The 144,179-nt window shown below is 40.6% G+C and overlaps 4 protein-coding genes and 1 pseudogene across 4 annotated transcripts; 2 read left to right on the top strand and 3 right to left on the bottom strand.

The window, feature by feature from the left end:
• Positions 1-17,489: 17,489 nt before the first annotated feature.
• CPN1 (carboxypeptidase N subunit 1) lies at positions 17,490-46,171 on the bottom strand. Its single transcript, XM_065894324.1, has 9 exons — positions 45,791-46,171; positions 41,363-41,562; positions 36,101-36,256; positions 33,540-33,722; positions 32,211-32,322; positions 30,448-30,587; positions 28,505-28,604; positions 20,606-20,724; positions 17,490-17,767 (listed from the first exon to the last, which is right to left on the bottom strand). The coding sequence occupies exons 1-9, from the start codon at positions 46,008-46,010 to the stop codon at positions 17,609-17,611; spliced, it is 1,389 nt and encodes a 462-aa protein (XP_065750396.1). The 5' UTR covers positions 46,011-46,171; the 3' UTR covers positions 17,490-17,608.
• A 3,661-nt stretch (positions 46,172-49,832) lies between these two features.
• LOC136136394 (MSL complex subunit 3-like) lies at positions 49,833-51,624 on the top strand. The gene is given in 3 exon segments (XM_065894552.1): positions 49,833-50,382; positions 50,385-50,616; positions 50,841-51,624. Coding segments are annotated over 3 exon segments (1,566 nt in total).
• Positions 51,625-66,480: 14,856 nt separating this feature from the next.
• Positions 66,481-98,417, bottom strand: LOC136136240 (cytochrome P450 2C23-like). Its single transcript, XM_065894293.1, has 9 exons — positions 98,198-98,417; positions 95,898-96,060; positions 86,766-86,915; positions 85,901-86,061; positions 85,213-85,389; positions 73,782-73,923; positions 72,625-72,812; positions 68,812-68,953; positions 66,481-67,122 (listed from the first exon to the last, which is right to left on the bottom strand). The coding sequence occupies exons 1-9, from the start codon at positions 98,375-98,377 to the stop codon at positions 66,911-66,913; spliced, it is 1,515 nt and encodes a 504-aa protein (XP_065750365.1). The 5' UTR covers positions 98,378-98,417; the 3' UTR covers positions 66,481-66,910.
• Positions 92,654-92,953, top strand: LOC136136241 (large ribosomal subunit protein eL36 pseudogene; annotated as a pseudogene).
• Positions 98,418-108,199: 9,782 nt separating the features above from the next.
• ERLIN1 (ER lipid raft associated 1) lies at positions 108,200-143,420 on the bottom strand. Its single transcript, XM_065893866.1, has 12 exons — positions 143,297-143,420; positions 142,894-143,017; positions 140,794-140,875; positions 136,177-136,223; positions 134,737-134,798; positions 131,047-131,172; positions 128,816-128,889; positions 120,960-121,018; positions 118,976-119,067; positions 111,824-111,913; positions 110,849-110,928; positions 108,200-109,420 (listed from the first exon to the last, which is right to left on the bottom strand). Exons 2-12 carry the CDS (start codon positions 143,004-143,006, stop codon positions 109,199-109,201), a joined length of 1,047 nt encoding a protein of 348 aa, XP_065749938.1. The 5' UTR covers positions 143,007-143,017; positions 143,297-143,420; the 3' UTR covers positions 108,200-109,198.
• Positions 143,421-144,179: the final 759 nt, after the last annotated feature.

Here is a 144,179-nt window from a genome sequence, read left to right as displayed (position 1 = left end):
CCGCCTGGCCACTGTGACCTCATCATCCCTCACACATGCCAAACATGCTCCTACATCAGCGCTTGGAACTTGCTCATCCCTCCGCCTCCTGCTCACTGTCTCATTCCTCTCAAGTCTTAGATCAAAAGTGATTACAGTAGAGGCCTTCTCTGACCACTGTGCACTTTGTGTGTACTTCCCCCGCCCCACTTTTTTTCTCACTTACGCCTCCTTCAGGTTCTCCACAGCACTTACAATCGTGTGACCATGATCCATTCACATATTTATTTCCTGTTTGCTTCCACACCACCAGAATACCTACTGCATGAGGGCAGGGCTTTGTCTGCTTTGTTCACAGCTGTATCCCCAGCACCAAGAACAGATACAGGTGCTCCATGACCATTTGTTGAGCCGTGGTTTAACAGCTCTTTCATCACAGAGCTGATCTGTGATCTGATTTCATGACTGCTACTTTAGACCTTTCTGCCTTTCCAGGCAAGAGACTGATATCTTATAATTAGCTCCTGGCCAACGAGACTAAACGAGACTAAGTTATCCAATCTTGAAGATTAGTTTATTCAGATGTTTTCCTAAGCAAGGCATAATAAGAAACTATTTAATATTAATTGAATTTATGTTTAAAACTTTTCATAAGTATTCTGAATGAATTTTAAGGATGCTTTAGCTGAAGATCAAGAACAACTGAGAATTTCAAGGCAGATAATCTTGTAATAAGGCTGTGGGGTAGGTAATACATTAACCTACTTCAGAAACGACAGAATAATAAACCCAGAAAAAATTCAAACCTTATACCTGGCAGTGGGTATGCAAGCCTCCATTTGCATTGTAGTTTCATTGCTTTTATCATTTAAAAAAGTTCCCCAAATTTAAAAAGTACCTGTAAGCTGAACAATCACTTAAGTGTCTGAAATTTGAGGAATCACTTTTTGCTTATTTAGCCCAACCTTGATAAAGTGAATGGGAGGGTTGAGAAGAATAACGCATTTGAAGATTCACTATGCATTCTGCAGAAAGGGTTTCCTTCTGAGGCAGAGAGAAATGAGTTTACTGGCTCTGGAGGCTTCTTAAATTGCAGTCTCCAAGTTTAGGGAAAATAAAACTCTAAACACATTCCATTTAACCCTTTTTCAGAACGAGAGCCTCATGGAGTCTTGCACTATGTTCTAAAAACGAACACCCACTCTTAGTTTTTAGGAGATCTAAATGACAATTCAAGAATTATGATTTATCATGTGCTTTAAGAGGAGAAAAAGTAGTGAAGTTCAATCAGTGCTTGAGAGAGGCTCTGAATTGCCTCCTTCATGTGGATGAAAAAGGAATGTGAAAGGGTCTCTCGAGGTAAGAGGGACCCTAAGAAGAAAGGACCCAGAAAAGAAGAAACAAGAGATGGGAAAGGCTCTGCTTTGGGGCTGCAAGACAAAATAACTTGAACATATTCGGACAGATTGTCTATGAAGATTATTATCATATCTCAGTTGAAAATTCACACAATATGAACACTGTATAAAAAACATCTTATCACATTTTCTGAGGCAGAATGTTCTCCGCTTATTGCAAAAGTTATCTGCTTGCTGCACAGACCCCATCCCCAGGCCAAATTTTAGCTATTCTCCACCATACACAAAGCACTCTATTCCAGTTTCTGACTTTAGTGAATTTAACACTGAGGTAATTTGAAAAATCTCTTTTCACTTATGTTAGCTCAATAATGATAAAGTGACTGGGAGTGTTGAGAACAACAGTGAATTTGAAGATTCACTATGCATCACGCAGAATTTTTTAAAAACATGTTTTCTCAAAACTTTGTGTCGTTGACACAATGAGTGACATATGTTTCAAATTAACACGTAAAAATCAGGGAACTTTGGAGATGGAAGGTAGTCTTAGAGATCCTTTGATTCAATAATTTAGAGAAAAACAGGTGCTGGGGATAAACTAACTTGCTCATCACCTGGAATCTATTCTATGCTACGAAAGTAATAAACGCAGCACCAACTCTAAGAAACCACACCTGTATGCTGGCAGGTACTTCACTTTTCGGTATACAACTACAGATTAATCAGTTCTGTAACTTCAGCTATACAAACACGTGAAGCTAAACTTATGTTCAAACACTAAATATTAGTGCTACCACTGGCTTGCCACATACCACAGCATCAGTGATTATGAAAGTGTTTAAACACAAGACGCTCACATTACTATAAAAGAATTACTGTAAAAATAGACCTAAAGGCAAGTTATCAATTACAGAATAATGCTGTGAGTGCCCTTCATTATTATATCAATATAAATGACATAGACAATAAAGGATAATGAGATTCCATTTAAAGTGGGGTTTTTTTCATTTAAAATTTAACTCTATACACCAAGCATTCCCCACAGCACCTAATTTGCAGCAGACCTGGCCTGTTTGTAACCCCAATATTCCTTTATTCAACTGACAGCACTGACATCCTTTTCAAGGTTAAATACTCTGAGAAATTGATGCCTGGTGGACATTAGTACCTGCGGCAGGAATGCAGGTGTACAAAACTCCACCATAACCAAACTTGCATCTCTAGCCAAACAGGTCTTACTCTTGCTTCGGTAAGCCATTCCCCCCTTGTCTCCCTGACACAGAATCACGGACTCCTATTCCGACTGAATGTGACTCTGTGCAAGCCAGAAGAATCTCTTCATCTGTTAAATAAGGGGGCTGGACTAACGCTGGATTCTTTTCCAGCTTTCAAATTCCGCCTCATTGCCGGAGTAGCAGGGTGGTGCAGTGAAAAGAGCCCTGGGCTTGCCTGACACCATTTAAGAAGCCCACGTCTGCATCCCTCTGACTGCCGGCCCCCCGGCCTCCAACTCCCCGGCACCTCCCTGGGCCCGACTGACCTGGACCGGAGAACTCCGACGAGGGCCCGGCGCCCTGCTGCCCCTCGGGGGCTCCCGGCCGGGGCAGCGGCCGTGGCGGGGCAGGGGCGGCGCAGGCCTGGCCGCCCGGCGCGTTCCTCGGGGCGCGGGTCCCTTCCGCCCGCCGTCCCCGGACAGCGACCCGGGCTCCCCGCCCGGCCTCGCCCGGCCCCTGACCAGCTCTCCGCCGCCTGGCGGTCCCTTGGCGCAGCGGGCAGCTACGACCGCCTCTCCCAGGCCCGCTGTCACCTCCGCCCCTGGAAGCGGCGGGCGGGTCAATCCTGCGTGACTCAGCGTGGCGGCCCCGCCTCCGGCCTCCCGCCCAAGCTTCCGCCTCGCGCGGCCCGCGCGGCCCGGGGCCGCCACGCTCCTTACCCGCGCGCCCACCCCCTCAGACGCCCGCCCCGCTCTCGCACTCCTTGACTGCCCGCCTTGGATGCGCCCGCCCCATTACGTCAGAGGGGGCGGTGCCCCAGGACCTCCATTCTGGGAAACTGAGGCACCTGGCGGTGCGGCGCCGACCCTGCTGGGGCAGCTCGAGCGTTGGCTGCTCGCGGAGCGTTCAATTCTACGTGCAGCTCCCGCTGATCGAAAGCTCCTTTCCTTCCTTGCCAATCCCTCAACCGCCACACTCCCGCTCCAACCTAGAAAAGGGTTAAATCCCATTTAGAGAAGCCGCATGCAGTTCCTGCCTGTGGTGCGGTCCTCTGTGCTGCCCGGAGGCAGTTTCCTTTATCACCTCACAAATACTCGGCGTTCACTTCGGTCTGTTCATTTTTTTCTGAGGAAAGTCTCTCAGGACACCTTTGAGAATTTAAGAGCAACGAACAGCAGAATGCAAGAACTAGGCAGGGCTGAGAGCACGCTTTTAACTCGTTCGTGAATCCTCTCGGGATTCCTTTTGTGTATTAATGGCCTCAAAGTCACACTGCTTGGTTTGTTGCTTGAATTTCTGTGCCTAGTTTCTGGGATCTACCTGGGGGATGCTGAAGAAGATGCAACAAGTCTGTCACTGTGAACGTATAACAGATAAACCTCTACAGATGGTCCCCACCTAAAACTGTTGGACTTAAGATTTTTCCACTTTACAATGCTGAGAAAATCGTAGGCATTCAGGAGGAACCACAGCAGAATTTTGAATTTCAATCTTTTTCCGGGCTGGCGATATGCTCTAGGATACTCTCTCCTGATGCTGGGCAGGGACAGTGAGGTAGCTCCCGGTCAGCCACAGGATCAGGAGGGCAAACCACCGATACACTTACAGCTGTTCTGTACTCATTCAACCATTCTGGGTTTCACTTTCAGTACTGTACTCAATAAATTACATGAGATAACCAATGCATTATTGTAGATAGGCTTTGTGTTAGATGATTTTGCCCAACTGTAGGTTAATGTGAGTGTTCCGAGCACGTTTAAGGTAGGCTAGGCTATGATGTTGGGTAGGTTAGGTGTATTAAATGTATTTTCGACTTAGGATATTTTCAAATTACCATGGGCTTAACCCCACTGGACATAACCCCACTGTAAGTGGAGGAAGATCTGTATTTCAAATTTTTCATCAGCTATTTCTCCTTTCTAGTGTTGTGTGTGTGTGTCTTAAAATACATGTAACATAAAGTTTATCATTTTTAACGTTTTTAAGTGTATGGTTCTATGGCATTAAGTACATTCACATTACATCACCACCATCCATCTCCAGAACTTTTGCATCTTCCCAAACTGAAACTGTAATCATTAAATGTTAACTCCTCATTCCTCTCTCCTGCCAGTCCCTGACAACCACCATTCTGCTTTCTGTCTCTATTAATTTGACTACTCCAGGTACCTCTTGTAAGTGGAATCATACAGTGTTTGTCTTTTCTGTTTGTTTGTTTGTTTGTTTGTTAGTTTTTGCCGCACATCACGGCTTGGGGGATCTTAGTTCCCTGACCAGGGATCGAACCCCCGGCCCTTGGCAGTGAAAGACTGGAGTCCTAACCACTGGACTGCCAGGGAATTCGCAGTGTTTGTCTTTCGTGATTGGCTTATTTCACTTTGCATAGGTCCACAAGTTTCATCCATGTTATAGCATGTGTCAGAATTTCCTTCCTTTTTAAGGTAGAATAATATTACCTTGTATGCATATACCACGTTTTGTTTATACATTCATCTGTCAATGGATGTTTTCCATCCAACGTTTGCTTCTACCTTCTGGCCATCATGAATAATGCTTCTGTGAACATGGGTGTACAAAAATCTGTCTGAATCCCTGCGTTCAGTTCTTTTGTGTATATACCCAGAAATGGACTGGCTGGGTCACGTGATAATTCTATGCTTCATTTTTTGAGGAACTGCCATACTGTTTTCCTCCTTTGCTTTTTGATGCATGTGCACATTGTGGGCAGAAAACTTTCTGGTAAAATATCAATATTCTGGATTTCCACAAAACTGCCAGCAAATGCTTCATTTGCCTGTAAGATAGTGACTTTTCTTCTCTCAGTAGTAAGTAATTCACGTTACAAATCCATTGCCTTTATTTTTGAAGATACTGTTCCTATTCAGTTAACCACAATTTTGTTTGTGTTCTGGGGATATATTTTTCAATGGTTTTTGGACAGAGTCAAGTATGCCACATGAGGGAAGAGGGGTAAATTGGGTGATTGGGATTGACATATACACACTGCTATGTATAAAATAGATAACTAATAAGGACCTGCTGTATAGCACAGGGAAATCTACTCAGTACTCTGTAATGGCCTATATGGGAAAAGAATCTAAAAAAGAGTGAATAAATGTATATGTATAACTGATTCACTTTGCTGTACACCTGAAACTAACACAACATTGTAAATCAACTATACTCCAATAAAAATTTTTTTTAAAAGTATGCCACATGAAAGCAAAATGAAATTAAAATCAAGCATTTCATTTAAAAAAGAAAACAACTGGGAATTCCCTGATGGTCCAGTGGTTAGGACTCCACACTTCCACTGCCGGGAGTCCGGGTTCGATCCCTGGTCAGGGAACCAAGATCCTGCAAGCCGTGCAGCATGGCCACAAAAGAAGAAAAGGAAACAACTTTGGATGTCTTAATGTACACCCAGCGCGACTGGGACCTGTTTCTTTTACCTAAAAGAGTCAGTTTCAGAATGATCTGATTACTGAATCTAAATCTTTGGAAGTGGGTTCTTTGGTGGGTACACTAAAGTTTAAGAACCACTGCCCTAGGGCATCGTGAAGATTCTGAATCATCAAAATAATATTCTTTCACTCATCAACAAAGATTTACAATGCAACATTTGCAATGCGCCCAGCATCATGCTGGATGTTTGGGATTCAGCCTGACAAAGACAACCGATAAGAACCCTGCTCTCATGGAGCTCACATTCTAGAGTGGGGTAACAGACAATAGATAAACAAATGGTAAGCCAAATCATTACAGGGTATGGTGAATGCTGTGAAGGAAATAACCTAGATGATATGATAAATTAGATCATAGAGCATTAAACCCTAATGCCCTAGGCATCCATTGTATGTAATGAATTAACGTCTCTCCCATGCAAGGGGAATGGTACAAGTTATACACAGTCCTTGAGAGAAGTGAGTACAGAATCACTGTGTTCTGTGGTTTAGATGAGGATCTGGTCTGATAAGGGCCAAAGTAAGAAGTGGAAACCTTCTTTGAATATAGTGTTGGTGGTCAGGGAAGTCTCTGGGGATATAACGTTTACTTGCGACCAAAATGATGAGAAGGAATCAGCCGTGTAAAGAGCTGAGGAAGTACCTTTCCAGTGGGAGAAACTGAAGATGCAAAGCCCCGAAGTGGAAAACAACTTTCTCAGTTTCAGAACAGAAGAGAAGGCTGTGTGAGAAAGAAAGCAAGTACTATGGGATGAAATTATAAAACAAACAAGGGTGAAGATAATCCTGGGCCTGATGGGCCATGATAAGGAGTTTGAATTTCATTTTAAGTCAATGTATTGATACACTATAAAATATCCTCAATTGAAGGGACTGAAAAGGATCAAAAGAGGTAAATGTACGTGGAACGTCTTTGTTAGCAATAATAATAGTATCTGCATGTGCGATATTAAGAAGTTTGTTTTTTTCCCTGGATAATCCTCAATAAACCCAAATCAATTCCTGTGCATTTTGATTAATCTCATTGATCAAACTTATTTAGGCATGTCATCCTCTGATCTCACGTCTGAACCTAAATCCAGCGTGTTAGGACACACTGAAGTATCCATCGCTGTTATGATGGACTGCGTCACTAAGTGTTCATGGTTTTGCTGCAAATCAAAGGCAACTCCCCAAGGTTTCCCTCTGGAACAACTTAGTGGTAGAATATAGAAGGCATAGGTTTAGGCTTCTATGTCAGAGAAAGAAGAGATAGCACTTGGAAACACTAATAACTATTCATTAAACTGGTGCCAGAATGCACCGGGACAGAAAGGAGGGGACTCTAGTTGAGTGGAGGAGGGAAGGCTGGGGGAAGTCTGGTTCTCCCTTGGGGAAGGGAGGAGTCCAGGGTGATTTTTGAGAGAGGGTATCTGTCTAGTGGACTTGGGCGGAGGCAAGGCCAGGTCCTAGAAGAAGACAATGGAGGCCATCTGGTTCCATTTAAGAATAGACCCCAGCTGGCAAAAGTAAAGCCAATTCCCGTTTTGTAAGGAAGTTCTGAATTCAAAAAAAGGACTGTATCATGTTTATCTTAAGGGTTGTTCTTATATATTAATATAGTGTTTCCTAGGGGCTTCTTCTCTTCCCATCTGCTTGCAGAAGCTTGAAATTGGTTTAATGAGGAACAGGAAATTCTTTCATAATTGGAAGTAAAAATCAAACTGGCAAACAAACAAATCTACCTTAAAATGCTAATGCCTAGTTGAGGTAATATTTTGGAAAAAACTCATTCTCTTGTGTATCCATCAAAACATATTTAAGTGACACTATCAGATCTCTTCCTATTTCCATGAGGAGACAAGAAAGACAGAAGATATTTGGGAATCTAGAAGGAGATAGGGGAAGGAAAGAAAAGGGAAGCTGAAATACTGAAGACAGGTTTATAGTAAATGTTTATTGAGAGCTAGCCTTATGTTAAGAACTTACCATATATTATCTTTTTTCTTTTTTTTAAGATTCTTTTTTGATGTGGACCATTTTTTAAAGTGTTTATTGAATTTTTTACAATATTGCTTCTGTTTTATGTTTTGGTATTTTGGTCTCGAGGCATGTGTGATCTTAGCTCCCCGACCAGGGATCGAACCCACACCCCCTGCATTGGAAGGTGAAGTCTTAACCACTGGACCACCAGGGAAGTCCCTATCTTTTTTCTTTTATTAATCAGAAAAAAAGTTATTACCCCAAGAAACAGAACCTGGGTTCCCCCATTTGAATAGAATCAATAATTCTTGAAAAGTAATTTATAAACCATCTTTATTTTCTTTCCCAGGTTGTCTACAATAATGAAGAAAGATAATCAAGGTCATCATTTCCTTCTCCAAATAATATTGGTTGTTTTTTCTTAGCATGTATCATGACAACAACCCAGTAAGTAATTGTTATCTTTAGCTTAAAAATGAGGAACTGAGGCTCCCTGGGGTTAAACAGCTGGCCTAGTGCTTTCCACACTTCCCATACTTTAGTCATTCCTATACCAATTTTTGCCATAATCTTGCACTCTCAGAAAACCATCACAATAGTTCTTGACTAAATGGCACACCACCTTTCTAACTTTTAAAATATTTTTATTTAAATTACTCACTTCGCTTTTTAAGGGAAATTTTGTACCACTCCCATAAACGCAAAACCAGTATATAGATTGTAATTAATAGGAGGTAATCTTTAAAACAAATACAATGAAAACAAAATGGTTACTTTTAAAAATGTTTTTAGTTCTTTTATTTACTTATTTTAAATTAATTAATTAATTAATTTATTTTTGGCTGCATTGGGTCTTCATTGCTGCACGCGGGCTTTCTCTAGTTGCAGCTAGTGGGGGCTACTCTTCGTTGCAGTGCATGGGCTTCTCACTGCGGTGGCTTCTCTTGTTGCAGAGCACGGACTTTAGGTGCGCAGGCTTCAGTAGTTGTGGCACACAGGTTCAGTAGTTGTGGCTCGCAGGCTCTAGAGCACAGGCTCAGTAGTTGTGGCGCACAGGCTCAGTAGTTGTGGCTCGCAGGCTCTAGAGCACAGGCTCAGTAGTTGTGGCGCACAGGCTTAGCTACTCCGCGACATGTGGGATCTTCATGGACCAGGGCTCGAACCCATGTCCCCTGCATTGGCAGGCGGATTCTTAACCAGTGCGCCACCAGGGAAGCCCCCAAATGGTTATTAAATTCTAATTCTGAGCTTGAGGGCTACTCTCCATTTGTTAAAAAAAACGAAACTAGTCAGTGTTAGAAAGTTAGAACCAAAGAGAGACTTTCTCCTTGATACATTCAGAAAGATGTAAAGAACTTGTTAAAAGAATAACTTTCTAGGTAATTTATTGCTTGATCAGAACATCAAGCAAAATTGGCTCATGCACCACTTAAGTTGTCCTAGAGAATATTTAAGTACTACTTGTGATACTTTACCCATATTTTGGGAAATACCTGATTTGCCAAAGATAACAGAGCTTGTAAATGACAAAGCTAGGATTCAAACCACCATCTGCCAAAGTCTTTCTTTCCACTGTGCAATGTGGGCTCCCCACTCCGTTTCAGAACTATTCTCTGAAGCGGCCGTGTTTTTCTTCTCTTGGCAATGTTTTATCCTGGTGCATCCATGAGACTTAGTGACATCATGACCTTCAATGTCCTTCCTGAAAATGTTCTGGGAACTATAAATCACACTCCAGAGGAAGGCTGACTCTTGTGTGGCCTGGTGGAACTGTGCTCTTTTGATATGACACTGTGCTTCTTTAACACAGTCTGGGAATGTATTACCTGCTTAAGGAGCTGGACCACATAGCTGTCTCTTAATGAACTGTGGTCAAGTTCATGTCCGTCCTACCCCCACCTCCTACATGATATATATCTGTTCAAAATTAGTGTAAAGTGTTTCACATAAAGGCGTCATCCAACTTGAAGCTGTACTCAGTCAGGTCTATATTAGTCAAGCAAAGTAAGGAACTAACGAGGACTATGATTCAGTCCTCTGACAGGGCTGATCTCAGCCACTTCACACACTGTTGTAAACATTGTCCACCTCTCCCTCTCCTCACATTAGCTGAGTTCATCGAAGGCAGAGACTAGTGGATTAATCTTTGTGTCCTATTGCCTAGCGAAGTGCCTGGCACATAGGTGTGTCTGATAAATGTTTGTTGAATGACTAAGTTCACTTGAGTTAAGAGTCATAGTAAAATTATAACAGTGCTTGATTTTAATAAAATTGTAATGTTCTTTTGTTGTTATTGTCCATAATCATCCATTCTTCTTTCTTTGGTAACAGTGTTTTTTTTTTTTTAAAAGACGGGAACCAACTCTCCTACACTGGTTTCCCATACCCACCCTCTGCCTTCTGGGAGTGGGCATACAACCCCAGATTCACCAGTCAGAGTCACCATGATGGTTTTTGGGACAGACATGTCACCCAATTTGTGCTCTTGAGAGTCAGGCCCAAGAATCAATAGTTTGTTGCTATGCTGGTAGAATACAAGCTTGAAGCTGCTATGAGTCATCTAGTCCTGCAAGGGAGCACCTGTGTGAGAAGGCGGTCGCCACTGAAGACAATGAAATCAAGAAGTGGAGAAAGATTCCAGCCCACATAACTGGGGCACCTGGATCCAGCCGTGTCCGAAAACCCTTCTTATAAATTTTTAGTTATTTGAACCACTAACGGTCCCATCTTTAAACTACTGGTTCAGAAGTGCTAGTCTGAGATGAAATGTTTACTGTTCCCTAGCAAAATGAGAAAAATAATTTCATTGATAACAGTTTTTAATTCTGAGATTATATCTTTCTAATTTGGGGCATTAGAGAGTTTATGAATTCATGGTGATGGTAGATTGCAATTATATTTTTCTAATAGTCCTTAATAGAAAGTTAGTCTAAAATAGAAAGTTAGCAGACCCTTTATCTATCCCTCGGTCTTAGTCTGCTCCAGCTGCTATAACAAATTACCAAGACTGGGTAGCTCAAACAACAAACACTTATTTCTCACAGTTCTGGAGGCTGGGAAGACTGAGATCAGGATGCCAAGCATGGCCAGGTTCTGGTGAAGACCTGCTTCCTGGCTTGGAGATGGCCTTCTTGTAGCCTCACGTGGCAGAGAGAGTGAAAGAGCTAGCTCTCTTCCTCTTCTTATAAGGACACCAGTGCCATCATGCGGGCTTCCCCCTTGTGACCTACTGACTTTCCAAAGTTTCCATCTCCAAATACCATCACGTTAGGGCTTCAATGTATGAATTTGGGGGGGACACAAACATTCGGTCCATAGCACCTTCCATTGAAGAAATTTCTTTTTAAACTGTCTGTGAAATAAGTCTGCTATAAACTACAGTGTATGTAAAATACTATATTTGGATATACAAAAAATAATAGAGTTGTGATCCTTTTATTTCTCAGTTTATTTGTACTTCAACTGAGTCCAGAAAGAATTTAAGGAAATTCACTCGACTCCTTTGATCTAATGCCCGGGATGGACTCTTTATTCCGAAGGCCTCAATCTGAAAGGAAGTCAAAGAGGCCTTTCCTCCCTCCTCCTGTGGGGTAGGCATGGATCCAAGTGATGGTTTTATCTGCCTGCTCCCTGGGGCTGTGCAATAAGAAGCGATGTGTCAGCAGAAGTAGGCACCACCCCTGAAGGCTTCTCCTTAGCTGCCGGTCACCCATGTGGCAATGGCTCCAGGTCTCTTGCTTCTAGGTGAAGCCACATCCCACATGCAGCAGGGCCCTTGATGGGGTGAGGGCAAAGGTGCAGGGAATGTGTGGGAAGTGAAGAGAATGAAGGTAAGAGAGGGTAAGATCCATGAGGGGAAGGGGCGTGGGCAGGAACAGTAAGTGCAGAGGGGAGGAATAAGAGAAAGTGAGAGGGGAAAAAGCCTTTATACATAGTGGAATTTAACTTTTGGGAGGAGGGAGAGAAGTGATGTTTGCTTAGGCATTTGCCTAGGAGGAATGTTTACTCAGGCTTAATAGCCAGAATGAAGTTAGTGTTAAAGTGAAGTAATATGCTAGGCAGAAGGTGGGCATGACAGAGTGTTGGTACAGGGTGTGTGTTGGGAGTCTGTGTATTAGACAAATCATCGCACCACATATGTGAAGATGATGCTCCAGACACATGAACTTTGACTTCTCCCATTCTGATGGCAGATTTGTCCCAAACCAGTGTGTTCCACTTTCTCAATCCTTGTTTTTGAGATGGCTGGTCTTGTTAGGGGTGTTTTCTGTGGCCATGGAAAAAGTGAATCTTATTGGCTCACTTATGACTACACTAAATGTGGTTTGCATGCTGTGCTGTGTCTTGGACCTATGCTGGGTTAGGCTTCTAGGATGTTAGATCATAGATTGGGAAGCTAAACACACAAACGCAAACACAAACACACACACACACACACACACACACACACACACACACACACACATCCTTAGACCCAGGAGATGCAGCTGCTCGAAGCAGCCAGGCTCTTTCCTGCTGCAGGGTCCTTGGCCTTGCTACTCCTTCTGCCTGTACTTTTCATTCCTATTCTTTGTAAGCCTTTATTTTTCTTATCCTTTGTATCTCAGCCCAAATACCACCTCTTCAGAGAAGTCTTCCTTAACCATCCTATTTCCAATAGATCCCCTGGCATCTCCTCTCTCAGTACCACTTCTCAGCTAGTAATTCTTTTTATGTATTTGTTTAACGAACTTGTTTTATTCTTTGTCTCTCCCTCAAACCCTCAGAATCCAAATAGGTAGGAACCGTGTCTCTCTGGTTTACCACCATCTCCCTGACTCTTAACACAGATAACACAGGGTCTGATTCATAAAAGGACTCAACTATCTGTCAGATGAATGAACTGCTCTGAATCCATATCTTGGGTCTTTCGCAGATAAAAACTTGACACCGCTGTACTGGGATCTTTTTGTTTTAGAATAAAATTTCCAACTGGGAGAAATTACGTTTGGCTACTTAAGAGGGCTCCTGTTCCTGCTTTTCCTTCAAAGTGTCCTGAAGGTGGGTAGAAAAGTTTAGGATGTTACACACTGTTTATTGATTTTCGCTCTTTGGGAAGGGTAGAAGAGCCTCCATTTAAAGAAGAGTTCTGTCTACAGCGTCTCTGGACATGCTTTAAATTTTCTCTTGCTTTAGTATTTGTGCCAGTGGTACATCTCCACAATCTAGTACCAAACAATTTGGTGCAAATAATGGGAACTGCTGTAAGCAAGAAACTACAGTTATCCAGAGGCTGAAGTCCCTGCTGTCAGAGACATGTACTCTTGAACTCTTGACTATACCAGCCATCTTATTTAAAAAGAGTTGTATGGTTTTGTTTTTTCCCTGTTCTTTGTTTCACATACATTCTATATGAGGTAGAAGCATGGCAGCCATACCACTCCGTAGGGTGATCACAATTGGTTATTTATGTTTTATTGGTTTATATCCTAATCTACAAAACAATTTGAGATAGTTTGTATATTAGTTTTCTATTATTGTGCAACAACTTAGCATAAATGTCGAGGCTTCAAATGGCACGAGTGTATTATCCCCCGGGGTTCTACTGGTCAGGGGTCTGGACATGGTTTAGCTGGCTCCCCTGCTGCCATCTCACAAGGCTGCACCCAAGTGTGGGCTCAAGCTGATTCGAGCTGTTGACACAATCCATCTCCTTGTGGGTCTATAACTGTGGCCCCATTTTCTTGCCAGCTGTTGCCTGGCACCACTCACATCTCCTAGGGGCTGCTTCTCTTCACAGGCAGTTCACAACCTATCTGTCTGCTTTCTTCCTCCCAGGCCTGGGAGAGAAACTGTCTGCTTATAAAAGGCTGGTCAGTTTAGGTTAGGTCCACCCAAGATAATCTCTGGTTTGATTAACTCAGAACCAGCTGGCTTGGAACCTTGATCACATCTGCAAAATCCTCTTGCCATATAGTGGAACATAAGTAGGGGAGTGATATCTTATCACAGTCACATCCACCTGCAAGGGGAGGGATTATACAAGGGCAGCGGTCATGGGGACTCATTTTAGAATTCGGCCTACCATAGTTTATAATAATAATTTTAAAACTGCATGCTCAGGGGCTTCCCTGGTGGCGCAGTGGTCCGCCTGCCGATGCAGGTGACACGGGTTCGTGCCCCGGTCTGGGAAGATCCCAAATGCCGCAGAGCGGCTGGGCCCGTGAGCCATGGCCGCTGAGCCTGCACGTCTGGAGCCTGTGCTCCGCAATGGGAGAAGCCACAACAGTGAGAGGCCCGTGTACCGTAAAAAAAAAAAAAAAAAAACATGCTCAAAACTATACTAGATAAAAGAAGAGAGGAGAGGATGAGGAAAAAATCTGAAAATAATCCTGGAATTATTCACTCAACAAGTATGTTTGCTGTGTTTATATATACCAGGCACTGTTCTGAGTGCTGGGCAGAGTAAAATGAAAAGGTAAGGTAGTCACAGCTTACCAGAGCAGAAACTTCTTCAGGCACCAGTACCAGGTCCAACAGTCATTAGGTATCATCCTGTCTGAAAATTGGGAATTCTCCTATCTAGTCACATGAGGAAAATCACTGTGTCAAAAAAAATCTTCAATCTGGAAGGAAAAGTGCTAGGAAGAATATGGAACACACGAAGACCTTCCAGCACATGAGATTTAAAAAAAAACAACAGAGAGAGAGAGACAGAATAGGCTGGGTTCAGCTCCTCGGGACCTGCCTCACTTCCAAACTCCCCTTTGCACCCCTAAGTCCATGATGTCCCTGTCAGCCTCACTGGTTTACAATTGACTAGTTTGAATGATAATCCTCTGAGGGTCCAGGGCAGGAGCTGCCTTCCCCTCCCTACTGATTTATGAGAGTCTCACCTTTAATTCCAAGTGAAGGTAGATATTATTTCCATTTCTTTTTTCCATATGAGTAACCATGATTCAGAGAAGGTAAGTTACCTGTTCAAGGTCATGCAGCAAATAAGGAGCGGAGCTAGGATTAAAACTCAGGTCTGTCAGAGTCCAAAATCCATGCCCTTAACTACAGTATTCTACCCCTTTGGGAAACATTATCTATCTAGGCTGGCATTTTGTACGGAAGACCTCCTCTCTAAAATAAGATCCTAGACATAAAATAGAAAGGCTCCTGGCCAGGAGAATGCTGGACTCAAAGTTGGAGGACGTTCCTTCGTGTTCTCTGAATCCTGCCCTCTCTCTCCGCCCTCAGCTCTGATTTCACATCCTTTCTCCATATTGAGAAATTTTTGTACGGTCACGGCCAGACCCTGTATTTTCCATATAATATTCTGTCCGTATTATCACCTCCTGCTTGGGTGAATTTTACTCAGGATAGTCTTTAAGGTTTGGTTGAAAACCTGCATCTCCTTTAGTGCTTAAAATCCTCAGGATGGCAGGCTGGGAGGGTCTGAATGAGATGGCTGCAAATCTTGAAGAGGGCAGTGAAGCCATCGGGGGCTGACAGGAAGCCCTCTGGGTAACTCATGAGTTGCCTGGTGGTCCCTACCCCTGTTGCTCAGCCCCAGTTTGGGCTACCTTCTCTCACCCGGCTCTCAGCAGCCTTCTCACTGAGTCAGCCTTGCCGCCGCTCCAGCCAGCTCTTGAGGCCACAGCCAGGGTGATGGCTCTACATCTGATTCTGTGGCTCCCCTCAGTGGAACCCTCCGACGGCTCCTTGTTCTCCTCAGGATAAAGTCCAAGCTCTGTAATATGGTTCAAAGGTCCTGCATGGTCTCGCCCCTCCCCACCCCACTGGCCTCTCTGGGCACCTCACTCACTCCCCCTGTGCTGAATTTCTTGCAGCTCCCTAAAGGCCGCCCTCCCCAGAGCCTCCAGCCCTCGGTACTTGCAGTCCCCTCAACCTAACTCTTGCTCCCCCATTTCTCTCCCCCTGGCCAATGCCTATTTATCTGACCTTATTACATCTCACCGTAGACTTCACGAACTCTGATATGCCTTTCCTGATCTTCCCAAGACTATGGTAGGGCCCTTCGCACAGTCTCCCCATCCCCCTGCCCCAGAGTTCACTGCATCACAGCGATTATCACAAGGCAATGTAATGACCTATTTGTCTTCCCAACTAGGTCACGGCAGCCCTGAGATAATGAGCTGTATCTTATTTCTCTTTGTATTCTCTGCATTTATTGAGAGCAAGGACTCAATGAATGTCCCCTGCATGAATGAATGAGTAAATGAATAAATAAAAGCATACGGTTGGGCCAGAGAAAGCACTGTGACCATACTTTGCAAACATCAGCTCTGCTAAATGGCTATGTACGAGGGAAGGTGAAATCAAAGTAAGTGATATTCAGACAATCTGGAAAAATCGACTGCATATGGCAACCTCAGGCACAAAGTCTCACTGAATTGAAAAGAGCCCTCTCAAGTAGCTCCTTCTTTCTAACAATAAGAAGGGAACCAAGGGATATGGGATTAAAATTGGGAAGAAAGAAAACATCACCTGAGGAGAGAATTTCCTTTTTAAATGGGAAAAGGCATATTTTTCTTTTGTTTCCCTTTTAACCGCAGATTGAGAGATTGCTCAAGTGACAAAAGTAAATCATGTGTTACTCCTGATCTTGAATGGCCTCCTACAGAGGGTGGACTGTCACAGCTAGAGCACCTCTTGTTTTCTGGTGGGTGTGGGAATACTTGCTGAGAGCAGCTACTTTGCTCAATGTTAAGAAAGGTCTGGGTGAGTTAGAGGCTGGGGCGCCAGTGGGGGAGGCTGACAAGGTGGGGGGAGGTAGAGCAAGTCGGGGGAAATGGAGCCTCTGCCCTGTCTCACTGAGGCTCCCTGAAATGGGTGATGATGGGTAAAGAACCCCCAGCAAGCCCTGGGGACAGGGTACTTGGGAACCCCAGCATGCCCAGTGGAGGTTTATGAACTTGACTGATGTGTGATGAAAGACTACCCATGCCTTCAAAATCTTCAGTGACATCTACTTTGCTTAATAAAACTTTTAGTACAGATGGGTTCGTTCTGGAGAACTCAGTGGGGTGGAGAGTGCTGTGTATCCCTGGCAACAGGGTCAGGACACAGTCATTCCACAGGGGCATCTACATTACACTTATACGCCCAGAAAATGTTTGAAAGATGCGTATTATTTAAAATGCCCATGTATGAAGCAGTGGGACTAGGTGTTTGTGTCTGAAATCCTTTTCTTAATAAGAAACTACTGGCTCTTGTTGAAACAGTCCTCTGGGATTTCAGAATTGGTCACCTGGTCTTGCTATGTAATGATGGATCATTTCAGCCTTTCAGCCTTTCATCCAGAAACCTTCATTGGGTACTTACTGTGTTGCAGGCTCTCTGCTAGACTCTAGAGATAGTGACTAACCAGCCAGAACCAGTCTCTGGACACAGCGTAGACTGGCATAGAGCCTGCTGGACCTAAACCATACCCTCAGAATCAGAAAATCTTACTGAACACCACTGCATGTATGTACTGCTACATCAGAGGGTTTACCCCTGGAACAGATGGAGACCATTCTGAGTTGTTCTGAATATGTTTATATTTAAATATGTCTCAGATAATAAAATAGAAAGAATGCTTCATCTGGTGTGAGAGTGGGAACAAAGCCTTTCTAAAGTGTTGCCCCGGGGACTGTGGATTTCAGGCAGGGACTCTCTGGGACTGTTTCACCATCATCTCTTTTTTCTTAGCTGCCCGGGGCTGTACTTTCTTTGGTAAGACTCTGCCTCTATGCCCTGAGTTGGGGCCTCTCCTCTTAGGGGCTGCTGGAGGGGTGCTTCTCTTGAGTTGGAAATTAACCTGGAAAAAAGAAAAAGAAGCTAGGAGAGCACAGGAATCAGTTTTCCATTTCCTAGGATTGAAATTGTCGGAAGACCAGTTTGGACCTTGTTTTACCATGGTTCCGGGTTCTGAGGACAAGGGACCAAGGAGAATATCACAGCAACCACCCAGAGCAGCATTGGTGGTGTCATATAGGCTTGGCTAACATTCCCCTCAAAGTGGCACATAATCACTGGTGATACACAGGGTATATCGACATGAACTTAATGTACATTTATTTATTTGTAATAGAAAAAATTATATCTACACCTCAAACCGTGATTTTACCGATACTGTTGTTCAGCACAAGAACTAAGATTGATGGTGCCACAATAATCCCCTTTATGCTGGCTCTGTGAATCATAGGCGTTGTGCTCAGGAACGCCAAAGAGTGCCTCAGACCTCCAGAGCTAAACTTTCTGTCATGATTGTTTGGAAATAGAGACAGTAGAGATGATATAGATTGTTAGTATGGATTCTTAAATTCCCAGTGTCCATGTGCATTAATGTACTGTTTCCAGCAGTACATTGAAACTTCCCTTCTGGCCGTGCACACAGAGGTAAAGATGCTTCTGACTGACAAGTGTGGGATGTGCTGGCTGTGCAGAAGCCATAGAGCTGTCCCAGGAAGGAAAAGGCGAGGGTGTGGCACAGTGTTCTAACCACACTCCCCAGAGGCATCCTTGGCTTTCAGGCCCTGGGAACAGTGTGAGCTGCTGAAGCCAGAGGGGAGTTGGAAAACATGTGACAGACAGACCTCTTCACGGGGTTATTTCTTGCCCCTTTCACAACAAACCACAGCCAGCTTTTCTGCTAGCTCTCCCAAAGCGGGAGAAATCAGAGCCAATTAGTACTATTTCCTATATAGTAATATAAGGATCAAGAAAACGAAAGAAAGAGAGAGAGAGAGAGAGACAACAAAATGAGGGGAGGACAGAGGAAATTAAAGGAGCGGGACATCTGGAAGGCAGTGGGGAAAACCAAGGGGAAAACACTGGACTCTCGGAGATACTTTAAAGAGTTTTAATAGCAGCATGAAAACCCTCTAGTAAATGATCTTTTTTCTTTTCCCTCAACCAAATGGATCTCTGCTTTAGAATGGGAAAAGACTCAGCTGGGATCAATAAATGTATTCTGAGTTGTGACTGTATCTGAGAATTGTATCCAAAAGACAGATTTTCCCCCCTCTGAGTTATATTTGATACAACGATGTGTTATGTTAATTAATTTAAAGGCTATATGACAAAGGAGATGAGATCTTTTGAAGCAGAATTTGTTACTTAAGAGGATTTGTCCTTGTTTGAATTTGCAATTGAATAGACTTGCACGTAGTGCAAGACTTCTGTAAGCAGCTACATAACAGTCATTTGATTTTAGCGTAGATGAGGAGCAGGGGGATAACAAGAAAAAAGGGAAAGAGGATGCATTGGTAAGGAAATTGGGACCAGGTAACAGGCTGCCAGGGAAGAGTTACTCTGTTCTCTGCATCTGCAAGTAGAAGTCGTTTATATCCTGCAGGAGATGGGAGTGAAGGGGAAAGGGGGAACTGTCTAGAAATTTCAGAGGAATTTTCAAAGGATTTAAGGAGCTCTTGACCTTCATCCTTGTGTTAAAATAAGGGATTATGAACAGAGGTTGTGAGCTTAGCTCGAGGCCCTGTAACAGACTGGCTAAGAAGGCAATCCTGAAAGCCCCACAGAGGCTGGAAACACAGCTCCCACTTACTCACTGTGTGGTATTGGACAAGTTACTTATGTTCTCTAAGCTTCACTTTCCTCAGCCACAAATGGGGATATGTAGATCTACCTTACAGGATTGTTATGAAGGTTAAGTGAGATAATTCTGGAAAGCTCTCAGATAATGTCTGACACATAGTGGCTGTTCAATGAATAGTACCTATAACTATTTGAAAAGGCAAGAAACTTGACTGCACTGAGTTAACAGGGAAAGGGGAGGGAGGGTCTGCTAAGCTCTTGGGATGTATAGAGAAGGAACAGGACAGACTGAGGAGGGGAGACCTGACACGAGAAAAAGGTCCATAGATGCTCATTAACCAGGATGGCATCATTACCTTTTCCTCGTTTGAGAAACCAGAGGATTAGTGTCCATGATCTTTGAGCCTCTTTGCCTCTGAGATCACGATCTAATACGACCAAAGCTAAAAAGGTCCAGGCTGTAGATCAAAACAGTTCTTTGCTTCTCATCCTATCTATAAAAGAAAGCCTTTCGGAGAGCTGAATATTGGAGCGCAGCTGGCTCTTTGCTGAGGTGAGTGGAAAGCAAGGCTGCCCGGGCACATGGGCATCAGGAGGGGGCAGAGTGCCATCTGGTGGTAGTCCTTGCTGACGGCGCAGAACAACGTAAGCCTGTGTATCTAGGCAAGGTCTCTGGGATTTACGAACTAACATTTGTTGAGCACTTTCTACATATAAGTCACTGTACTAAAGGCTTTACATGCACTTTCTCATTTCAACCTCTTGTGAAGGAGGCACTATTATTACCAATTTACAGAGGAAGAAACTGAGAATGAGAGCGATCAGGTAGCTTGTCCAAGATCTGTGGACAAATGAGCTGGATTTAGAATCAGGTAGTGTTTTAATCATTATGCTATGTTAGAAGGAAAAGGAAAAACCAAAAGGAAGTGGGTAAGGATGTAATAGGAGAATGACAGAAGAAAAATTAGCACATGAGAGCAATGAATATTTTTTTAAATGGTGAAAGAGGGAAGCTTGGCAAAGATTAGAACTATACAATCGATTATTTGTAACTCTGTATAAGTGATCTTTACAGTGCTCTGTAAAGGTCAGCCTAACTCACCAGTTTGGGTTCCCCAGGACCCACCGTCACACTCACTGTCTCTGGGTCAAACCTGGGTGCTGTGGCAGTGACAGTGTAGGTACCTGGAAGCAGCAGCCGGAAGTAATCTCCATGGTCACCTAAAAGTCACAAGGATATAACTCAGTCTGCTGATGAGAAATCTGCCCCAGGTGAGGCCTTGATATGAAAAAATGATCTGAGGGTTTTAGCTGACCACAAGCTTGATTTTTCTTAATAGCATGATGAAACTGGCAAAGATCTAAAACAATCATAGGTTGTCATCACGTTGTAAGAGCATGGGCCTCAGGTCCTGGGAAGCAGAAGTTTCACTGTGCTCTGCACTAAGAGTACTGTGTTTAATTTTAGACCCTGTATTTTAACACAAACTCATGTCCAGTAAAGGGTTACTAGGAGAAAGGCCGAAAGATTTATGAATGTTTTGCCTGGTAAAGAAACTAATATGAAATCTCTGTTTCAGTGTTTGAAAAGTCATTGTGAAGAAATGACATCTACTTAAAGAAATAATGAGGACGGGGGCAAAAACTTTTTTGACAAAATATGAGCTACCAGAAAAGAAATGGATTGCTTTATGTCGTGCAGTGCACAACCCGCACCAACGGACATGGTCTGGACAGCCAGCTGTCAGCGGTGCTGTATGTGTGCAATCTTGTATTGAGTGGGGGTGCTCCACTAAAGGTCTGAGTTTGAGAACCCTATTTCTAATATTTCTTCCACCACCATCAAAAGGGGAAAATAAAATTGAAAACAAAGCCTGTTTCTCATGGCAGGGATGTAGCATTTTGGCTAATGACTTTATATCTCTTTAGAATAAATTATGACTGTGCCTTTAAATTTTCTTTTAATTGTACAGCAAGGAATAATTGAAATAAATGCAATCAAGAATGAGACAGATAATAAATAATGAGGAAGTCTCTTCTCTGCCCCCTATTAAATGTAATTTACTTTAAAATTCTTTAGCAAAAGCAGTGTGTTTTAATGCATATGTTGGATACTTTATTATACCCTGGGGGCTGTCATTTTCTTTAATTAGGGGCTCACACCCAGGAGTGGTTAGCTAGCATTGTACCGGAAAGGCCCAATTCCAGATGCAGCTGTTATAAGGGCTTCAGCTATCTTTTTATCTCTTAGCAACACTGGATGCTTTGCTAAGTAGCATAATGAACGTCAGCAATGAGTTTTTCTGTTACTGAAATGAGTAATTTGTCAATTTCGCATAATGGGTGTTGGAAATGGACTCTTATTGGAGAAATTGGTGATATTCAATGTATGTTGATTAGCTAGAATGAGACATTCCCCACCCTTGCATGAATAGGGTATAAGAATCTACGGGCGGTCAGAGGGCAGACAGCAGAAGCAAGAAGAACTACAATCCTGCAGCCTGTGGAACAAAGACCACACTCACAGAAAGACAGACAAGATGAAAAGGCAGAGGGCTATGTACCAGATGAAGGAACAAGGTAAAACCCCAGAAAAACAACTAAATGAAGTGGAGATAGGCAACCTTCCAGAAAAAGAATTCAGAATAACAATAGTGAAGATGACCCAGGACCTCGGAAAAAGAATGGAGGCAAAGATCGAGAAGATGCAAGAAATGTTTAACAAAGACCTAGAAGAATTAAAGAACAAACAAACAGAGATGAACAATACAATAACTGAAATGAAAACTACACCAGAAGGAATCCATAGCAGAATAACTGAGGCAGAAGAATGGATAAGTGACCTGGAAGACAGAATGGTGGAATTCACTGCTGTGGAACAGACTAAAGAAAAAAGAATGGGGCTTCCCTGGTGGCGCAGTGGTTGAGAGTCCGCCTGCTGATGCAGGGGACGTGGGTTTGTGCCCCGGTCCTGGAGGGTCCTACATGCCGCAGAGCGGCTGGGCCCATGAGCCATGGCCGCTGGGCCTGTGTGTCCGGAGCCTGTGCTCCACGGCGGGAGAGGCCACAACAGTGAGAGGCCCGCGTACCGCAAAAAAAAAAAAAAAAAAAAGAAAAAAGAATGAAAAGAAATGAAGACACCCTAAGAGACATCTGGGACAACATTAAACGCAACAACATTCACATTATAGGGGTCCCAGAAGGAGAAGAGAGAGAGAAAGGACCTGAGAAAATGTCTGAAGAGATTATAGTCAAAAACTTCGCTGACATGGGAAAGGAAATAGCCACCCAAATCTGGGAAGTGCAGAGAGTCCCATACAGGATAAACCCAAGGAGAAACACGCTGAGACACATAGTAATCAAACTGGCAAAAATTAAAGACAAAGAAAAATTATTGAAAGCAACAAGGGAAAAATGACAACATACAAGGGAATTCCCATAAGGTTAACAGCTGATTTCTCACAGAAAATCTACAAGCCAGAAGGGAGTGGCATGAAATACTTAAAGTGATGAAAGGGAAGAACCTACACCAAGATTACTATACCCGGCAAGGAACTCATTCAGATTCGATGGAGAAATCAAAAGCTTTACAGACAAGCAAAAGCTAAGAGAACTCAGCACCTCCAAACCAGCTCTACAACAAATGCTAAAGGAACTTCTCTAAGTGGGAAACACAAGAGAAGAAAAGGACTTACAAAAAAAAAAAAAAACCCAAAACAATTAAGAAAATGGCAATAGGGACATATGTATCAATAATTACCTCAAATGTGAATGGATTAAATGCTCCAACCAAAAGACACACACTCACTGAATGGATACAAAAACAAGACCCATATATATGCTGTCTACAAGAGACCCACTTCAGACCTAGGGACACATACAGACTGAAAGTGAGGGGATGGAAAAAGATATTCCATGCAAATGGAAATCAAAAGAAAGCTGGAGTAGCAATACTCATATCAGATAAAATAGACTTTAAAATAAAGAATGTTACAAGAGACAAGGAAGGACACTACATAATGATCAAGGGATCAATCCAAGAAGAAAATATAACAATTATAAATATATATGCACCCAACATAGGAGCACCTCAATACATAAGGCAACTGCTAACAGTCTAAAAGAGGAAATCGACAGCAACACAATAATAGTGGGGGACTTTAACACCTCACTTACACCAATGGACAGATCATCCAAACAGAAAATTAATGAGGAAACACAAGCTTTAAATGAAACAATAGATCAGATACATTTAATTGATATTTATAGGACATTCCAACCAAAAACAGCAGATTACACTTTCTTTCAAGTGCGCACGGAATATTCTCCAGGATAGATCACATCTTGGGTCACAAATCAAGCCTCAGTAAATTTAAGAAAATTGAAATCATACCAAGCATCTTTTCTGAGCACAACGCTATGAGATTAGAAATGAATTACAGGGAAAAAAACATAAAAAACACAAACACATGGAGGCTAAACAATACATTACTAAATAACCAAGAGATCACTAAAGAAATCAAAGAGGAAATCAAAAAATACCTAGAGACAAATGACAATGAAAACACGATGATCCAAAACCTATGGGATGCAGCAAAAGCAGTTCTAAGAGGGAAGTTGATAGCTATACAAGCCTACCTCAGGAAACAAGAAAAATCTCAACTAAACAATTTAACCTTACACCTAAAGGAACTAGAGAAAGAAGAACAAACAAAACCCAAAGTTAGCAGAAGGAAAGAAATCATAAAGATCAGAACAGAAATAAATGAAATAGAAACTAAGAAAACAATAGCATAGATCAATAAAACTAAAAGCTGGTTCTTTGAGAAGATAAACAAAATTGGTAAACCATTAGCCAGACTCATGAAGAAAAAGAGGGAGAGGACTCAAATCAATAAAATTAGAAATGAAAAGGAAAAGTTACAACAGACACTGCAGAAACACAAAGCATCCTAAGAGACTACTACAAGCAACTCTATGCCAATAAATTGGACAACCTGGAAGAAATGGACAAATTCTTAGAGACTGAACCAGGAAGAAATAGAAAATGTGAACAGACCAATCGCAAGTAATGAGATTGAAACTGTGATTAAAAATCTTCCAACAAACAAAAGTGCAGGACCAGACGGCTTCACAGGTGAATTCTATCAAACATTTAGAAAAGAGCTAACACCCATCCTTCTCAAACTCTTCCAAAAAACTGCAGAGGAAGGAACACTCCCAAACTCATTCTATGAGGCCCCCATCACCCTGATACCAAAACCAGACAAAGATACTCCAAAAAAAGAAAATTACAGACCAATATCACTGATGAATATAGATGCAAAAATCCTCAACAAAATACTAGCAAACAGAATCCAACAACACATTAAAAGGATCATACACCGTGATCAAGTGGGATTTATCCCAGGGATTCAAGAATTCTTCAATATATGCAAATCAATCAATGTGATACACCATATTAACAAACTGAAGAATAAAAAACCTATGATCATCTCAAAAGATGCAGAAAAAGCTTTTGACAAAATTCAACACCCATTTATGATAAAAAGTCTCCAGAAAGTGGGCATAGAGGGAACCTACCTCAACATAATAAAGGCCATATATGAGAAACCCACAGCAAACATCATCCTCAATGGTGAAAAACTGAAAGCATTTCCTCTAAGATCAGGAACAAGACAAGGATATCCACTCTCACCACTATTATTCAACATAGTTTTGGAAGTCCTAGTCACGGCAACCAGAGAAGAAAAAGAAATTAAAGAAATAAATATTGGATAAGAAGAAGTAAAACTGTCATTGTTTGCAGATGAAAAAAAAAGAGAGAGAATCCTAAAGATAACACCAGAAAACTACTAGAGCTAATCAATGAATTTGGTAACGTTGCAGGATACAAAATTAATGCACAGAAATCTCTTGCATTCCTATACACTAACAATGAAAGATCAGAAAGAGAAATTAAGGAAACACTCCCATTTACCATCGCAACAAAAAGAATACAATACCTAGGAATAAACCTACATAAGGAGGTAAAAGACCTGTACTCAGAAAACTATAAGACACTGATGAAAGAAATTAAAGATGATACCAACACATGGAGAGATATACCATGTTCTTGGATTGGAAGAATCAATATTGTGTAAATGACTATACTACCCAAAGCAATCTACAGATTCAATGCAATCCCTATCAAATTACCAATGGCATTTTTTACAGGACTAGAACAAAAAATCCTAAAATTTGTATGGAGACACAAAAGACCCCGAATAGCCAAAGCAGTCTTGAGGGAAAAAAGCGGAGCTGCAGGAATCAGACTCCCTGACTTCAGACTATACTATAAAGCTACAGTAATCAAGACAATATAGTACTGGCACAAAAACAGAAATACAGATCAATGGAACAAGATAGAAAGCCCAGAGATAAACCCATGCACCTATGGTCAACTAATCTATGACAAAGGAGGCAAGGATATACTATGGAGAAAAGACAGTCTCTTCAATAAGTGGTGCTGGGAAAACTGGACAGCTACATGTAAAAGAATGAAATTAGAACACTCCCTAATGCCATACACAAAAATAAACTCAAAATGGATTAGAGACCTAAATGGAAGACCAGACACTGTAAAACTCTTAGAGGAAAACATAGGAAGAACACTCTTTGACATAAATCACAGCAAGATCTTTTTTTGATCCACCTCCTAGAGTAATGGAAATAAAAACAAAAATAAACAAAGGGGAGCTAATGAAACTTCAAAGCTTTTGCACAGCAAAGGAAACTATCAACAAGATGAAAAGACAACCCTCAGAATGGGAGAAAATATTTGCAAATGAATCGTCAGACAAAGGATTAATCTCTAAAATATATGAACAGCTCATGCAGCTCAATAGTAAAAAAAAAAACAGCCCAATCCAAAAATGGGCAGAAGACCTAAATAGACATTTCTCCAAAGAAGATATACAGATTGCCAAGAAGCACATGAAAAGCTGCTCAACATCACTAATTATTAGAGACATGTAAATCAAAACTGCAATAAGGTATCACCTCACACCAGTTAGAACGGGCATCATCAGAATATCTACAAACAACAAATGCTGGAGAGGGTGTGGAGAAAAGGGAACCCTCTTGCACTGTTGGTGGGAATGTAAATTGATACAGCCACTATGGAGAACAGTATGGACGTTCCTTAAAAAAGTTAAAATAGAATTACCATATGATCCAGCCATCCCACTCCTGGGCATATACCCAGAGAAAAGCATAATTCAAAAAGACACATGCACCCCAATGTTCATTGCAGCACCATTTACAATAGCCAGGTCATGGAAGCAACCTAAATGCCCATCGACAGACGAATGGATAAAGAAGATGTGGTACATATATACAATAGAATATTACTCAGCCATAAAAAGGAACGAAATTGGGTCATTTGTTGAGACATGGATGGATCTAGAGACTGTCACACAGAGTGAAGTAAGTCAGAAAGAGAAAAACAAATATCATACATTAACGCATATATGTGGAACCTAGAAAAATGGTACAGATGAACCAGTTTACAGGGCAGAAATTGAGACACAGATGTAGAGAACAAACGTATGGACACTGAGGGGGGAAAGCAGGGGTGGGGGTGGGGGTGGGTTGAATTGGGCGATTGGGATTGACATGTATACACTGATGTGTATAAAATGGATGACTAATAAGAACCTGCTGTATAAAAAAATAAATAATATAAAATTCAAAAACAAAAAAGAATCTATGGGACTTCCCTGGTGGCGCAGTGGTTAAGAATCTGCCTGCCAATGCAGGGGACATGGGTTTGAGCCCTAGTCCAGGAAGATCCCACATGCCACGGAGCAACTAACCTCGTGAGCCACAACTACTGAGCCCGCATGCCAGAACTACTGCAGCCCGCATGGAGCCCGTGCTCTGCAACAAAGAGAAGCCAGCACAGTGAGAAGTTCACGCACCACAACGAAGAGTAGCCACTGCTCGCCGCAACTAGAGAAAGCCCGCGCACAGCAAGGAAGACCCTACGCAGCCAAAAAATAATAATAATAAATTAATTATTTAATTTAAAATAAAGAATCTAGCAGGCCCTGAAGCTCTTACGGATTCCAAAGGTTGGTTCCCTATACAGTCCTGGCTCCAGTCACTGGGCTGGAGGATTCTGGTGTCTGATGCTTGACTGTGGGGCTACAGAATTCTGCCTTTAGAATGTTGTTGCCTTTGCCTTGAATGAACTGTTCATGTAAGACGTGTTGGGATCACCTTAAAGAATATAAGTTATCACCTTAAAGCTGAGATTCATCTAGTTTAAACAGACTGTCTGAGCTGTAAGATGCCTGCTTGGTAAAGCCTGCATGGTGAAATGTGGCTGAGCATGCTGGTATCAAGCCTGGGGGAGGGAGGCAAATCTCACCTGCTCCTAACCACTGGGAGCTACTGCTCTACATTAAAAACCAAACAAACAACCCCAAACCTGATCAAATTGGGCTGGGGCAGTTGGCAACACCATTGTGCCGTGAGATATTCTGTACCATTCTAGAAGGTTCCAAGTTGGCTCCGAGATCTGCCCCCACCATCAATCTTGCCCTGCAGCGAGCCTATGGAATGCCTTTTACTAACTTTTCCCTGAACGGAGGTGTAGAGAAATGCCTGGCTCAGGGACAAGACTAAACATCAGTTTTACAGTCTTTTTTTTTTCTAGCCCATTCCACACCAGTATGTGAGCTATTAATAACCTCAAACCCAGGAAACATCCCTAACAAAGCTGTATGAGGCAGTGACGCCTGAATGCTGAGAGAGGTGTCACATTTACATCTTCCTGGCCCTTGCCTCTTAATTCCTGTCCTCAATCCTGTTATCCTTCCTTCCTCCAATCTACCACCCCCCGTGTCCTTGATGTCCCTGCTGGTCTCAATGGCTTACAAGTTGGCCTCCTGATTAGGCTGAAGACGGTGAGGGAGTGAAAGCTTCCTTCTCACCCCACTAAGCAGTGGCCACCTACCTGAAGTGACATCATGGTTAATCCCACTGACAGAAATGACAGCGTCTGCAAGATTATTATAATTCTCATCCCGCACCATTCCCTTGATGCCTTGGTGTACCTGTAGGAAAGTTTATAGTGTATAGTTATGCTCATAAAACCTTTGTGCTGTGTTTGAGAGTCCACGAAGCCCTTTCCCATGTGTTTCTGCACTTGATCTTCACAAAGATTATGGTGATAGACCCTTGACTGGTCTCTCTGGTCTCATCCCAATCCCCAATAATCTCAATAGAGCAGTCAGAGTGATCCTGTTAAAATCTAAGTCAAATCATGTCACTAATCTACTTTCTATCTCTATGAATTTGACTACTCTTGATATCTCATATAAGTAAAATTATACCGTATTTGTTTTTTGGGGGACTGGCTTATTTCACCTAGCATAATGTCCTCAAGGTTCATCCATGTTGTAACATATGACAGAATTTCCTTCTTTTTTAAGGCTGTATGCCCATTGTGTATCTATACCACATTTTGTTTATCCCTTCATCCATCAATGGACACTTGGGTTGCTTTCACCTTTTGGCTACTGTGAACAATGCTGCTATGAACATGCATATACAAATATCGCTTTGAGATCATGCTTTCAGATCTTCTGAATATATACCCAGAAGCAGTTTTGCAGGATCATATGGCAGCTCTATTTTTAATTTTTTCAGGAACCACCACACTGTTTTTCATAGTGGCTACACCATTTTACATTCCCACCAACACTGCACCAGGGTTCCAATTTCTCCACATCCTTGCCAACACTTGCTATTTTCTGTCATTGCTTGTAAATTTGTTTTTCTTATAGCAGCCATCCTAATGAGTGTGAGGTGGTATTTCACTGTGGCTTTGATTTACATTTCCCTCAGGATTTTGAGCATCTTTTCATCTACTTGTTGTTGGCCTTGAATTTGCAATTGTGACTTCATCAGGGAGCCCCTTTTCCCCTAGATATCTTTGTGGTTTACTCCCTTACCTCCTTTTTTTTCTTTTGCGGTACGCCAGCCTCTCACTGTTGTGGCCTCTCCCGTTGCGGAGCACAGGCTCCGGATGCACAGGCTCAGTGGCCATGGCTCACGGGCCCAGCTGCTCCGCGGCATGTGGGATCTTCCCAGACCAGGGCACGAACCCGCGTCCCCTGCATCGGCAGGCGGACTCTCAACCACTGCGCCACCAGGGAAGCCCCCCTTACCTCCTTTAAATCTGTTTAAATGTCACTTTCTCTGTAAGGCCTTCTTCATAGCATTTTGCATTTAACATGTTATGAAATTTATTTTATTTTTTCTTTATTGTCTGTCTCTCCTCACTAGAATATAAGCTGCATATATACAGAGATATTTGTTGTTTGTTTACTCTTCTTTTTAAAATTAATTAATTAATTTGTTTTTATTTTTGGCTGTGTTGGGTCTTCCTTGCTGCGCGCAGGCTCTCTCTAGTTGCGGTGAGTGGGGGCTACTGTTCGCGGGCTTCTCATTGCGGTGGCTTCTCTTGTTGCACAGCACAGGCTCTAGGTGCACGGGCTTCAGCAGTTGTAGCACTGGGGCTCAGTAGTTGTGGCTTGTGGGCTCTGGAGCGCAGGCTCAGTAGTTGTGGCGCACAGGCTTAGTTGCTCCGCAGCATGTGGGATCTTCCCAGGACAGGGCTCGAACCCATGTCGCCTGCATTGGTAGGCAGATTCTTAACCACTGCACCACCAGGGAAGCCCTGTTTGTTTACTCTTAATCCCGAGCATATAGTACAGTCTCTGACAGATAGTTGTGCTCAACAATGTTGAATGAATTAATTTCACTGGTAGAGAAGCTGAGATCTATTGTAATGAGTCAGAGCAAAAGTCAGACCTGAGTCACACAAAATACCTTGCCTACCATCAGAAAACACTTCCCTTTCTGTAACCAGGAGAGTTAAAGAATGGGATTTACCTGTTCCAAGAATTGAATTAGGGCTTCCCGATTACTCAGCCACTCGCGCTGTAATTCCTCTTGCCGCGGAAACTTGTCACAACTCAGTTCCAGCGTGATCTCAAAACAGTTGGTATGGAGGTAATTAAAGTCTTGCATTCCTAAGGGAAAGAGGGCGGTGGCAGATTTGTACGATCAGGTTCCCAGCCAACACCCCATGCCAAATACAGATTGCTGGGGCTTAACCCCAGGGTTCTGATTCAGTATGTATTCAGTGAACATTTACCTTTCTAACAAGTTTCCAGGTGATACTGACGATGCTGGTCTAGAGACCATACTATCATTTTGATACAAACTTCATGATCTTGGAATTGCACCCCTTTAATTTAGGGTAATTATTCTCAGTGGAGGCAGTGGGTCATGCTTTCCCAGAGGATGGGAAGGGAAAGGGAGGAACAGGTATAATTCAAAAGAGTATATTTTATATTTTAAATTTGGGAGGGGGTACTTATTGCTTTCCTAATGCAAACTAAAGAAGGTAAAGTTCAATCTTCTTGCCTTGGCTTAAATTAACAGTAAACTATTGGTAGATATTGGTAGATGTAGTAAAGTGACAAGGAAGATGATTCTTAAATCTGTTACCTAGTCTTATAAACTTCCAGTAATACATAATCCTACTTGATGTTCCACATGAATATTAAAGGTAAGGTGTTTTTAAAAAAATTATCGTATTTGTTTAGTGATTTTTAAACTTTCCGTAACAAAAGGTAATAAATGTATATCTGTCTTTGAAAAAAAGAAATCTTCTTGCCTTGGGTTCAAGTGAGTTTTCAGCCATGATAAGTCTACCACCTTCCCAGTACATTATGACTCCCTCACCTTCCTCCTGCCCACTCCCCATAGGACCAGCCATCAGCTCAGCCCTCTCCAGTGAGTTTTCTACTACCTGGGCTCTGACAGGTCAGATGTGAGAAGATGGGGAAAGACTGCAACATGATTCCTAAGAGAACCTGGCTTCCTGCTTCAGCCTCCTCGCTAACCTTAGGGTCCCTATCTACTGAAGGTCTGTGAACAGAGGTTCTATCTTGACCCTCAGTGATGGGAAAAGCCCAGGGAATAGAGAGAGAAGCCTCTTGCTGGAGGTTTCTGCTATGTTACCAATGGCCACTGTCCACAGCAAACCCCTTCTGATGGGAGATGGCTAGGCAGGGTACAGAGAGCACATATCAGAGGAACTGTTTGTGTCCAGGCCAGCATCTCTCTTTCTTTGGTATGTGAGGCATACCTCCTGTTACTACGGAAAAACCTTAACATCTATAAACCAGGCATTTCCAAATCCTCTATGTGCTTTATTTAATACTTACATCAAAATTACAATGCAAGTAGTGTTATTCTTAAAGTACAGATGAGGAAACTGAAGCACAGAGAAGTTAAGTAATTAGCCTGAAGCCACATAACTGGTGAATGGGCAAGCCTGGTTTCAGCCCAGTGTTCCCTTAGAACCCATGCTCTTAACCACTTGACTGCATTATTCCCTTCCTATGCCCTAATCCACTATGTAAACCACCAGTTTTAACGGACCACAAGGTGTCCAGACCTCCATTTTAAAGAATCACAAGATGATGTTAAATGCCAACTTAAGACTTCCCATTTTTCAGATCTCTACTTGGATGCAAGATAGCATTCCTGTCGTTTCTCTGTGAAAAAGAATGATAATTTAAAAGGAGAAACGCACCCCATTCTACTTCAGCTTACAGCACTCTCGTGCTTAGCACTCTTCTTACCCTTGCTGAGAGAATACCACGAAGCCCCATTGGTGATGCCATCTGGGAAGTAATCCCCACAGTTCCAACCTTGGTGCATCCATCCATGCGCATAGGAGTAGACCTTGGCCAGCTACAGGTAAAGCAGGTGGAAAACGACCTTGAATATCCCCAACTCATGTGGCAATGCTCATACTCAGAAGCAGGGTGAGGCCAAGAACCCCACTAGGTATAACAACTGATTATCTGCTTTAGTGAAAGAAAATACCAGAAGGAATAGAGAGATGGGGTGTGTGTGCGTGCAGTGGACTAGAGTTAGGAGACCTATCTTCTGATTTTCCCACTATCTTGGGCCTAAATTTCTTCAAGTGCAAAGTGAGGGGTAGCACTCGATAATGTATAAGCTCCCTTCTAGGTGTACCTCAATGAGGTGTACCTCATTTTCCAGCCGAGTTTTATAAGAGAAATCAAGAAGCAAGAAAGACAGGGCTTTGTGACAAAAAGCATTATGTATCGGGGGTGAGAGATGTGTGTTGGAAAGAGAGGAATATATTCAAAATCTCCATAATTCTCTTTCATTACTATTTTATAATAGTGGACAAAATGAGATTACTAGAGAAGAAAATATGATAGTATACTTGCTTTGCAAAGCAACAACTGGTGTTATTCTCTGTGTAATTCATTAACTGTTGAATTAATAATGTTATCATTATAAGGGAATTCCCTGGCAGTCCAGTGGTTAGGACTCCACACTTTCAAGGCTGGGGCCCAGGTTCGGTCCCTGGTCGGGGAACTAAGATCCTGCAAGCCACGAGGTACAGCCCAAAAAAAGAAAAAAATTGAGATACTAAGTAATGTTATTGTTATATTAATTGTATATTATTAATAATATTAACTATAAAGTAACTCATCTGTAAATTTTATTCTATTGCTGTTTTGAACTATTATGTAAACCTTTTTCATGTGCATGGTCTATTTTTCATTAATATAGCCATATTACCATAAAACCGTAAATTAGAGCCCCCAAATTCACATTTAATGCTCTAGCTTACCACCAGCACTATTAGGCTTTTGGCATATTTCTTGCTTGTCATTAGCTTAAGTATTTTTAAAAATTTTGGTAACTGTACTGTAAAAAGCTTTCCTATTTATTTACTTTTTCATGAATTTATGGCTTATCACTCAAAACAAAATGTAATATACTAGATTGTAAGCTCTTAACGAGCAGGAGGTGTTTTCAATCATTTTCTGTTCCTTCATTCCTAACAGGGTCCTGTGTTACTGATTTGACCTCAGTCACACGCCTAAGCCCCAAGTTCCTCTGGCTGGACAGGCAGCCATTCTGCATACCTTCTGAAAAAGTGTGTCATCAGGCGTGGGGGTATTGGCAGTGCGGCGGAAACCTCGGACCCGGTGCTCAAGGGACTTGTCATATGGGTAATTGGCCACCACTGCCCCTCCATGGAGATTGGCTGAAAGGACAAAGTTGAAGGAGCGGATCCACTGGATCACTGCCTGGGTCTCGGGTTCCACCTGAGGAGAGATGAGAGCTTGGCGGTGAAGCTGCAACTGAAGCCAGATGGCTGTTTACATGAGTTTGTCGGGGTGTGGCCTGAGAGGATGGCATGTCGGAATAAAGCAAAGAGGATCCTACCAGATAGGAGAAGTGCAGATGGGGAAATTTTGATCTTTTGTGTGATAGTTTAACAAATTAAGTGAATGGAACACTTGTTTAAAATGAAATCTCATATGGAAACCAAGTATTCAATAGCTAAAAAGAGGTCATCTAGGGCAGTGAAACGATTGTGCATGATGCAAAATGGTAGATACACGTCAGGATACATTTGTGAAAACCCACAGGATATACAACATGAAGAGTGAACCCTAATGTAAACTATGGACTTTTGGGTGATGATGACAAGTCAATGTAGGTGCATCGTTGTAATAAATGTACCCCTCTGGTGGGAGATGTTGATAATGGGAAGCAGGGAACATATGGTAATATCCTGTACTTTCCGCTCAATTTTGCTGTGAACCTAAAACTGCTCAAAAATGAAGTCTATCAAAAAGAGAGAGAGAGAGAGAGAGAGAGAGAGAGAGAGAAAGAGCAGTTTGAAGAGGGGTAACATAAATTGGAGAGCGCAGAGTCCCAGTTTGGCCTCTCTCTGGCAACAAAAAAGGGTCCTCCAATTTACCCACTGTTCCAGTAGCTTCTGGAGCTCCTCTGCAGGAATTTAGGGTTCTAGTAAATATATCTGAAAATTGTTGGTTTACAGCAATGGTTTTCAACCTCCTCCTTCCCCCAACACATCTGCTGTGTTGTTGACATGTAGAATGTTCTCCTGTGGTCATACCCAAATTTCATGAATTAGACATACTGCAATATGGGCCAGTCTTGGCTAAGTAGTGAGATTCCACCCATTCTACTGCAGATTTCTATTGCAGCTTATATTGCTAGCGAGCGACAGTATTCTAAAGAAAGCCTTGAATCTACTGGACTTGTAAGTAAATAATTTACAGTCTTCACTGTTTTTCCTCCCCTCAAGATGGATGTGCTTAGAGGTTATGCGGTGTTAATGTGTTAACGGCTCGTCCTGGACCAAGGGTCAGATGTGAAGGCCTCCATCTTTTCTGTTCCAAGGGAGACTGAATGAATAATGTTGAGTCTCATCCAATCAGAATGGATATAATCCCAAAGGCACCAGTCCAGCTCTGTGACCAGGGCTCAGATTCTTTAAAGCAGTCCTTTCTCCATGTCCTAACCCTCCATCCATCAGAAGGAGGCCAGCCTCTCACTGTTCCTGGCCCCTCAAGAGCAAGAGGGACTTCTCATTGTCTTTTTTCCTTCTAAGATGCAGACAGAGGGCCAGTGGGAGTTTAGTTGTTACTGGCTCAATTACCTTATTTTATGTAGACAAGTTTAATAAATAAGAACATCCTTCTGGCTGGATATGTCAACGAGTGCAAAGTTATTTTTGATGTATTATTTCCTTGAGCCAAGAGCACAGCTGCTATCCAAAATCTAAACATGTCGGCATGACTTTTGCTTCAATTCCAGGGGGAAAAAAACTGATAAGATTCCATCTAGAAACTCCCAATATAAAGCCTTCCACCTGCTTTAATTTTCTCTCCCCAGTCTCTAAGTTTAGATACTCACAGAGAATGTTTAGAACTAGCCCACACAGTGTAAGAAACAGGGTGGTGGTGATGCTTCAAGGATGACAAGAGTCATTCCCAGGAACAGGACGACTGTCAGGCTGAAACCATTCGCATTACCAATGGGGCAAGAGGTCTGGGAGCATCAGATGGGATCCTTTGATTGAGAAAGTAAGGGAAATGAGAATATGGTAAGGTAGTCAAGGGTCATACAGAAAGAGAAGAAGAAAAACTTCTCTTCTAAGGGTGAGACTCCCTGAACCTCTTTCTCTAGCTAGTTGTTGATAAGCGTACAATTCGTCACATGCCAGAGAGATTTCTCTTTAGAATGCTACAGTTCTCTGTCAACAGTGTAGTGCAGTAGAAAGGATGTCGGATGAGGAGTCAGAAGACCTGGGTTTTAATCTTGAGTCCACCAATTACTAGCTGTGTGAGTTTAAATGATTTTTTCTATTAAGTGTTATCTGTAAAATGGGGGTGGATAACACTGCTTGACGCATTGAACACTGCTTGATCATTTACAATGATCAACTGAAACACTAGCTGAGAAAGAATTCCATAAAATTATGAAGTGCTGTGCAGTGGTATGATACCACTTTCACCTCTTTTGCCACTCTCACCACTAACATCAGATATCATGTGCTCAGGGAAGGGCTCTACGCTCAGGGAGGGAAAAAATACAAAGAGGCGAAGATTCAGGGAAGAAATTCCAGATGCTGATTTACCTGCTTCTGCTTGCAAATTTTGTCTTATACCTGATTTTTCCAGTTGTCTGGAAGGGGTAAGTGGTGGTTGGGGCCTCCGTTCTTCTCATTGTAGTAGATGTAGGTATTGAGATCAGGGAAGTTGCGGTTCAGGTCCACTCCATTTGCATTGTTCCTGCCAACCAGATACCCAGAAATGTCCCTGTCCTAGTGGGAAAAGGAAGAAATAAAAGATGAAGGTTTCAGACTGAATGCTCTATTTGAAGAACACTGTATAGTTTTTTTTTTTACACATTAGCTCGATCTATCAAACGATGTAGCATTTTCTCCTTTAACTCATCCAAAGTCCCAGTGGTGTGGTTCAAGTTTCCCTATAAACCACGTGCTGGAGGCAGAGATCCCAGGAGAAGCTCTAACAAAAGGAGGGTGTTTCAGGATAATGGGAACCCCTATTTTAAAAAAATTGTTTATGTCTATTTAATCAGAATGACAGAGATATGTGCAGCGAGAAAGTATAATTTTTTCAGTTATATATGTATTCTTTTCAGATTATTTTCCATTATAGGTTATTACAAGATATTGACTACAGTTCCCCAAGCTATACAGTAAATCCTGTTGCTTATCTATTTTATGTATAGTAGTTTGTATCTGTTAATCCCATACTCCTAATTTATCCCTCCCCCATCCCTTTCCCCTTTGGTAACTATAAGTTTGTCTTCTATGTCTGAGTCTGTTTCTGTTTTATATAAAGATTCATTTGTATATTATTTTAGATTTCACATATAAGTGATATCACTTATCACTTACAATATTTGTCTTTCTGTCTGACTTACTTCACTTAGTATGACAATCTCTAGGTCCATCCATGTTCCTGCAAATGGCAATATTTCATTATTTTTTATGGCTGAGTAATATTCCATTGGATATTTACACCACATCTTCTTAAACCAATTGTCTGTTGATGGGCACTTTGGTTGTTTCCATGTCTTGGCTATTGTAAATAGTGCTGCTATGAACACTTGGGTGCATGTATCTTTTCAAATTAGAGTTTTCATCTTTTCCAGATATATGCCCAGGAGTGGGATCACTGGATCATATGGTGGCTCTACTTTTAGTTTTTTAAGGAACCTCCATACTGTTTTCCATAGTGGCTGTACCAGTTTACATTCCCACCAACAGTGTAGGAGGGTGGGAACCCCTATTTTTTAAAAACGGTTTTATTGATATATATAGCTTACATACCACAACATTCATCCATTTTAATCGTACAATTTCAAGAATTTTAGTATGCTTACAGAATTGTGCAACTTTTACCACAATCTAAGAATACTTATATCCCCCTGAAGAGAAACCTCATGCCCATTTACAGTCACTCCTCATTTTTACCCCACCCCTAGGTAATCACTTTCTGTCTCTATGGATTTGCCTTTTCTGGACATTTCAGTAAGTGGGATCATATATTATATGTTTGGCATTTTTCACTGGGCAAAATGTTTTTGAGGTTCCTCCATGTTGTAGCATGTATCAGGACTTCATTCCCTTTTATTTCTGAATAATTCCATTATATGGATTTACCACATTGTGTTTATCCATTCACCAGTTAATAGACTGTATTGTTTCCTGGGATTGCTGTAACAAATTACCACAAACTCGGTGGCTTATGACATCAGAAGTGTATTCTCTCACAGTTCTGGAGGCTAGAAGTCTGAAATCAAGCAGGGTCGTGCTCTCTACAGGCTTTAGAGGAGGACCCTTCTTTGACTCTTCTAGCTTCTGGTGGTTGCTGACAGTCCTTAGCGTCCCTTAGCTTGTAGATGCCTCACTCCAATTTCTACTTCTATCTTCACATAGTCTTCTCCCCTGTATGTCTGTGTCTCTGAGTACAAATTGCTATCTTCTTATAAGGACACCAGTTATATTTGACTTAGGTCCCCTAATCCAGTATGACTTCACTTTAACTTGATTACATATGCAAAGATCCTATTTCCAAACAAGGTCATATTCATAGGTTCCAGGTAGACATGAATTGGAGGGGGCAGAGGGGATACTATTAAACCTAGTACATGGACATTTGGTTTGCTTCCACTTTTTGGCTATTGTGGATAAAGCTGCTGCAAACATTTGTGTATAAGTCTGTGTGTGGACACATGTTTTCATTTCTAATATCTAGTAGTAGAACTGCTGGATCATAAAGTAAGTCCATATTTAACTTTTTCAGAAACTGCTAAACTGTTTTCCAAAGTGGAAACCAGCCCCCCATTTACTTATTTTTTTACTTAGGATCCTTGATTATCTTTTTTCTGAGCAATATCAACTCCATGGATCCCTTAACCTCTCTGCTCACACTTCACATTTCATCTTTTATTTGGCCATGTATTCATTCATTCATCCATCCATTTAATCAATCCACATCTATTTAGGTCTATCTCTATTCAAAGTCCCCTGAAAGACACTAGGGAAAGAGATCACGAGACATTATGCTAGCTTTCCAGGAATTCATGGTATATATGGGGAGATAGATATTTACATAAATAATTTTTGTAAGAGCCCTGTGGACTGAGAGGGGAGAGCCCGAACTGGTGGCCATTACTGGAAGTAGGGTGAATGCATGGACACTAGGAGGCTAAAAACTCACAGATGTACTACTACTCTCGTATTTTTCTAAGAACTCTTTATTGTTCTCAGATTTCTCTATTTTCGTGGTATCGTGCTCGTGTTTTATTCTTAGATCTCATTGAAAACATTTTTTGACATTCTTTTAAGTCTCCTACATCAATTCTGTTCCAGTAGAAAACATTTATATGATTTTTCTATTTGGAGTTTGATTTTTCACTTCTATGAGATAATGATTTTCATTATGCTTCCAGGGCTTTTTATTGCTTGCTGATTCATATCAGCGTTATCTCATAACTGTCCATATTAACAGTTACGTTAATTTACCTATCAGCTGACTTACTATTCACACCGGGTCATTAGTTAAGCTGGCAGTAAGGACTTCCTTTAACAGAAGTTCCCATAAACAGGGTTCAGTTATTAGCTTCCTATTACTGCTGTAACAAATTACCACAGCCTTAGGGCTTAACCTTGCACAAACTTATGATCTCACAGTTTTGGACGTCAGAAGATTGAAATGGGTCTCACGAGATCTAAAGGTGTCAGCAGGGCTGTGTTCCTTCTGAAGTCTCTAGAGGAATCTGTTTCCCTAGAACATCTTCAAATCTCTCTTTGCCTGTGACCTTCTGCCTTCCTCTGCCACATTTAAAGGACCCTTGTGATTGGTTACACTAGGCCGACCCAAATAATCCAGGGTATTTTAAGGTCACTTGATTAACAACTTTAATTTTGTCTGTAACCTTAATTCCCTTTGCCATGTAACATAACATATTCACAGGTTCCAGGGATTAGGACTTGACTATCTTTGGGAGGTGGAGCCATATTATTCTACCTTACCTACAGGTGGTTTTAAATTTAGGCGGCCAGGCAGGTCTTCCCTGTGTAGCCATGCAGACAGGTTTCCTCTGGGTACGGCACGTAGCTCTGGGAATCTGAGAACCCGATGGGTCCTCTCTTGGGTTCAAGTTCAAGATCTGCTCCCTTTGAACAAGTACATAGCAGGTGAGCAGAGGTGACTGGCTCCCCAGAGACACAGCTCTAGGATTTGGCAGGGGTTTTCTCCACCTCCTCCCACCCCCACTTCACTGCACAAAAGATGTGGGCAGGTCTGAGGGGCTTCTCCAGTCTCCCCACTGCAATACAGGGAAGGGCCACTAGAAGGAAAGTGGCCACGCTGGGTTCACCCCTACAACACTTTCAAATTGTCCTGTTCTTTTGGAAACTCAAGTCTCAAGGCACGTTCATGTCCATCTCTCTGATTTCCAGTGGGGGGCGGGAGGGGGGAACAAAGTTTTTTTGGGTTTTTTTGTTGTTTTTTTTTTTCATCTGTTGAGTCATGTCAGCAGGAGGCTGTAAGATGGCAAGGGTCGAATTTGTGTTTGGCTCGACATCTTGGCTCCATTACCCTCCCTGCTTCCCCTCACCCCTCAGCCCTGTCCTCTACTAGGCTTAAACCAGGATGGGCCATTCAAGGAGAGATGCTGAGTGGTTCCACTTGTATGGGACAGAGTGGTCAGATTCATGGAATCGGAGCGTGGAAGGTCATTGCCAGGAGCTGAAAGGAGGGGGAAATGGGAAGTTACTAATGAAGGGGTACAAAGTTTTGGTTGAACGGGATAGATAAGTTCTGGAGATCAGCTGTACCACCTTTTCCCTATCATCAACAATAGTGTATTGTACACTTAAAATTTTGTTAAGAGGGTAGATCTCATCTTAGGTGCTCTTACCACAATAAAACCAAAATTAAAAAAAAAGTAAAGTAGTGAAGTCTAGTCTTAAACATAAAAAACATTTTAAGACTACCCCCAATAAACATATTTTTAAATGGAAAAAAAATCTTTCATTTACACCCCCCTCCAAAAAAAAAAACAAACCCAAACAAACCAGGTTTAAATAGAGCTTTTAAAGAAACATATCCATTGTGTAAGGCAGATGCCTGCCCTCACCCACTGAAAATTCTAATTCAGTAGATTTGGGGTGGGGAGAGGACCTGAGAACCTGTATCTCAAAAATCTTCACCTACAATTCTGATGCACAGCCACAAAAGAATCACTGACTCAAAGTTAGGCACGCTGATATTCTGAATTTATGTTAGGAAATAAAGCCCATAAACACTTCTTAAAATTTGTCCCCTGAACAATGTAACTCTAAAATAAAGAATTCAAAGGCTGAGTACTATACTAGTAGAGGAAAAAAGCTGTGCAGAGATGGAATAAAGTATGAAGAATCTGTAACAGGACTAACCTGCCACCCCACAATTCTGAGAAAAGCTCATTCTTTCTCTTTTCCCCCCAAATGCAAATGTAAGTGTAGTATGGGAGGAAGAAGAGGATTTAAGGTTGGCAGCTAAAAGTTCAGGGAAGGAGGGGCGTCTTGCAATATCCCTTCACACCTGTTCAGTACCTTCCAGTTGATGAAATGTTGTCACTGATACTGCTTCACTGATCCTCACAATGAAATGGAGAACTCAGCTGGAAAGGCGCGGAAGGGAGGGAACTGAGACTCAGAGAGAACCCCCATTCACTGCTTAGGGTGCTACAGTGCTGAACCCGTCTTCACACTTCATTCTATTTCTCCAGCTTTTCCTCTATCACATCGTGGCATTTACAGTGGGACGGAGAGGACACCTGGTCTCCCGGCTTTTCCTTACTCCCTAAGACGGCTCTGCTCTCTGCAGGGCCTCCCGCTGGGGCTCGGTACCTGGGCGGCAGCGGCCACCTCATAGCCGTCGGGGTTCATGGACGGCAGGATGTGAATGCGCGTGCCCTCCACCAGCCGGACGATGCGCTGGTTCCTGTTGCGGAACTCCTCGCACAGAAACTCCGACAGCTGCAGCAGCAGCTCGCGGCCCAGCACCTCGTTGCCGTGCATATTCCCCACATACTTGACTTCCGGTTCCACTGCAAGTGAGAGAAACACACATAAAGAAAATGGGGGAAAGCTTACGAGTGCAGTTAATTCCTAACCATGCAAAGGGACGTTTCCCTCTTTTCCAGTAATGAATAGAAGAAAACCTCGTGCTTCTGTTAGGTCTTTTCCAATAATCCCTGTGCCCCCTTTGAACAAACTGCAACTACAAATGCTACAAAAATTCATGCCACGGATAATGATGTCTACTACTGATTAAAACCCTACTGTGTACTAGGCATTTATGTCATTGCTAATCTTCACAGAAAACCTGTGAAGTAGGCATTATTAGTCTCAGGATGAGGGTACCGGGTATGGAAGAGGTTAAGTAACTTGTCTGAGGTCACCTGGCAGATTAATAATGGAGGTCAAAGCCCAGGTGGCACTGAGGTAGCTTAATGCTTCTCAGAGACAAATCTTTTCAGGATAAGGATAGCTTTTCCAAGATTTGCTGGCCTAAAGTCCTCCAGGTTATAGCATAACAGCTCCTAAGTGCACCAGCTGAAAATTTAATTTTCTTGGTAATGAGGTTAAAATCTCCCCTTCATATCTGAGAATGCTGTGTCTTGAGGCACAGGGTAGGAAGGAGTCTATGTATGTCTCATTCCTTAGTCTTTTCTTTGGCCATGTTAACTGTTCAATTGAAGTTAGAACTGAGGTCATAAGAGGAGCCTCTAGAACCACTTAAAAAAATCATTCTTGCCCTGTTTTAAAAGGAAGGAGAAAAGCCCTTGCCAAGTGATTGCCCTTCCACCCAGCACTCTTTTTTTAAAAAAATTAATTAATTTTATTTATTTATTTTTGGCTGCGTTGGGTCTTCATTGCTGTGCGCGGGCTTTCTCTAGTTGTGGCGAGCAGGGGCTACTCTTCTTTGCAGTGAGCGGGCTTCTCATTGCGGTGGCTTCTCTTGTTGCGGAGCACAGGCTCTAGGCGCGCAGACTTTAGTTGTGGCACGTGGGCTCAGTAGTTGTGGCTCACGGGCTCTAGCGCACAGGCTCAGTAGTTGTGGTGCACGGGCTTGGTTGCTCCGCAGCATGTGGGATCTTCCCGAACCAGGGCTCGAATCCCTGTCCCCTGCATTGGCAGGCAGATTCTTAACCACTGCGCCACCAGGGAAGCCCCCATCCAGCACTCTCTTGCCTTCATGCCTTTTCTGATTCTGTGTCTCTTCATCTTCACATTTCCATGCTCTCCTCACCATCCATCTAGGCTCAAATGCTCCTTACTCTGTGAAGCCATCTTGGAATCTCCTTGCTGGGAGTGAACTCGCTATTAAGCTTCCCTTTTATGATACAACTTTCTACTCTGGGTTTTGGCTAATTTTGCACATGTCCTATTTTCCTTACTGGACCTGGCCTTTGCAATGTATGCCATTTTAAACTTTCTTTAGGATACAATCCATTGTTATTTATCTGCTACAGCAGTCTTTCCCAAAGGAATGTCTATAACCCATAAGGACTGTGTGGTGGATTTTCTATCATGTACCTTCTTTGTTCTTAGTGTATTTCTTTAATCTTATCACGTCTTTCTCACTTTTCTTGGTGTTAAGTTATACTTTATTTTACGAAAGGATGGTGATAGCAGATGGCAGGTAGTATTCTTCAACATCCTTGTTCAGTAAAATAAAATTTGGAAAATCTATTTTAGTCCCCTCTGATCTCCCATATATATATATGTGTGTGTGTGTGAAATCCATAAGTTTGGGAACCACTGCCCTGTAGAACCTACCATAGTCCCTTGCTCTTAGGAGGTATTCAATATAAAATTCTTTTGTCTCTACTTTCCGTATATCCAGAATACAATACAACCACTTCTCCTAACAACCACTGTCATCATTTTGGTTCAAGCTCCCACAATCGCAAGTCTGCATTACTACAATAAATCTCCTACTTGAACTCCTTGCATCTGCCCAGCCATGCAAGTCTATTCTCCTGAGTCAGCGTTTGGCAAACGTTTCCTGTAAAGGACCAGAGAGTAAATCCTTTGGGCTTCCTGGGCTATATCGTCTTCACTGCAGCTACTCAACGCTTCCAGTGAAAGCAGACATAGATGATACAAAAACAAATGGGTGTGACTGTGTTTCAGTGAAACTTTATTTACCAAAACAGGTAGCTGGCCCTCAAGACTCTAGTTTGCTGATTCTTGTTCTGAGTGATCTTTTAAAATTTTTAGTCAGATCATGTCACTCCTCTGCTTAAAACCCTCCAACGGCTTCTCACTTCACTCAGAGCAAAAGCCAATATTTTTGCAGAGGCCTGCAAGGCCCCACGTGATCTCCTCCTGCCCAGTATCCCTGACAGCTCTGCTCTGACCTTGCTTTCCTGTGGTTCACTGTCCCGGAGCCACAGGGGCCTCCTCGCTGCTCCTCACACATGCCAAGTGTGCTCCGGCTCTTGCCTCTGTGCGGTGTTTTCCTCCCCAGAACCAGTATGGCACCTCAATCACGTACTCAAAAATCACCTTGAAGGAGAAGCCTTTCCTAAAAAGCAACACCCCTCCCCCACTCAACCCACGATTGTCCACAACTCCTTATCTCTCCTTCCTGGTTTCTTTTTCTCAATAGCACTTATTTTCATCTGGTATAATATATATTTATTTAGTTACCTATTTATTGCCAGTCTTACCTCGCTAGAATTAAGGCCCTGAGGGCAGAGTCTTTGTTTTATTCTCTGTGCTATATTCAGAGTCTACCAAAGTGCTTACTTACACTGAGTAGATCATCAGTAATACTTGTGGAATAATTAAGGAATGAATGGATGTACCTTTGATAGGGCATCAGAGAAAAGAGGGATCGGTGAGGTATAATAGTATGAAAAGCTTCAAGAAAGGCACTGAATGCTAGAAAGTAGACAGAGCACCAAGAAAGGGGCATGGAGTGAGGGGCTAAGCCTACTATGTCCATTAGCACCCACAAGCTTCCACAAATGAACACACGTCCTGAGTAAAAGCAGGGGGTTTGCTCTGCAAGTGCATTTTCAAAGCAAGGCCCTTATCTTCGCCTAATCACATAGCCTTCCTTGAGCCAGCCTCCCACCCCCCTCTCTCCCTTCCCCCCCCCACCCCCGAACTGGCCACTTAAAGAGTTTGAAGCTGTCATGGACAGAATCCACTGGGTGTGAGGTTGTCACTGAAGGTTTCTAAGCAAGGGAGGGAGGGAATTATATCAATATTTGGGCACCTAGCATCTGTGCCTTAAATGAAAGGTTTAGAGAGTGGTGGCTGTTAGGCGATAGGAGAACGTCAGGAGCCTGGTGCAATCATCTAGGCTGTGATGGAATTTGGGCTAGGGGGAAGGGTGAGGAAGTGGAGAGGAAAAGAGACCTGAGGTTGACAGTTTGTAGGAGGAACTGACGTACTTGAATGTCACAATTGCTGTAAGTAAAGCAGTAAAGTAGAAACAACTTAAATGCCCGTCAATAAATGAACTGCTCAATACAACCTTGCAACCATGGAATATTATGCAGCCAAAAATGATAATGCAGATCTATATTTACAGACATGCTACTCATCAAAGACTATGAAATGAGAAAAGCAGATACAGTATGATTCCATTTCTATTAAAAAAATGACGTGTATGTAAGGGGAGGTGGCTTAAACATGCATAGAAGAAAGTTTAGAAGGAGATGGTCATCTGTGAGTGGTGGGATTACGGGTGAGGTTTTCACCTTATCTAATTTCTACTTTAATCCAAACATGGATGGCTTTTATAATAGAAACAAACTAACAACAAATAATGTAATGAATAAAATGAATACCCCAAACCTCAAACTCTCTCCAGGATCCCATACTCTGAGTACACCGTCATTCCCCAAAGAGCTATCCCTAAACTCTGGCAGAACTAGAAGGGCTAATTGTTTCTCCAGAGGCACTGGATAGGGAAAGGCAGAATAGTAACAGCAAGGAAGAAAGAAGGGTAATGGGAGGGAAGGCGGGGGGGATGGGAAGGGAGCAGGGAAAAAGACTCACCTTTTACCATTAAGGTCTTGAGCAAACAGAACCCAAAAAGGAGGAGCAGACTGGAGCCTGAACTGGGGTTGCAGCTCCCCAGAGGCAGGGCCAGTTTGTAGGCTAAGCAAGGAAATACGTAGTCCAGGCTGAGGAAGTGGTGATACTTTATGGGTGGAGGGGTCCAGGGACCTCCCCAGAAACCACCCCAATTACTGGATTTGTAAGGGAAGGGTCCTGCCCACACACACTTTAAGACACATGCTCAGGGCTTACAGGGCTCGTGGATTCCAGGGTAGTCACTGAATTCCAGCACGTAGAGGTGTCTTCCCTTCACACTGCGCCCAATGCTGTAAACCCGCGTGACATGAGGGCATTCATTGTGCACCTTGTACAGCGTCCGCACGAGGTCATCATAGCGGTGGTGGCGAAAGGTCACCGGGGCAACCAACTTGAAGAGAAGGAGCTGGAGGAAAATTGAGACCATGTCTGACATCTTGCCGGGCTTTTTCAGAGACCCACTAAAATGGGCCCCGCTTCTCCCAGTAACCCGTCAAAATCCAAGGGCCAAGAACCAGCTTTTCCTAGTTTCCCGCCAGTAAACACCAGTGTGACAGTGCCTGGGAAGAAAGTTCAGAACTGTCCTTCCAAAGCCAGAAGTTATTTATGTAGCTCTGGAATAGGCACTCATCTCCCCTCCCCCATTTCTCTGCCTCTCCTAATCCATGAAAACCTTTTGAAAGGTTTTTGCACTTCTTCAGATTGGGTAGTTTCACTGATTCTGGTTTACTGATTAACTGGACTGTAAACAGGCTTCAATAAATAGCTGCTTATAACCCTTTGATTCCCGGAGAATTTTGAGAAGCTTGGCCTGTCCTTGTTCCCTATGTTACAATATAGGAAAGGGTATTAAAATAGAACACTGTCCTTTTGATCCATTCTACATCCTATCTTTCTGAAGCACAGCTCTGTCTTGTCCCTTTTCTCCTCAAAAATCTTCAACAGATATCATTGAGAAAATGAAAAGGTGAGCCCCAGGTTGGGAGAAAACAGTTGCCAATCATGTATCTGACAATATATCCAGAATAAATCAAGAACTCTTACAACCCAGTAATAAAACAAACAACCCAATTTAGAAGTGGGGAAAAGATTTGAATAGACATTTTATTCAACTAAAGTAGATATATGAATGACTAATGAACACATTAAAGATGTTCAACACTATTGGTCATTAAGGAATGCAACTTAAAACCACAATGAGGGCTTCCCTGGTGGCGCAGTGGTTGAGAGTCCGCCTGCCGATGCAGGCGACACGGGTTCGTGCCCCGGTCCAGGAAGATCCCACATGCCACGGAGCGGCTGGGCCCGTGAGCCATGGCCGCTGAGCCTGCATGTCCGGAGCCTGTGCTCCACAACGGGAGAGGCCACAACGGTGAGAGGCCCGCATACCACAAAAAACAAACAAACAAAAAACAAAAAAAAACAACACAATGAGATATTACATCACATCCACTAGAATGGCTATAATCAAAAAGACACAATAACAAGTGTTGTCGAGAATAGGGAGAAACTAGAAACCTCATATATTGCCGATGGGAAAATAAATGGTGCAGCCACTTTGGAAAACAGTTTTGCAGTTTCTTAGAAGTTTAAATATATACTTACTATACGATCCAGCAATTTCCTAGGTATCTACCCAAGAGAAATGAAAACACATATCCACACAAAAACTAGTATGTAAATGTTCATAGCAGTATTATCCACAATAGAAAAGTAGAAGCAATCTAATTATCCATTAACTAATGAATGGATAAACAAAATATGGCATATCTATGCAATGGAATATCATTTGACAATGAAAAGGAGTGAAGTACTGATACATTGTATAAGATGGATGAACCTTAAAAATATTATGATCAGTGAAAGGAGACACAGAAGATCACATATTATATGATCCAATTCATAGATGTTTAGAAAACACAAACATAGAGAGACAGAAAGTAAACTAGAGGTTGGCTAGGGCTAGGAGTGAAAATGCAGAGTGACTACAAATGGGCACAAGATTTCTCCTTAGGGTGATAGAAGTGTTCTAAAATTAGATTGTGGTGACTGTACAACTCTGTAAATACACTAAAATTCACTGAATTGTAAACGGGAAGCAGATGAATTTTATGGTATACAAATTATATGTTAATAGAGGTGCTTTTAAAAAATAAATAAAAATAATTAAGTACAGCCACCCAAAAGTTAACTATGAATTTACCATACAACACAACAATTCCACTCCTGGGTACCTACCCAAGAGAACAAAGACTTGTACACAAGAATATTCGTAGCAGCATTATTTGTAGTAGCCAAAAAGTGGAAACTACCCAAGTGTCCACCAGCTGATGGATAAATAAAATGTGGTATATCCATACAATTGAACATTATTCAGCAATAAAAGGAATAAAATACTAATACATGCTACAACATGGATGGACTTCAAAAACACCATGCTAACTGAAAGAAGCCAACACAGAAAACCCTCTTATTGTATGATTCCATTATATGAAATGTCCTGCAAAAGTAAACTTAAGACACAAAGTAAAATAGTGACTTACTAGGGCTGGGAGTGGAAAAGGAGATTCCCTGTAAATGGGCATGAGGGATCTTGTTGGAGTGACGAGAATGTTCTAAAACTGGGTGATGCTGATGGTTGCACAACTTGGTAAATTTACTAGAAATCACTGCATTGCACACTTAAAATGGATGAATTTTATGGTATGTAAATTATACTCCAATAAAGTTTTTTTTTTTAAACAAAGTTTCAGTGGAATTTCATGCACTAGAGTGTAAAATCCAAATGCTTCTGCCTGGTTTTCAAGTCACTCCTACCAGGTCCAATTGTGACCTCCTCCAGTGCAGCCCCTCTGCAGTGCCTACTGTCTTCCGAGTATGCCCTCATCACCTGCTTTCCTGCTTTTGCTTATGTTCTTTCCCCAGGTAGCTTAACTCAGCTCCAAACCCTGGGTCTTCCTCATGTCCCCTTGCAATTGCTGTTACCATCAGTCTTTGTATCTCCAATCTTATGACTTTGCCTGTTACGCACTTATCCACTGTGCTAGGTGTTAGGTGTTAGGATAGAGCGCAGCCCTGCTGATGCATTGTTCCTGCCCCCCCAGGATGATCGTCAGCCTCTAGCACACAGCCTGGCATGGGGGCACATTTGTTGAATGAATGAATAGACCCATTATTGACCTTTCCTCTTGCATCCTCCTGCACTTCAGCAAACATTTCCAAGGAAATCCTATGCTTTTCTCACCTGTCAGTAAAGACAGCTATCAACTCTTGGTTATACTGGGTGAACAAACTATAGCCAGGCCAGTCTGGCCCACAGATGGTCTAGAGAGTTGGCCCAAGATCAGTACCAACTCAGCAGTACCACAGAGTAAAAACCACAGGATTTTGCACCCACTGCTAAAATCCCATAATTTTCTGATGAGATCCTGACACCCCAGGTGGTGAGGGCAGGCATCAAGAGAGAAAGCTGAAAGGACATCACTAATGCTGTACACATTAAGCCCTTGATCTAGGACTGATGAAATAAAATTTATATTTTAAGGCAGGACAAGAAAAAACTAAACATAAAATTTTCTCTGTGTGTTTGTTTGGACCTCCTCCCTCCCTCCCTCACGTGCAGTGTGCATCCACATTACACATTAACCAGAGCTCCTCAAAGATGGGCCTGCTCTACAGTAAAGATCAATTTTTTTCCTAGCAATATAACTTCTTAAAAGAATAGTGTTCTTTCCCAGCTCTGTAGGGGGTCGTGGCGACTTCCTGTTCGCTTTGTACGTGCTTACGTGGACCATGTATCCTTGGTGAACTTTATGTAAAATATCAATATGTCATTTTGATGTACAATCCTTTGTCTCAAAAACGCATGTGACTGTGCCTTAGATTCCTAACAGGTGGAATGGTTCTCAGAGCTTTCTAAGAAAATGCTTCCCGGAATGGGCATCATCAGAAAATCTACAAACAACAAATGCTGGAGAGGTTGTGGAGAAAAGGGAACCCTCCTGCACTGTTATATGTGTATATATATATATATATATATATATAATATAAATATATATATAATATATATTATATATATCAATATACAGCCACTATGGAGAACAGTATGGAGGTTCCTTAAAAAACTAAAAACAGAACTACCATACGACCCAGCGATCCCACTCCTGGGCATATACCCTGAGAAAACCATAATTCAAAAAGACACATGTGGCGCATGCTCCACCCACCCCGGAGCCTCGCCCTCCGCCACGATGAGCAAATGAGCGCCAGAGAGGGCGTGAAATTTAAATTCCACTCAGGGGAGAAAGTGTTGTGCTTCGAGCCTGACCCCACCAAGGCACGAGTGCTGGACGATGCCAAGATTGTCGATGTTATTGTTGGTAAAGACGAAAAAGGCAGAAAGATCCCAGAATATCTGATCCATTTGACTAGTTGGAACAGAAGCTGGGATAGATGGGCAGCTGAAGATCATGTCCTTCGTGACACTGATGAAAAGTGGAGATTACAGCGTAAATTGGCAAGAAAAGCTGTAGCTCGCCTGAGAAGCACAGGAAGAAAGAGGAAGCGCTGCAGGTTGCCAGGTGTGGACTCTGTCTTAAAAAGCCTCCCTGTTGAAGAAAAAGATGAAAATGTTGAAAACTTAATAAGCAGTTCCTCTGATGACAGTAGTGAAGAAAAGGATGAAGAAATAAGTGAAGAAAGTGATTTTGAAGAAAAGACTGAAGTGAAGGAAGAACCAGAGCTGCACGCAAAAAAGGAAATGGAAGAAAGAACAATAGCTGTAGAAATCCCTGAAGTTCTGAAAAGAAGCCTGAGGACGATTGTTACTGTATCAACAGGAGGAAACGGTTAGTGAAACTTTCATGCCAGACCAACATCATAACTATTTCGGAATCGTACGTGAAGCATTTTGCTATCAATACAGCCTTTTCAGCCAATGAGAGGCCTCATCACCATCAGGCTATGCCACACGCCAACATGAGTGTGCATTATATCCCAGCAGAAAAGAACGTTGACCTTTGTAAGGAGATGGTGGATGGATTAAGAATAACCTTTGGGGCTTCCCTGGTGGTGCAGTGGTTGAGAGTCCGCCTGCCAATGCATGGGACACGGGTTCGTGCCCCAGTCCGGGAAGGTCCTACATGCCGTGGAGCAGCTGGGCCCGTGAGCCATGGCCGCTGAGCCCGCGCGTCTGGAGCCTGTGCTCCACAACGGGAGAGGCCACAACAGTGAGAGGCCCACGTACCGCAAAAAAAAAAAAAAACCAAAGAATAACTTTTGATTACACTCTCCCATTGGTTTGGCTCTATCCATATGAACAAGTTCAGTACAAAAAGGTGACTTCGTCCAAATTTTTTCTTCCGATTAAGGGAAGTACCACAAACGCTAATCGGAACCCGGAGGATCTCTCTCCAAGCCCACATTTGTTGAATCCATCCACGCCACAGCCCACAGAGAGTCAGCCAACCACAGGCGAGCCAGCTGCCCCCAAAAGGTGCAAAGCCGAGCCGGAAGCCTTGCAGTCTCTGAGGAGGTCCACACGCCACTCTAACAATTGCGACAGGCTGTCTGAGAGCAGCGGCTCGCCTCAGCCCAAGTGCCGGCAGCAGGACACGTCTGCCAGCACGCCCAAGCTGTTTCTGCACCTGGAAAAGAAGACGCCTGTTCATAGCCGATCATCCTCACCTGTTCCTCTGACCCCTAGCAAGGAAGGGAGTGTGGTGTTTCCTGGCTTTGAAGGCAGAAGAACTAATGAAATAAATGAGGTCCTCTCCTGGAAACTTGTACCTGACAGTTACCCCCCAGGTGACCAGCCACCTCCACCCTCTTAAATTTATGGGGCGCAACACTTGCTGCAATTGTTCGTGAAACTTTCAGAAATCCTTGGAAAGATGTCCTTTTCTGAGAAGAATCTGAAGGCTTTACTGAAGCACTTTGATCTCTTTCTGAGGTTTTTAGCAGAATACCATGATGACTTTTTCACAGAGTCTGCCTATGTTGTTGCCTGTGAGGTGCACTACAGCACGAAGAACCCCAGGGTGATTTATTAAGGTTTTGATGGTTCTGGAAGAACAGTTTCTCTACCTAGCTTTGCGCTCTCGGTCCCCAGTAAAGAACTAGGGAGTTGGTGGGCCTTCCTTACAGGCAGAGCGAATGCGATACCCCCGTCGGGGGGCTGTGGCGGGCCCATCTGTTTGAGCTGCTTACCTCCGGTAGTTATTTCTGTTATGGATTACTTCCTAGGTGCCTGAACGGCCTCCAACATGTGACCCTTGCCATGGTACATGTCATCTGTGACGGCGGGAAACGAGCAGCTGTGTTCACAGTGAAACGTTCACGAAAGTGTGTGTAGGTTGGGCTGTTTCAGTAGACAGGAGTTACTTGTTAGCAATAACCACATTTTTTTAGTTATTTGTGAGCAATAAACAAAATCGTTTTGCAAAAGGCGTTTTCATTCTTGTGATTTGGCTAAGCAACACAACATCAGTTTTGCTTTGGAAACTGAAGAGTAGTCCCAGAGCATTTTAGAGGGAGTTGATATTGATGGCAAAAGAATATTTGCAGGTATACATTTGCTTGTTACAGTTCCTTTTCTATAAAACCTTATTTTTGGTGATCTCGATAAAGCATTGCCTGAATGTTTGAGATTTTATAGCTATGCTCGGTTGTGTAACGTTACAGTTCCCTTTCTGTAAGATGTTATTTTTGGTGATCTCAAATAAATCATTGCCCATCGTGTTGGAAAGAACCAAGAGAGAGTTTTCAAAAAAAAAAAAAGACACATGCCCCCCAGTTGTCATTGCAGCACTATTTACGATAGCCAGGTCATGGAAGCAACCTAAATGCCCATCAACAGACGAATGGATAAAGAAGATGTGGTACATATATACAAGGGAATATTACTCAGCCATAAAAAGGAACAAAACTGGGTCATTTGTAGACGTGGATGGATCTAGAGATTGTCATACAGAGTGAAGTAAGTCAGAAAGAGAAAAACAAATATTGTATATTAACGCATACATGTAGAATATAGAAAAATGGTACAGATGAACCAGTTTGCATGGCAGAAATAGAGACACAGATGTAGAAAACAAACGTATGGACACCAAGGGGGGAAGGGGTGGGTGGTGGGATGAACTGGGAGATTGGAATTGACATATATACACTAATATGTATAAAATAGATAACTAATAAGAACCTGCTGTATAAAAAATAAATAAAATAAAATTCAAAAATTCAAAAAAAAAAAGACTATGCTTCCCGGGTTACAATCTTCAGTTTGGCTTGAATAAGATTCCCCCTTTTTCCCCTCTTAACTTGATAATTAATTGAATTTTTGTCAACAGGACAATATCTACTGTCACTATTGAAGGCTTGGCTTAGTGGTCCCTAGATAGTCCCAAACTGTTCCTCTACAAAAGAATTCCCATTTCTCTGGTAAATGTGTCTTTAGTTCTTATGGTGACCTCACTCATGCTAAACAGATGACACCCATTCTCTAGGAGGGGGATGTACCCTCCCTGCTTGTATGAATTTCGGGTTGTTGTAAACAGGGAATGCCCTCTGTACATCAGGGCTGAGATTGACGCTCCTTCCCTGGAATTTCACATAGAGTACCAGAACATATGCCCTGAAGCCAGAGGGCACACAATGTCTCTCAAAGCAACCAGAAGTAGAAGGAACTTGAGTGTCAGGGGGATATAATATTTAAAAAAAAATTTTTATAGCTTCACTGAGATGTAATTTACATATAACACTGGTACATTTAAGGTTTACAATGTGATGACTTAATACATGTATGCATTGCAAAATGATTACCACGTTAGGGTTAATTAACACTTCCATCATGTCATGTACTTGTGTATGTGTGTGTGTGTGTGTGTGTGTGAGATGAGAACATTTACAATCTACTCTCTTAGCAACTTTCAAGTATATAATAAAGTCCTGTAAACTATAGTCACCATGCTGTACATTAGATTCCCAGCACTCACTCATCTTACAGCTTGAAGTTTGTACCCTTTGCCCAACATCTCATTTCCTCTACTCCCCAGCCCCAGACAACTACCATTCTACTCTGTTTCTACGAGTATGGCTGTTTTAGATTCCACATATAAGGGAGATCACACAGTATTTGTCTTTTTCTATCTGGCTTATTTCACTTAGCATATGCAGAGATATACAAGTTCAACTCCCTCTTAGGCCATTTGATCTTGGGCCAAATAATTAACTTCTATAACCTCAGTTTCCCTCTGTATAGGATGGAGAAAAAACAGCTACTTCCTCAAGAGTTGTGTGACTCAAACAAGATAATATACATAGGGCCTTTTGCACGGTGCCTGGCACATAGTAAGGGCTTAATAAATATTATTAGCAGTATTAATAGTAGCAGCAGCATTAAGCATCTATCTACTCTGTGCTAGAGACCCGGCTAGGCGATGGAGATACAATTCATTCATTCAATATATATATTGAATGTATCTAAAGGCTTTACTTGTATCCTTATTTTTGATATAGAATAAAACCAACAAAGATCTTTGACCATGTGGTGCTTACATTGCAGTGAAGAGACAGATAACCAAGAGTGAGAAAAGCAGCTATTATCCTAAAGATACAGACTAGCGAACAAGCACAGCACTAGGGGAAGAGTGATGGATGTAACCACATAGGCCATTGAGCAGGATTACCTAACCTAGCTTTGGGGGGTCAGGGAGGGCTTGCTGGAGGATATGTGGGAGTTGAGTCAGATCAGAGAGTCCTGTATCCTCCTGGTAAGTATAATAATGGCCCCCAAAGGTGTCCACAACCTAATCCCTGGAACCCATGAATATGTTATGTTACGTGGCAAGAGAGAATGAAGTTTGCGGATGGAATTAAGGTTGCTAATGAGCTAGTCTTGAGATGGAGGGATTATCCAGGTGGGCCCAGTGTAATCACAAGTGTCCTTATAAGAGAAAGAGGAAGGCAGGAGGGTCAGAGTCAGAGTGATGAGACGTGAGAAAGGCTCAGTGGGCCGTTGCTGGCTTTGAAGATGGAGGAAGGGGCCATGAGCCAAGGAATGCAAGCAGCCTCTAAAAACGACAAAAGCCTAGGAAACACATTCTCCCCGAGAGCCTTCAGAAAAGAATGCAGCCCCGTCAACCCTTGCTTTTAGTCCAGTGAGACCCATTTCAGACTTCTGATCTCCAGAACTGTAAGATAACAAATCGGGGTTGTTTTAAGCCACTACATTTGTGGTAATTTTTTACCTACAATAGGAAATGAATACACCCCCTAATACCTTAAGTCTTGGACAGAGCTGGGGCTCTTGGAAGTCAGGGAAAGCTGGAGCAGAAAGCTCACTTGTCTGACATCCTCCAAGGGTCTTGACTCAAATCTTGGGAAGCCAGCCCTGCAGAGCCTTGTTTAGGCAAATGAATCAAACGTCCCAACCCACACCTTCAGTAATCTTAGTTTTAAAATTTCTTTCTATCCTCCAGCAGTAACTCTGAGATTCTGCAGTACAGTCTCAATGTAATTTAAGCCTGCTTAATAAATTATTAGTTGACTGGACCTATAAATGAATCAAGAGTCCAGCTCAATTCAAGTCAGGGAGAACTCTGAGAGCTACTTGGGTTTTAAGGGTTAGGAGAGTGTAGGGCAAAAGGAACCTGGCTGAGCGTGGAGAGTAAGGCAAGTCAGTCCTTGGGACAGATCCTCCAGTTCTTTGCCTGGAATGTTCTTCTCTCAGCTCATCTTATACTTCTGATATTAGCACAATGGTGAACTACACATGGAGGCCTTCCCCTGATATCTCATCTGAAGAGGCCTCCCCTGGTTATGCTCAGTCGTTTTTTTAATTTTTTAATTTTTTATTTTTTAACATCTTTATTGGAGTATAATTGCTTTACAACGGTATGTCAGTTTCTGCTTTATAACAAAGTGAATCAGCTATAATTTACATATAACCCCATATCTCCTCCTATGCTCAGTCTTATCTCCTGTTTATTTCAATCAGAATATTTGACTTAGTTTGCCCTTATTTATTTATTTACTTCTTTATTGTCTACTAGCTTTCTCTTCCAGCAGAAGATAAACTCAGTGAAGGCCAAGACTAACTTATCTTACTTACTGTTCACCACTAAATCCCAGTACAATGTGCTGGATACATTTTTTTTTTTTTTTTTTGCGGGTACGCGGGCCTCTCACCGTTGTGGCCTCTCCCGTTGCAGAGCACAGGCTCCGGATGCACAGGCTCAGCGGCCATGGCTCACAGGCCCAGCTGCTCCGCGGCATGTGGGATCTTCCCAGACCAGGGCACAAACCCGTGTCCCTTGCATCGGCAGGCAGACTCTCAACCACTGCACCACCAGGGAAGCCCTGTGCTGGATACATTTTTAAATGAAGGAAGTAATGTATGAACTGAGATCTGAGATCTGAATGAACAGATGTTAACCAGGTTAAAAACGGGAGAGGAGTGTGTGTTTGGTGAGAGTTTTAAGAGGGGTGAAGCTTATTGATCCCCCCTTATAACGCTGACCCTGTAGAAGTCTGCTGGGGTCTGTTCTTGAATTTCTTCTCTTTATCAGCACTTAACTCCAGATGGTCTCATCGACAAATCCCACTGTAAGCTGATGACCCTCAAATTTATATTTCTTGCTTCTACTTCTCTGAACTCCAAAACTGTACTTCCAGCTACGTACCTCATACCTCCATGAGGATTTCTAATAGGTACCCATTCCTAAGGCCACTGATCCCCCCTCCAGTCCCTGGAGCCAGACAGAGCCTTACAGATACAAACTGTGTCCACAAGTGACACCAGTCGGTGATGGGTCAATTGGATGAGGAGAAACCAACCGTGTCCCCAGCACTCCCTTTTCACCCTCCCCTATTTAATATTTCCTCAAAGCACTTTTTACCATGTGACATATTGTATATTTGTCTGTTTATTGTCTTCTCTCCCTATAAGGATATAAGCACCTTGTGGGCAGAGAATTGATCTCTTTTATTTTCTGATGTGTCTCTAGCAATTAGACTGGGGCCTGGCATGTAGTAAGTTCCACTAAATACTTGTGGATCAGTGAATGATTGAATGATTAAATGCTTTTACCCACATAATCCCATTTGAACTTCACCTCAATCTTTCTTGAGACCATTATATTCCACTTACATATATGAAGATCCCTAAAATTTAAATGATTTTCCCAGCTCATATAACATATAGTTAGAAAATCTGGAGATTAAATTAGCTTTCTGACTCCAAAGCTTGGTGCTTTCCATAACACTGAATGCCTCCACCACGTGGGCCTGGTTACATCACAAAAACTGCCTCTAATCTGGCTTCCAGTTCTTTTTTTTCTTTTTTGTGGTACGCAGGCCTCTCACTGTTGTGGCCTCTCCCATTGCTGAGCACAGGCTCCGACGCGCAGGCTCAGCGGCCATGGCTCACTGGACCCAGCCGCTCCGCGGCATGTGGGATCTTCCCGGACCAGGGCACGAACCCGTGTCCCCTGCATCGGCAGGCGGACTCTCAACCACTGCGCCACCAGGGATGGCTTCCAGTTCTTAAGAGTAACTGAAAAATCCTTCTTTTAAAAAATAACTTTATATGCTTGTGTAAAAATGAGTATGTTTGTTATGAAAACATAGAAAAGTATGAGGATAAAAATAAGATACTACCCCACACCCCATCAGCTAGGACACTGTGACAATCAACTGGTGACAATTAATCTTATTGTGATGACTCTTAAAATCTGTTCTTTCCCATTTCATTTTCCCCAAATTGGCAAATATTACCATGATTGATCCAATTTCTTAGACCAAAACCTAGGACTCATCCACAATCCCTCTCTTTATCTCACTCCCCATATCATCAAGTTATACAGACTGCTTTGAATGTATGTCTGGAAACTGACTATTTCTCTCACCTTGACCACTGTCATCTTAGTCCAGGTGACCATATCTTACTTGCTTGGATGGTGACAATAGCCCCATCATAGATTTCTTGTTTGGACAATGACAAAAGCCTCCTCAAATATTCTCCATTTCCATTTTTTTTTTGCCCTACTAGTTTTATTCCCTACACAGTAGCCAGAGTGTTTTAAAAACATAAACTAAATTACTTTCTGACTCAAAACATTTCAGTGATTTCCCATACTTAAAATAAAAAATTCTTACGATAGCAAAAAGGGCCAGTAAGCAATGGTCACAAAATCCTTTTAATTTCTTAAACATACCAAGCTTATATCTACCCCAGGGCCTTTATACTTACTATTTTTTCTGCCTGGAATGCTCTTATCTTAAATGTTTGCATGCTCTTATCTTAAATGTCTTCCCTTTATATCACTTAAGTCCACACTCAAATACCACCACCTTAGAGTGGCTAGCCCTGACCTTCCCACCTAAATTAGTCCCTAGCTGCCACACCTTACCATTCTCTATTCCTTTACTTTATTATTCTTTTTTTTTTTTTTTTTTTTTTGTGGTACGCGGGCCTCTCACTGTTGTGGCCTCTCCCGTTGCGGAGCACAGGCTCAGCGGCCATGGCTCATGGGCACAGCCGCTCCATGGCACATGGGATCTTCCCGGACCGGGTCACGAACCCGTGTCCCCTGCATCGCCAGGCGAACTCTCAACCACTGTGCCACCAGGGAAACCCTGCTGCTATGTTTTTTCAACAACATTTGTAGAGAAGGAAAAAGAGTGTAACAGAAACAATTTAAACTTAAATGAAATTTATATTTTCGAGATTATTGGGTTGATACCTTTTCAAAGTGCATTTATCTGCCCTTTGCAGTAAGTTTCATTTACTCATCAAAACCCGCCACAAAAATCAAAGCTGTCAGTGTCTCCTATGAAAAGCCATGTGCTCCTGATACTCCAAAGCTGTGCTGAGCTCTTTGTAATGCTCTTCTTTTTTTCTTTTATTTTTCTTCCTGAACTCTTTCTTTTGCAACCTCCCTGCTATTCTGCCTTCCTGAACGGCTTTCTCTATATTCTCTGATTTTCATCAGTGTTCCCTGCCCGCAACACCCTATATGCTTCAGGACTAGACAGAAAATGACAAATGATTGGAGCTTGACCTCTTTCTTACATAAATGGAGCTTGGAAGCAACAGGTTCAAGACCAGTTTTGTGCTCATCATATGGCCCAGGCTCCTTCTAGCTTGTTGCTCTACCTATCTCAACACACACTTAACTTATTGTCCAGACAGATGTTCCAGCCCCATTGTCACATTCACAATCCAGCCACCAGGAAGGAGCACACCTTCTTCCTTCAAAAGCAAACTTCCCACCCTCATACCCTGCTGGTAAGAATGGATAAATGAAATGTGCCAGATACATATTCAGCAATAAAATGAAATGAAGTACTGATCCATGCTGAGACATGGATGAACTTTGAAAACATTATGCTAAATGAGAGAAACCAGTCACAAAAAACCCACATATTGTATGATTCCATTTACATAGGGTGTGTGCATTATATCTCAATAAAGTTGCTTAAAAAAATAAAAACAAAAGCAAACTTTCCACAGTTTTACACATGACTCCCACTTACATCTCATAGGCTAGAAAGCAGTCACATGGTCATGCCCACATGCAGGGAAGCTAACAGATGCAGTCTTTATCCCAGCCAGCCAGCCATGTGCTCGGCTAAAAAAACCAGAGGTCCTGGTATATATAGCATAGGGAACTATATTGAACATGTTGTAATAACCTATAATGGAAAAGAATCTGAAAAAGAATATATTTTATATATATATATATAACTGAATCACTTTGCTGAACACCAGAAACTAACACAACATTGTAAATCAACTCTACTTCAATTTTTAAAAATCAGAGGTTCTCTTACAGTAAAAAGAGAGGACAGATATTACAGAACACTGACCATCTCTGACCCATCCTTTGTCAGACCTTGTACCTTGTCCATCTACCCGCAGAGGATCACTGCATGTACTTCTCAGGAACATGACACTTAACTTTAGGTAAACTGATCTCTTTCCCAGAATCTGTGCGGGGATGTGTCGGCTCTGTGTTCTCATATATTTTAGGTCAAAATTCTCTTCATTTGGCAGCCATTCTTCATAGTTTTGTTTGATAACTTTTGCCTTGTTAATAGAAGGTGGAAGTTTCTTTTTTACTTTTTGCTCTTTTATTTTGCTTTCAGTTGGTTTCAGGACTTGGAAGTGAATTCAAAATGCCCCTTCCCTGCTACCTTTAACTGGAATTTGTCAGAAGAAATATTCTTGAATATGCTTGCCCCTAAATGCAACCCTTCCAGGGTTTCTTCTATTTTTGGATCTAGCGGGACCTCCAGGATTGGATGTTCACGGCTCTCTATAAACAGCTGCTCCTCCCGACCAGATAAACTTCCCTCAGAACTTGGTCCCCCAACACACATTATCTGCTCCAGTCACGTCTCACTTGTCAATAACAGTTTTGTATAATCTGGGTCTTCCCTCATGGCGCAGTGGTTGAGAGTCCGCCTGCCGATGCAGGGGACGCGGGTTTGTGCCCCGGTCCGGGAAGATCCCACATGCCGCGGAGCGGCTGGGCCCGTGAGCCATGGCCGCTAGGGCTGCGCGTCCGGAGCCTGTGCTCCGCAACGGGAGAGGCCACAACAGTGAGAGGCCCGCGTACCGCAAAGAAAAACAAAAACAAAAACAAAAAAAGTTTTGTATAATCTGTAGAGTGCTGTGCACATGTCAGTTGTATTTATGTCCCATATTGCCTTGACTAGGATGCCTTCCCCCTTTGCCCATTCCGCAGGGCCCTCAGGTGCAACCCGTTAAATCTAAATGCCGCCTGTTTGCCCCCAAAGCAGCTCTTCTTGGGATATGGCGCCACCTGTTGCCCAAGTTGAAAACATGGGAACTGGTCGAAATTCTCCCTTCTCATTCACCTCCCGCGTTTACTCACCCTCGAAGCCCTGTCACTTCTTTGCTGCCATCCTCACCACGCTTCCTGCTTCTCCCCTGGACAGCCACTGCTTGGTTCTGCGCTCCTTCACCCCTGCCTGGACCGGCCCTGCTGCATGGAACTCACCCACGCCAGCTGCACACCTCGTGCTCTTCCTTCAACGCAACCACGTCGCGCCTCCCGCTCGCCCCTCCCTTCTGCCCTTCAGACCCTTTATTGGTTTTCCATTCTCCTCGGTTAATTCCAAACATCTGTCCCGGAAACAAAGCCCTCCAGCACCTGGCGATCACTGACTTTCTCACCTCTCTTCCCTAACACCCTTGTTTCCTGCTGGTTTTGCCAAACTATGAGCAGTCTTTCAAAAGACTGCATTTTTTCCCCTCCAATTTTAAAAAATCATGGTAAAATACACCAACATAAAAGAGTGTTTAAACAACTCCTCTCCCTCCATTTGGAAGCTAGCTGACTCCTATTTGTGCTTCAAAACCAAGTGCAGGCATCATTTTCTATAAAACTTTTCTATCACTTACCTCTGGTCTGACTTCTGTGGTACCTTTCTTGTGTTTCCTTAGAAAACTCTGTGCGTACTTCTCTACAAACATAGCATTATGCTGTCACTTTTGGTCTATTTGTTTGTCTTCCATGATTAGAGCATAAGGCCCTTAAGACCAGGGACAATGTCTTCTTTCTGGATTCCCAGTCCTTAACCTATACTTGGTATATAACAGGGATTAAACAAATTCTGAAGAGCAATAACAAAAAATGAACTATCTCCTCTCTATTCACATTTTGTTGACCTTATAACAGGGCAGGAAATGACTCACTGGAATTCCAGAAATCCAGACTCTTCCACATGCTCCCACTAACCCTGCTTCCAACAGGGCAACTGTTGGTTTAGTGACACGTTGATTCAGATTGCCCTCTAGCTGATGGAAAACGTGCATGGCATGGACTCTGAATCCGTTCTGTGTACCAGTGTTGCCTAATTTGTCAATAGCCTGTACCTGTGTAATCCTTACTGCGAGTAAAGAGGTTCTTTCTGAGTTTGAAAAAACTAATGTAATATGTGTTTACTGATACGACATCATGTGAGGTTAACTGGACCAGTAACAGTCTATGGGTCCAAATGTAGCGGGGGGCAACTATATTTCATTGATTCTAAGGTGCTCTTGATTTCACATTTTAATGCTTCTGAAACAGAGATGTATCTTAAAACAGATGGCATCTTAGATTCAGAGAAATACAACATTATAATAAGAAGTATAAGAGAAATCCAACATCACTATTATACCAGAGAAATATAATAACCAATATTAATTGATTTAATTGTAACTGAGCATGGAATATCACACATTAAAACAGGAAACAGAGTAGAAAAAAAGCAATGAATGGCTAAAAGCTTGAATTTGCATTGACTGTGGGAGAATTTTCAGTGACTTGATAATAAAAACCATCATTTATGAGCCCCTCCTAATTGCCAGGGAAAATACATACATTATCATTAATCCTCACCCTCCTAACCTGGAAGGTAGGTGGTGTTAATTCCATTTTTTAGATGAAGATCTGAGAATGTCTGGACCTGCCCAATGTCACAAAGCTAGAATACGTCAGATATGATCAGATTTTAAAACCTATTACCAAAAAATTGTATAAATGATCTTATTTGCAAAGCAGAAATAGAGACACAGACTTAGAGAACAAACACATGGATACCAAGGGGGGAAATGGGGGGTGATGCTGAACAGGTTTTCATGTGCTTCTTGGCCATCTGTATGTCTTCTTTGGGGAAATGTCTATTTAGGCCTTCTGCCCATTTTTTGATTCGGTTGTTTGTTTTTCTAATATTGAGCTGCATGAGCTGTTTATATATTTTGGAGATTAATCCTTTGTCCGTTGATTTGTTTGCAAATATTTTCTCCCATTCTGAGGGTTGTCGTTTTGTCTTGTTTGTAGTTTCCTTTGCTTTGCAAAAGCTTTGAAGTTTCATTAGGTCCCATTTGTTTATTTTTGTTTTTATTTCCATTACTCTAGGAGGTGGGTCAAAAAAGATCTTGCTGTGATTTATGTCAAAGAGCGTTCTTCCTATGTTTTCCTCTAAGAGTTTTATAGTGTCCGGTCTTACATTTAGGTCTCTAATCCATTTTGAGTCTATTTTTGTGTATGGTGTTAGGGAGTGTTCTAATTTCATTCTTTTACATGTAGCTGTCCAGTTTTCCCAGCACCACTTATTGAAGAGACTGTCTTTTCTCCATAGTATATCCTTGCCTCCTTTGTCATAGATTAGTTGACCATAGGTGCGTGGGTTTATCTCTGGGCTTTCTATCCTGTTCCATTGATCTATATTTCTGGTTTTGTGCCAGTACCATATGGTCTTGATTACTGTAGCTTTGTAGTACAGTCAGACTCAGGGAGTCTGATTCCTCCAGCTCCTTTTTATCCCCTTGAGACTGCTTTGGCTATTCGGGGTCTTTTGTGTCTCCATACAAATTTTAGGAGTTTTTGTTCTAGTTCTGTAAAAAATGCCATTGGTAATTTGATAGGGATTGCATTGATTCTGTAGATTGCTTTGGGTAGTACAGTCATTTTCACAATATTGATTCTTCCAATCCAAGAACATGGTATATCTCTCCATCTGTTTGTGTCATCTTTGATTTCTTTCATCAGTGTCTTATAGTTTTCTGAGTACAGGTCTTTTACCTCCTTAGGTAGGTTTATTCCTAGGTATTTTATTCTTTTTGTTGCAGTGGTAAATGGGAATGTTTCCTTAATTTCTCTTTCAGATTTTTCACCATTAGTGTATAGGAATGCAAGAGATTTCTGTGCATTAATTTTGTATCCTGCAACTTTACCAGATTCACTGATTAGCTCTAGTAGTTTTCTGGTGGCATCTTTAGGATTCTTTATGTATAGTATCATCTCATCAGCAAACAGTAAGTTTTACTTCTTCTTTTCCTATTTGGATTCCTTTTTCTTCTCTGATTGCCACGGCTAGGACTTCCAAAACTATGTTGAATAACAGTGGCAGGAATGGACATCCTTGTCTCGTTCCTGACCTTAGAGGAAATGCTTTCAGTTTTTCACCATTGAGAATGATGTTTGCTGTGGGTTTGTCGTATGAGGCCTTTATTATGCTGAGGTAGGTTCCCTCCATGCCTACTTTCTGGAGAGTTTTTATCATAAATTGGTGTTGAATTTTGTCAAAAGCCTTTTCTGCATCTATTGAGATGATCATATGGTTTTTATTCTTCAAGTTGTTACTATGGTGTATCACATTGATTGATTTGCGTACATTGAAGAATCCTTGCATCCCTGGGATAAATCCCACTTGATCATGGTGTATGATCCTTTTAATGTGTTGTTGGATTCTGTTCGCTAGTATTTTGTTGAGGATTTTTGCAACTATATTCATCAGTGATATTGGTCTGTAATTTTCTTTTTTTGGAGTATATTTGTCTTGTTTTGGTATCAGGGTGATGGGGGCCTCATAGAATGAGTTTGGGAGTGTTCCTTCCTCTGCAATTTTTTTGAAGAGTTTGAGAAGGATGGGTGTTAGCTCTTCCCTAAATGTTTGATAGAATTCACCTGTGAAGCCATCTGGTCCTACACTTTTGTTTGTTGGAAGATTTTTAATCACAGTTTCAATTTCATTACTTGTGATTGGTCTGTTCATATTTTCGATTTCTTCCTGGTTCAGTCTTGGAAGTTTATACCTTTCTAAGAATTTGTCCCTTTCTTCCAGGTTGCTCATTTTATTGGCATAGAGTTGCTTGTAGTAGTCTCTTATGATGCTTTGTATTTCTGTGGTGTCCATTGTCACTTCTTTTTCATTTCTAATTTTATTGATTTGAGTCCTCTCCCTCTTTTTCTTGATGAGTCTAGCTAAGGGCTTATCAATTTTGTTTATCTTCTCAGACAACCAGCTTTCAGTTTTATTGATCTTTGCTATTGTTTTCTTTGATTCTATTTCATTTATTTCTGCTCTGATCGTTATGATTTCTTTCCTTCTACTAACTTTGGGCTTTGTTTGTTCTTGTCTCTGTAGTTCCTTTAGGTATAAGGTTAGATTGTTTATTTGAGATTTTTCTTGCTTCTTGAGGTAGGATTGTATTGCTCTAACCTTCCCTCTTAGAACTGCTTTTGCTGCATCCCATAGGTTTTGGACTGTCATGGTTTGTTGTCATTTGTCTCTAGGTATTTTTTGATTTCCTCTTTGATTTCTTCAGTGACCTCTTGGTTATTAGTAACGTATTGTTTAGCCTCCATGTGTTTGTGTTTTTTATGGTTTTTTTCTTCTAATTGATTTCTAATCTCATAGCGTTGTGGTCAGAAAAGATGCTTGATATGATTTCATTTTTCTTAAATTTTCCAAGGCTTGATTTGTGACCCAAGATGTGCTCTATCCTGGAGAATGCTCCATGTGCACTTGAGAAGAAAGCGTAATCTGCTGTTTTTTGATGGAATGTCCTATAGGCAGGCAGATTCTTAACCACTGGACCACCAGGGAAGTCCCATTATTATTTTATTTTATTATGGAATTTAACCTCACCTCCCAAACTAGTTTCCTCTTCTGTCTGGTCTCTCTTCATTCTACTAGTTCTGCATCCCAAGTTAGGGAACCTAGCTGGGAAATTCAAAACTTCTCAGAATTCATGGAAGGAGGAGACTCTGAGTGACGAAAGACAAAACTCTTGTTAGCTAGAAAGGAGTGTGAGGGTGGGAAGAAAACAGAGATGCTCACATGTTAGCAAATCACATTAACATTTAGATCCAAAATTTACAGCTTCAAAATCCCCACCTCAAGGACCTCAGCTCTACTTTTTTTGTGTGGTAAAGTATACATGATGTAAAACTTACCATTTTACCCATTTTTAAGTGTACAGTTTAGTGACATTAAGTACATTCACATTGTTATGCAATCATCACCGACGTCTATCTCCAGAACTTCATCTTCCCAAATTGAAACTCCATACCCATTAAACAATAACTCCCCATTCTCCCCCCCTCCCCCTGCAAGCACCATTCTACTTTGTCTCTATGAGTTTGACTACTCCAGGTACCTCATATAAATGGAATCATACAATATTTGTCCTTTTGTGACTGGCTTATTTCACTTGGCATAATGCCTCCAAGGTTCATCCATTTGTAACATGTGTTAGACTATAAATCCTTCTTTTTTAAGGCTGAATAATATTCCATTGTATGTATATAATCACTCTTTGTTTATCCATTCATCCACTAATGGACATTTGGGTGTTTCCACATTTTTGGCTATTGTGAATAATGCTGCTAGGAACATGGGTGTACAAATATCTGTTGGAGAGAACTTTAAAAAAATCAGTTCTTTTGAGTATACACCCAGAAACTCAGCTCTGCTTTTATTTTTTTATTATTATTTTCTTTTACTTTTTTTTGCGGGGGGTCATGCCATGTGGCATATAGGATCTTAGTTCCCTGACCAGGGATCAAACCCTGTGCCCCCTACACAGGGAGCACAGAGTCTTAACCACTGTACTGCCTGGGAAGTCCCAAACTCTGCTTTTAAAGCTTCTTTCCCTCCCAATGTCCTGGAGCCTGGGCTGCCTGCTGGCATTTGAGCCATCCTTTTGTGGCAGCTGCTCCTCATAGCACGCCACTGGGCCACCACTGGGCAGCTGTTCTAGCCATCCTCTTCTGGGTCACTGTTCTCCTAGCAATACTCAGTCTTTCCTTGCAATCTGCCCACTTGCTCTCCAACCCCGAGCCCTGCCCCTCATCACTTTCTGAAGAAGATGTAACTATGCATGTCTGAATCCTACCTATGAACATGGTTTGAATTCTTATCCAAGGGGGCTCCTTGGGCCCACATGTAAATCAATGGCTGCAAATAGATGGGGTGGGGCAGGGAGAGATTTGTGGTGGGGATTATCATTTCATCTGTTTATGATATTCTAATTATAGAGTGCCCATAGCTCAAGGAAAGGGATTTTTGAGACTTGATATAAAGTCAAACATTCAAAGAAAATCTACTGTGGAAAAAAAGGATTTATTTTGTGAATGTGGCAGAAATCATGTAAGTGCTTTCCATTGGAAATAGGAAAAAATACACATAGGCCACTATATTAATTTCTCTATTTTGAAAAACTATAGAAAATCAGCATATCTCCAAAGCCACAGAAAGAGTGAAGGCTCCACTATATGCCAATTGTCTCAGTAAAGGCCTTCTGTGGGCCTGGGCCTGGTTTGGCTGGATCATGGTTTATGAAGTACTCTATAGGATATAAGTATATTGTTTTACCCTTGGAGTTTTCAGGACCCAGATTCTTTTTGGCAAGGGATTTGTAGGTTTAAACAAATGTCCATCAAGCTTTTAGTGAGTAGTGTTTCTGTCCTAGCAGTATTTAAAATGAAAAGAGACTATGGGGTGGGAGAAGGAATGAGAGGAAAAAGCAATTACTTTGATTTAAATTGTTAAAAGAGAAAAGTTCTTCTTTTGTCTAGGGATAAAGCACAGCTTGTAGGGTTGTGGGATGTTGATAAACCCGGTAACAATGGGTTTGGTCTCTATGTCCTTTGGCTCCCCCAGGGGCTTCAGGACAAAGTTTTGCAGAATGGTGGTGAGAAACAGGAACAACTCCACGCGGGCCAGGCCCTCTCCAACACATGCCCGTTTCCCTGGAAGGAGAAGACAGTTCCATTAGCTTGCTCCAAATTCAAATACAATAGCTCGTATTCAAATACTACACACTTCTAACAGCCAATGAAAACACTGATCAGAAAAGGGATGGCTAAGAAACTGCTGGAGGACAATGAACTGGTACAGTTCTTCTAGACGGATATTTGTCAATACATATCAAAACTCTCTGAAGAAATTTTCACTCTTAATTCAGTAATTCTCCTTCTGGGGATTTATCTGTAGGAATTAGAGGTTCACCTATGCGGGTGTCACTTGCATTGTTATTTATGACACTGATGAGTTAGTTGAAAACTAGACATCCACCTATACTGGATTAATTAAATAAATCCTTGTGCATCTATCATGCAACACAACCTAAACATGTTTGTACAGAAGATTATTTAATACTGTCTTATATCACAACACACTAAGCAAAAGCAGATAACTATCAAATAGATTGTACAGAATGAGCCTGATTTTTAAAAATAAAATATACATTTATTATGTATATCTAGACAACTGTGTGAAATATATATATAGCAAAATATTAACAGCGATTATAGCCTGAATCTGAAATTCAGGCTATAGTCTGAAATTATTTTCCTTTTTCTTTTTTTCCTTTTTACAAATCCACCCATCCACTCATCCATCTATTTATGGCTGCGCTGGGTCCTCGCGGCTGCTCGCGCCCCGCCCCCGGCCCCCCCCCCCCCCCCCCCCCCCCCCCGCCGCCACCAGGCTGCGGAGAGCAGGGGCCACTCCTCGCCGGTGCGCAGGCACTGCAGCGGCTCCTCCCGTCAGGGAGCTCTGGCCCCAGGCACGCGGGCTCAGCAGCCACAGCCCAAGGGCTCCAGCGCGCAGGCCCAGCAGCCTTCGCTCCTTGGTATGCGGGAGCCCCCGGGCCAGGGCCGGAACCCGCGTCTCCCCATTGGCAGGTGGACTCCCAACCACTGCACCACCAGGGAAGTCCCTCTTTTCTCTCTTTTTTTTTTTTGCTCTTCTGCATTTTCCATCTTTTATATTGAACACTTACTATCACTGTGATTAGAAATAAAACATACTGTTATTTTTGAAAATACTAATGAAATGATTGACTAGGGTAACAAAGAAAAAGAATGGGTGCTGAGCAATCCTAAGTTGTCTTTATGACTTTATGAGAACTAGCAACTGGGAGCCAACCAAGCGCTTGCAAAGAGGCAAGGGTATGTGGGGCTCTGGACTTCAGAGGGGAAGAAAGAGGATGAAGTGGCCAAGGTGTCTCTGGTGGCCTCTCTAAGAATCAGAAAATTAATAATGGTTAATAATTGTATAAGAAGAGAGAAACTTGAACATTTTGTTTTGAAAAAGTCATATTATGAAAGGGAGATCAACAGGCAAGAGTTTGTAAAAGGAGGTTCCTTTGTTATCTGATAATGTGTGACATCTGAATTAAATTGATTTGCCTTGGTTTCTTTAAAAACTAGCATTGTACTCAATCACCAAACAACAAAAGAGTCTCTGGAAGACTTACCTGATCCTACTGGTATACAGACTTAAATGGATCCATCCCGATTTGGGGGTTTATGACAGATTGATTTGATTGACTTTGCTATCATCAGTGGATTACTTAGTTATGCCATATTCAGTAAAGCTAAAAGTTATCCAAAAGGTTCATGTGTATGGTTTGGATGGGGTGTATTTGTATTTACCCATGGAAAAAGGCACGAAGTATTCTGTTTTCCTGACGCTGCCATTTTTATCCAAAAAGTGACCTGGGTCAAACTTCTCTGGGTTGGGAAATTCCTTGCAATCATACAGGACGGAAGACAGTAATGGCAATACAGTAGCGCCCTGGAACCAAGAAATGGAGAGTGGAGTGGCACATTATCATGCTTACCTTTGGTCCATAGAAAGTCTAGTACTTTTAATCACAGTGGATTAAATAGGATCGAGCACTCTTAAGTTTGCCTGGAGAAGACTGTCTCATGTGATGGCTCTTTTACACACATCACCAGACAAGATCTTTTATCAAGTAATAAGATGGTTCTCTGTGGGAAGAGCACTGTTATGGTCAATGTGCAATAATCAGTTGTTAAAAAGCTAAGGTTTGCAGCCCATATTGTCTAGACATGCGCTTTACTGGAATTGTTGCCTCAAACTGAAAGAGCTCACATTTCATAATTTTTTTCTTTCTGAATTCAAGTGTGAATGGAAGAAAATGAGAGATGGAAACTTGTAATCTATAAAATCTATTGGATCAAACCCCACTTCCCTCACTTGTAAAACGGGGTGGGGTAACAACAATAGGCTTTCCTCTTTGCCCCATTAGATTTTGTGAGATTTAAATGACAAAATAATAATGACCATTGATACGGAACGCTTCACATTTACCTGACACTGTGTTTAGTAGTTTATAAATTTAATTCTCACTTCAACCATATTCAGTAGGCTCTTTTTGTTTGTTTGTTTCACATTGTATAAATGCAGAAATCGAGATTCAGAGAGAAGAAATAACTTACTTGAGGTTATACTTTTAGCAAGTGGCATGGTTAGAATTTGACCCATCTATCTATGGGTCATAAAGCACCCCTGTTTAAGTGAAAGCCTCCTCTTCCCATTTTTACCTCACTTCGTATTTCCTGAAACATTATTTCACAAGTTTTGGAGTAGGTAATACATGTACATGGTATAAAATACAAAAAAAAAAAAAAAGTACAAAAGGGTACAAAGTGAAAATAAGTCTGTTTCTTAGACTCAAGTCCCCTGGTTTCCTTCTTAATGTAATCACTGTTACCAGTGTACGATATATGCTTTATGAGATATCTTATGGATTAAAAAAAAAAGGTACACACCTATTTCCTACTTTTCCACAAATAGTAGCATCCTGTAGAGTTCTGTCGCTTGCTTAGTATTCTACTTTACATAAATAATTTTTAGGGAATTCCCTGGCGGTCCAGTGGTTAGGACTTGGTGCTTTCACTGCCGGGGGCCACTTTTGATCCCTGGTCGGGGATCTACGATCCTGTAAGCCATGCAGCGTGGCCAAAAATAATAATAATTTTAAGTCCTTTTTAAATGAATATTCAGCACCAATACTGCTGCAATGAATATTATTTGGGGGGAAATATACACAAAGGATAAATTCCTAGTAGTGGAACTGCTTTTCAAATTGCTATGCACGTTTTGAATTTTCACAGAAATTGCAATGATGCCTTCCATGGAAGTTACACCAATTTATACTGCTAGCAAAAACATATGTTTTTTTATATCTTGCCAACATATTGTGACAAGTGAAAACATGTTTATCATTTTTATTTTCAATATATTTTATTGTGTTAAGTATATTTTCACATATTTAAAAACCATTTGTAATTACTTTCACTCAAATTTAAATTTTGTCTCCCATGCATTCTATCTGTTGGTTCTGGGGTTTTTTCATGCTGACTATAGGAGTTCATTTTATTTTTCAGTAATTAGTTCTTTGTTCTTATGAACTATGAAACATCTTGTCTCAGTTTTTCATTTGTCTTTTGACTTTGTTTCTTTTTCTTAGGTAGATTTTTCTTATTTGCATGTAACCAAATTTACCCATTTTTAAGTGTATAGCCCTCTTATTCCTCTTTTCTTTGGTCAATGTTAGAAAGTCTTTCTTCACTCTGAAATTCTCAAAAAAAATTATTACTTTTATCCTTAGCACTTTTATAGTTTAATATCCTATGTGTATATATTTGAGCCACCAAGAATAAATTTTCATATAAAATTTATTTTATGTGAAAGTTTGAGGTAGGGATTTAGTATTCTTTTTTTTCCAACTCCCCTGGGAGTTCTACAACTGAATAATCAATATTTTTCCTCTAGGTTACAAGGAAAAAGCCACTTTATCATATACTAAGTTTCCATGTATAATTACATTTATTTCTAGACTTTATTTGATTGATCTGTCTACTCAAGAAGCTGTATTACAGTGCTTTAATAACTGTGACCTTATATTTTAATATTTGGTAGGACCTGTCCCTGACTATTCTTTATTTTTTAATTTCCCACATCAAATTTGAGATCTGTTAGTTTAGTTCCAAAAAAGTATCTAGTTTATATTTTCATTGAGATCTCATAAATGCATAGATTAATTTCAGGGTAACTGCTATCTTCCTACCTGAACACAGAATAAATCTTCTAATTTATTCAAAATTATATTTTGAATATATCTTGTATATTGTATATCTTTCATTAACATTTTAAGGGGTTTTTTTTTGGTATAAATCTTGCAAATTTCTTATCAAGTATATTCCTAAGTATTTTATCCTCATTTTTATCAATAAAAAGCTTTTATTCATTATGTTTTTAAAACATAGCTTTTATTTTATATAGGGTAGAAATTGATTTTTTTAATAATAAATTTGTACCCAACCACTGGAAAATTCTATTTTTGCAGTGGTACTTAAGTTAATTTTCTTGAGTTTTCCAGGTACAATTATGTCACCTACAAATCGACCCCGCCTCTTAAATGTTTTATCTCATTACCTTTTTCTAATTCTACTTAAATACTGGTAATGGTGGATAGCCTTGTCTTATTCCTGATATTGATAGGAATGCTTTTAGTCAAAAAGCATGATTTGGGAAATATGTTTTCCATGGCTAATGAGGTATTTATCTATTCCTATTTTTTTAAGGGTTAAACTCTTTAATATTATCAAAAGCATTTTCTGTACAAATGTGATTATCATGTGATTTTTCTCTAAATTCTATTTATATGGTGATAATAAACCAGACTTTCTGGTGTTGGGCGATTCCTGTGTTCCTGATTACCTTCACTTGCTGGTGATGTAGTATTTTTAATGTGATGCTAGACTTATGTGTTAATAGACTTTTGCATTGACGTTTGGCAGTAAGGTTGGGAGCTGTTTCAGTTTTGCAGTATTCTGTCACCTTTTCTTCCTCTTCTATACTCTTGAATGGATTAAATGTAAAACCCAACCCCTTAATCACTACAGAAAACTGACTACAGAAGACTGACTACTCTTTTGATAATTGTTAACTGTCATGGGCAGTAATATCCCAAATGTCCTGGTATATGAGGCCTTCAGAGGAAAGAATTCGGGTTAAAGAAAGTTGACATTTGACTTGATTACTTTAGAGCTGCAGATACATTTTCCATCTCTTCCCCCTATTTAAAATCCATCATGGAAAATCAGGTTTCTGTTCCCACAACATTCGCATTAATGCAAATCACTTCTCCCTCAATACATTCTACGCGAGAGTGTGAGGGGCCTTGGGAGCCCCAGGTCAGCTTCCCTATTCCAGGAAGGCAGAGACAGGACCACAGAGGTGACATAATGGCCTGAGGGTGCACTGCATGGCAATGACAGATTTCAAACCCAGGTCATGTGACTCTGACCTTGTGTTCTTTCCATGTCTCTCAATTGCCTCTCTTCCTGAAACAGAACTGAGATGCCTCTAACAGGCCCTACTGAGGTATCATGCTGCCCCTTCTATCCCAGCCAGGTTTCCCAGACACCTCTAACCTTAGGGATGAAGTACTGTCTGAATTTCATGTCCCGGACCACAGTACGGGGCATGTTAGAAGGAAGGAGGGTGATGTATCTTTGTATCTCATGAAGCACGGCCTCTGTATAGGGCAGCTTTATCTTGTCCTTCATGCAGGGGCTTTGGTTGCATCCAATTACACGGTCAATTTCTTCATGAACTTTGGCTGCAAAGACATGAATCATGAATGCTACTCAAGAGATGTGTCCCCTGGACACCTGGAAATGCTTACGATGTATAATAGACAGTGGCCTAGAAAAGGCTCCCAAGGTCAAAGACATGTTGCTAAACAGCCCACGGGTCTGCTCCTCAACGGAATTTCTATTTTCTATTTTCTGATCTAAAAGACCAGAGATTTTGCTGCAGGAAACATAAAAGCTGCATCAGCTGTGTCCTTGGCCTCCTGCCTGAATTGGTTTGTCCTCCTGTATGGGTGAGGAGATGACCTCTGTGGCAGGGATTAAGGTTTACCCCAGATTCCTGGCAAAGCAGCTGTGGAGAGGAAATGTTTAATCCTCACTCTAGTGGGAGCCTCTCCTTTGTCAGCCTCACCCAGTCTCCTACACATTTTGTGGGAATGGCAAACACCATTTCGTTAAGCACTATAAACACTGGCTTTCTAAGACCTGTGCTCTGAGAACGTGCTTGAGAAAATCACGCTACTACAATTTCATTTTTTAATTTTAAATTACGTGGGAGCTAAAAATTCCCTTTGGGGAGTCTGATCCATTCTCAAGACGGAAAAACACAGGCCTGTGAGGTGAAATAACTTGTCTGAGGTCACACAGCCAGGTATGGGCAGGCCGAGAATGAGAAGCCATCATGGGAATCCATGCATCCCTCACCTAAATAGGGCTCACTCTTCAGCATTGCATCACATATGGAAGAGTTGGGATTCAGAAGCTCCTCTGTGTTTAAACTTAAAGGAAAGCCTTTGGGTTCGTAAAGGTCTCTCTTTCTTATCAGCATCACTTGATATAATTCTGATCAAACCACATGGATGACCCTTTGCATGACGATTTACAAGGCAGTCCAAAGAAAGAGAAGTCATCACTGCCAGTGGTATCTTCCCACCCTCACCAGTGCCAGGAGCTCATATTTTATCCTACATAAATACTTAGGATATTTGCTGTACCTTGAACCTCAGGGTATTTCATTAGGAGCAGGAGCCCATAGCTCAGAGTGAGACTGGTTGTCTCTGTTCCCGCTGAAAACAGATTTGATCCACAGGCTGTCAAGTTCTCCAAGTGAAATTCAGACTCTGGGTTCTGTTTCTCCTGTAGATGGTAGAATTAATGGCCACGTGAGTTAAAAAGAAGGCAGTGGCTTATCAGAGCTCTATGATCACACCCCATCACTAGCAATAGGCTTCATTTTGTGCACGGTAGAGTGGTAGATAAAGAAATCCGTCATAGAATCGAAACTTCTGGTTCAAATCTCGGGTTGGTCAATGAACAGATGTGTGCCCTTGGCAAGTTACTTTACCTTTTTACTCAATTTCATCATCTGTGAAATTGGGGTAAAAAATAGAACATATCCCATAGGGTTATTATAAAAATTAAAAGAATTAATGGGTGGAAGACCTTGGAAAAATTCTTCATATATACAAATACTCAGTGAATGGTATCTTCTTTTATTATATTTAATGAAAAAGACTAGATGATAAGCTCTGTGTGAGCACAATGTAGAGAAATCACTGGTTTGGGACTGGTCTGTTTCCTTCACTTACAAAGACTTAGGTATTCACAGCCCCACACTCTCACATATGACACATCATTATTAATGGCATTTCATTTTTTTTATTGGAGTATAATTGCTTTACTATGTTGTGTTAGTTTCTGCTGTACAACAAAGTAAATCAGCTATATGTATACATAAATCCCCTCCCTCTTAAGCCTCCCTCCCACCCACCCCCATTATTGGCATTTCTAATATGAAGATTGTACTTATACATATAGGACATTTTAACTTATAATTTTTTGCATGGGATCTACAAAGTCTTTAGAAAATAAACTGATCCAGGGCTTAAAAACAGTGAGTGAGCTTTCTTTTTTTTTTTTTTTGCACCCTTCTAATGTTTAAATCAAGAATATATTTTTATTCTTATTTTTTTCATATATCTACATTTACTTTGCAAAAGTAATACATATACATCATAGAAATACAAATACATTGTAGTGTTACATACAGAATGCATTATATATGTACAAATACATGAACATTGTCAAAAACTTAGAAAATACAGGGGAACTAGAAGAAAATTAATCCTATCATTTAAGTAATAAACATTGACAATATTTTGGCATATATTCTCCAATTTTTTTTTTCTTTTTTGTTGAATTTTATTTATTTTTTTATACAGCAGGTTCTTATTAGTCATCCATTTTATACATATTAGTGTATATATGTCAATCCCCATCTCCCAATTCATCACACCCCACCCCCACTCCCCGGACTTTCCTCCCTTGGTGTCCATACGTTTGTTCTCTACATCTGTGTCTCTATTTCTGCCTTGCAAACCAGCTCATCTGTACCATTTTTCTAGATTCCACATACACACATTAATATACGATATTTGTTTTTCCCTATCTGACCTACTTCACTCTGTATGACAGTCTCTAGATCAATCCACGTCTCTACAAATGACCCAATTTCATTCCTTTTTATGGCTGAGTAATATTCCATTGTATATATATATGTACCACATCTTCTTTATCCATTCGTCAGTCGATGGGGATTTAGGTTGCTTCCATGACTGGCTATTGTAAATATTGCTACAATGAACATTGGGGTGCATGTGTCTTTTTGAATTATGGTTTCCTCTGGGTATATGGCCAGGAATGGGATTGCTGGGTCATATGGTAACTTTACTTTCAGTTTTTAAGGAACCTCCATACTATTCTCCACAGTGGCTCTATCAATTTACATTCCCACCAACAGTGCAAGAGGGTTCCCTTTTCTCCACACCCTCTCCAGCGTTCGTTGTTTGTAGATTTTCTCATGATGCCCATTCTAACTGGTGTGAGGTGAGATACCTCATTGTAGTTTTGATTTGCATTTCTCTAATAATTAGTGATGCTGAACAGGTTTTCATGTGCTTCTTGGCCATCTGTATGTCTTTTTTTGGAGAAATGTCTATTTAGGTCTTCTGCCCATTTTTTGATTGGGTTGTTTGTTTTTCTAATATTGAGCTGCATGAGCTGCTTATATATTTTGGAGATTAATCCTTTGTTGATTCATTTGCAAATATCTTCTCCCATTCTGAGCGCTGGTTTTTCATCTTGTTTATAGTTTCCTTTGCTGTGCAAAAGCTTTTAAGTTTCATTAGGTCCCATTTGTTTATTTTTGTTTTCCTTTCCATTACTCTAGAAGGTGGGTCAAAAAAAGATCTTGCTGTGATTTATGTCAAAGAGTGTTCTTCCTATGTTTTCCTCTAAGAGTTTTATAGTGTCCGGTCTTACATTTAGATCTTTAATCCATTTTCAGTTTATTTTTGGGTATGGTGTTAGGGAGTGTTTGAATTTCATTCTCTATTTTTTTTTTTGAATTTCATTCTTTTACATGTAGCTGTCCAGTTTTCCCAGCACCGCTTATTGAAGAGACTGTCTTTTCTCCATTGTATATCCTTGCCTCCTTTGTCATAGATTAGTTGACCATGGGTGTGGGGATTTATCTCTGGGCTTTCTATCCTGTTGCGTTGATCTATATTTCAGTTTTTGTGCCAGTACCATATTGTCTTGATTACTATAGCTTTGTAGCATAGTCTGAAGTCAGGGAGTCTGATTCCTCCAGCTCCATTTTTTTCCCCTCAAGATTGCTTTGGCTATTCGGGGTCTTTTGTGTCTCCATACAAATTTTAAGACTTTTTTATTCTAGTTCTGTAAAAAGTGCCATTGGTAATTTGATAGGGATTGCATTGAATCTTTAGATTGCTTAGGGTAGTATAGTCATTTTCACAGTACTGATTCTTCCAATCCAAGAACACGGTATATCTCTCCATCTGTTTGTGTCATCTTTGATTTCTTTCAACAGTGTCTTATAGTTTTCTGAGTACAGGTCTTTTACCTCCTTAGGTAGATTTGTTCCTAGATATTGTATTCTTTTTGTTGCAATGGTGAATGGAGGTGTTTCCTTAATTTCTCTTTCTGATCTTTTGTTGTTAGTGTATAGGAATGCAAGAGATTTCTGTGCATTAATTTTGTATCCTGCAACTTTACCAGATTCACTGATTAGCTCTAGTAGTTTTCTGGTGGCATCTTCAGGATTCTCTATGTATAATATCATGTCATCTGCAAACAGTGACAGTTTTACTTCTTCTTTTCCTATTTGGATTCCTTTTATTTCTTTTTCTTCTCTGATTGCCATGGCTAGGACTTCCAAAACTATGTTGAATAACAGTGGCAGGAATGGACATCCTTGTCTCGTTCCTGATCTTAGAGGAAATGCTTTCAGTTTTTCACCATTGAGAATGATGTTTGCTGTGGGTTTGTCGTATGAGGCCTTTATTATGTCGAGGTAGGTCCCCTCTAGGCCCATTTTCTGGAGAGTTTTTATCATAAATGGGTGTTGAATTTTGTCAAAAGCCTTTTCTGCATCTATTGAGATGATCACATGGTTTTCATTCTTCAGTTTGTTAATATGGTGTATCACAATGATTGATTTGCGTACATTGAAGAATCCTTGCATCCCTGGGATAAACCCCACTTTGATCATGGTGTATGATCCTTTTAAAGTGTTGCCGGATTCTGTTTGCTAGTATTTTGTTGAGGATTTTTGCATCTATATTCATCAGTGATATTGGTCTGTAATTTTCTTTTTTCTTTTTTTCTTTTTTTTTTGTGGTACGTGGGCCTCTCACTGCTGTGGCCTCTCCCACTGCAGAGCACAGGCTCTGGATGCGCAGGCTCAGCAGCCATGGCTCACGGGCCCAGCCACTCCGCAGCATGTGGGATCTTCCTGGACCGGGGCACGAACCCGTGGGCCCTGCATCGGCAGGTGGACTCTCAACCACCGTGCCACCAGGGAAGCCCTGTAATTTTCTTTTTTTGGAGTATATTTGTCTTGTTTGGTATCAGGGTGATGTGGGCCTCACAGAATGAGTTTGGGAGTGTTCCTTCCTCTGCAATTTTTTGGAAGAGTTTGAGAAGGATGGGTGTTAGCTCTTCTTTAAATGTTTGATAGAATTCACCTGTGAAGCCATCTGGTCCTGCACTTTTGTTTGTTGGAAGATTTTTAATCACAGATTCAATTTCATTACTTGTGATTGGTCCATTCATATTTTCTATTTCTTCCTGGTTCAGTCTTGGAAGGTTATACCTTTCTAAGAATTTGTCCCTTTCTTCCAGGTTGCTCATTTTACTGGCATAGAGTTGCTTGTAAGTAGTCTCTTATGATGCTTTGTATTTCTGTGGTGTCCATTGTCACTTCTTTTTCATTTCTAATTTTATTGATTTGAGTCCTCTCCCTCTTTTTCTTGATGAGTCTGGTTAAAGGGTTATCAATTTTATTTATCTTTTCAGACAACCAGCTTTTAGTTTTATTGATCTTTGCTATTGTTTTCTTTGTTTCTATTTCATTTACTTCTGCTCTGATCGTTATGATTTCTTTCCTTCTACTAACTTTGGGCTTTGTTTGTTCTTGTCTCTGTAGTTCCTTTAGGTTTAAGGTTAGATTGTTTATTTGAGATTTTTCTTGCTTCTTGAGGTAGGATTGTATTGCTCTAGAACTGCTTTTGATGCATCCCATAGGTTTTGGATTGTCATGGTTTCTTGTCATTTGTCTCTAGGTATGTTGTGATTTCCTCTTTGATTTCTTTAGTGATCTCTTGGTTATTTAGTAGCACACTGTTTAGCCTCTATGTATGTGTATTTTTTCCAGTTTTTTTCTTGTAATTGATTTCCAATCTCATAGCCTTGTTGTCAGAAAAGATGCTTGATACGATTTCAATTTTCTCAAATTTTCCAAGGCTTGATTTGTGACCCAAGATATGATCTATCCTGGAGAATGTTCCATGTACACTTGAGAAGTAGGTGTATTCTGCCACTTTTGGGTGGAATGTTCTATAAATATCAGTTAAATCTATCTGGTCTAATGTGTCATTTAAAGCTTGTGTTTCTTTATTAATTTTCTGTCTGGATGATCTGTCCATTGGTGTAAGTGAGGTGTTAAAGTCCCCCACTATTATGATGTTACTGTCGATTTCCTCTTTTATAGCTGTTAGCAGTTGCCTTATGCATTGAGGTGCTCCTATGTTGGGTGCATATATATTTATAATTGTTATATCTTCTTCCTGGGTTGATCCCTTGATCATTATGTAGTGTCCTTCCTTGTCTCTTGTAACATTCTTTATTTTAAAGCCTATTTTATCTGATATGAGTATTGCTACTCTAGCTTTCTTTTGGTTTCCATTTGTATGGAATATCTTTTTCCATCCCCTCACTTTCCGTCTGCATGTGTCTCTAAGTCTGAAGTGGGTCTCTTGTAGACAGCATGTATATGGGTTTTGTTTGTGCATCCATTCAGTGAGCCTGTGTCATTTGGTTGGAGCATTTAATCCATTCACATTTAATTCAGCATTTAATCCATTCATTAAGGTAATTATCGATATGTATGTTCCTATTACCGTTTTCTTAATTGTTTTGGGTTTTTTTTTTTTGTAGGTTCTTCTCTTCTCTTGTGTTTCCCACTTAGAGAAGTTCCTTTAGCATTTGTAGTAGAGCTGGTTTGGTGGTGCTGAATTCTCTTAGCTTTTGCTTGTCTGTAAAGCTTTTGATTTCTTCGTCGAATCTGAATGAGATTCTTGTGGGTAGAGTCATCTTGGTTGTAGGTTCTTCCCTTTCACCACTTGAAATATATCATGCCACTCCCTTCTGGCTTGTAGAGTTTCTGCTGAGAAATCAACTGTTAACCTTATGGGAGTTCCCTTGTATATTATTTGTCGTTTTTCCCTTGTTGTTTTCAATAATTTTTCTTTGTCTTTAATTTTTGTCAGTTTGATTACTATGTGTCTCAGCGTGTTTCTCCTTGGGTTTATCCTGCCTGGGACTCTCTGTGCTTCCTGAACTTGGGAGGCTATTTCCTTTCCTATGTTAGCGAAGTTTTCGACTATAATCTCTTCAGACATTTTCTCAGGTCCTTTCCCTCTCTCTTCTCCTTCTGGGACCCCTATAATGCGAATGTTGTTGCATTTAATGTTGTCCCAGAGGTCTCTTAGGCTGTCTTCATTTATTTTCATTCTTTTTTCTTTATTCTGTTCCACAGCAGTGAATTCCACCATTCTGTCTTCCAGGTCACTTATCCGTTCTTCTGCCTCAGTTATTCTGCTGTTGATTCCTTCTAGTGTATTTTTCATTTCAGTTATTGTATCGTTCCTCTCTGTTTGTTTGTTCTTTAATTCTTCTAGGTGTGTGTTCATTAATTCTTCTAGGTCTTTGTTAAACATTTCTTGCATCTTCTCAGTCTTTGCCTCCATTCTTTTTCCAAGGTCCTGGATCATCTTCACCATCATTATTCTGAATTCTTTTTCTGGAAGGTTGCCTATCTCCACTTCACTTAGTTGTTTTTCTGGGGCTTTATCTTATTCCTTCATCTGGTACATGGTCCTCTGCCTTTTCATTTTGTCTGTCTTTCTGTGAATGTGGTTTTCATTCCACAGGCTGCAGGATTGTAGCTCTTCTTGCTTCTGCTGTCTACCCTCTGGTGGATAAAGCTATCTAAGAGGCTTGTGCAAACTACCTAATAGGTGGTGAGTAGAGCTGGGTGTTGCTCTGGTGGGAAGAAGCTCAGTAAAACTTTAACCCACTATCTGCTGATCGATGGGGCTGAGTCCCCTCCCTGTTGGTTGTTTGGCCTGAGGTGACCCAGCACTGGAGGCTACAAGCTGTTTGGTGGGGCTGTTGGTGGACTCCTGGACGGCTCATGACAAGGAGTACTCCCCAGAACTTCTGCTGCCAGTGTCCTTGCCCTCAAGGTGAGACACAGCCACACACCCCCTGACCTCTGCAGGAGACCCTCCAACACTAGCAGGTAGGTCTGGTTCAGTCTTCTATGGGTCACTGCTCTTTCCCCCTGGGTCCCGATGTGCACACTACTTTGTGTGTGCCCTCTAAGAGTGGAGTCTCTGTTTCCCCCAGTCCTGTTGAAGTCCTGCAGTCAAGTCCTGCTAGCCTTCAAAGTCTGATTCTCTGGGAATTCCTCCTCCTGTTGCCGGACCCCCAGGTTGGGAAGCCTGACTTGGGGCTCAGAACCTTCACTCCAGTGGGTGGACTTCTTTTTTTTCAATTTTTTTTAAAGAATTTGTTTTTTGTTTTTTAATTTATTTAGTTTTGGCTGTGTTGGGTCTTCCTTGTTGCACGGGCTTTCTCTAGTTGCAGTGAGTGGGGACTACTCTTCATTGTGGTGTGTGGGCTTCTCATTGCGGTGGCTTCTCTTGTTGCGGAGCATGGGCTCTAGGCACATGGGTTTCATTAGTTGCAGCACACGGGCTCAGCAGTTGTGGTGCATGGGCTTAGTTGCTCTGTAGCATGTGCAGTCTTCCCGGACCAGGGATCGAACCCATGATCCCTGTATTGGCAGGCAGGTTCTTAACCACTGTGCCACCAGGGAAGTCCCAGTGGGTGGACTTCTGTGGTATAATTGTTCTCCAGTTTGTGAGTCACCCACCCAGTGGTTATGGGATTTGATTTTATTGTGCTTGAGCCCCTCCTACTGTCACATTGTGGCTTCTCCTTTGTCTTTGGATGTGGGGTATCTTTTTTGGTGAGTTCCAGTGTCTTCCTGTCGATGATTGTTCAGCAGTTAGTTGTGATTCCAGTGCTCTCGCAGAGGGAGTGAGTGCATGTCCTTCCACTCTGCCATCTTGAACCAATCTCTGAGCTTTCTATTTTACAATTACTATACTAAAAATAATAGGGATTAAGTCTTCTTCGTTGATGTATCCCCAACCCTTGGCATAATAGCCAGACTAAGAATTTGTTGAATAAATTATTGTTTAATATATATAAACTAGTTAAGCTAATAAAATCTCTATTTTTCACTATAATTAAATTATTTTCATTGCTGATTAATTTTTGGTGGGCTTTTAATACCACTGTTTTTAAATTTAAGAAAAGTATTAGAGCACTTCTTTTAACTATTAGCTTTACTTTTAAAGCTCTGAATCAAATTTTTCTTAACTCAGTTTCTTTATACCATGTCTCTCCTGTTCATTTCAAAATGGGATGATTTCTGCATATGGATGTCCAAGTTTTTAGGCACGTTGCCACTTCCTACCTATAGTTCTTACTGCCTTGATCTGGAATACTGAGCATTTTAAATAACTCCCTCACAACAGAATGTTCCAGTAGGTTTTTAAAAACCTTTGCTTGGGAAGAGAGTGAGGGAGAAAATGGAAATATCAACATATCTTCTATTTATGTTCTAACTCTGTAATTTAGCTAAGTAGAATGAACTCCACCATTTTGTTTAATTCTTAACACACCCAAATCTGTTATGTAGTAAGGTTTAGAGATTAAAACATAATGCAACAAAACTTACAGGAAAGCAGAAATGCTTCAGAAGTTTCTACCCATTTTCTATTGATAGTTATCTTAAAAGAAAAATAGATGTGGAGGGCAGGAGAGGAAGGAATGGCCGAAATCCAGACGTTGGCGTATCAACTTTCTTTTGTTCCTTCCTCTAGACTCTTTCAAGGCTTTGGTATGTATGCTAACAACTGTCCGTGGTCCCTTTCCAGTGTTTCCTGTACTGGTGAACGGCCCCAGCTTCCATCCAGTTAGGCAAGCCAGGAACACAGCTCCTCATCTCTTGTATTTCCCAACTCACCACCAAGACTGTTAATTTTACCTCCTAAAAGTATCTCAAATCTATCCACGTCTCTTCATTTCCACCACCAGTACCCTTGGCCATCTTCTTTGCCTTGGGCCACTGCAATCATCTCGTACAGAAAATGCTATTGGTGCCCTGCTCAGATCCCTTTTACTGGTTCTGATAACCTACCTCACAGCTGCTTTGGCTCACACCTGCAACTTTCTCTGGAGTCCCTTGGACACTGGAGCCACAATGACAAGAGAAGCCTGGGAGGGAATCAGTCTCCCAGACCACCCTCATGGGGATGCCTGTGACCAATGACTGATAGATGCAAGAGTACAAAAGCCCAGCTCCGTTGCCCCAGGGAAGGACAAACTCTGCAGTGCGATTTATACTCTAGAGCCCCCTGTAGGATCAGGTAGAGACTAGGCTTCACCTGAAACCACATCTATTTTTAATTTTTCCCCTTCCTTATCCTGTTTCTCTCATTCACATACATAGAAGTTTCTCCTGATAGCACTCCCTTAATAAATCACTTCCACACAAATCCCTATTTTAGGCTCTGCTACCAGGAAATTTACCCTGAAACAACTCTTAGCTGTTCTCCTTGCATCCACTGTTGACCCCTACAATCTGTTCTCCACATCACAAATATGGTCATCCTTTACACAGTGCTTAGGCCCTGCAAATGATTTGCACTGATATTAGGATAAAAGCTAAACTAATTAATGTGTTCTGCCAGGCCCTGCATGAATGGTCTGCCTGCTGACCTCTTGCTGTTTCAGCTTCTCTCCTACCACTCTCCCCTGCTCCCTCCCTTCCAGCCACACTGACTTTCTGTCTACCCCTCATATCCCCAAGCTTCCCTCTGCCTCAGGGCCTTTGCACATCTTGTTCCTCTGCTTGGTATATTTTTCTTTGCTACTTTAATGTAGATAATCCCTACTCACCTTTCAGCTCTCAGCTCATTTGTTCACCTATGTGAGCAGGGATGTATCCACTGGGCCTTGGTTTAGAAGTCCCTTCCTGACTCGAATTAGACTAGCATTAGTGTTCCTGCCACATTCTCCCATAACAATCTTGTACTTCCCCTATTAGGACTTCATTGTTACTGTTTGTTTTGATGATCTTTGCACTAGACTGTAAGCTCCATTAAGTCAAGGACTGTATCTTTGTTCATTAATTAATTCAATAATTATTTCAATAAATATTTATGTGCATCTACAATATTTTAGGCATTGTGCTAGTTGCTGGTGATACAAAGCGTGAAAAATCGACAATACTCCAGCCCTTTGGAGTATACAGTGTAGTGAAGAATATAGAGGTAAATTAAATAAATATTTTGTTAAACTATGATAAGTGCTATGAAAGAAAATTACAGGGTAGTATCTGATTCATCATTTTATTCCATTTACCAAGCACCATGACTGATAGAGAGTTGGTGCTAAATAAAATCTTTAAATGATTGAATTAAAAACCTGGCTATTTTTTTCTCTCTTTTCCAGACAAACATCTAGTCCTCTGAGAGCCAACAACAAACTTTTCCATCAGAATGAAGAGGCTATTTCGATGTACACTGTTGACAAGTGGAATGAGCTTGAATGACTCTACTGACCCCAGGGAAATTTCTAAGAAGAAAACAGGGCATCAACGTGCCTTCCTTCAACATGTTTTCTAAGGAAATCAAGCTTTCCAAATCAGCCCTCCTAGAGATTAAGAAGGCTAAACAAGTTATTATTAATTGTTTGCTATAACTTGCACATTTATGATATACTTGAGTGGTGTTTTTCTTTTGTTTATATATATCTGGGGAAATTTGGCATAAATGAGGTTAATTTTATAGGGCTGAAAGAATTATTTTCAGGTTTTAAGCTGCTATATACATTTAAATATCTTTTTTTTACAATCTATTGTTTGTCACAGTCTTGACTGTTTTTCTACTGATGTTCTCTTGGACACTCATGCTGGTATTTTATGTCAGTGATGTTCTAAGGGTTGGTGGCTGTGTGATACTTGCTATTCAATATGTTTAATACCATCCATGGTTAACGTATAATGTATTTGTTTTAGAACCCTTTATCCATCACCAGTTTCAAATAACAAGAGTGTTCTATGGGAAGACACAATCCAGTTTTTATAATGTATTGGTCTATGACATGCTACCTGGGAAGCACTGTGGCAAAAATGGCTGACTATGTATGTGTAAATAATGTGTAGAGAAGATGCATGTGTGTTTAGCCACCCCAAGATAAATATATGCTCAGAAACATGCATATATTATATATATATATGCATGTTTATATATATATATGTAGCTCATTGTAAATATGTATCGAGAACACGTCATTAAATGCTAATATCCAAGTGTAGGAAGTAAATAAAAATACAAAGGAAAAAGAGGGCTTTGGACTATTTTTAAATTTCTGTTATTGTTAATAGTGTACCCCACTGCCATAAGATATCAAAATATTAAGAATTACCGAAATGGGGACTTCCCTGGTGGCGCAGTGGTTAAGACTCCACGCTTCCAATGCAGGGGGCCTGGGTTCGATCCCTGGTCAGGGAACTAGATCCCACATGCATGATGCAGCTAAGAGTTCACATGCCACAACTAAGGAGCCTGCCTGCCGCCACTGAGACCCAGCACAACCAAATTAAAAAAAAAAAAAAAAGAATTACCTACATGGTGTGATTATGCTTTCCTGCATTTCCATGGACTGATAAAATATAATACCAGGGAAAGACGTCACATACAGTACCTGCTCCATCTTGCTGAGGAAACAGTCAATGTAGTCTCGAGGGTTATTAGGATCCAGGGACTTCTGATGCTCCTCCACTTTTTCCAGAATAAAATATTTAACATCATTAAGCCTTTTTGAGAATGCTTTGTGCTCTCCAGGGAGATGCTTTATGAGTTTTGGCCACAGATTGTAAATCTAAAATGAGGGGAAAAAATACATCAGCAATTCAGTTTGTGAAGAGAGACCAGTGTTTCTAAGTGGAGCACCTAACCATCTGTGGGGTCTGGCTAGGGAGAATACCTTCCTCCAGCTTCTGAGCAGAAAAGAAGGGAGGGTGACCATCACGTACATGAGAGAGCAGCCCCTTCCCATCTCCTTGCTCAATCACCCTTGGCCAACCTCAGAGTCGAGAAGGGGAGAGTGTGCGTAGGGGCCTTAAAAGAAACAAAGGCAACTGGGAACGTGATGCCTTCTTTTGTGGGAGTCAACTCACAGAAGCAAGCAGAGGGCAGCCTTCCATAGGTGCTGGGGTGAGCGACACTGCACTCATCCACTCGACAAGACACACGTTGTGGGAAGGTGACAGTGCTTGTGTTGGCACGTGCTCGTGGGGCAGGGTGGGGAGCTCACAGCCCTTTACCCTGCCTATGGGCTCCCAGTGCCCCCATGAGATCAACCGCAAGGGCAGATGCAGACTTGGCTTTACCTGGTTCCAGGGAGAGCTTATTCGATTAAAATTTTTATTTAACAAACTCAACAGGGAGAGTAACGTCTTATTGTTGTAGTGGAAACGCTCATTGAAGAGGACGGAGCAGATCACGTTGCAGGAAGCACAGGAGAGGGTGAAGACAGGGTCCAAGGGCTGAGCTGATGTGAGAAAAAAAAATTCTAAAATTTAGAATTTTCATCAGCTTGCATTAGGGCTTCAAGAACAGGGCCTCCCTCTTGCTCAGATTGATACCTATATTTTATTTTCTCTAAACTTCTTCAAATTAGGATGTAGGGATCTTCTACTAGTAGTACATGCTCTATAGTATTATACTATGCTACTACTACTAATTATTATGCTATTCAATGAATACTGTAATAGTCATAAGAGCAACAGGTAATATTATGGAGTATTATACATGCTGGATACTGTGTAAATGTTTTGCAAACTGTAACGTTTTGCAATACTGTAATAGCCATAAGAGCAACAAGTAATATGGAGTATTATACATGCTGGATACTGTGTAAATGTTTTGCAAACTTTATTATTTAACCCTCATTCTGAGGTTTGATTTCTGGCCCCATTTTTCACATGAGGAAACTGCGTTTTAGAAAAGTTAAGTAACTTGTCCAAATTTACACATCCAGTAAGTGCCGAAGTTGGGAGATGAATCCAAACAAAAGGATTCATGAGTCCTAAGTAACAGTTTTGGGTCATTTTCTTCCTGCTGCCTTTTTCCTAGTCAGTGCCCTGACTCATAGAGCAGATTGTGGACTATTGCGTGCCTCCCAAAGGAGGAGCTTTGGTGGGAAGCTCTGTGTGTAGAAGCCCCTTGCCCCAAAGGATGGTCAATGGAACGCACCCTCTGTTTTCCTGAGCTCCTCCACCAGAAACTGGGCCTCCTCCTGGACCCTCTCCTCGAGGCCCTTCTTCCCCATCCCAAAGTTCCTCAGGGTCATGAGGGAGAAGCGTCGCATTTGTTTCCACCTGTTTCCATTACTGAAAAAGATTCCTAGGAAAAGAAGCAAAGAGCAGGAAAGAATTTTGCATCATGGAGTCCAACTTTCCCTGAAGCTTATCTCCTGTGTCCACCCTGCACTGTTGCCAGTGCCTCTTTTCAGGGATTTAGCAACTGGCCTTTGAAGAGCACAACATATTCTTTGGTTTGGGTGAAATATTTGTCACAAAGAAAATAAAACCCAAGCTCTGGTCAACAGAGGGCAGGGGTGATGGAGTCAGGAGGCGGATCATTGGCAGGTAGAGAACATTCCCAAGGGTGGGAAGGGCCCTCTGTCTGGTTTTGTTAAAAGTAGTAAAGACTGGCATGTGTTCTCACAAACCTCTTTCCTGAGTGTCTGTTTTACACTTAATATCCCTCTAACTTGTGGTTTAATTCTACCTGCGATTTTCTCTATTAGAGGATAAGCAACTGGAAAGCAGAGCAATAGGGAATATATGTTTCCATTTGCCTCTGAATTTACTACAGCTAATGTTAGCTAATCTGAACAAGGAGAAACTCAGGAGCAAAGGAACTCAGTATGTTCACACCAGTGTTTTTTCATTCCTTCCTCTGTACAAAACCAGTTACGTGTCCTGAATTTCCTTAATGCACCACCAGTTTCCTAGTGCCCCAAATCCAAACCTCAGGGCATCTTCACATCCCTCTTGCCCTTCACCCTATACATCTGCACTTGGTAAGTCCTGTCGATTCCACCTCCAAAATGTCTTTCTCATCTGTCCCTTCTTGTCAATTCATACTACGCCACCACACTTCAGGTTCTAACACTTTTACAGATTTTAAAAGTTCTAATCATCTTCAAACCAGTTTCCCCTTTCACTCCTCTAAATCTACAATTTCCAGGTTACTCAAAATCAAATACAGGGACAATGAGGCTGGTGCTAAAAATCATTCAATGGGTCCCTCTACCCCACCCCCACCTCCCCACCCCAGTCTCATTCTGACACCTTTAAAACCTCAAACATTTCCATCATTCTCTCCCTTGGCTCTAACTCTGAGCTTATAGACCAATCACAGCTGTTCACTAAATGCAACTACATTGTTTTGCACCCTTATTTTGTTCATTCTCTCCCTTTTACTGACAAGTCTGCTCCCGCCCTATTTGCTTTGTTGAGTTTCTAGCTTTCCTTTAAGAGCCATTTTGAAAACCTTCTCTCTGAAGTCTTCCTTATCCTCTACTGGAGATAATCTTGCCTTCCTTTAACTGAATTGGCTTGCGTGATGCTTTAATACAATTTATCTTTTCTACCTTGTATTACAGCAATTTGTTTACTTGTGTTACTTCCTATACTAGATTTTACTTAGTTGAGTGACTGGGGCATCTCTCCAAATATTTCCTGTGACACATGATGATCTCTTACCTTGCACACAGAAGATGTTCAATACACAATAATTTAAATATTCATTTCACATCTACCAAATTAGCAAGCATTAAAAAGAAATTCTGTACCTAAAGCAATCAAGCTTGTGGCAAATTTGGTGCATTGTTTAGCCTCTTTGCATATCACGACCTATTATGGAAATTAAAGCAATACTTATAGCAAAACCTATTAAAATTGTCTTTGATCCATTAATTGCTTTCCTAAGAATTTACACAAAGAAATAATTCAGCAAAAGTTAAAAAGGTGTACACTGCAATGTCATCTATACTGATTTAAGAAATTTGTAAACAATCTAAATGCTAATGATAGGGTAATTTTTTGCATAATTATACAATGATAGTAAATCAATATTAGGAAAAGTAAGCAATTGTTAAAATGATGATTATGAAAACTACGTAAAAATAGCAGAAATGTTAATATTTAAAAGAAAAAATCAGTATACAAATACGTCTATACTATAATTACAACTATGTAAAATATGTGTGCATATGAACAACATCTGGGAGATGGTACATAAAAATAAATATGTTACATCAACCATACTTCAATTAAAAAATTAAAAAACAAAAAAATTTAAGAATAGGTTAGTGTATTGAGACTATGGTTAGTGGTTCTGGGTTCTAGAGTTAGGCAAATTGAACTCAAATCTCTACTCCAAAACTTTCTAATTTGGGTGAGTTATTTAACTTCTGTTGCCTCAGCTTTTCATCTGTTGAATGGAAATAAAAAATATTTTCCTCATGGGGCCACTGTGTTAACTGAATATGGTAATACATGAGAAACCCCCAGCACAGTATCTGGCACGTAAGAAGTATTTAATAAATATTAGCTAATATTATATAATTATAGCTATTATAATAATAATTCAATAATACTCCAATTATTATTATAACATAATAATAACATTATTATTATTATTGGATTTTAGGAATATTTTTATCTCTTTAAATTTTTAACTGTTTTTGCATCACCTTTAAATCAAAAAGCAACTACAAGTTTGGTAAAATTTTTATTTAATCCTTAATTAGACTTTTAAATGTTGCCTTTTTTTGCTCTTCATTTATTCTTCCATTTATCTAATAAATTTTCATTGCTATCCTGTGCCAACTAAAGCATGTCACTTGCCATCCAGCTCTACAAGGATTAGGTCAATGGCCACTGCAGTCACTGACCTTCAACAGACCCTGAAAGGAATTCAGGGGGTAGATCAGGAATGAGGCACTTTGTGCTCTGGGGAAACTGACAGAACAGGCCGTCAGATAGTTAGATATTTTCAGGAGAAAACTTTAGGAGCTCTATTTCTTGCATTTCCTCATACCTAGAAAAGCAATAAAATCATTTAGGGAGACATCTGTTCCTCGTGACTAGCAGCAGCCTTCTACTGAGATGGGCGCTTGATTGCACATACCCCCTCACATATATACTGACCTCCCCCACTATCTCTTCGGAGCAGTTTCTCAGAGCTATCTGAGACGCTGTCTCCTGGGCTATGGTCCTCAGGAAGTCCCCAAATAAAAGTGAACTCACAGCTCTCACACTGTGCACTTTTTGTTTGGTTGACACCGGCTGTATGCCAGATCCTAAAAATATTACTACCGTGAACATTCTTGTTTATAATTTTTCCCACATCTTGTATTCTCTCTCAAGATAGGTTTCTAAAGGGGAATTACTCCATCACTATGGATGTCTCTTCAGAGAAGTTTGGTTGTTAAGGGGCAAGAAACCAGGAACAGTAACCGAAGGGAGGTGTGAGGAGAGTGCTGTGGAATATTCACATGTTCCTGGGAATGAGTCACTGGAGAGTGAGTTTATCAGTCGCAGTCCAACCGGCAAGAGAGAAGCCTCTCTCGATATTTAAAACAGAGGAAAATTAATCCAGAGAATTGGTTTTAAGGTGATGGAAACACTGAGAGGCCAAACCAGGGACAGTGAGACAACTGGTAATTATCAACAGCAGAAAACTGCTACCATCTCCCCATGGAAGGGACAAAGGAGCTCAGTGGCTGGGGTTACCTGGCCAGGAACCAAAGTGGCCCTGGAGTTATGGGGGGACATGCAGCTCTTGGAAGAGATGCTATCTGAGGCACAGAGAGAGGGGGCCCTCTGGCTCTCCTTCCACTCCCCAGTCTCTTGCCAGTGCCTCTCTTTGGTTGATCCCAGTCAGAGCCAGCTGTTGAAAGAGTGTGGGAATTTCAGCCTGCAGTAACTGTAGCACTGGGAACCAGGGCCAGTAGGGAAGAGAGAGGAGTGGCTTTCAAGACAAGCGGAGAGAGATGGGTAATCAGGGATGGAGAAGGCATTACCAAAGAAGTAAAATCCTTGGGAAGGTGAGATGCTATAGGATCTAGGGCACATGTGAAAATTTTCCCTGTCAAGAAAGGGACACTTTTTCAATTGTAACAGGAGAAAAATAAAAAGGAGAATGTGGGTGCAGGGGCAGATAGAGCCATAGATAAAATGTGAAGAAACTGGAGAGTTCCTTCCTGATACTTCTGTTGTTACAATGAGTTATGATACAGTGGTTCTGAGAGAGGAAATGTATAATGAGGGTGTTAATAGGAGGAATGAGGAGTCTCTGAGAGTGGAAAAGGGAGCCAATCAGAGGAACGTGTTGTATTAAGAGTCTAATTGAGGTTTAAAGTATTAATTTAAAGGGAAGCCAGTGTAATTACTGAGAGAATTTCTCTAGCAGTGTTTATCTTCTGGACACATGCACAGAGAAGAAGATGGTTGAATTCTTCCAGTGTTGGAGTATATGCCATTCAAATGTGATGGCAGGAGAGAGTGCCGATATATTTTCTAGGTTCTGATTACAATAAATGAGCTATGTGAAGGCTGCTTTGATTCACTGATGCTGTCAGTTAAAAGTTTAAGGTCAAGGCTCTTGACAATATCTATTTCAGAGGAAAATCTGACATCTTCTATTGCCCTATTCCAAAATTGAAATGCTTTTGGGAGTCCAAATCTGGGAATGTACACATATACGCACATGAATCTCACATACAGTAGTCAGTCTCTTCTTTTCTACACGGGGAGTTCAGCGTTGGTCCAGGGCTGTCTGTGACTCAATGCAGAAGACTCTCTAATCCTATCTTCCACTGCAGAACCACTTGGCTCCCAATTAAACTTCTGTTCTTCAAGTTTTCCCTTATCAGTGCAGAGGTGATACTTTCCTCTTCTACCTGCTTGTTGTGGGCAGATTGTGTTTTCCAGAGTGAACCACAACATCTCCCATCCCCCATTCTCTTCCGTAGTGTGACCACCACCACTTCCCCATCAAGAATGGAAGCTTAATTCCTGTCCATTTGGATTTGGGTTGGCTTTTGGGAATTACTTGCAATGAATAGAATGGTTCTATGTTCTAAGATTTGGTCTGAAGAAGCTTTGCAGCTTGGACTGCTCACTCTCCAGATGCTCCCCCTCAGGATGCCCCCTCCTGGACTCCAGGCACCAGCAAGAAGCCCAAGCCACATGGGCGGGCCACTTGGAGATGCTCTGTTGACAGGCCCAGCTGAGCTCAGCCTTTGGGTCATCCTTGCCCAGAAGCCAGACTTGTAAATGAAGAAGCCTCCAGATGATTTCAGCCCTCAGCTGTTGGAATCACCCTTAGCTGCTTTATTTGGGAAAAAAAAAAAAATTGGATGTCTGCTAAGGCCCCAGGCCTTGTGGATCAGAGAAAACCCCTTCCACTATGCCGTGTTCAAATTCCTGATCACAGAATCCATGAGCATTAAAAAAATGTGGGGGCTGGGGGGTTGCTGTTTTACATCCCTGAGTCTGGGGTGGTTTGTTACACAACAAGAGATAGCTGTGATACTCTCCTATTTTTCTCACTTTGTTCAGAATCTATACCCATTATGTAAATATCTTTTTAAAAAATGTACTTCTTTCTCTTTACCACACCTGCATCCCTGCAGGCGTGGACTGTCCCAAGGAAGCAATGCCCTCTCCACTCCCATTGCGCTGGGGGCAAGTATGTGCATGGGTGAATAATTACATAGTTGGTTGTCTCTATTTATGTAAACTAGATTCCTCAGTAGGTCTCTACAGTTTATATGTCCATAGATATAGTACTTTCCAAAAATGTTACAGCATTGCACTCCTCCAGGTAAAGAATGAATGGCTGTTTATCCATGCCTTTAAGAGCACTAAGTTATTTTAATTTTTGCATTCTAGCGACTGAACAATAACATCTAAAACTGGTGTGTGGATCGAATGAATACGTTAAAGTAAGGGGGCCTCTCTGGCACTTGCCACCCCGTGTTGGTAGAAATCCCAGAGTTCCGCGCGTCGGAGGCTCTTCCGCCGCAGCTGCCATTGCAGAGCAGCAGCCATGGCTCTGCGCTACCCATGGCCTTGGGCCTCAACAAGGGCCACAAGGTGACCAAGGACGTGAGCAAGCCGAGGCACAGACGCCGCCGCTGGCGTCTCACCAAGCACACCAAGTTCGTGCAGGACGTGATCCGGGACGTGTGCTGCTTCACCCCTTATGAGCGGCGGGCCATGGAGCTGCTCAAGGTCTCCAAGGACAAGCGGGCCCTCAAGTTCGTCAAGAAAAGGGTGGGGACACACATCCATACCAAGAGTTAGAGAGAAGAGCTGAGCAATGCCCTGGCCGCCATGAGGAAGGCGGCAGCCAAGAAGGACTGAGCCCTTACCCTCTGTGCACAATAAAACTTTTTCAGAAAAAAAGAAAAAGATAAAGTAAGGGCTTGAGCTGTTGCAATCTGTCAATGAGATAAATGTTTAAAGATTAAGACACTAGACAAAATATTGAGTTGATAGTTAACAGAAAATGTTTCAACAACTTGATTAGACACAAATCCTCAGCACTGTATTATAGTGTTCAAAGATCACTAGATAAGAAAGCTATCTAGTATTTTAGCAGACCTTTCATTTTCGAAGGTGTTATGGGTTTAATTGTTTCCCCTCAAAATATGTTGATGCGCTGGCCCCCAGTATCTGTGAATATGACCTTATTTGGAAATGGGGTCTTTGCAGAGGTAATCAAGTTAAAATGAGATCATTAGGGTGGGCCCAATCCAATATGACTGTATGCTTCTAAAACGGGGAAATTTGGACACAGAGACCTATACACAGAGAATGCCATGTGAACATGAATCAGAGATTGGGGTGATACATCTACAAGCCAAAGAACAACAAAGATTGCCAGCAAAGCACCGGAAGCTAGGAGAGAAACATGAAACAGATTCTCCCTCACAGCTCTCAGAAGGAACCAACCTCACTGACATCTTGATCTCAGACTTCTGGACTCCAAAACTGTGAGACAATAAAGTTCTGTTGCCCTAAGGTTTGTACGCAGTTTTTGGTACTTTATTATGACAGCCCCAGGAAACTAACGCAGAAGGAAAACTAAAATATCAATGAATGGTTCTTTGTTATTTTCCAGGATAGTTTTAGGAAAGGAAGAGCTGAATTATCTGTTCCCATTACAGGCAAGTAAGGAGCAGTAACAAGGATTTTATAGGAAGTTTGAAAACCAATTTTCTCAGAGTTGTGAAAACGGCAATTTTTTGAGCAATATTTTTTTCCCTCTTGAGCTCAATCCAACCCAGAAGCTTCCCGCTCCAATTAAAAGTTAATTTTAGGGGCTTCCCTGGTGGTGCAATGGTTAAGAATCCGCCTGCCAACACAGGGGACACGGGTTCGAGCCCTGGCCCGGGAAGATCCCACATGCCACGGAGCAACTAAGCCCGTGTGCCACAACTACTGAGGCTGCGCTCTAGAGCCCGTGAGCCACAACTACTGAGCCCATGTGCCACAACTACTGAAGCCCACGCGTCTAGAGCCCGTGTTCCCCAACAAGAGAAGCCACCGCAATGAGAAGCCCGCGCAGTGCAACGAAGAGTAGCCTCCGCACACCACAACGAAAAGTAGCCTCCGCTCACCACAACTAGAGAAAGCCCACGTGCAGCAACAAAGACCCAACGCAGCCAAAAGAAAAAAAAAAACGTTGATTTTAAAGCTCACACACAGACAATGTAATCAACGTGTTTAGAAAAAAGGGAAGAAGGAGGAAAGGTTTGGTTGCTTCTTAGGTGGGCAAATGCATCCTGATCTTATGTAAGAGAGATCAAAAATTGCTTCTCTTTTATCACTTAGTACACTGCATAATATTTAATTAATTATTCATAAATATGCTTTGAAAAGAATTAGGTTTCTATTTCTTGGGGCTTGCAATTTTACAATTTGAAGTGGATTGGAGGAGACTTTCGGGTTGTCCTAGGTTTCTGTGTGTGTAATACTTCATACATATGAAGGAATATATGTAACATATGTCTAAGTTTTGAAACATAATAATAAAATAATTATCTGTGAGCCTATTGTCCCACTGAAGAAGTTGAGCTTGACTAAGACCATTGTAGCTTCCTGTGTGTCACCCCTCTGATCCTACCACCCTCTCCCAGCTCCCTCACCACCGCCCCCCAACCCCCCATCCCCAAACCAGGCTGACATTGAAAACACAGTAATTTCTATACCTAGTCATCTGTTTATTGTTGCTGCCACTATGCCACTGCAGCCTTTGTATCCTGTGAAATGCAACCCCAAGCGTGGCTTCTCCAGCTCCCTAAACCCTAAGACCTCTAGGTAACAACTGTTTTTTTCAAAATGTTCCCAGATTGATTTTTATCACAATCATATTTGCAGATTTACCTTAAAGGGAACTTGGAGTCTGTTTTTGATGTTTATCTCAATAGAGTTATCAGAGCATCTGTTGAATAATAAAAGAATTTGTCTGGTCTTTGTCCCTGGTTCCTGGGAGAGAGCTTCTAAACCCTTGGATATGCCCACTTCTAACTCAGAAGTGCCTTTGTTATTCATGCTGAGTTTCTGGGATCACACTTGAGTTTATGATAATGAGGTGACTCATGGTGGATCCCTAGACAGTTTCAAGGTGGGGTTCCATGCCAGAAAGACCAACTCTGTATTTAGAGAATTGGAGCTTTCAGCCAAGTGATATCAGCCTGACCTCCTGACTTTCAAGGAATAGAAGGAGCTAGAGACTGAGTTCTATCACGTGGCCAATGAGTCAATCAATCGGGCCCAAGTAATGAAGTTCCAATTAAAAAATCTGGACACCAAGCTCTGGTGAGATTCCTGGTTGGTGAACACATCAATGCATCAAATGGGTAACGCATTCTGCTTCCTTGGAAGAGAATACAGAAGCTCTGCATTTGGGCCCTCCCAAACCTTGCCCTATGTGTCTCTCCATTTGTATCTTTCATATAAATAAAACTGTAATTGTAAGTATGGCACCTTTATGAGTTCTGTGAGTCATTCCAGCAAATTACTGAACCTGAGGTGGTCACGGAAACCCTGAATTTTTAGCCAGTTGGTCAGAAGTGTGGGTAACCTGGAGACTCCTGAACTTGTGGCTGACATCAGAAGTGAGGGCAGTCTTCTTGGGAATGATGCCCTTAACCTATGGAGTCTGCACTAACTCTGGGTAGTTAGTATCAGAATTGCAGTGCAGTATTGCAGCATCTAGTTTGTAGCTTGTTGCAGAACAGACACTCATTAGGTTAATCAGACTTTTTTGCTAAAGAGAATTAACTTTTATCTTGAAACATACCATATCCTTTCTGGGTATCGTCAATAATTGGAATATGTCCTCTGTAAAGGAATTCATCACCTTGATCAATTAAAGCTTCCTTCACCGCCTCATATCCATGTAAGACCACAGTGATCTGGGATCCAAGGTACAGAGTGTAAACGGGGCCATACTCTTTGGCCAGCTGGAAAGAGATGCAAATGGTTGTAAGGGCTATTGTGAAATCTCTCCATTGGAGGCTTCAGTGGAAATTAAGTAATGATTCACATGTAGCTTAGACTTTGCTCCATTAATTTCCTTTCAGGAATTTAACCTGGGGTACAGTCATGGATTCATTCTTTCCTTCATCTATACATGCAACAATTGAGCAAATATTTACCAAGCACCTATACTGTGTCAGACACTGTGCCAGGAACCCTCATGGAACTTAGAGTCTAGTGGAAGTAACAGGCAGTAAATAGCCGAACAAACTACATTTGCAATAGAAACTGAGCATAATTCTATGAAAGCAACAAAGAATGTACTCTGTTGGATAATAATGGGAAAACAATAAAATAGATGAGGAATCTATGAGGAGGTAACACTTAAGGTAAAACTAAAGATGAGAAGGAAGCAGCCAGGATAAGTGCCAGAAGGAGAGCTCACTAAATAGGTATTAAAAAGGATGAAATCTATATATTTATGATAGCATTGTGCCAAGGGGAAAAATAGAGTGCTACAACATCTGACAGCTAGAGGTGTTTTCAAATGTATTTTACAACCATGCAGTTAAATTCAAAGCAGCCATTTGAAATTACTTATATGAGGATGTACAATGGTGCAGAAACATGTTCGAGTTCTAAATTAAATTGGTGAAAAATAAAATTATGTTTAAAAGTCCATTAGGGAATTCCCTGGCGGCCCAGTGGTTAGGACTACGTGCTTTCACTGTCAAGGACGCGGGTTCGAGTGCTGGTTGAGGAACTAAGATCCTCCTGCAAACTGCATGGAGCGGCCAAAAATTTTTTTTAAAAATCCATTTGTTAAAAAATCCATTTGTATATCATAATCCTCCATTTTTTATTTATGATAATTATTTCTAAGAAGCAAAACTTGACACCATTTTTTTCTTTCTGCCTTTTTTTTTTTTTAACTTAAATGGTAGAGAATTTTGCCATTTTGTACCTCTTTTCTCTGTCCCAGGAAAATGAAACTTACTTCCTTTGTTCCCTTTGAATGAGTGTGTCTCTATATTTTGGAGCACACAATGCCAGGTCCTCCTCTCCCAACCTCACCCTCAGCTGATGACTTTGCTCTCTATTTCACAGAGATAATAGAAATAACCAGAAGAGAATGTCCATATGCTTCTACCATAGCATCCACTTGTTTACCTGAATCTGTGCCCATGTACATAGTTTTCTGTTAATATAAATGACTCTCCATGCTCCTAAAAAAGGCCCAATTCTCCAACTTGTGCATTGGATTCTAGCCCTTTCCAGCTATGGCAACATGACTTTCCTCTTTACAGCAAAACTGAGCAACATCACCCTATTTTCCCGCTTCCCCAGCCCCTGGCAACCACCATTCTGCTCCCTACAAGTTTGACTCTTTTAGAGTCCACATTATGAGTGCATATAGTATTTGTCCTTCTGTGTCTGGCTTAAATAACTTAGGATTAATATCCTCAAGGTTCAACCATGTTGTTGTAAATGGCAGGATTTCCTTCTTTTTTAAGGATAAATAATACTCCTCTGTGTGTGCGCATCATATTTTCTTTATTCATCCATCAGAAGACAGTAATTAGGGTTGTTCTGGAGAATATATGGTTGCACAATGAACTCACTGAGATAATACTTTTTCCCAGAGAATATTTCCAAAGGAGTGAATGTCAGTCAGCGTAGCAGAGCTGGGCTGTGTCAGAGCAAGATGGGGGGATCACTCTTTAGAAGGAGGATCATAAAGTATCCCACAGATTAGTATAAAATAGTAATAATAATATAAAAGGACAGTTATTACATTTGCTTGGCTTGTCTTTTGGTAAGTGTTACACGCAGAGGGGACTGGAAGCCTTTCAGTCAAAGTATGTTCTGACTTCAGAATTTTCCCATTCACTAGAATTCAACCTATATCTCAGGTCAGGTCAACACACCTCACTACCTGCTCTAAAGTGATCCAATCCAGAAAAAAAAAAAAAAAAGGTATCTGTCTTGTAATACAGAAATAGACACCCCGAAGTGTCTTAGTGGTGAGTAAAACTAAGAACGCTTGAAGATGACATGAAGATAAACTGAAGATGACCCCCCCCTTACCTGGAGATGACCAGCCTCTAATGAAACCCTTACCTTGGAGAGAGATGCAGGGACATCCTTGAGGTTTAGTTGCATCAGATTCCCAATGATGGGAAGGGGAGTTGGGCCAGGGGGAAGCCTTCCCCGTTTGTGACTTTTCTTCCACACAAAAAGCAAAACCAGGCAAGTGACACAAATCACAAGAGCAAGAGTAGTGATTTCCAGCAGTGCCATCTCAGCTACTCGATGTTGGTAACTGTCTGGATTGCTTGTTAGCTAAGTCTTGTACACACCCGGGGTATGACCTGCCAGCCAAAGGCTGGTCTGAGTTCTTGGACTTGGAAAAAAACAACCTGGAATTGGTTTTGGCCGTATTTACCTTCCTGAAGCTTGAGATTAGGGAGGATTCATATCTTTCCTACCTCTTGTTCACAAAATCTGCAACTTTTGATTTTTTAAGCCTCTCCATTACATGTACTATTTCCTTTTAGCACTAATGATTCATTAACTATAAAGCTGGGGGATTAAAAGGTACAAACTATTAGGTATAAAATACACTACAAGGATATGTTGTATAACATGGGGAATATAGCCAATATTTTACAATAACTATAAAGAGTATAACTTTTAAAAAATTTTTCTAAAGGTTTTTTTTTTGGGATGTGAACCAGTTCTAAAGTCTTTATTGAATTTGTTACAGTATTGCTTCTGTTTTATGTTTTGGTTTTATGGCCACAAGGATGTGGGATCTTAGCTCCCTGACCAGGGATCAAACCCGCACCCCCTGCAGTGGAAGGCGAAGTCCTAACCACTGGACCACCAGGGAAGTCCCTAACCTTTAAAATTTGTGAATCACTATATTGTACACCTGTAACTTAAATAATATTGTACAGCAACTATACTTCAATAAATAATTTTTTTCTTTTTGCGGTACGCGGGCCTCTCACTGCTGTGGCCTCTCCCGTTGCGGAGCACAGGTTCCGGATGCGCAGGCTCATAGGCCATGGCTCACGGGCCCAGCCGCTCCGCGGCACGTGGGATCTTCCCGGACCGGGGCACGAACCCGTGTTGCTTGCATAGGCAGGCGGACTCTCAACCACTGCGCCACCAGGGAAGCCCAATAAATAATTTTTCTAAAGCTAACAAAAAGAGCTTCCCTAGTGGCTCAGCGATTAAGAATCCGCCTGCCAATGCAGTGGGCACGGGTTCAATCCCTGGTCTGGGAAGATCCCACATGCCGTGGAGCAACTGAGCCTGTGAGCCACAACTACTGAAGCCTGCGCGCCTAGAGCCTGTGCTCCACAACAAGAGAAGCCACCGCAATGAGAAGCCCGCGCACCTCAACGAAGAGTAGCCCCCCACCTCCCCACCACAGCTAGAGAAAGCCCGCGTGTAGCAATGAAGAACCAATGCAGCAAAACAATAAATTAAAAAGCTAACCAAAAAAATTTTTAATTGCAATCTACAATGATTGATTTTTAAGTGTTAAACTAACCTTATATTCCTAGGATGAACACCTCTTCTTTCTCATGATGTAATAAAACTTTTCTATTTTGCTGGATTTTATTTGCCATTGCTTTGTTAGGGATTTTTGTACCTATGTACATGAGGAATATTGGTTTGCAATTTTGTTCTCTGTAATGTGTTTGGTTTTAATATCAGTTTTATGACAGCCAGATAAAATAAGTAGGCAAGTGCTCCATTTTTTTAATAAAAGTTTTTAAATTTTTAATTAAAAGATTAGTATTATTTTTCCTGAAAAGTTTGATAAAATGCCACAGTGAAACAATCTGATGCCTTCCTTGTGGGAAAATTTTTGTTATTAATTTACCTAATTAAAAAAAGTTCTAGAAATAGATAATGGTGATGATTGCACAAAACTGTGGTCGTACTTAATATTACTGACCTGTACATTTAAAAATGGCTAAAATGGTAAATTTTATGTGTATTTTACCACAATAAAGGAAAAAACCCCGATTACTTAGTTGGTATTTGAAAATGTTATCTCACTTGTATTTGCATTTAAGGTAATTAATGCTTTTATTTATTCTTTGAGATAAATCTTACTATTAATAGTAATGTCTCAGAATCTAGACATTATCTTATGGGGAATTTGTTAAAATAAATATTTTTCAAAATCTAAAAAAGTCTACTGCTGTTTCCTACTCATTACAGAAAACATTAAAAATATCTATTTAGCACTAAAATTCTTGTTTCAACTTTACTATTTTTCACTAATTTCAGAGCCATCTATTTCTCTGTATTTTCCCACAGCAGACTATTTGCTTCCATTAACCAACCTTACTGGCCTGCATTCATATATCCTTTCGCTGTGGGGCCATAGCCGATGATGGGTTTGGTTTGTGCATGAAGAACCCAGGCATAGGTAGCTTAGGGACTTCATATATTAATACATTGCTGTATTCTTTCCGGCACTTTCTGTGAAACCAGTGTCCACTGATGCTTACGCTCAGTTGTTTGCAAGAATTGTTTGCAGACATTCCACAATGAGGTAAATTATTGACTTTGAAATGTTTGAAAAGTTAGAACTTTAATGTTTTGGACATTGAAAGCAAGTGAATAAACAGAGTGGACTGGTAAACATGTTGGAAAAGGGAAGTTTTAAAATTACCTAATCAATTTCCCTGCTTAAAAATCTTGAAAGCATTTTTTTTTTAATTTTTGGTTTTTAATGGACTTTTCCTTTTATTACTAAGGCTTTATATATCTAGAGCAGTTTCCGGTTCACACCAAATTGAGAAGATACAGAACTCCCATATACTCCCTGCCTCTCACCATGAAAGTCCTGAACCAGAGTGGTATATTTGCATGTGTACGTCCAGTTGTTCCATTTGTTGAAAAGACTATCTTTTCTCCATACTGCCTTTGTTCCTTTGTCAAAGATCGGTTGACTATATTTATGTGGGTCCATTTCTAGACTCTTTTCTGTCCCACTGATCTACTTGTCTCTTCTTTTGCCAATACCACACTGTCTTGATCACTGTAGCTTTATAGTAAGTCTTGAAGTTAGGTCATGGCCTCAACTTCATTCTTCACTATTACACTAGTTATTCTGAGTGCTTTACCTCTCCATATATACTTTAGAATCAGTATGTCAGTATTCATAAAATAACTTGTTGGGATTTGACTTGAGATTGCATTGAATCTATAGATCAAGTTAGGAAGAAGTAACACCCTGACAATACTGAGTGTTCCTATACATGAACATGGACTATCTCTCCATCTATTTAGTTCTTCATTGATTTCTTTCATCAAAGTTTTATAGTTTTCCTCATATAGATCCTGTAGATACATATTTTGTTAGATTTATACCTATTTCATAGTTTGGGGTGCTCATATAAATGGTATTGTGCTTTAAATTTTTAATTCTGAAATGTTTTGCTTGAAAGATTTCTAACCTTTGGAAAAATCACTGGTATGTAACAAGACTCAGAAGGCCCACCATGATCCTCTCCCCTCTTGACACCTACCTCACCAGCCTCATTTTTTGGTGCTCCTATTCTCACTAATAATGTTACACCTGTACTAAACTTTGGTCCATTCCTGGAAGGTTCTTGAACTGAGGTCTTCACGTTATAAGGCTTCACATGTGAGCTTTCATTTTTTAAAGTAACAGCTTTATTGAGATATAATTCACATACAATTCACCCTTTTAAAGTATACAGTTCACTTTGTGTGGACATGTTTTAATTCTTCTGGGTAGATAGCTAGAAGCAGAATTGCTGGGTCTTACGGTAACTCTTTGCTTAACATTCTGAGGAACTGTCAAAACATATTCCAAAGTAGCTGTACCATTTTACATTCTTACTAGCAGTGTATGAGGATTCCCATTTCTCCCCATCCTTGCAAACAATTGTTATTGTCTGTCTTTTTTGTTACTGCCATTCCAGTGGGTATGAAGTCCTATCTCATCGTGGTTTTGATTGGCATTTCCCTAATGACTAATGATGTTAAACATCTTTCATGTTCTTATTGGCCACTTATATATCTTCTCTGAAGAAATGTCTATTGAGATCCTTTGCTCATTAAAAAAAAATTTTGTAAAATTTTTGTTATTCCCTGATCTTTAACTGGCTAGCATACCTTCTCGTTCTTTATCTCCCCCTTCTCTTTTTTCACACTACCAGTAGTACATTCTTTCCATTTGTACAGCCTCATCATAGTTGGAATTCTTTGATTAAGGTCTACCTTCCCATGAGACTGTTGATTCTAAGAGAACAAAGACTATGTCTTATTCACTATTGTTTTGTTCATTGTTGGTCCAACACTTAACACATTTTAGGTTTCCTGGCACATACCAGGCACTTGAACACTTGAATTGTATTCAATTTGATGCTCACATTGTTTCTCCTGTTGTGTCAGGAGGGCTGCTGTCTCCACTGAGGTTTTAGGGGTCACCTCCTCTCTGACCATTTGTGCTCCTCTCTTCCATTGGTTGAGGGTTGTCCCTCGGGATATTAATTCTTGTGCATATCTGAGTTGAATACATCTGCAGAATGACTGCAGCTTCCATAGTATGGGAGGAACCCTGCAGTGAAAAACAACATGTTAATTGCCTGCATGACACTGTTGAGGCATGGGGACCCAGTGAATTGCATTTTAAAATACAATAGCATCTGGTGCTCCCATTGCCTGGAACACATTCCACCATTACCATCATTCTCTTCAGTTGCCTGGCTGCCTCCTGTATACCCTTAAAAATGTAGCTCAGATCTGACACTGCCTCCTAGAAACCACCAGGCTGTGTTGACCCCCACCAGTACTCCTTGCATCCAGTGTTCTGCCTGCTGTGGTACTTACCACACTATCATACTTGCCTATTTATTTGCTGTACAATCCAAACAGCACCCCCCTCCACCACAAGGCTAAAAGTCTTTTTTCTTGCCTCAGCAACTAGCACATACTAGATACCCAGTAAATATTTATAGAAAGAAAAGGAAAGATTTAAAAATACTTCAAGATAAAAAATTGAAATAGCTGGCGTCTTAGTCTGCTCAGGCCGCTATAACAAAATACCATAAACTGGGTGGCTTAAACATTCATTTCTCAGTTTTGGATACTGGGAAGTCCAAGACCAAAGTGGTAGCAGATTTGGTGCCTGGTGAGAGCTCTCCTCCTGGTTTGCGGATGGCCTTCTTCTTGTTGTGTCCTCATGTGGCCCAGCGAGACATCTCTTCTTATAAGACATCTCTTCTTATAAGTAGACATCTCATCTACTTCTATTTATGAAGGCTCCACCTTAACAACCTAATTATTGGGTTGGCCAAAAAGTTCCTTCTGTTTTAAAGTAAAAATAAAAGACACATTTTTCATTTTCACCAAGAACTTTATTGAACAACGTATTCACCATTTTGTTCCACTACCTTCTGCCATTTTTCAGGCAACTTCATAATTCCATCTTCCCAAAATTTTTTATCTTTTTGAGCAAAGAACTATTCCAGATGCCTTTTACATTCTTCCAGGGAATTGAAATTTTTTCCATTAAGAGAATTTTGTAAAAACCGAAATAAATGGCAATCTGAAGGTGCAATGTCTGGTGAATACAGCGGATGAATCAGAACTTCCCAGCTAAGCTGAAACAGTTTTTGCCTGGTCATCAAAGAAACATGCGGTTTTGTGTTATCCTTATGGAAGATTATGTGTTTTCTGTTGACTAACTCCAGACGCTTTTCGTGGAGTGCTGCTTTCAGTTGGTCTAATTGGGAGCAGTACTTGTTGGAATTAATTGTTTGATTTTCCAGGAGCTCATAGTAGAGGACTCCCTTCCAACCCCACCATATACACAACATCACCTTCTTTGGATGAAGACCAGCCTTTGGGGTGCTTGGTGGTGGTTCATTTTGTTTGCCCCATGATCTCTTCCTTTCCACATTATTGTACAGTATCCACTTTTCATCACCCATCACAATTTGCTTTAAAAATGGAACGTTTTCGGTGCACCACAACTACTGAGCCTGTGCTCTAGAGCCCACGAGCCACAACTACTGAAGCCCTGAACCTAGAGCCCATGCTCCACAAGAGAAGCCACTGCAATGAAGAGTAGCCCCCGCTCACCACAACTAGAGAAAAAGCCCGCACACAGCAACGAAGACCCAACGCAGCCAAAAAAAACGGAGCATTTTCATTATGTTTCAGTAGAGCATGGCATGTGGAAATACGGTCAAGAAGGCTTTTTTCGCCTAACCTATGTGGAACCCAAACATCAAAGCGATTAACATAACCAGGCTGGTGCAAATGATTTTTAACACGTGGTATAATGTTGTTTGTTCTCAATTAGTGTCTGGATTTGATCGCTATCAACTTCAACTGGTCTGCCTGACCGTGGAGCATCGTCCAGCAAGATATCTCCAACACAAAACTTTGCAAACCACTTTTGACACGTTCAATCAGTCACAGCACCTTCTCCATACACTGCACAAATCTTCTTTTGAGTTTCAGTTGCGTTTTTACCTTTCTTGAAATAATAAAGCATAATATTCCGAAAATGTTGTTTTTCTTCCATCTTCAATATTAAAATGGCTACACAAAAATTCACCAGTTTTCATAAGCTTTTCTTCAACGCATGCTGATATGACAGCTGTCACAATACAATCTAACAAAATTGTTTCGAATGAATTTAAAGACAACTAAGCGGGGGTTTCCCTGGTGGCGCAGTGGTTGAGAGTCCGCCTGCCAATGACGCAGGGGACATGGGTTCATGCCCCGGTCCAGGAGGATCCCACATGCCGCGAAGCAGCTGGGCCCGTGAGCCATGGCCACTGAACCTGCGCATCCGGAGCCTGTGCTCCGCAGCGGGAGAGGCCACAACAGTGAGAGGCCCGCGTGTTGCAAAAAAAAAAAAAAAAAGACAACTGAGTGCTACTAGAGCCATCTTATGGAAAAAAGCAAACGAACCTTTTGGCTAACCCAATATCTGTCAAAGGCCCCACCTCCAAATACCATCACATGGAGCATTAGGGCTTCAGCATGACTTTTAGGGGAACACATTCAGCCTGTAGCAGATGGAAGGTAGAAAAATGGATAGAAAGAGGTAATAGGAGAAAAACATGAAAAGCACTAATTCCAAAGAAACGTGGTAAGGAAAACAAGTAAAATGTCATTCCGAGTTATATAATAATGGACATTTGGGGGAGTGAGCAATGAATTAACAGTAAATTAGTTTAAAATGCTTACACAAAGACAAGAGACCAGAGGATAGCCGAGAAGCTGGCCCAGCTTGTTGAGATGTTCCTGGAGGGCTGCGGTTGAGATTTAAAATCCAGCTAGCTTAGGTCACTGCTGCTGAAGACATAATTCAATGTGTGTTTTCTGATGCACTTGTATGTATCAGGCACTGTGCTCTCTGTCCATCACAGGAACTTACAGGCTACTCAGAGACAAACATATATCGACTCCAATAGGCTGGGTGAACTAATGCACCCCAACAAACACCACGTGCAAATCACTATTCCAGGTGCATAAACAGATCTTGCTGAACCCACTGAAGAGCTCTGTAAGAATATGTAAACAAGTTCAGAGATATTAGGTAATTTCCCATGGTTACACACTAAGCCCTGACGTGGACACTCTAGCCTAACTTCTATGTCCTTTTTTCCCCACTACTCACTTACCTGCCTTTCACATTCATCCTTTTGTTCTTTCACACAACGTAACTGACCAACTCATATGGGCCAGGCACTGTGCAAGGCATGAGCAACAGATACCATCCCAGGGAAGAGCATGGTCACAGTCCCTGCCCCCCAGGGAGCTAAACATTTGTGAGAACAGACATTAAGCAGGTAATGTGAGGCGTGTGGAGTGTTACAAACAGGGAAACGTGGGGTGCTGACCTGAGCAAGCAGTTCCGGAAGACCTCTCTGAAGAAGTGAAGACTCTTTAGGAGTTAGCAAAGTTGGAGCTATAAGGGAGAAAAAGTAGGCCAGGTGGATGGAATAATACATGCAAAGGGACAGAAAGAAGGTACATTCAAGGACTTGGGCTGGAGAGGTCAGTGTGTATACACTTGGGACTTAATCCTAAAGCAATCAGAAGCCACAACGTCTAATTCACAGAATTCCTTCCCCACAGCAAGAGGCAGAAATCACTTAATTCTAAATCCCTTCATTTTAAGATGTACCAAAAGCCTACAGGATAATTAGTTTGAATTAAATTTCCTTGGTTTGTAGCCACAGATGTAGGATACTATGGGGTTGGATCCCACAGGAACCCGAGTAAAAGGGCTGCTTTCCCCAGAACTCCCAATTATCAAGCCCTGATGCCCCAACAGCACTGTGAAGTTGTCCCCAGGAGGGAATGTTGAGAGCTTGAGCAGAGCAGGTCCAACCTTGGCTCCTGGGTTAACATCTGAATTAGTGACGTTAATGATATCATACCATTGCCAGTTATAATTTGTACAGTTTGTCTTTTCTCCACCTCAGGATAATGTCCCCTCCCCTCCTCAGTGTAAGTATTTCAGCTCTCAGGCAGTCTCCGAGGGGCATGATGCTCCATCCTCCCTCTTCCCTCCTCTGCTGCTGGCTGCATCCCACAAGGAATCAAAACACCCCTTGTTAAATTCCGTGAGTCAGGAAAGAATGGAAATCCTGCTTTCAAAATTCTTACACGAGGCTTCTGGGAAAAGTGAAAGGAGAGCGTCTATAGTTAAGTTAAACTAGTAAATAAACTGGCTCCGAGCCGAAATGGGCAGGACAGCCTGAGGAGCAGGTTAAGCGACAGAGAAAGGAGACATTGGGAAAAACACAAATCACTGATAGCAAAATAATTTTATTTAGTTTCTTTTTTAAAAAAGGTAGCATTTCACATATAAATTTAGACTTCAAGATTACCAAAAGGAACATCCCTGAAGGTGGGGCAGGGGAGGGGCAGACTTTGAGCCCAAGTGAGCACAGGGAAGCACATTCCGCGGAGAGTTTAAGCAGAAGTCCTTTCTTGAGAACTTCACAGTGCTACTTCCCTGTTCCTCAACTCTGCCACCAGAGACTGTGGTTTGTAAGAAAACCCATATTCATCACTTTGGGGCAACAGTTTTTAGCTCATGGGAACAGGAAACATCTCTAGGAATGAAAGCACAAGGGTCAATGATCCAGGGCTTCCCTGGTGGCGCAGTGGCTGAGAGTCCGCCTGCCGATGCAGGCGACATGGGTTCGTGCCCCGGTCCGGGAAGATCCCACATGCCGCGGAGCGGCTGGGCCCGTGAGCCATGGCCGCTGAGCCTGTGCTCCGCAACGGGAGAGGCCACAGCAGTGAGAGGCCCGCGTACCACCAAAAAAAAAAAAAAAAAAAAAAAAAAGGTCAACGATCCAGATTTCCCACAACAATCATTATTTATATGCAGCAACAATATATGACAGGTAAAGAGTTTATTATATAGTTCCAAAAATCTTTTAAAAAGGGCTAGAGAACACAAAATTCATTCATAAAGAGAATGTATATAATTAAATGAGCAAAAACAAAAAAATTATTCTTTCCATATTACAAATGCCTTTATAGGATAAGGCCCTGGGAAAAGACCTCAAATCTGGGACTCCTTTCCCGTATTAAGTGTCTGGCACAACCCAGAAGCTGTCATGAGACTGACAGTTAGCTTAAAGGTTTCTGGAAGTGGTCCCATGACTTTTCTGTCTGGCTTGAACACAGTGTACACAAATGGTGTCTTAAACTGCGTAAACTCAGGCCTAACTACAGGGCACACTGATTCAAGAAAGTTAATCTTAAGATTAAAAAAACGTCCAGATGAAACAGATCTCCCATAGCCACAGGCTAACTCTGTCATCCTCTCATGTAAGTTTAAATCCACTGGCTGCCTAGGAAGTCAGTGGAATAATCCTGATCTCCTAGTTGAGGTGAAAGCTGCGGAACAACTTACATTTCAGCATCTCAGGGCCAGGAGGGAAGGAGGCAAAGATGACCAAGGGTGCTTTCTAGGTTACTCCTTGATCCACCCAGTGGGCTCCTGATGAGTGTTGAGAAGGAGAACCCGTGGGCCAGTAACCATGGCAGCCCCAGGATCTGACCTTCAAGCAGAGGTACCGGGGCAAATGAATGTACCCCAAATCCAGTTTTAAAAATAAAAACTTCCTGCAGTTATGATACAACACTGTGCAGTGAACAGCTAGGAACTGGATGCTGCTTCTATTTCTGGTTAAAGTCCTGTTCCACTCTTGGCCAGAGCTGAGAGGTGACATAGAAGGAGTTGTCTGAGCCTAAAGACCAGGCACCTTAGTCACACATGGCCTGGGCAGTGACAGAGACAGTCATCACCCCATGGAGGGGTATGTATGGCCCTCAGAGCTTTGGTTCAAAGCAAAGGTTTCATCTCACCCAAAACTTCAAACTAAGCTCTATCTCTGAGCCTACTAATGCAATAAACTAATGATTAGGAATCTCTATGAAGAATCTCTGATTGGGTGGCAAGGTGCATGTCCCAGCAGGCCACCATCTTGACTCTAGGAAAACAAAAAGGTGCAAATCGTATCAAGTAAATAGTTGCTCAAGTGGAAGATCATTTCCTGGGGAACTTCAGCGGACTAGATGCTACTCACACGGATGAATGCTGGGACTAGACCCAAAAGAGAAAGCCTGGGTCCTGGCATAATCAGTCTTCTTTACACTTACCACATCCTGGCCGCCTTTTCTCTGACCTCCTATCTCTTGAATGACTGAGCACACATTTCCCCGGGGACCAATGTAAACATTATCCAATAGATCTCAGCTTAGAAAAACACAGCTTGTTAAATATTTAGTGTTTAACATTCCAGTGCAGGCAGTATGTTAGCATCAGACTTTCCCTCATTCATGAGTACCAGTTTAGAAAGGAACATACACAGGATATTTGATAAAACTGCACCTGAAAAGACCATCTGGGTGCCAGACAGCTGGCTCTATCCTGCAATCAGCTGATAAACCAGGACCACCACAGGAAAGGCAGAACAGACGGAGCATGAGTTCTCTGTAAATCTGAAGTCGTATAACCATCGTTCCCACTTAACCCCTTGGGCCATGTCTTGATATGGGAGAACATTTCCACCTGTTGCATCAACCTGTGCTCTCCTTGCTTTGGATGGGGCTCTCTCCGGAGGGCTCAAGAGCCTCCTTAGAGGGGAGAGAGCTTTTTCTTCCAGTCCTAACCTCTGAATATTTCAAAGCACAAGAGGAGTCCACGAACATGCTAGGGATGTTGCTGCCAAAGTAGATCTTACTGTTAGAAGCAATGGCCTGGTACCTTTTGAGCTCCAGATATTCCGGGGTCAATTTGTGCTGTGAGAGGCAAACAAGAGCAAAGGCATCAGAACACTTTGGTGCAATAGTCACTGCTCTCTTTCCTTACACAGATTTTCCCTATTGTTCTCCTGAATATCATTCCTCAACTGTGAATTGCTACCAATGACCCTCTCTCACTTTGAAGTGTGGCTATCACATTGACAGCATTTTTCAGAATGGCATAAAACTACTGCCCCTTTCAGCATAAGGCTCACATCAATGACAAAGCCTTGACACTTGTGCCTGGCCAGCTTTTCCCATGACAGATTTGGATCACTGGTTTGGAAACTGAAATTTCTCATCTTGCCTTCATCTTGACCAAATTCCGTTCTGTTTCTATAGAGTTGTGTCCTCCAATATGTTAAGTTTATTTCTAAATTTACACTGGATTTCAAAGTACTGACAACTCTTGTTCTGACAAGCTACCGTATCTTCAGACTTCTGAATATAGATTATGTTGTTCCTTCCTAAATGGAAAAAGTTTAAGCCCTGTCTATACCTTAAATCTTGACTCTAACCTTTCAGACTGCATCATATACCTTAGCAATCTCCTTCTCAACTTTTCCTCTGTTCCACTCTACTGTATAATTAATAACCTTATAAACCTTGGTCATATCCTTCCCTATATCCTTCCCTTCTCAGACTACAAGGGGTTCTAGCTGACTTTTAATTAAATAATTCCTACTAACTAGGTCTGTACTCTCTAGAGCTAAACTTACCCCAGTCCCTATACAAAAATTGTTCACCCACACATCGCCCAACTTCCTTTCTCAAATTACCACATATGAAATTCCTCATGACTAGAGTATTTTTTAAATCCAACAAACAAGCAGTACTCAACTGGGGGCATTCGGAAATGTGTGTGTGTGGTGGTGGGTGTGGATTGTTAAAATAATTGGTGAACACTACTGACAGTTTAGCAGCCAAGGGCCAGAATGCATGAGATAGGCCTCAATAATGAAAAAGTATCTCACCCCAAGATGCTAAGAATGTCTGATGAGAAACTCTGCTCTAAACAAGCTTAGCATCTACCCCAAAGGTCTACCTGATCTGGGAAGCAATTTTAAATGAACTTTACTCCTCTCCTGTCACTCCTGTCATTTCAGGAGAAGACCTTTAACTTTCCTGATTATTGAGCCCTTATACAGCAGGACAAATGGATGAATTTATGGCACTTGACCTGGGTTTATATATCTGCTTGCCTTTGTCCTAGCTCCCCACTTTTATAAAGAACTATACAAAGTTCTCTACCCATAGAATGTGCAACATATGTCTTTCCAAGTGACTGGCCAATTCTAGAGGGTGTGATGGTAACTACCCTTCCTTGACACTGGATAAAATCGCCTCCATCGTGTTAGAACCCCCACAGGCGAAAGCAAAAACTTAACCTATATTACTAGGAGAGTGACACAGAGAGCCAGTCACCTTGTTTGAAGTGGCATATTTGTGTGCGGCGTAATACTCAGCATCTGCTTTTGCCTTCTCTCGGGCCAGGAACGCAGCATCTAGTAAGCAAAACAGTCAGGGTGTTTAAAACAGAGCAAAGTTGCGATCCATTTCCTCAGCTGGGTAAGAGTTCAGACTCTACCTTAAGTAGAAGCCCCTTTATCCACTGCTTGATATTCCAATCATTCACTTTACTTTAAAGGCATTAAACAACATTTGCAGTTTTCAAATCCCAGTCCCCAGACAACTCCTTCTCAAAGGGGAATACTCTTGTCAATATCAAGTTTAACTCTCAGCCCGTCTGAATCCACTTCATTTTCCACCTTAAGTTGCTCCTTCTTTCCTCCACCCCTCATCACCTAAAGCCTCACACCCCACCCAGGCTCTAGGCTTTAAGTATTAATAATTAAGTCCAGACATGAGAGCTCTGCTCTATTTATTTGCACTGTCTCCAGCCCCTTTAAATCTGATTCAGAATCAGTTAATGTAGAATGATAGGTAGCATCATCATATAAGCAAAAGAGGTTGAATATTTGGTATTCAAGACGGTGAGCTAAGAACATCGACATCCCACTATGTGTAATCAACAGTTTGGGAGCCTCTACGACAATCAGGGCTTCTTTTTTCCCCAGCTAATTGTTTGGTTATTTTTTTGGTTGACAGGTAGAAAAGAAACTGGTGGTGGTGGGGTTTCTTATCTTGTGTATTCTTTAAAACCGATTACTTTGCCTGAGAACAAATAAGCCCCAACTTAAGGATGGAAAATGAAAGGCTGGGTTTCCCATAGTCACAAACCAAACAAAAGAGCTAGATACACAATGGCAATTTAAAAAAAAAATTGTCTAGAATATCAGGCCAGCTACTTCCTCCAGACCACCCACCATAACCCAGACCCAGTCCCTGAGACAGAGAAGCAGCTCAGGATGGTCAGAGCCTCTTTTCTCCCTGAGGTACCTTCAATTTCAGAAATGCGCTTTTCAGTTTCTTTCTCCATCACCTTCTGCTGAAACCGAATTTTTGCCACTTGTGCAATCTTCTCTGCTTCTATAATTATACACAAAACAAGATCTTCAAAAACACTTCTCTAGTTCCAGAGGTACTTAGAAACATGAGCACATAGTCTAACAATTATATAAGGTTTTATGGGCTCATTGTTTCATTGTTTTATCTATTCAGACTATAAACAACTCAACAGAAAAAAGGGAATTTATTTCCTACTTCACTGTTCTATTTTGACAGTGCTTGTTTTGTAGGAAGGAAGAGTACAAAAGGTGACAGTTCCAGTCCTTCATGGGATTAAATGGCAATGGTCCACAAGCTAATGGGGGAAAAAAAGATACTTCATGAACGTTCTCAGAACAAAAACAGAGCAACACAAATGTATGGCAACATAGGACAATTATATAATGTGGCAGGAGAAAGAAAGAATATGGAAGATAAAAAAAGGAAGACCTTCTGGAAGAAATCTTAAAGAAAATAATAAACATGACCTATAAGGACCTGGCAGAAAGTGTAAACAAAAACAAGATATACGAATTAGCATAGCAAGTCGCAGTTGAAGAGGTGATAAAGAGCCAGCTGATAAAAGAAGACAACAAAAAAATTAGAGAGAGGGCTGGAAGACCCCTGTTTTGAGTGACAGGCTAAGGAATTTAACTTTAATATATACTCAGGATCAACTGTTATGTAACCATCAGGGAAATGATGTGATGAAGGGTTACCAGAGGAGGAGTATTCTGACTACTGTAGAAGATAAAAGAGAAAGCAGGGTAATTCACCTGAGAATGTGAAAACAAGTGTTGGGAGTGAACAAGGTAGCTGCAGCAGGCAATTACAGGCAGGGAAAACAAAACATCCTTAGGAAACCTCTGGCTTAACCAAAGGATTCAGGACCAGGGAAGAAAGACTCTAATTATATTTTCAATACAATCACTGCAATTCTCGAAGAACATTCTCAATTCTCCTTTTCAGCCAAAGAAGTTGAATTTTAACATATCTTCTCCTTGGCCTCTGGAGGAAATGTATAATGGAAAGAACATTTCCAGGTGGTTTCTTCTTTCCATAAAGCAGGATCCTTTACCAGCTACTCCAGGGCATACTTCCCTATCTCCCCATCAGCATAAAATCAATTTATCACCATACCGTCCTAAAAATAGGCTGTGTTCAGCTGGGCTAAAAATTTAGCTATAAGCAGAAACTCAAGATAAAATTTGAATAGAAAGTCAGGAATCAGGAGCCTGCAGCTAGAACCCAGAGAATGGTGTATCAACATGGGGAACTGATGCAGTAATCCCATTTCACAATGTTCTCTGTTGTGTGGGCATAAACCAATAAAGAGCATGACCAAACCTCTAGTTCTAGAAAAATGGTGGAGTAGGCTAATGAGAAACCCTTCCAACACCTTAAAATGCTAGATAAAATATAACAAAATTGTTTTCTAATGTCTAATTGAGATCATAAGAAAGAATGAGAGATCCTCAAGAGAGACAAGTGAAGAGAGAGCTGAGAGCTTGTATGGTGGCAGCCCTGGGAGTGGTTATTAGACTAGTAAGAGAAAGGTCCTTGGGCTATTGCCCAGCAGGGCCAGGAGATGAAGCCTTGAGATGTTAAAACTGAAATTCCCCTATAAAACCCGAGGACCTGCTAAAGGGCTGCAACCCTACCCACCAGCCCAGTGGCATATCATAGTGAAACTAGAGAATACGCAAAGATAGAGAAAATTCTTTTTTTTTTAAACAGAGAAAATTCTTAAAAGTAAAAAGAGGAGGAGAAGCCAAACAAAAACAAAATACTACTGCCAAAGTGACAAAGAAAAGTAACTTTAGTTGGGCTTAGAACTGTAGGCTAAATTACCATTCAAGAATGAAATAAAAGTATTTCAGACTAAGGAAGACTGAATAAATTTTCCAGTCCTTAGCCTTTACTGAAAAAAAGCTAGCAGAAAAAAAGAATGAATTGTCAGAAGCAATGGAGAGGAAAAAATTACACAACATATTTAAATCAAAGTAAAATATTTACTGTAGGAATCAATGATGATAATATCAATGGGGGAATAAAAACAACATGAAACTAAAATACTAGGCAACAATAATATGTAAAACTGGAGGACAGTGATAAGAGTTGAAGCATCCTAAGATACTGTTCAAGAAGAGGATGGAAAGAATGATTAGACTCTGTCAAGTCAGGTATGCTTGTTAACATTTTACAGGCAACAACTAGTTACAAATTCTAGAAATAGAATGTAAAACTTCCAATCAAGTAAAAGGAAGAAAATAATAAAGAAAATACAATCAATTCAATACCAAGCAGAAAAGAAGGGAAAAAGAAGCATGGTAAATGGCATAAAATTAAATGATACAAACAAGTCCAAATATAGCAGTAACCACAATAAATATAAAAAGACTAAACTCACCAGTTAAAAGACAGATTCTCACATTGGATAAGATAACAAAATCCAGCTATATGCTGTTTACAAGAGACACACCTAAAACATAATGACATAGAAAAGTTGAAAGTAAAAGGATGTGAAAAGACACATCAAGAAAATAACTAACCAAGAGAAATATGTCATAGCTATATTATCATCAGACAAAATAGACCTTAAGCCAACAAGCATGTCTGGCTATAAAAGAGGGTTATTACATAACTGGACCAATTCTCCACAGAGATGTAACAATCCAGTTCTGAAACTAAACATTCTTAATGATATAGCCCCAGAATACATAAAGAAAAAAAGTTTTAAGTCAAAAAAATTCATGGTCATAGTGTGAGATTTTAACACACCTCTCTCAGTAATTGATAGCTCAAGAAGGCAAAGATCAGAAGAATACAGAAGATGTGAACAATACAATTCATAATCCTGACATAACGAATATGCAGAGAAACCTGCATCCAACAAATAGAGAATATACATTCAATCTTTTCAAGCACACATAGAACATTTACCAAAAAAGGACCACGTACTGATAATCCACAAAACAAACTTCAACAAATACTTAAGAATCCATATAACAGATCATATTTTCTGACTACAATGCAATAACATTGGAAATCAACAATAAAAAGGTAGCCCCCGAGAACCAATTAGAAACTGAAAAATATACTTTTAATAATTCATGAGTCAAAGAAGAAATAATGGACATTTTTTTAATGAAAACCAAACACCAATAAATAAACTACATTCAAAACTTGTGGATATACCTAAAAGCAGAACTTAGAAGAAAATGTATAATCTTACATGTTTCCATTAGAAAAGACTTTTTTAGTCTTTTAGTTTTTACTAAAGAATTTAGTAACTCAAAAAGTTAGAAAAGAACCAGTTAGTGAAATAAATAATAAAAAATAACTGTAAATAATAATTGAAAAGAAAGTGACTAAAGAATCAACCAAATCAAAATTTAGTTCTCTGAAAAGATGCATAAAACAGACCTCTGATCCAGCAAAACAGAAGGCACAAATAAACAATATCAGGAATGAAAAGGGGCATACAGATTTGGTAGAGGGTTTAAAAATCATAAGAGAACTATACAAATTTATGCCCCCAAATTTGAAGTAATAGATAAAATGGAGAATTTTCTAGAAAGTATAACTACCAAAACTGACTTAAAAAAGAAACAAATACCTTACACACTACAGAAATTAAATCAGTAGGTTAAGTGTTGCCATAAAAATCAAACGAGCATACAAAAAAGCACAAACCCCACTAGACCAAGATGGTTTTTATAATTGAGTTCCACCATACCTACAAAGAGGAACTAAAACATATTTTATACAAAATGCTCCAGAACACAGAAAAAGAATAAGTGCTCTCCAACTCATTTTGAGGCTAGTATAACCATGATACAAAAAACAAACAAAAAAACCCTCAAAAACTTGAGAGTAAGAATGTAAGAAAAAAAAAAAAAGCTGACCATTTATGAAAATAGAAGTGAAAAATTAAAAGAAATTATTAGGGTAAAACTCCTACTTCATGGTCAAGTCAATTTATCCCAGGAAGACAAAATAATTCAGTAAGAGAAAATCTATTAATATAATTCACCATATTAATTGCTTTAAAAAGAAAAATTATATGGTCATCTCGACAGATTTAGAAAAAAACTCTAAAAGTTTTAGCAGTCATTCATGATAAAAACCCTTGGCAAGCGAGAAACAGAAGGAAATGTCATTAACCTGATAAAAGTTAAGTATAGCAAACATCACTGGGACTGTGTATTTAAAGTTAGGAACAAGACAAGAATGCCTGTCACCATCTTTCTTTTCAACACTTCACTGGAAGTCATAGCCTAAAACAGTAAGGTAAGAACTAAAAGGTGTGGGAAAGAAAATAAAAAACCAGAACTGTCCTGATCTGAAGACAATATGATTACTTGGGAAATCCAAGAAACAACACCATTTTTGGCAAGATTGCTAAATGAAAAAATTAACAGCATACCTATACAAAAGTAAAAACCAGTTTGAAAATGTGCCTTGATAAAAGAGCCTATTTATAATAGCAAAAAATTTGAGGAATATATAGGAATAAATCTCTAACAAAGAGTGTGTAAGAACTTTGAGAAGAAAATTATGACACTTTTTTGAAAGGCCATTCTTTCATTTTTCATTCTCATAAATGGAGAAATATAACAGATTTATAAAACTCAATATCATAAATATTGTAATTCTCTCCAAACTGATGTACTATATACAAGTAATGTGATTACAATCAAAACCTTAACAGTATTTTATAGAACTTGAGGAGCTGGTTCTAAAATTTATTTGGAGGAATAAAGGGCCTGGGATAGTCCAATACAATTTTAGAAATAGGAACAGTTTCGAGGAATAGTTAAGAAGGAACTTGCTCTCCCAGATAGCAAGACTTAAAATGAAAGCTACAGTAATTAAAGCAAGGTATTACTGTAAAAGGATAGACCAAGAAATTGAAAGAAAATGGAAACCCTAACAACAGAACAAATTATATACAGGATCTTATTATATGACAGATGTGGCATTAGAAATAAGTACAGGAAATAAGAAACTACTCAATAAATAATCTAAGACAATTGGCTTGCCATTTGGAAAAAATTAAACTTGAGTTTCTATGTCACACTAAACATTAAAATAAATTCCAGATGGACTCAAGACCTACGTATGAGAAGAAAAACTTTAAAACTTTCAGAATAAAATTATTACTTTGGGGTTGGGGAAGAATTCTTAAAACAAGATAGGAAAAGCACAAACTGGAAAGGAAAAGACTGATAAATTTGATTACATGAAAATGAAATATATATGTATGTCAAAGACATCATAAAGTTCAAAGACAAGCCACAAATTGAGAGATGATATTTGCAATGCATAAAGCTGGGAAGGGATTAATATCCAGAACATACAAAGAACTTCTACAAATCAGTTTAAAAAAGTAATCAAATAATGGGCTAAAGATATTAACAGGCAATTCACATACTAAAAAAAGGGAAACCCGAATGATCCATAAACAATACTCAACTTTACTAGTAACTGGGAAAACTCGTATCAAAATTATGTGATACCATGCCCATCATCAAACTGGTATATATTTTTAAAAATCTGATAACTCCAAGGGTAGAGGACGATGTGTGGAAATGGGAATTGAATACAGCAGCACAGAAATTGAAACTCAAGCACTGCTGAGGAGAGGGTAAAATGGAGAAAGCACTTTGGAGAGCAATTTGGCAGCGTGTTGTAATTTGAAGATGTGTGTACCCTACGACACAGCAATTCTACTTCAAGATATGCATTCTAGAGCAGTGCTTCTCAAACTACCTGTGGGAAAGCATATTTTTGTATTTCAATATTTTATAAATTATAATGAGTTACTAGAAAAATATTAAAAAAGAAAAACATAAGTTCCAGTTTTTTATTAGATTCAACAGACAATAAAGTTACTGTGTTAAAATGCTTTAAGAACTTCTAACACTCATTCTCAATTTCCATACTCATCTCATTGTGGATCCAAAACAAAAAGCCGGTGACAGGGCACCGACCCACATCACATGTGGGGTAGCACTTCTCTAGGAAAACTCTTGCATGTGTGCACAGAGAGACATGGATAAGGGTATTACTGCAGAACTGTCTGTAATAAGGAAAAACCAGAAACTAACTCATTAGTAATCCATCAGAATCAAATGAGGCTCACTCATAGAATGAGATACATACAGAGCAGTTAAAAATAAACTAGATCTACATGTATCAATATGAATAAAACTCAAACAATGTTAGTAAAAAAATGAAGTTGTGAAATAAAAGGTGGACTTTGATACCACTTTTGTAGTAAAACAACTCTATGAATTGTTTCTTGTTACATATTTAGAGTAAAAGTATAAAAATATGGACAGAAAATATACATCAACTTCATAATAGAATGTACTCTGAGAAGACAGGTCAAGAAATAAGACCAGGGATGGGTACAAAGGAGGTTTCATATAGATATATAAACTTTTTCCTAAAAGAAAATATGATCTGAAGGAATATGGCAAAATGTTAAGCCTTCATATATAGTTCTCTGTATGTTCCTGTATATTTGAAATATTTAATATAAAACTCAAACTTTCAGCAAACCAAGGAACAAACAATTGAGAACCTAAGACAGCAGTTGAATACACAATATGCTGGAGTGTTAGGGAAGTCACCGGGACTCAAAATGAGCCGTTGAGCAATGCCGCTGTACTTCTAAAGGCGGTAACATCTATCTATCCAGATAAAACTAGGTGCACGTCAACAGCAAGGATGCATACTATAATCCTGAGCTTTGGCCAAAAAACCTCCTTGTTCTGAATCTGTATAAACAAAACCCCTAGTCCGCCAGAGGCTAGAGCTGCCCCCAAACCCTATCCACATTTCCTGTCCTCAAAAGACAACAGTGGGGGCCAACACCACGGTGAAGAGCCAAAGCACTTCATCAACTACTGGCCTCATCTACTTTTAAAGGTTTTAGGACATCTGAATACACAAAGGAATTTCCAGAATTCTCCACTACATATGATGCAGTCTTATTTGAGTCCCATCAACATCCAACATGAGATGGACAAAGAACAGGACAAACTCATAACACATGTACTTAGAGGCAATCATTTCAGAAAGAAATCCAAGTACCTATAACAGCCTTTTTCCTCTCTGTCTCAGCTTCTTTCTCCACAACCTTTTGTTTTTGTGCAGCTATGAGAAGTTTTGTCTTCTCAGCTTCCCTGTGGAGTAAGATATTACAAAAAATTAGAAATGGTGTACAGTCACAGGTAGTAATTCTGACTCTACAGTGGGTCAGAGAACCATTTGCAACAAGAACTTTCTGACTCAGTAAGGTAGGCAACAGAGGTGTTATCCTATTTTACTAATAATGAATTTGAGGTTGAAAGGTTAAATGATTTGCCCAAAGTCACCCAGAAATAGGAATCAAATTTAGTATATTTGAATTTTAGTCAGACCCTTTCCTCTAATCGTATCATGGAAAGGCCTGTGATCTGGAAGTGTCTGGAGTATATGAATGCTTCCTCTGCTGTTAGGCCTCCAGCTAATCTGCACCAATTATCAAAAGGCACTAACTTCTGGGCAGATGTAGCCAGCCCCTCGGATGCATGGTTTGGCAAGCAGAAGGGGGCTGGATTTCAGCGCCTCTTCAGGCAGACACCCCTGTGTAGCAGCCCGATTTGTTATACAGAAGATATAACTAGGTGGCAGTTACTAATTATGTGGTGAACTGGGGCTCAATGAGAAGAAGAACTTTCTAAGAATCTGAGCTTTCTAACAATGGAAATAGGTGGCCAATCACTAAGCACGTACAAGTGGCAACTGGGTGACCACATGGAAGAAACGGTATAAAGAAAGATCACTATTAGGTGGGAAGTTAGACTGGATTATCCCAAGGTAGCCTTTAATTCTAGAATTCCAAAAGAGTTTGAAATTAGGAAAGATCCAGAATTACCTGAAAAGTAACTCCAATAGTTTCCCCAAACATCACCCACCCCCACCTCTCTCCTTTCCTCCTGCCAACATTGATAAAAGACATAAAATGACATTCTGGATACTATGAGTTATTTGAAGGCAGATAACACATAGTATTCATCTTTCCATCACCAGAAGCTATTATATTTAACGCCTAAGACATGCTGAGCCTTCACAAAATTTATTTTTCTTCTATAAATGGATCAGACCCATGATCTACTCAGCCTAGCACTCTGTGCTTTACAGTTTTAAAAGAAGAAATCCTTTTCTACAATGAAAAAGGGAAGATAAAACTTTGCATAATAAAAGATATAGACTTGGGAACAATAATAACTCAGAAGTATAGCACTCTACAAAGAAGTAGTATTAGTACTTTTTGGACCCCCTGTATTTATACGTCTTTTGTATTCTTGACTTTTGCTAAGTTAGTTTTCTAGTATTTCATATTTTGCCTCTTAACATATCTGTCAAGTTTCCTAAAGACTTCTTTTCAGTACCTGTCATATGAGAATACTGACATTTCAACTGCAATAGGTAGTCCCCGAAAGGAATCTTCTAAAACACTTTGAAACTAATTTCGTGTCAAGCAAGTAACTTCTCATTCCCAGTCAGCCCTGGACACACAGAAGAGAAGACTACCAGGAGTCAACCCAGGCAAAGTTTCCCCAAAGGCAAGTTATAAAGATCAAGTCTAATTTTAGATACATAATCACATACAATGGAAAAGCAAACTTGATACCAATGTGTTTATTCTTACCATTTGTAACACAGTAACAAAATATAGACACTCTCTTCAACCTTAACAGCTAGGGCTCTTTCTCTCCTCTATTAATATTTAATTCAAGGTATTATTCACATCCAAATTATAGCTGCTTAGGCTTCCAACAACAGTTCTACAGCAAACTGCATCCTTAGCCACTGAAGCTGCTCCTGAAATGTCCATATATAAAGAGAAAACTAATAAGAGTCTAGTGGGAATTAAGACACCAGAATAGGTAATATTAGTAGAATTAAAGAATGGAAGATAGACATATAGCCCTCCCCAGTGTAATATCTGAAACATAATTTTCCTCTAGAGTGGTAAATTAATGTAGACAGCCCTAAATAAAAATATTGGGATCCCATGCATATTACTCACATTAACTCAAAATTTCTTCTTATGGCTTCTGGGATTTTGGGTTTTGTAACACGCACAGCCTAAAAAATAAAAGTAAAAAAGCCAAAGTGTATTTGAAAAATAAATCGTCAAACTAAATCTTCTACAAAACAGCTCCTCAAATGACACTAATAAAACAGCTCTGACATAGCTGCCTACTGACACACATAGGGATCCCATCAGAAAATCTACTGTTCCTGCCATCACCCCAAAAAATCAAAATAAGCTGCTTCTTGTTTCCTTTAAAAAAATGCCTGGCTATAGGATAAACGACTCTACCTGTTGAGGAAATAAATGTTTAGGGAAAAGGTTCTCTCTTAAAAGACCTTTCACAAAGCTCTTAAGTTGGATACTTGTGTTTCCTTTTCAAACCTGCAAACCAAAGAAACAGAAGGAAGGCAAAATTTCAAGATTTAAATTATAAAGTAGAAAACAGTCAAAAACAAAAATATAAACAAGCAAAAACCCAGGTCAGTATATGCAACTTAATACAGTTGACAAGTAAATGAATTTACCACTTCCTAAACCTGCAATCACTCAGTACTGGCTACAAATAAACAGCTCAACACTGAGGGAAAACAAACACCAATTAACAAATAACAATTAGCAGCTTGTATTCTTTCTTCCTAGAACCTCACTTAGAACAAAGTCTACTTATCTCTGTAAACATTGTTTACTAGACCCTGTTTCTCTAACCATAGTGTACTTTGGCATAATTATCTATGAAACAGGATAATTTTGGGGTGCAAGAGCCACGTACAAAAGCCCCTCTGTGTTCCCGGTTTCTTGTTTGTAGAAAAAGGCTTTAGTTTCCTAGGCCTTCCCTGGAAAAAGGCTTTAGTCTCCTAGGCCTTCCCTGAGTTCCAAAGAACAAACTCAAGCAGTTACTAATTCAGGCGTGAGGAAATGCAGAAACAAAGGAAAAGCAGTCAAGAAACAGTCATTTATAAAACAGAGTCCTGGTTCCTCCTCAAGGGATATACGTAACAACCTAATGCATATCTGTGAGCTGTTCTGAAGTAACCAAGGCCCTCACCCAGGTGGAGGATGCTGACTACCTGAGCACAAGCACAGAGACCCCAGACTGGCTGGAACCAGAAGACTGATGATTAAGATTTCTGGAACATCACCATGAAGAAAGTCATGCCCCCTGCAAACCTCACCCCAAATGCTGCCTTTAAAAACTCTTCCCTGAAAGCCACTGGGGAGTTTGAGTCCTTTGAGCATGAGCTGCCCGTTCTCCTTGCGGGACCCTGCAAAAAAACCCTTACTTTTCTGCAAACACCCACTATCAGAGTTTGGCTTTCTGTGCTGTGGGCACATAAGCCCTTACAGGGTTACATCTGCTTGGGAATTACAGATTCCGAAGGCTGACTTTTCCGTATCAAGGACCTGATCTCTCAGAAGTGTTTGATTTTACTAGTTAAACATCCTATACCACCCCTCCACCCTACTACACACACACACAAAGCACTTTGCTGATCTGTAGAAACGTTTACTTTCCCTCTGAAAACTGGCTGAACTTCTAAGCAACAAGGCCTTTAAGCACATAGCCTTTTTTTAGGGCTTATGAAAGAAGGCTTTTAAAACTTTTAAGCAACATAGCCTCCCCTACATAAAAGAGACAAGTCAGATGTGTACGTAATTTTGAGGATTATAATAACTAAATACAAGAATTAGAGTGAAATGGAATAAGAAGCTGGGGACCATGATGAAAAAAGTCATTTCACGCTAATGCTAAGGCATTTGAGGCCATAAAGAACAACTCATGGACATACCCAGAAGACAAAGAAAAATTCAGAACCAGAATTTATAAGAGATGTCAGATTTCCCAAGTGACTACCAGAAATACAGATGACTTCCAATATGATTCAGGGGGAAGCACTGTCATATTGCATTTAATTATGAGACTGGCCATGTATCTTTATAGTCCTATAAAAAGAGCACGAAATAGGACTTCTTCTGAAGACTTCTATCTTGCTGTGTGAGGCTGAAGAACACACTACATGCTTGCCAATCTTGGGAAATCTCATAATTTTCAAATATGTGAAATATAAGCACCTACTGTAACAGATACCATGAGTAATTTGCTTCATAAGAGATTTAAGAAATAAAATAGCAACATATTCAAAAACAATGGTCAAAATACACACACACACAGACACACACACAGTGAGTGAAGACAGGGGAAAAAAAGCTGATGAAATGAATGTCTGTTAAACTGACTCGTGGATTATAAGCATATATTTTAAACTAAAAGCCAGCATTTAATATATATAGTCACTGCCTTAAATAACATAGGAAAAAATATCAAGAATGCTTATTTTCACCACTTTAATTTGCCATAGTTGTTCAAGAAGGAAAAATGGGGTACAAATACAGAGAAGGGAAAAATGAAAATACTGATTGTTACAGAAAAGGTTCACTCAACAACAAATATTAATTGGGTGCCTAGTCTGTACCAAGTACTGTTTATTCCAACCACTGTGGACACAGCAATGAATAAGGCAAGACTGCTCTCATGGACTTTAAAATTTTAAAGGCAGAAAAAAAGGCAATAAAGAACAACAAAAAGCAAATAAATGAACAAGAGAATTTCAGATAGTTATTAGTGTTATGTGAAGAATTAAAATACTAGGTTGGGGGGGAAATCAAGATTTTTATTTTGGCATAATTATATAACTAAAAAAAATCTAGGGAAATTCATAAAGTTTTAGTCAAGCAAGATAAATAGCTCTAGAGATCTGCTGTGCAACACTATACCTATAGTCAATAAAAATGTATTGTACACTTGAAATTTTAAAAGGGTAAATCTCATGTTAAGTATTTTTTACCACACACACTCACAAATCTAAGGAAATTAACCAAAAGAATTACTAGAGACAGTTAATTCAGCAAACTTGCAGACATACAATAAAGTCACCAAGAATCATTTGCATTCCTCAATGCTTAAAAAAATGCTACATATTTAATAGAATTAAAGCTCATTAAATTCATAGATATTAATTTAACTTGGGATATGGGTTTCTCACCTAGGTCAGAAATTCTAAAGGAGGGGTTTCCCTGATGGCACGGTGACTGAAAATCCACCTGCCAGTGCAGGGGACACGGGTTCGAGCCCTGGTCCAGGAAGATCCCACATGCCGTGGAGCAACTAAGCCCGTGCGCCACAACTACTGAGCCTGTGCTCTAGAGCCCGCAAGCCACAACTACTGAGCCTGAGCACCACAACTATTGAAGCCTGCGTGCCCTAGAGCCCACACGCCACAACTACTGAGCCCGCGTGCTGCAACTACTGAAGCCCATGCGCCTAGGGCCCATGCTCTGCAACGAGAAGCCACCGCAATGAGAAGCCCACGCACCATGATGAAGAGTAGCCCCGCACTTGCTACAACTAGAGAAAGCCCGCGCGCAGCAACGAAGACCCAACACAGCCAAAAAATAAATTAAAAAATTTTAAAAATAGTAAAAAAAAAAAATTCTAAAAGAAACTAAAATGATAATACAATTATAAGTAAAGTCATAGACTATGTTCCTAATTTTTAAATGTATAAGCCAATTTAGGTACCTGATATGACTTGAAAATACTAATAATGAAAGCTCATCTTGTAAAATAAACTGGCAGAAATACCAAAGGCCATTATTATTATTATTTTTGGCCACACCATGCAGCATGTAGTATCTTACCAATAGTTCCCCAACCAGGGATCAAACCTGTGCCCCATGCAGTGGAAGCATGGAGTCTTAACCACTGTACTGCCAAAGGCCATTATTTTTTTAAAAGCTAATATATCTTATCAAATTTTAAAAGTGAATGAAAAGTTGAATTATCATGACCATATGGTAATATGTTAAAAATAGGAATGGTGAAAAATAGCCTTTAAGTTCTAAAAATGCATTCCAACTATCATAAGAAACTATTTTATAAGAAGAATAAATCAACCAAAAAAAATGGAGATCTTGATCTATCAGTTTAAAAACAAGAAAGTGACATTTTTTCATTCAATAACGTTTATAAAAACTACAGGGCTTCCCTGGTGGCACAGTGGTTGAGAGTCCACCTGCCGATGCAGGGGACACAGGTTCGTGCCCCGGTCCGGGAAGATCCCACAGGCCGCGGAGCGGCTGGGCCCGTGAGCCATGGCCGCTGAGCCTGCACGTCCGGAGCCTGTGCTCCGCAACGGGAGAGGTCACAACAGTGAGAGGCCCACGTACCGCAAAATAAAATAAAACAAAACAAAAAAAACCAACAAATAAATATAGGTAAGTTTAAAAGATCCTTCTTTCTGCCATGCAGAAAATGATGTGGACAAGTGAAAGTGAGAAAACAGGATAGAAGACTACTGCAGAAGTCCAGGCAAGAAATAGTACTTGGTCTAAGGAGGTGGCAGTGAAGATGTTTTAGATGGATTTGGTAGAATCAGCAGGATACGGGACTGATTATATGTTAAGGGCTAGAGGGTTCTCAAAGACGCCTCCCATACCTCTAGACTGGCCTGAGGGTAAGAAGGAGCCATTTACTAACAAGAGGGAAAAAACAGGAGAGAAGTAGATTTGATAGGAAAAGACCAAGGGCTCAATAACTAATGAAAGAATAGGAAATAGAAAAATCAATGGAACAGAACAAAGTTCAGAAAGGACTTTACTATATAACAGAATTTAGCAAATAATATGATGGCATTTCAAACAAAGAGGAGAAAGGGGCATAAATTATTCAGTAATTGCTGTTGCTAATAAATTGGGGGAGGGGCAGATTGGAGCCCAACCTCACAAATGAAATCAAAATGGATTCCAGATGAATTAAAATTTTAAATCTAAAAATAAAACTGTAAAAGTAAATGTTGTAATTTCTGATTTTATTTAAATTTCTATATTTTAAAGTTGGTGAAAGGCTCTTAAAAGCGTAGTAGCACAGCAAAATGCCATAAAGAAAAAAATACTAAAATTACTGCTAAAAATACTAAAATTAAACTTCAGAATTGTCAAGGGGAAAAGAAATGTTAAATGACAAAGAAAAAAACTAGGAGAAAATGTTTACTATGCATTTAAAGAAGAGTTGCAATAATTAACATATCAAAAACAGTTTATTTAAGTTAATGAGAAAAACACATAAAAACAACCGAAAAATGAGCAAACACAATTCACAAATCAAATACAGAGGGCCAATAAACATCCTAGGGCATTCAACCTCAATAATTAATACACAATGGCAGATTCATTTTTTCCAAAAGGATTTAGAGAGCACGTATGCATCTGTTAATTATTTGAGTATGATCACACAATCAAATGTATAGAAAACAACAGCTCATCAACACTGCTGATGAGAGAGTATAAGCTACTAAAATTTTTCTGAAAGGCAATTTGGCAATGTATATCAAAAAGCTCCCAAACAAGGCATCAATCCTACGTTTAAGAACTTATCTTAAGGGAAGAATTTTAAAAGATGTATGTATAAGCTTGGTCATTATAACATGCACCTAACAGTAAAAACTGGAAGCCAACAGGGATTAAATAAAAACATTAAAAGTGATGATGCAGCAAATCTTACTTTTAACTTGAAAAGCTGCTTACATATATTGCTGGTGAAAAAAGCTATGGTATGATTCCATTTTAGTTCAACATTATTTATAAACATATGTTCCTCTGTATTAAGAAGAGTCTGGAAAGATACAATGAACTATGTTATCTCTGCATAGTAAGATTACTGTTGAATTTCACTTTGTTTTCATCTTTTTCCTAATATCTGATTATTTTTACAACACATATAACATGCGTGTGTATAAAAATATCGATAATATACAAGGTACTACTACAAATCAGTAAGAAAAAGAAAAACATTTCAATAGAAAAATGGGCAAAGAATATGAATAGGCAATTGACAGATGAGTACCAATGGACAAAAAAATAAACAAAAAGATGCTCAACCTCATTAACAACTAAGGAAATGCAAATCAAGGAGACAGATAACTTCACATCTATCCATACAGCAAAAATCAGCATGTCTGATTGCTTCACATGCTGATGAGGTCATGGAGAAACAAGTATTCACATATACTGCTGGTAAGAATGTAGATTTAGGGACTTCCCTGGTGGCGCAGTGGATAAGACTCCACGCTCCCAATGCAGGGGGCCTGGGTTTGTACCTGGTCAGGGAACTAGATCCCACATGCATGCCGCAGCCAAGAGTTCGCATGCCGCAACTAAGGAGCCCACGTGCTGCAACTAAGAACTGGTGCAACCAAATAAATAAATAAATATTAAAAAAAAGAATGTAGATTTATACAGCCACTTTGAAAGATAAAGTGTACATACAAGGAGATGTGTCAGGAATATTCACTACACTATTGTTTATTAATAGCAAAAAATTGGAAACAGTAGGGAAATGGTTATGTAATATAAGGCAAGGAACTCTAGGGGGCTGTTTAGAAGAATGAGCTAGATCTCCAAGTAACGACCTGAGCAGAATCTAGGAATCTGTGGCATTCACATTATCTTTAAAACTGAAAAGCTGCTCCAGGACAACCAAGAGAGTTTTACAAAGTTAGCTCTGGGACATTTCAAAAGAACCCTTAACTTTGGCAGTTCCCCCTCAGGCACCTGGCAGAGATAATGGCAAGATGGAGGACAGGGGAAAACCTTCAGAAGTTTTCCAGACTCGTTTAAGAGATCGCATAAGATCACCCACAGTGAATGCACACTTCTCAGAAGCAGTGCAATCTAGAAACTAAGAAAGGACATTAGAGAAGCCACATTACCACTTCTCAGGTAATCCAGATCCAAAGCCACTGCGTTCTAATGTCACTGACCATGACTACAGTAGAAAAGGCATCTTACAGTGACACCCAATATTAACACCTACCCCACACACTTATGCAAAACAAACAAAAGCCTCACAGACTGATACTTTAACTTACTACATGCCATGTGCTCGGGTTTCTTTTCCTATTCAATTCCATCTTATTTAAAATGCTGGTCATGACCCACTAAAATTGATTTTAGAACCTACTAGTGGATTTCAACCCAATCTGAAAAAATACCCAAAAAAAGCAGTTATTCTCACCATTCTATTTCCCAATGCCACTGCCACCACCACTAAATTCTTCTGCTACCTTGCTTTTACTCAGGTCTTTCCACCCACCTGAAATATCTTCCTTACTCTTTTCCACCTTATAAATCGTATTAATTCTTCCAGACCTACCCATCAATAAAATCTCAACTCAATCAGTCATTTCCAGGCAGATGCTCTTGAAATGTTCGTTAAACTCTGAGAGCAGTAATCATCCAATCAATTCATCCGTCAATTAATACTTTGTCTAGAATTATTATCCACATTTTATATGTGAAATTCTTTTTCATAATCTTACTGAGGGCAAGGATTAGTCTTAAACTGATTTATAACCATTACTGTATCTTTTTTTTTTTTTTTGGTGGTACGAGGGCCTCTCACTGTTGTGGCCTCTCCCAGCAGCCATGACTCACGGGCCCAGCCACTCCGCAGCATGTGGGATCCTCCCAGACCGAGGAACGAACCCACGTCCCCTGCATCGGCAGGCGTACTCTCAACCACTGCGCCACCAGGGAAGCCAAACCATTACTGTATCTTAATAATGTCACACACATACATAGCTGTATACAGATTTTATTTCCTTTCAAGAGCCTCAGCTTATCTGTTCCCTCTAAGAGTTCAGAAAAAAATGCCACCCATAACTGAGAAAGGTATTCTGTAAATCACCCTAGCACTACAATTAAATAACTGCTGAATAAACAGTCTGATGAAAGGACAATTAAATACAAAGCTCTCAAAATTCCCAAAGAATTTCCCTAGGAGAAGGGCTTACCTGTATGGTGAGGCCTGGGGCCATGACATTTAAATCTTTCTGCAGAGCTTGCTTGAGGTTTTCGTCTATTTGATCTGTTTTTGAAGCCAAGAACAACAGCTCTCATTACACTCAAAAAAATTTCCTTACGTTGTATTAACATTTAAACAAAACCAATCATAATTAGACCTAAAGTTTCCATGGTACTATTCTTTTATAGAGCTTAAACCATTTCACACACATATGAAAACAAATATATATAGATAGAGAGAGAGAGAGAGAGACAGAGAGAGAGAGAGACAGAGAGAGAGAGAGAGAGAGAGAGAGACAGAGAGAGAGAGAGACAGAGAGACAGAGAGAGAGAGAGAGAGTTTTCCTTTTGTGTGAGGAAAAATTGTGAGGAATTACTGAACAAAGAAATTAAGGAAAGATGACAACCAGCTACTTGAAGTTTATCAAATAATGGAGAATTTAGGATTCTAATATCTTAATTCAGTGTCGTTACTTAATATGTGTCCTGATTCTCTAAAAAAAACAAATTTTCATCTTCAGTCAATCTTTATCCAAATTCCCAAATAACTAAATTTCATTTCCAGGGACCTCTGCCAATTATTTTGGATTTAAAAACAGAGAGGGTGGGGGAAAGGCTCATAGGAAGGTCCTTGAAGCACACAAGAATGGACAATAAAGATGTCACTTCACTTGGCTTTGTAACTCATGAATTTTCTATCCACCTCAACAGTACCTTCCCCATTATTAAATAACCAGTGATGTGACAATTAAGGACAGACCAGTTTTCTCAAACACCACGTCAATAGTGCTCAATCATCAATGAGGAATCAATTGGTAGATTTCTAAATTGATTAACCATCCCTATGCCTGCCTCTAAGAAATTCACTAAGAATTCCAGGAGGGAGAAGTGAGCAGACAATAGCAGCAACCCAATCCCCGGTCAGAGCTTTCCCTACCACAAATGAAAAGCAACTTGTACAGAAGAGAGTCAACATAGCAAGACTGAAACTACTATCCTTAGAAAGGCCTGTTTGCAATTTGGCCTCTGGCTGTCACCTGGGGTCATGGATTTGGAGAGCATTCCCTCTATCCCCAGAACTGATAACAATGACTCACTGTGCCTAAACTGTTTATTCAAACAATGTGTTTTGTGCTGAACATCTACTTTCCTTCTGGGAATCTGGAATATTGGTATATGCTAGGCAGAAGGTACCTACATGACCAGCCCACGGTAAAAATCCTGCAGAGTCTCTAATGAGCTTCTCCAGCAGGCAACATCTCACGTGTATTGTTACAATTCAATGCTGGAGTAATTAAGTGTATCCTGCATGACTCCACTGGGAGAAGACTCTTGAAAGCTTGTGCCTGATTTCCTTCAGACTTCACCCAAGTGCCTTTTCCTTCTGCTTTGTACCCTTTTGCTGTAGTACATCTTAGTTGTATGATTATACTGAGTCCTGTCAGTCCTCCTAGCAAATCATCAAACGTGGGGGTGGGTCTTGGGAAACTCCAAGACACAGGTTCTTAATTTCTCCAAATTATCTATTAAACTAGCAACAAAGCTAATTTTCAGTAAATTATCATAGTAAAAACAGAATATAGTCTGGGACTTCCCTGGTGGCACAGTGGTTAAGAATCCACCTGCCAATGCAGGGGACATGGGTTCGAGCCCTGGTCTGGGAAGATCCCACATGCTGCGGAGCAACTAAGTCCGTGTGCCACAACTACTGAGCTCACATGCCACAACTACTGAACCTGGGTGCTGCAACTACTGAAGCCCGCATGCCTAGAGCCTGTGCTCCATAACAAGAGAAGCCACCGCAATGAGAAGTCCGCGCTCCGCAATGAAGAGTAGCCCCTGCTCGCTGCAACTAGAGAAAGCCCACGTGCAGCAACGAAGACCCAGCGCAACCAAAAATAAAATTAATTAATTAATTTTAAAAAAAGAACTTAGTTTGTAAATCATCTTTTTCCAATCTCTACCAAGTTACATACTTTGTACTTCAGAAAATGGTTATCATTCTTAAAATATCTTGTTTGCGTAACTATTTGCTTAATTTAAGCAATTTTAAGCAATTTTAAACTTAAGATAAAGAATATTTTAAAGACAATTGCTCTATTATAAATTCAGAAGAAATGCTCAAATAGCATAATGCTTACTAATATTATAGCATTCACAGACAAGTTGAACAAGATTTCTAATTGGTTATTTATATATTTAAAACAAATGAGACACTTACCAAACAATTCAATGTAAACTTCTTGAAGCGTGTGGGCGCTGCAAAACTGGTTCAGTTCATGGTGGATTTTATTGAAGATTAAGGTCTTGTCATAATCTGCAGTGTAGTTCCTCACTATATCAAACACTGAAAGAGAGGTACTATCCATGTTCACCCGTGTATCCTCTAATTCAGCCAAGGTAAAAGTTACAGTGATAAAATATACATGAGGAAAAGTGCCAATGAAATAGTGAAAACATGAAACACAACTCCAAGCCTTAATGTGTTCCTTGTGCCTTATTCTCCAGATATTACTGCATTTGCAATTCTAATGGGCACACTTCATATTCCATACTAAGGAGAGTATATATTATCTTGGAGGTAATAAGGAACCGTCAAAAATTGAGCAAGGGCATGACACAATCAGATCTGTACTTTGGCAGCAGAGTGAAAATGAATTGTGAGGCATATAAATCAGAGGCAGGGGAACTGTAAAGCAATTACTGCAAGGTAAAAGTTTAGCTAAGAGGTAAAGAGGGCCTGAACTAACTGAGGAACAGTGGGAATGAAAGAAGGAGACAGCTCCAAAAGACCATTTTCAAAAAGGCAGTTTTTAAAGGCTGTTAAAAAAAAAAAAAGACAGGCTAGAAAGGAAAGAAGCTAACATTTCTGGGCCAGACTTTGTATCAGGCAATTTATATACATTAACACTTAATTCTCACAAAAAAAAATCTCCTTATTTTGCATAATATGAAACTGAGAAACAGAATTTCAGAAATGTGCCTAAGGGTACATACTAGAACATGACAGAACCTGTGCCCTACTTATTAAAACATGCTTTCTCCCTTCAAATCCAAGACTTGCTCTACTCGCCTTCCCACGGAGGATACTAGATGTAACCGGATTCCAGATCACAACAGATGAACAGGCCATCAATAAATACTCGCTGACTAACTCATCCTCTTGATCATTTCCAAATGAGTTGGTGATACAATAGTTTCCTCTTTATCTCTGGTCAGAAAACGAGCACTATCTCCCCTTCTTCTATTTTTTCAATCATAGTCCATTCCACTGATTTGTGACCAGGGAAAGTAGATGATAAAAGACAGGAAAATACTTAATTGCTGAAAAATATAATCCAAATCCACTTGATAGTAATACAGGTCGCTCTCTCTTCTGAAATTCTTTTGCTATTTGTGCCTGTACCAGTGACATGAAACTTAGCACGACCTTACATTCCTATATATGTACATATATATGTTTATATATATAAACATATATATATATATTTATACGTGTATATATATATATTTTTTTTTAGGTCAGTATCATGTCTTCTCAAGGAAAATAAAAAGCCCTTAATGCAAAGGCTCTAACTTCACCTTTTAAAATTGTTTTTGCCAACACAGTATCCTGACATAGTGAGCATGCAAATTTTAGTAGTAAGGATAAAAATAAAATGGCAGATCTTTCTAAAAACTTTATTTTATTATAGTTGATTTACAATGTTGTGTTAATTTCTACTGTATAGCAAAGCGATTCAGTTATACATATGTACACATTCTTTTTCATGTTCTTTTCCATTATGGTTTATCACAGGATATTGAATGGAGTTCCCTGTGCTATACAGTAGGACCTTGTTGTTTATCCATTCTTTATAATAGTTTGCATCTGTTAATCCCAAACTCCCAATCCACCCCTCCCCAACAGCAACCATAAGTCTGTCCTGTCTGTTTCTGTTTCATAGATAAGTTCATTTGTGTCACGTTTTAGATTCCACATATAAGTGGTATCATATGGTATTTGTCTTTCTAACTTACTTTACTTAGTATGACAATCTCTAGGTCCATCCATGTGGCTTCAAAATGACATTATTTCATTCTTTTTTATGGCTGAGTAGTATTCCACTGCATGTATGTACCACATCTTCTTTATCCATTCATCTGTCAATGGACACTTAGGTTGTTTCCACCTCTTGGGTATTGTGAATAGTGCTGCAATGAACACTGGGGTGCATGTATCTTTTCAAATTATAGTTTTGTCTGGGTAAATGCCCAGGAGTAGGATTGCTGGATCATATGACAGCTCTATTTTTAGTCTTTTGAGGAACCTCCATACTGTTTTCCATAGTGGCTGCACCAATTTACGTTCCCACCAACAGTGTAGGAGGGTTCCCTTTTCTCCACACTCTCTCCAGCATTTGTTATTTGTAGACTTTTTTTTTTTTTTTTTTGTGGTACGCGGGCCTCTCACTGCTGCGGCCTCTCCCATTGAGGAGCACAGGCTCCGGACGCGCAGGCCCAGCGGCCATGGCTCACGGGCCCAGCAGCTCCGCGGCACGTGGGATCCTCCCGGACCGGGGCACGAACCCGCGCCCCCCGCACCGGCAGGCGGACTCCCAACCACTGCGCCACCAGGGAAGCCCTGTTATTTGTAGACTTTTAAATGATGGCCATTCTGACTACTGTGAGGTGATATCTCATTGTAGTGCTGATTTGCATTTCTCTAATAATCAGTGATGTTGAGCAGCTTTTCATGTGCCTGTTGGCCATCTGTATGTCTTTGTTGGAGAAATGTCCATTTAGGTCTTCTGAAAATGGCAGATCTTTTGATTGAAAGCAGGGTCTCGAAGAAACCCAAGTACACCCATGTTCATAGTAGTATTATTCACAATAGCTAAAACGTGGAAGTAATCCAAATGTCCATCAATGGATGAATGGATAAACAAAATGTGGTATATACATACAATGGAATATTATTCAGCCTTAAAAAGGAAGGAAATTCTGACACATGCTACTACAACATGGATGAACCCTAAGGACATTATGCTTAGTGAAAGAAGCCAGTCACAAAAAGACAAATACTGTATGATTCCATTTATGAGGTTCCTGGAGTAGTCAAATTCACAGAGAAAGAAAGTACAGACAGAAATGTCAGAAAGACAGAAACGGTGGTTGCCAGGGCTGGGAGAGCGGGTGCATGAGTTCTTGTTTAATGGGTAGGGAGTTTCAGTTTTGCAAGATGAAAAGAGTTATGGAGATGGATGCTGGTGATGGTGGCATAACAATGTGAATGTATGTAATGTCCACTGAATATTTAAAAGTGGTTAAGAAGGTAAATTTTATGTTACATGTATTTTATCACAATAAAAAAAATTACAAAAAGAAATCAAACATTAAAATGGTCGATCTTACTTCAGAACTCCTAATTAAGTTTTTGATTTGAACAGTACTCCATCTCTGTGAGTTTTCATCTTTTACCAAGAAAGTGTTCTCCCCACACTGAGGACTTTCAGATTGCTTTGCAAGTTGTAGCAAATCTCAACTAGAAAAGATTTTTCTATGGTCACAAATCAATGTAGCCAAGGAACTGATCAGTTATAGACTTTTAACATGTAAGGATATTATTTCTCATCCTGACTGGATAAAATGCTACTTTCTAGAAATTCTAGAAATAATCAATGACTGTCTTTTTCTTAGATACACTCAGCTCAGCGTAACGCATACAGTTGCAGAAAGTCAACTCTGTTGACCTATTTCTGTCGCCATTCCCTAGGAATGGAAAATATTCCAGCGATTATTTTTTTAAATATATATCAGAAATGAATGAGGTCAAAAAACTTTCCTTAGGGAATCTATTCCTATTCCTTAGAGAATCTCTCAGTTACAGACACTCTGATTATAACTATAACAGAATAGATGGGTACCATACCTGCACAAGGGGCCAACATATTAACCACTTCTATTCGGTCAATATAGATCATGACCCCACCACTAAAAACAGAGAAATGGAAAAATGTGAGCCAAATACAAACCTATTATGTTCCTAGATTAATTCTACATCATCAAACAAATCCCACATGATAGAAATTTAGAAGGAAAATCTAAAGACATAGACTACTGATCGATTGAACTGACCTCACTGCTCACTACTCAAATGACCCTGCACACACTCACCTGGCTCTCTCATAACCAAAAGCTCACCTCCGTAACTGCTGTGATCAAAGTCAGCTCACAGGAAGACCACACCTATAACCTAGAGCTGCTTAGCACTTTGCCCTTATTAAATGAAGCCAACAGCTAAGGCAGTGCACTTCTCACACTTCTCCATCAAGGAATCAGGTAAAGTGGTTCCCCAGAGGTATGGAGGCCAGCCACAGGCTGAAATTCTTTTGATTCCCTTCTTTATCTTAATCTACTTTTCATCTGTATTTACTCTAATATGAAAAGAAGAATCTTCCCCCAAACCCTGAAGTAAAACTGACACTCCAGAAAGATAGGTCTCGTTAATTAATGGCTTCCTATACTTCCTGGCCTACCAGCACAGACCCTGAGGAACATGTGAACCTCAATTTAAGATACATGAAGTTAAGAAATTTTGAAACTATACAACTAAGCCTTGCTACCAACTTACAACAACATTTTTTTTCTGATAAAAAAGCATAATACCTGCTCACTGAAAAAAATCTGACAAATACATGAAAGCACGAAGATAAAAATAAAATTTACCCAACATCTCATCAGCTGCCAATTTTGAGTCATCTCTAAAGGGAATCTATCAAAAAGTTACAGATACACCTAGGGAGAACTTGTATCAAATACGTTAACTTAAAACAGAGAGAATTTGCTCCCTCTTTAAGAACATTTCTGTGATATTTTGGTCATTTAAAATACAGGATTTAAAACATACACTGAACTTTATACTCTTCTTCTGATACAATTCAATGTACTGATTATACTCTAAAAATAATTTGGGCCTTGCTTGCCTTTTTTGCCCCAAAACTTTATACAGCAGTGATTTTTCAAAGTAAGGTCCTCAGATCAGCTCAGGATCACCTGGGACTTCTGCTAGAAATGCAAATTCTCGGGTCTCATTCCAGATCTACTGAATCAGAAACTCTAAATTAGATGGCATTTAATACTACAGATGACAAGGTAAGCTGATTTCATTTTAAACTATCTACTGTTAGTTTAAAATGGCTAAGATGGAAAGGTCCTATTTGGAGACAGGGCTTTTCTCAAATAATGCTCAGAAGAGAAATCCCCCTGGGTTACTACGATGCCTATTTGAAAGATGTTTAAGTGATCACAGCTTATGAACAGAAAATACATCTGAACCAAAGGGAGGTTGGTAAGCAAGGGGAACGCTTACCTTGTTCCACAAGGCACATTTTTAACTTCATCAGTTTGCAGTGTTGTCTGGGGAGGAAAAAATATCTCATCAATACTCAGCACACATATCATCAAAGAACCACTGGTCCCAAAGGAAAATCTCTAGAGAACTGCTGAAAGGTACGTACGGGAGAGCTCCATTACAATTTTAGTCCCCCAAAATTAGCTATCAGAGCAATCTCTTTTTGTATCCTGGCAAACATGAAAGACTAGAGACAGAATATTTTACAGTTAATGTCTGAGTCAAGATGCACCAGGAAAGCTTCAATACTCAACCTGAAAGTTTCCATGTTCAATCTCTCAGTCAGTCCCTTATTTGCATGGAGCTGGCCTGGGACTGCAAACTACATGGATTACCCACAAGGATACTACTGCTAGGATTTGTACTCTGAACTCTGATTCCACTGCTAATATTAATGGTTACAATGAAGGCAAAAGATAACTATTATAGGCATACAAGCAGTCTTCAACTCAGAGGGGCCCTTGAGCTCAACACCAACATTTTCCTCTAAAGCTATAGTCAATATTTTAGTTCAGGTCCTAGAGATTTCTCAGACAGTCTCTCAATTTCCTTTTTAAAATAAATGCCACCATCAGCACTGCTTCCTCCTTGTGAACCAACCATCTGGTACTTAATTACTCTGCCCCTGTCACAACTTGGTTCGGATCCAGAATGACTCCCTATTGCACTTGAAGGCTTCCAACAGGAGAGCACATAATGAGTGTATTCTGGACACACTGCACCATATTAAGCCCACAGCAACATAGTACTTTATGGAATACAATGGAAAAAAGAAGCATGGTCCTTGTTTCCAAAGAGCTCACAATCCAACACAGGAGATAAAATCCTTACAAAGCAATCCATAACAGGTACAAATAACAGAGTATAAACTGAATTGTTAGGTATTAAGTGATAGAGTAAAATAATCATTTGAAAAGCTCTGTGAGGTGAAATATTTATAAGCCCAGTCTAGAGAAGGAGAAATAAGAACAGATAAGGCAGAGAAGCATCTTAAATTCAATACGTATCTATGCAAATACACAAAGTTGAGGACAAACTATGTGTATAGGTGTCAGGAGGCAGTTGGCTTGCCTGGAGCAGAAGGGACAATATAGATGAGAGGTGAAACTCTGAGAAGAGAACATGATGATGTTAGGCAGAGGGTCCTGAATGTTTGCTGGGGGGCTTGTGCTCCCCCTAGTCCACCTTACACACAGCCACAAACAAACCTTTCAAAAATAGGACTTTTCCTTCATTCCTTTGCTTATGTGTGTTGTGGTTCTCATTATCTATCATATCTGGAGGCAAGAAAACCAGCTGGGAAGCTAAAATAGTAATTTATTTAGGTTAATGTAGAAAAGGCCATGGAAATTTAAAGCTTTCAACCCAGGAGATACAATAGAGAAGGGATCTGATAACTAGTTTCATATAAAATTCCAGGAGGAAAAAGAATAGAATGTTAAGTCTGGGGTTAAAAGGGTGATAGTAAACATTAGTGACAGGATGTAGGTAGAGTGAGGGAAGTTGACAGAGGTGAGCTCAATTTATTTTATTTCCTTCAAAACATTCACCATATTCAACTTCCAAATCAACTTTAAATATACATTCCTATTTAAACCTAAAGGATATTCTCTAGTCAATTTTCAAACCAAGTAGAACTAGGAAAGAGTTCAAATGTTAAATCTTCAATTTAACATCCTATCTCCATGTACTTTTATACTTCTTTTATATTACCTCAAAAATTTCCCCAGTATGAATGTTTATTTTAAAAGTCTTTGGTTTTGTTATATAAATATATATTTTAAAGGCTGAAGGTTTTTATATTTTTCTAAACAGTTTTTTTTTCTTACATCATATATGGGATCTCACAGTTCCCCAAGATGCTTCTTAAATATTCCTTTCAAATGCCAAGTCTCTTAAGCCATTTGTTTATATAAGCTATGTCTTCTAATGTGCTCCAAAACTTCCTAAAAATAAGTTTCTTTATCTCATTCTTATGAAAACAACTTCTTAAAAGGGTTTTATTAATATAATCCTTTCCTAGAACGTTAGTTTCACATATAAAGACAGACCATTTCTATTTAGTCACATTGACTCCAGCAGTAAATCTTTTTATTTTTATTTTTATTTTTTTTTTACGCGGGCCTCTCACTGTTGTGGCCTCTCCCACTGCGGAGCACACGCGCCAGACGCCCAGGCTCAGCGGCCATGGCTCACAGGCCCAGCCGCTCCGCGGCATGTGGGACCCTCCCGGACCAGGGCACGAACCCGTGTCCCCTGCATCGGCAGGCGGACTCTCAACCACTGCGCCACCGGGGAAGCCCAGTAAATCTTTTTACTAATTTCATTTCTTCTTTTTTAATAAGATTATTTATTTATTTATTTATTTATGGTGGGTTGGGTCTTCGTTGCTGTGCACGGGCTTTCTCTAGTTGTGGCAAGCAGGGGCTACTCTTCATTGCAGTGCTCGGACTTCTCATTGCAGTGGCTTCTCTTGTTGCAGAGTATGGGCTCTAGGTGTGCGGGCTTCAGTAGTTGTGGCACACGGGCTCAGCAGTTGTGGCTCGTGGGCTCTAGAGCGCAGGCTCAGTAGTTGCGGTGCATGGGCTTAGCTGCTCCGCGGCATGTGGGATCTTCCCGGACCAGGGCTCGAACCCGTGTCCCCTGCATTGGCAGGCGGATTCTTAACCACTGCGCCACCAGGGAAGTCCCTCATTTTCATTTTTTATGACAGTTTATCACTCTATGTGTTTGTGTGTGTATATGTATGAATACACACACACACACACACACTGTGTATTTGTTATATATGTAATTAAACTCTAAAATCTATTTGTTTATTGTCTGTATCTCTTTTATATATCTCTGCATCAGTATGACTCAACATACTAAGCTCCAAGAAGGCAGAGACAAATCTGCCTGGCTTTGAACAAGGTCTAAAAAAGCCCCTGATCTCTAAGGGTCTGATGATGCCATTGATAACATCAATATAGACTATTTAAGCTGTTGATGGGTTCATGCAAATAAAACCCCTTGTTTCACAGAGGAGTAACTGAAGTCTAGAATGGTTAAGTGATTTCTGCAAAGTCATGTAAACAATTAGTGGCAGAGCCAGAACCTAGTTTACAGGTTTCTGGCCCCATGTTCACTACACCACACCGCTTCCAGAGAAATCAGCTCAACTTAACAACTTTCACCACAAGTAGAAAGGTCAGAAATATAAACGTGTTATGACCCCTGCCTTTAAGAAGCTTGGAGACTTTCTGGAAAAAAAAAATTCACACAAAAACTTAAGAGAACAATACAAGACAACATTATTAAAGGAAATAAGATCAAGGGCCAAAATTTACAATACAGACTTTAAGGGCTATGGAAGAGGAGGAGAAGGATTTGTGATGAGCCTTAAAAAGGCTGGCAAGATTTAGACAGGAAATAAGGAATAAAGAGAGAGATGGTGAGAGAAGAGGTAATAGCATCAGCCTAGGCAAGAGTGAATAAAATAAATATGGGAAAACAATATGGAAATCAGTCTGACTAGGGGAAGAACACTATACTTCACTTTAACAGACACAATTCTTGCCCCAAGCCATCTAAAAGGGAATTGGAGGGAAATCTGGAGGATTTAAGTATTCATAATGAAAATCTCACTTAGCAGGAAGCCTAGACTTTAAATTACAAGATGAAATACATGAATTTTCCCGAGCCCTGAAAAATTAGCAGCGGAGAGTAGACAAACTTCTGAATCCAAAGATTTATAATCACACAGTGCCTGCAAAAGTAGTAACAATCTGGGCTTCCCTGGTGGCGCAGTGGTTGAGAGTCCGCCTGCCGATGCAGGGGACACGGGTTCGTGCCCCGGTCCGGGAGGATCCCACATGCCGCGGAGCGGCTGGGCCTGTGGGCCATGGTCGCTGAGCCTGCGCGTCCGGAGCCTGTGCTCCGCAACGGGAGAGGCCACAACAGTGAGAGGCCCACGTACCACAAAAAAAAAAAAAAAGTAGTAACAATCTAATCCTGTTTTGTCATGTTGTTACCTCAAAAGATATTTACTAAGTGTCTGTTCTCAAGAACCAGCCGCTTATTTAAGATATTCTGGGATGCTGTCAAAATAGAACACTCACTAATGTTCCACATATGATTATGCTTAATGTTCCAGGCAAAAATGTGAAGCAGAGAAGCTGTGTATAAAAATTCAGATCCTCCATGTTAACAGTAGCCCAGGAGCTTGCCTCTATGGAAACCAAACACCATTCTAAACCAAGTTATCACTGGTTTATATCTCTAGTTGTGTTTCAAAGTCCTGCTTTTATTTTGACAGCAGCAACACAAAACCTGCTGCATACCACTATATAGATGGGAGAAGTGAGTCCTTCCAAGCCGCCTAGCTCATACTTCTAATATACCTCAAGAGAGTGACGTGGTTCAAAACCATAACTTATGCTGTGACAACTGTACTCTGAACTTTTAGCTCCTACAATTAAGTAAATACTACCATTAGCTTAAGAAATGAGGAATTCTATCTCCACCCATGAATGTGGTCACTGTTCCGCTCGCACCTGTCTATCCAGTGTGGGGGCTTCCCTAGGAATCACTCACCTGCACAGATCTGAACGTAGTAATGAAAGGCAACATGATATGATAGCCTGGTCCACTGGGGCTAGTTAGTAAAGCTCCTCCCCTGCAAAAAGATGTTTCAATTTGACAAGATTATAAAAAGAGAAATTCTCTTTCCAAATCTAAAATGCTATAATATTCACTCTTACTCATGCTATTGATCTACTAAAGCCTAATATGAGTTACTAATGATGAACAACTGCTGGTCCCTAAAATATCTGCCACACCTACAAAAGTGAAAAGATCAAATTAAACTGCCCATGCTACACCTTGTTTCACAAGTTCTACCAACCATACCTCTGGGTCTCCAGCACCACTCTCAGGTATAAAGATTCTCTTTGGTCTTTAACCTTTTGAGAACTACTTGTGAAAAAAATTCGAATGGCTCTCAGTTGATGTACTTTAATTGTACATAGCGTGAGCCAGATCAAAACACAATACATTTAATCACCAGGCTGAATAAAAAAATAGATAACACAAACTTTCAAGGAAGGAGAAAATTTCTGATGCTCAAGATTCTTTTAATCTACCTGCAAAGCAATTAAAATGCTGGGGGCGATTAACGTACACACTACTATATATAAAATAGGTAAACAACAAGGACCTTCTGTATAGCACAGAGAACTATACTCAATATTTTGTAATAACCTGTAATAGAAAATCTGAAAAATAATATACAAAAAAAAAATATATGTATAACTGAATCACTTTGCTATACACTTGAAACACAACATTGTAAATTAACAATTTAAACAATTTTTTTTAATCAAAAAAGAAACTTATTTGGAGCAAATTAAAAAATACTGGGGGCATAAAGACTCTATAAAATCAACAACAACAACAAATTAGCACGGAAAGATGAAGGGTGAGGGGATAAGACTACAAATAGATATGTGTGGACTTGTTCACCAAATTCCGAAATGTGAGAAACATGAAGGCACATCTTGCAAGTTATAAAAAGGAGGTAATTTGGAGGCAAATATAAAAAAGAAGTCCTATTTTACATAATGAATAGTAAATTAATATAACTTACCTTCCTATCTTGAAAATATATATAGGTTTGCAAACAATGCATAACAAATAGCTAATAGAAGATGAACTGTTTGAGGTCCAGCCCTAATTTTTTGAGCCATACCTTGAAATGTTCTTGGGTTTACTATCAGGAAGACAATGCTGAACTAGATGGAAATACAGACTAATCTGCCATTTTTTAAATGCCAGACCCACCACCTGCTAAGATATATCACTAAAATTGTATTTGAAATTAGTGCTTCACAGGGAAGACTGTTTCTAAGACTCAGGATGGATCTAAAAGTAGAAATATTGGTTTTATGGGATGACAGAAGCCGGCTAAAAGTTGAAGCTCTTTCAAATACATCATTATCGCAATTTCTCCAAACTGTCCTCTGTCTATATCAAAAGAACAGGTGGTAATTACATTGAAGGAAAAGCTATTCATCTCAGCTAGAGATCAACACATTCCACACCACTGCTTTCCACAACTTGAAAAGAAAGGGAAAGGTGGGAGGAGGATGTATCTGTCACAATCCTGTGTTTGTCTCCCAAGGTCCAGGAATTTAACAACTGTCATGGTCTTAATGGCCTTACAAGCCCAAACCAGACACCAGGACTTTTTAAAGGGAAAAAAAAAAAATTCTAAGGAACAACCACAAACAGGACCAGAGTTTCTAAATAGCACCTACAGCTGCAACTAATGGTGAGTACAGCTGTATGGAATTTAACAATGATTTATCCATTTCTTCAGCCACAGGTGGAGTCACCACTGCCTTCTACCCTTCATTTTTTTCTGCAAATGACTGAATTTACTGACTACTAGGAACAACTACAGGGAGTCTTAACCTCTGCACACAATGTACATAGCACTGAAACTGTTCAACACCTCGAGGATGCTCTGCAAAAGCCTGCCACAGCTCCCATACTCTCCCTAGAGCTGCAACAAAAGTCACTTCCTAGGACTGGAAAGAGCTCCCTGACACCGCAGAGGGAACAACTTCCTAGACTCTAATGGGAGTCTCCCTTCTACCTGCTCTAGAACCTGAGCTGACTGCACGTGCCGCTCACCTGTAGTACACGGCCAGGTGTCCTTCCTCGATCTTGTGGATGGAGGCGTAGAGGAGGACAACCACCAGACCCACCACTCCAGCCACCAGAACGCGTGCTTGAGTCATATTCATCCTAGTTCCTCCTGGATGAGGAAGGAACGGGGCCCCAGCCCCGTGAGTGACAGGCCCACCTTCCGTTTTCCACCTCGCCCTCCCGCTACCTGGCCCCCTCCCGCAGGCCGAGCTGAGGAGTCTGTGCCTCTTTTCCCTCCTCGCAGAGCCCGCTTCCCCGTCGCCAACCCCTCCGCGCGAGCCGGCCCGTGGGTCGCCCCTGCTCGGTAAGCGTCTTGACACCCCCCTCCCCCCCCCCCCCCACCCCGCTCCCAACAGCCGCTCCTCCCCGTCTAGGGGAAAGCATTAACTGAGAAGGGGGCCAGCCGCAGACTCCGGACGGACGCCGACCCTTCGGCCGCGCCCCACCGATCAGTGACGCACCGCCCCTCGCGTGCACGTGAAGTCTCCACCCGGGCCGCACCAACCGCGGCCAAGAGCCGGCCCCGCCCACCCGCGGGGCACTGCGGCTGCGCGAACACGCACACCGACGCTGCGCTCGCCCCGCGACTAGAGACGGGGAGCGGACGGGACAAAATTCTTGCCGCCGCCCGCCGAGCTATCTCGCGCGAAGGTACGTGGGCTCTCTACTGTGTACTGCTGGTTTCCTGCTCCGGAAGAGACGGGAAATCGGCAATGTGGAGTAAGGAAGGAGGCAGAGGAACGGAGAGGGCCTCTGAGACAAGGGACTGGTCAGCGTTTTCTTGTGCAGTCACCTATTAACGTGCCAGAATGCTGATCCAGTGAGGGCTTTATGAAAGCCATCCAAGCAATAAGAACAAACTAATAAGCAGTAAACGTGGGTGTGTGTTGGAGGGTCCTCCGGGAAGATTGAAGACAATGAGCATTTGAGCTTCCTTGAAGCCTGTGTGATGGAAAGGAGTGGGATGCTAGGCTAGGCCCAGATTTTGAAAGGCTCGAATGCACTTTTTCTGCAGGGAGGGAAAACTGGATGGCTAGAGAATAGAGACAGACTTTCTTTTCACTACATATTTTTCTGTTCTTTTAAATTATGCATTATCTGCATGTATTACCGGAAACAGAAAGGACAAAGTGAAAGAGTAGATGGGAGTAAGAAAGATGGATACAAAGGAAATAAGGGCAGCATGTTAGAAGAGGTTGGGCAGTAACGGTGTAAGCCTTGAAAGGCTAGCAGTGGGACCACAACTGGACAAGGTAGAATAAGGATGGAGA

This window comes from Phocoena phocoena, chromosome 16 (assembly GCF_963924675.1).
Source record: "Phocoena phocoena chromosome 16, mPhoPho1.1, whole genome shotgun sequence".
In the NCBI taxonomy this organism is placed as follows: Eukaryota; Metazoa; Chordata; class Mammalia; order Artiodactyla; family Phocoenidae; genus Phocoena; species Phocoena phocoena.
Note: the sequence above shows the minus strand (reverse complement) of the source record. Positions and strands in the feature narration are given on the sequence as shown.

What these genes read in the sequence shown, in the direction of transcription:
- CPN1 (XM_065894324.1), bottom strand. Translation starts at nt 46,010, where the DNA reads ATGTCAGACATGGTCTCAATTTTCCTCCAGCTCCTTCTCTTCAAGTTG. An exon ending in ATGACACACTTTTTCAGAAG is followed by an intron (nt 32,323 to 33,539) that starts GTATGCAGAATG and finishes CTTTACCTGTAG; the next exon opens with CTGGCCAAGGTCTACTCCTA. An exon ending in GTCCTGGGGAACCCAAACTG is followed by an intron (nt 17,768 to 20,605) that starts GTGAGTTAGGCT and finishes TCTTTTTTCCAG; the next exon opens with GTTAATTTCCAACTCAAGAG.
- LOC136136240 (XM_065894293.1), bottom strand. Translation starts at nt 98,377, where the DNA reads ATGGCACTGCTGGAAATCACTACTCTTGCTCTTGTGATTTGTGTCACT. An exon ending in CGATACCCAGAAAGGATATG is followed by an intron (nt 86,916 to 95,897) that starts GTATGTTTCAAG and finishes TTCTTTTCCTAG; the next exon opens with GAATCTTTTTCAGTAATGGA. An exon ending in CTTCGTGCCTTTTTCCATGG is followed by an intron (nt 67,123 to 68,811) that starts GTAAATACAAAT and finishes TTCTCCTTCCAG; the next exon opens with GGAAACGGGCATGTGTTGGA.
- ERLIN1 (XM_065893866.1), bottom strand. Translation starts at nt 143,006, where the DNA reads ATGAATATGACTCAAGCACGCGTTCTGGTGGCTGGAGTGGTGGGTCTG. An exon ending in AATGTGCCTTGTGGAACAAG is followed by an intron (nt 134,799 to 136,176) that starts GTAAGCGTTCCC and finishes CTCTGTTTTTAG; the next exon opens with TGGTGGGGTCATGATCTATA. An exon ending in AGTTTACATTGAATTGTTTG is followed by an intron (nt 128,890 to 131,046) that starts GTAAGTGTCTCA and finishes CTTCAAAAACAG; the next exon opens with ATCAAATAGACGAAAACCTC.